Below are 141,970 nucleotides of genomic sequence, written 5' to 3' on the forward strand. Positions count from 1 at the left end.
CTCTTTTCATTTTGCAAAACTGAAACTCAGGACCTGTTAGACCGTAACTCTTTATCCCTACCCCTCCGGGCCCTGGCAACCACCAGGCTCCTGCCTGACCAGACCCACATTTTGAACTGCCCAGGGCACAGGGCCCCTTGGGGTTCCCACCCCAAACTCATCAGATTGAAGTCAGAACTTGCCCCTTCCGCTGTCCTGCCTCCTGACTCCCCAGCCCTTTTTCCAGCCCCTGCAACCTCCTGGGGTTTTCCCCGATAGCTCAGTGGTGAAGAATCTGCCTGAAATCCAGGAGACACAGGAGACGTGGGTTTGATCTCTGGGTCAGGAAGATCCCCTGGAGGAGAGCATGGCAACCCATTCCAGTATTCTTGCCTGGGAAGTCCCATAGACAGAAGAGCCTGGCGGGCTATAGTCCATGGGGTCGCAAAGAGTCGGACACGACTGAAGTGACTGAGTGTGCACACCAGCCTTCAGGTTCCCATGCCTGAGACCTGTGGCTCAGTCTGGACACTGCCGCCCCCGCCGCCCTCCATCTCTAACCCAGGCACTGCGTCCTTTCTGCCTTTTCCTCGCCTTTCAGACCCAGGCCCTCCTCCCCTTCCTTCTGCCCCTGGAAGTCTAGCCGCTGGCCATCCAGGGAGTTCAGTGCAGTGACTCCCCAGGTGGGCTCTCTGCCTCTCTCCCCTCTGACCCCAATTCCATAGCCGAGGTTGGCGTTTTCCTGTCCGAGGAGCCCGAGCCCGTTACTGTCCTGATGTAAACCTCCCTGCTCCCTGATGCTCTGGGTCCTTCCGGCGCTGCTGGCTTTGTGTCTACTCACTGACCGTGTTCTATCTCCTACCTTTCCGAGCTGTCTTCAGGTCCTTCCCTGAGAGGCCCAAGATCTTCCCATGCCCTTTGGATGTTGTCATTCCCTGCTGAGACCCCCTCCCCCTCCTCCACTCGGGACCAGAGGGGTGGGGGCATCGCTGGGGAGAGACTGCAGAAGGGATGAGCCATGCGACAGGGTGGACACCCTGGGCTGGCGGGGCTCGAGGCGGGTGGAGGGGGTGATTCCTACGGAGGAGTCTGAGAAAGGGGGCTGTGGAGCCCACCGCCCTCTCCTCCCTCTCTCCTCTGTCCCAAGAAATCTGACCCTGGTTGGCGTTGTTGCAGCCGGAGCTGGAAGCAGGACAATTCCCGTGGGCTGAACTGGAACCCATCCAGGGCCGGGGAAGGAGCTGGCAGTCTTGGGCTGGTGTGCAAACAGCTCTGGAGTGACGGGAAATGCCTCGAAGGCCGGGCGCCTCGGCACTGAGCGGCTTCCCAAAATAACCCAGGGGGCAGCTGTCTCAGATTCTGAAACTGGGTCTGGCTGCCCAAGCCACAGGGAGCCCCAGGCCCCACATCAGCCTCACTCTGGGAGCAGATGGCACTGGGAATTTTTTCTTTCTTTCTTTCTCTCACCAAAGTCAGCTGGTAAGCGAACAGCTTGTCTGCAGGAAAGCATCCCTCCCTCTCTATTTCCATGACAGATCGAGCTGCCACCTCCCCTCCCCCAGCCCCTGCCCACCCCTCCTCCCCAACTCTTCTTCCTTTTGAGAGCCCAGGCAGCATCACAGGTCTTCTCACATCGGGTCATCACAGGTCTTCTCACCTCGGAGCTGGCAGGGTCCTCGCCCACTGGCTCAGGGAGCAGCCAGGATCCCTGGGTCTCTGGGGCTCTGGACAGGGCTGGGACAACAGATTCTGGGTGGCCCGACTGATTGTAAAGCAGACCATAGGATGTCCCAGAAATGACGCTTTCAGGAAGAGTCAGCCCAGGGACCTGCGTTGGCCAATGATTGTATGCTTTTATTCATGAATCTACGAAGGTTTCAAATCCGTTGATGTGCTTATTGCCTGTAAAGGGAATGTGTCAGTGCGCAGGGCAGGGTTTTGCATCTGCAAAGGTCATTGTGCACAGGCCACACTAAGAGGCCTTCCTGAGCACCAGCCGTGTGCAGCCCCCTCTCGGAGCCAGGAATACAGGGAGAGCTCAGAGAGCGGCTCTATCCTGGAGGTGCTCACAGCCTGGGGTGGACAAGGCAGTGTTGCATAGTGGTTAGAGCACAAAGCTTGAGTCAGACTCCGAGGCATGAACATCAGGTCCGTCAGCTACTTGCTCTGTGATGCTGAGTGAATCCCTTTACCTGCCTAAGCCGCCGTTTCCTTCTCTGTCAAATCAAAGCAATCAGGAATCTACTCTCTGAAGGGTTGTTATGAACGTTAAAGAAGAGGATCCACCTAAAGAGCTTGGAACATTGCAGGACGCGTAGCACTCAATAATGTCGGGTGACGTCACGGTCACGGTCATTACCACCCCCACCACCACCATCGTCACCGCCAGGCCCCTCTCTCCATGGGATGCTCCGGGCAAGAACACTGGAATGGGTCGCCTGTAACTATTCCAGGGGATCTTCCCAACCCAGGGGTCGAACCTGCGTCTCCTGCTGGGCAGGTGGATTCTTTACCACTGAGCCATCTGGGAAGCTGTCCTTTCTACTTAATCACTGGTAATGCTTTGAGGCTTATGTTGAAAATGGGAACCTCCAGAGATAATTCACGTCTGCTTCAGCAGGATTCCAAGGGTCACTCTGAGTTGCCTCCCATTCAGTTAAAGTCTTCCTTGGGGATTTGTGGTCCCCAGGGCCAGTGTAAAGCCTGCACTGGGGCTGGCTGGTGGTTATGGCTTCAGGGAGATTCTTTTTTCCCCAGAGCCAAGCTTGATGTAGGCTAGTGTCCTTGTTTCTTCAGGCTTTTTCCTAGTAACTTATTCTGGCAGTGAAAGCATGGCCCTCAGGAGAGTCCAGCTGTCCATGAGGTTCCCTATCTAACTCATGCTGGGCGGCCCAGGCGTTCCTCCGCCCCAGAGCCAAGTGTGGTCATGGAGAAGGATGATCAGGTGTCTGACCTTGGCAAATGTCCCTGGGGCAGAGCCAGCCTCAGCAACTGCTCACCTCTGGGGACTTCCAATCTCACTCCTAGTTCTCTGGCCTGGCAGGCTGCTCCTTGTTCTTGCTTGTCTGGTGTGATGCATTGTAATATATGTATATGTGCACGCCTATAAAAGTGTGTGCATATACGTAGACCCATATATTATTTTCATTGCTTTGCTGTTGGACTATTGATCAGTGATTAGTCTTCCACACTGTGGAAAATGCAGGCCGCTCTCTGCTTGCACAGTGTAGATTTTTAATAAGCAGCGAAGTATCTTTAAAATTCCCTCTCCATCTCTGCCCTCCCCAAGTCCCCACGTGGAGGTAGGTTTCTGCTCCCCTACTCATTCTCTTCCATTTCCTCCTTCTTTCCATGACCCTTCCCCCACCCAGTCTCATCTCCCCACCTGCAACCTGATCCGCCCATAGATAAACTTCCCCATCATCTTAGCCTATGCCGCCAACCAAAGGCTTCTTAAGGGCAAAATCAGTGTGGGATGTGCAGGGGGGATGGGATCTTCTTGAATGGCCAGCGCTGGCTGTTCTGGGGGACAGGACCTGCCGGGGTGTACAAGGGGGCCAAGGCAGAAGTTCTGGGGGTAGGGCTTAGCCTGAGGTTTCAGGCTGGAGGAGGTAAGAAACATGTGCAGAGGAACCAGCAGCCTCAGGTGGAGACAAGGCCCCACATGCTCACCTGAAGTGGGGCAGAGACCCCCAGGTGTCGTGGCCAGGGCCCAGGAGGCAGGTTCGGTATCAGTATCAGGCAGAGCTTTCGAAAGGCAAGGCTGTGCGACGGCTGCTTAAGGGATGCATGAGCAGAGGGGGGGCACCCACCTGCACAGGGTTCCAGCATCCCAGGGGCGAGGTGGGAATTTATTACTGTTTAGTCACTCAGTCGTGTCGGACTCTTTGTGACCCCATGGTCTGTAGCCCACCAGGCTCCTCTGTCCATGGGATTTCCTGGGCAAGAATACTGGAGTGGATTGCCATTTCCTTCTTCAGGGGATCTTCCTGATCCAGGGATTGAACCCACATCTCCTGCTTCTAAATTGGCAGGCGAATTTTTTTACTGCTGAGCCACTAGGGAAGCTCCAAGGAGGGAAGAGGATAGGTACGCTTAGTGGGCTGAGTGCAGCACCCTGGGCAAGATGCCCAGTGCCCTGCCTTGCCTGCCCTGGATGTAACAATCTGAGAAGAGGTGGTCAAGCAGGGCGCACCAGCCGATATCCATCCACCACTCAGGGACCCTGGGCACAGGTGGTGCATCAAGGTAAGTGACTGCAATAGGAACCAGAGCCTCTGGGTTGCCTATTACACACCAGCACATGGCTCCAGATGGCATATTAAAAAGCAGGGACATTACTGTGCCAACAAAGGTCCATCTAGTCAAAGCTATGGTTTTCCAGTAGTCATGTACGGATATGAAAGTTGGACTGTAAAGAAAGCTGAGCACTGAAGAATTGATGCTTTTGAACTGTGGTGTTGGAGAAGACTCTTGAGAGTCCCTTGGACTGCAAGGAGATCCAACCAGTCCATCCTAAAGGAAATCAGTCCTGAATATTCATTGGAAGGACTGATGCTGAAGCTGAAGCTCCAATATTTTGGCCTCCTGATATGAAGAACTGACTCCTTGGAAAAGACCCTGATGCTGGGAAAGATTGAAGGCAGGAGGAGAAGGGGATGACAGAGGATCAGATGGTTGGATGGCATCACTGACTCAATGGACATGAGTTTGAGCAAGCTCCGGGAGCTGGTGATGGACAGGGAGGCCTGGAGTGTTGCAGTCCATGGGGTTGCAAAGAGTTGGACACGACTAAGCGACTGAACTGAACTGACACTGTTCTTTCTGTTTGAACCTTACGTGCACATAACTCGCTTGGGTGTCAGTGCAGACTGCACTGCTGACAAGCTCCATGTGATCCCCTTGGACTCGCCTGGCCCAGGACCCCGTGTAGACATTCTGAATCCCTGTTCCAGGTGCAGTGTAGACACTGGGAAGTCTAGAGCCTGCCCAGGTGATTATAACATGCAGCCAGGTTTCAGAACAGTGGCTCTAGCCCACAAAGAAAAGGGGCTTCCCTGGTGGCTCAGACAGTAAATAATCAGCCTACAATGTGGGAGACCTGGGATCGATCCCTGGGTTGGGAGGATGCCCTGGAGGAGGACATGGCCACCCACTCCAGTATTCTTGCCTGGAGAATCCCTTGGACAGAGGAGCCTGGTGGGCTACAGTCCATGGGGTCGCAAAGTCAGACACGACTGAGAAACTGAGCACAGCACAGGCCACAGAGAAGTGGGAACTCATTGTCCTCCTTGTCCATCCTCCGTTTCCATGCAGAGATGGGTTTCAGGAAACATCCATCTTCTCTTTAAAAAAACAAAAATGCCCACGTGGTGCCAGGCAGTGACTGGCCAGCCTGGGACGGGGGCCAGTGAGATGTAGGGTCACAGAAAGATATCCCCTGGACCGTGGATGGCCACTGCCGGGCAGGATGGGAAGAAGGAGACAGCCTCATTTCTGGCCAGATTCACTTCCTCATTGCACATTCCAGGCTCCCCCGATTCCTCCCTCTTCTTGTCCTGCCATCTCTGGGTCACAGCTGTAACTTCTTGTTGCAGCCTTGAACTCACGCTGAATGTGACCTCTGGGCTTTGACCCCCTCTGTTGCAGCCCAAGTCCCCGCTCTGTGAGCCCCGCCTACACAGATGGGTCTCCCTCCAGCACAGGTGGGGGCAGGAAGGAGTCAGTGAGCCAGCAAGTAACAGGGACCCTGCAGAACAGGTCACAGTGGGGGCACGCCGGTCACCTTGATCCTCAGTCACCACAGCTGTTCTAGTTAACTGAGGGAAACGAGAGTGTTTCTGAGTGTGGATAGGTGTGCCCACATGCTCACCCGGTCCTATGTCTCTGTACACAGGTTGCAAGAGGGAAATATTTTTGTGTTCCTTTTGTTAACTGTCCTCAGGCTTTGTCCTCAAGTTCTGGGCCCCGTGATAGCAGGACCCAGTGCTGCTAAGATGGGGCTACCCTGGACCAGCTGATCCTTGGGGCCCACCCCCACCCCCACCCCCTAGGCTTAAAACACTGGCAACTTCCCCTCAGTGGAGTCCAGTGACCCCCTCTTCTGCTCAGGCCCCTTTCCTGCCTTCCCATTGCCTGGGGGATCCCACCCAAAACTGCCCTCTAACGAAGCATAAACTGGACACGCAAACCCTGCCCTTTTTGCCCGTGACCTTGGGGGAGGGACCGGCGCTCGCTGAGTCAGTGTTTCCTCTTGTAACAGGGGATCTGATTACCAACAACTTCCTCCCTTCCAGCTTCTGAGGCTGCCTGGGTAACCTCCCCATTTCTTCCACTCCTGGCCTCTGCGGGTGAGGAATTTGGCTCAGTTCTGCTCCCAGCGTTGAGATCTCAGGAAAGGCTTGGGAGGCTCTGGAGGCTGGAATCACGCAGAGGTGTCTCGCTCACCCATCTGGTCCGGGCTTGGCTGGCGTTGCTGATGGACTGAATCCCAGGGCCGCTCCCTGCGCCTTGGGCTTTACTCCTCTGGCAGGAGAGCAGGGCTCTCAGCATCCCAGGAGGAAGCTGGTGGCCTTTGGTGACCTGGACTGCGGGTTGCACGCAGGACTCGGTGGCTGACACAGTCACTCGCTGCTTATGAACTCAGCCACGCGGAGCCTGAGATGCGTGTGAAGCAGGTGTTTATTCAAGATCAGAGCTGGGACCTCCAAGGAGGTGTTGACTCAAATACAGCACATGGGGCCGTAGGGAGGTTCTGGCTCAAGATAAACATAGTCAGTGAGCCTGGCAGGGGAAGGAGCCTCAGGCAGGACCTGTGGGCAGCTGGGCTGTGGCAGACTGCTTCCTGGCAGGTGGACAACCCAGGTCCTCTCTTGGGTGAAGATACAAAGTATTTTAAACACATCTTTCCTCCAGGGCACAGCTTCTTCTGGGCCAGCTCGGCACATGCAGGGATGCTGAGAGGGAGGTGGCCAGACGCCGGCTCGGAGGCCTCTGAGCTATTCATCCTTCAGATGCAGACAGACAGCCCCAGTTGTGGCAGGCGTGCAGGGGCAGGGTGTGGGGCTGGGTCCTGCCGGACATGGTGGCAGTGACTGGTCCCGCCAGCCCCACGCCAGGGTGTATGGTCTGACAAAGGATATTCCCCTTGATTTGTGGATGTGTTTTTAGGAAAAATCTTCAACAAGCATAAAATCCTTTAAACACACTTAACTATGCATTCTGCAGGCTGCCTCTGTTGATAAGAATGAAATTACATATAAGAAGCATCAGCTTCGGGCAGAAATACCCTCTGATCGGCACATGTCGTCTTGGTCACTTGCTGTTGAGACTGCAGATGCATTGAAAGCTTTGTACTTAGTGGCTGCTCCCTGAGCACCTACTGTGTGCCAGCTCCTAGCTGCATGACTTGCAAGTGTGGTTTTGAATCTTCACGATAGCCTGAAGTGGGAGCTGGAACACACTCATTTGGCAGCAGCCTAGAAAGGGTGATAACTTGCTCAGGGCCATACAGCCACCACATGACTGAGCCAGGAGACTCAAATGTGACACCCCTGGGTGGCCCAGGGTGGGACTCCGGGGCTGGGACCTCTCTCTCTCACTGCTCTGGAGCCTCTGCATTTGTTACTAGCTTGCATCAGCCCATATTCTCTGCGTTGCTCAGCACTAGCTGGTGCCTCCTCCCTCCCTTCCTTTTGCTGTCTATGAGGGTTCCTGTTTATCTCTCCACGGAGGGCAGGCACTCTGTGGGTCTTATTTATGCAACATGTGTCTAGAACTCAGCACGTTATAGGAATTCAAAATAGAAGTCTTTCCCTTAATCAAGGGAAAAATCTAACATTCTGTACCATCGAACGGTGAACAAACCGTTTGGTGGTAGTGAGCTCCCCGTCACTGGTGGTATTCAAGTGGTAGTTGGACGAGCACCTGTCAGGGTGTGTTAGACAAAAGCAGGAGGTAAAGCTCACACTTAAGGCAGTCATAGCTTCTGTCTTGGGGGCTCTGACCTTCCAGGGCTTCCCTCCCTGTCCTGCTACCATCTTGCTGCAAGATGCTGGTGGATATCCTTCCCGCCTCTGGCCCCAGTCTCTCCACAATACTAGCAAACCAGAGGTGGCAGTATCTATTTGGTTGAGCCATCCAGATGGAAAAGGATGCAGAAGGAAAGACCAATATTTATTCATTATCATATCCAGAAATTAGACTGGGAGCCACAAATAGACGTTTCTAACGAGCACCCGTCTGGCCCTGCCTCTTGGGCTCCTGCTGCAGATCCCTCTTCATGTCACATCTTGCCTCCCGCACTGGGGTTTGGCTCCAATATTTGCCAGCCGCTGGGTTATTTTCTGAAGCGATTAACGGGAAGCCAGGGGCATTGGACAGCCAGCAGGATGGTCTTTTAAAAGGACACATGCCATTCCCGACAAGAACCCATCTAAGTGTGGTTCAGAAGCTCTCAGAGTGGGTGGTCGGGGTGGGGAAGAGCTAGGGCAGGCACAGTGAGGGCGGGGTGCCATCCAGCTGGAAAGACCCATCAAAGCTGAGAGTCTGCGCGGGACAGCCCGCGTCTGTTTCAGTCCCGTCGTGCGCTCGGCCCTGGTCCGCCAGGGCCGCTGGGCCCAGGAACCGTGCTCAGCCAGAGCTTCTCCATCAGCTCTTAGCCTCGGCATCGCACACCCAGCTATTTCTCCCATCTTCCAAAAAGCCTTTCTCTCCCACTTCTTCAAGCCTCCTCTGCTGCCTCCTTCCTCCTCTCGATAGCAGAGCTTCTTGAAAGAGCAAAACTCCTCCCCATCTTTCTGCAAACCGCCCCCCAACCCTCTCTAAGCAGGCTTTTCCTGCCATGGATTCTCTGAAACCGCTCTAAATGATGAAGTCAGCAGTGCCCACCCCACTGCATCCCACCACCATCCTGGAAGCCGAAACCCGGCATCAGCTGTCAGACCCTGGCTTCCTGAGCCATCAGCTGCCTCTGATTGCTGGTCGGTCCCTTTCTCCCCCCGGATGCCCTCTCACTGCCTGGCTCCCAGGACCCGTATGCCCCCTTGCCAGGGCCTCCTCACTCTGCAGCCACTTCTCCCCGTCTCCTTGACCTTGAATATGTTCAGGGTTCAGTCTTTGGACCTCGTCTTCTTTCATTAACCGCTTGCTGCCTCAGGGATCCTGTCTGGGGGCTGGAAAACAATTGAGATGACAATGTCTTCCACATTACACCTCCAGACTCCTCTAATCTCTAACAGCCCTTCCAACTGCCTCTGTGACGGTTCCAGTTGGGTATCAAAGCCACCTCTTCGCAAACCCAACACGACTGCCACTGATTGCCTCCTTGTTGGCTGGAGGTGGCCCTGTCTCAGTTGCTCAGGCCAAGAGCCTCGTGTTCATCCATGGTGCCCCCCTTTCTCTCACACCCCACATCCAATCTGTCAGGAAATTATATTGGCTGTACCTCCAAACGCATCCAGAACCTGACCACTTCTCACCACCCCCATGGCTTCCATCCTGGCACAAGCCACTTGCATCCTTGGCCCCCCTGCAGTCTGTTCTCAGCACAGCAATCAGAAGAGTCCTTTAGAAACATTAAGCCAGAGCAACACTCAAAATTTGCAAAGGCTCCCATGTACACCCAGAACACTGGGCGGGCCACAAAGTTCGTTCGGGCTTTCCGTGTGATAGTATAGAAAGAACCCAAATGGGCATTTGGGGCCAACTCAATACAAACCCAAACCCAGTACAAACCAGATCCCTCACAGGGATCTACCAGGTCTGGTATAATTTGACCTCCTACACCTTTCCCTGGGCTTCACCATTGGCTCAGCAGATAAACAATCCCCCTGCAAAATGCAGGAGAGGCTGGAAATCCCTGGGTCAGGAAGATCTGCTGGAGGAGGAAGGGCCAACCCACGCCAGGATTCTTGCCTAAAAAAATCCCACAGACAGAGGAGCCTGATGGGCTACGGTCCTATGGGGTCGCGAAGAGCCAGACACAGCTGAGTGAGCGAGCGCGCACATCCATCCACCCCTTCCTTATTGTCACCTCCTCTGCTCACTGCCTCACTCCTTAGCACCCTGTCACCATGCTGTGAGGAAGCCCAAGCAGCCGTGTGGGGGGTCCATGTAGAGGAGATCGGAAGTCCATGCCTGGTATAACCAGCTGAGCTGCCACCCCAGAGCCAGCGTCACCTGCCAGCCGCACCAGCCATGCCAGCATGCCAGCCAGGCCATGTTGAACCTCCAGCCATCCTAATACGCCAAGCCAACACCACCCAAAGCAGGAGACCCACACACTCCACCCGCAGAATTGCCGTAGTAAACAATTATCGGCGTTTCAAGTTACTACCTTTTGGGGTGGTTTGTTAAACGACAAACAATCTAAACAACTGTCCATCGGAGAACTAGATTTAAAAATATATTTTCATGACGTGAGCACGTACAGGCATACCTTACCCACAAATGCGGGAATGTGTTAACATATGCGCGGCTTGCTTTACTGGCAGCCTTTGTGTTCTGTTTGCCTATTTTGCTTGGCTCCCATCTCTCCTTCCCACACTTCCCACCCGATGTCCCCAGATCCTGCTGCCTGGTTCTCCATAAACACTCGAGCAACCATTTATTAGTCTGTACAGACACCTCAGGAGAGGTTTCTCTGACGGGCGGAGGGCCTTCTGTTACCCAAACGTGATCAATATTATATTCACTTGCCTATATTTTGCTTTTCTTCTCGGAGAGTTCTTTGTAAAACCCCCTCCACGACCCTTGTGGAACTCCAGTTCATTCTTTTAAGTAGTTGCATAAAATTCTCCCATCCTGTGGCCATTGCACACCAGTCAGCCATCCCAAAGGTGTGAGCTGGAGCCAGCTCATCCCGGCTGGTGAAAGCCTGTCGTTAATGCTTCAGGAGTTTTGTGAGCCAGTTATTAAAATGTTCAGTTCAGTTCAGTCGTGTCCGCCTGTGGACTGCAGCAGGCCAGGCCTCCCTGTCCATCACCAACTCCCAGAGCTTGCTTAAACTCATGTCCATGGAGTCAGTGATGCCATCCAACCATCTCATCCTCTGTTGTTCCCTTCTCCTCCTGCCTTCAATCTTTCCCAGCATCAGGGTCTTTTCCAATGAGTCAGCTCTTCAAATCAGGTGGCCAAAGTATTGGAGTTTCAGCTTTAGCATCAGTCCTTCCAATGAATATTCAGGACTGATTTCCTTTAGGATGGACTGGTTGGATTTCCTTGCAGTCCAAGAGACTCTCAAGAGTCTTCTCCAACACCACAGTTCAAAAGCATCAATTCTTCAGTGCTCAGCTTTCTTTACAGTCCAACTCTCACATCCATACACGACCACAGGAAAAACCATAGCCTTGACTAGACAGACCTTTGTTGGCAAAGTAATGTCTCTGCTTTTCAATATGGTTGGTCACAGCTTTTCTTCCAAGGAGCAAGCGTCTTTTAATTTCATGGCTGTAGTCACCATCTGCTGTGATTTTGGAGCCCCCAAAATTAGTCTCTCATCGTTTCTATTGTTTCACCATCTATTTGCCATTAAGTGATGGGACCAGATGAGATGATCTTAGTTTTCTGAATGCTGAGAATTGACTGTATTGAAATGTAGCCAATAAAAAAATTACATTCTATAAATGTGTAATTAAATACATACATTATACTAGAAACAAAGGTAATACTCCAAACGAATCTCTTTCTAATGATTTCACTATTCCTGATGCTCCAGGTTATTTACATCTGCTATAAAATACAACCCAATGGCATGCTTCTGGGCCCCTCTTCGTAAGTCTGCCATCAGATGTGTCCTGTGGCTGGTTTAAAGCTGGCCATGGCGAGAGCACGCACACCACAGGAAATGGCACACATTACGAGTCAGGGCTTGACTGATCGTTTTCTTGGTTGTCTAGACTTAAGAAATATGTAATATTAATAATGCAGATTCGTGTCTGCAGCTATTACACTGTGACTAGCAGGAAAAATGTGAGGAACTGTTCTCCCAGGATTTGGAAACTGTTCATCTAGTCAAGAATATGGTTTTTCCTGTGGTCATGTATGGATGTGAGAGTTGGACTGTGAAGAAGGCTGAGCGCTGAAGAATTGATGCTTTTGAAGTGTGGTGTTGGAGAAGACTCTTGAGAGTCCCTTGGACTGCAAGGAGATCCAACCAGTCCATTCTGAAGGAGATCAGCCCTGGGATTTCTTTGGAAGGAATGATGCTAAAGCTGAAACTCCAGTACTTTGGCCACCTCATGCGAAGAGTTGACTCATTGGAAAAGACTCTGATGCTGGGAGGGATTGGGGGCAGGAGGAGAAGGGGACGACAGAGGATGAGATGGCTGGATGGCATCAAGGACTCGATGGACGTGGGTCTCAGTGAACTCCGGGAGTTGGTGAGGGACAGGGAGGCCTGGCGTGCTGCGATTCATGGGGTGGCAAAGAGTCGGACATGACTGAGCGACTGATTTGATCTGATCTGATTCAAGTCAATAAAGATGGTGAACGAGTGACGTTTCAACACATGTCTTCTTTGCTTCCCTGACATCTTGCTCTCTTTTATTAAAAATATTTATTTATTTGGCCATGCCCAGTCTTTGTAGCAGTTCTTCAGTTGCAGCATGTGGGATCTAGTTCCCTGACCAGGGATCGAGCCCATGCTTCCTGCATTGGGAACACCCAGTCTTAGCCTCTGGACCACCAGGAAGTCCCTGCTGCTGCTGCTGCTGCTAAGTCGCTTCAGTCGTGTCCAACTCTGTGCGACCCCATAGACCGCAGCCCACCAGGCTCCCCCATCCCTGGGATTCTCCAGGCAAGAACATTGGATCGGGTTGCCATTTCCTTCTCCAATGCATGAAAATGAAAAGTGAAAGTGAACTCGCTCAGTCGTGTCTGACTCTTAGCGACCCCATGGACTGCAGCCCACCAGGCTCCTCCGCCCATGGGATTTTCCAGGCAAGAGTGCTGAAGTGGGGTGCCATTGCCTTCTCCGAGGAAGTCCCTATCATCTTCCTATTTGAGAAAAATGCACGTTTATATTGAACTGACATTTATTCCTGGGTTCCAGCTATAGGTTGTCTCCATGTACAAGAGTTTGGCAAAGATCAACAAAAACATTCTGTGAAGATCAGCTGACCGCATCAAGTTTATAACAAAAGGTGTTGTATATTTTATTGTTATTCGTAAATGTTATGCCACACATCCTTTCCATTAATACATTTTATAATAAATACAGGTATGTACTCAGATGTCTGCATCTTTTCTCCTCGAGGCTGGGTTGTTTCTCGGGCTTCCTAGGTGGTGCTAGTAGTAAAGAACCTTCCTGTGGATTCAAGAGACACAAGCCACATGGGTTTAATCCCTGGGTTTGGAAAATCCACTGGAGAAGGGCATGGCAACCCACTGCAGTGTTCTTGCCTGGATAATCCCATGGATAGAGGAGCCTGGTGGGCTAAAGAGTTGTATGAACATTACCAAGACCAGATACCCAGTAGCTGTAGAAGCAATAATAAACAGTAACACAAAAATTATGTTTTCCATGACAAAAGATAAGTCCATGGGGTCACAAGAGGTGAACACAATTGAAGCAACTTAGCACGCACGCACGGGTTGTTTTTCATTCGGCAGCACATTACTGATTCTGTTCCCTGCCAATAAGCATCATTTGGTTTCCATTCCAGCAAGTTCCATTCCACTCATGCTAGGTTAAAGGGTGTATGTAATGTTCATGGATATTTTAAGGTTTCTTTCAACAGCTGATGTAATTGATGTCATTTCTAGCACCAGAGCACGAGTACCTTTTCCCCATTCCGCTGCTGACCACGGATTCACATTTGCCAGTCTGGTGTAAAGCGGCTCCGCTATCTCACTTTGCTCCCCTCTCTCATGCTGGTGAACATACAGGTTTTTCAGAGGTTGGTTGCCATTTGGATTCATTTTGTGAATTGCTTCTTGATGTCCCGCCTTTTTTTTTCCTATTGGGTTGTTTATTCCTTTCCACCAATTTCTGCACACTCTCCATAAATCAGATGTAAGCCTTATATGTGTTCTGTGTTTAAATCGCTTGTCCACATATTGACTTTGTATTATCTTTTGTCGTGGAAAACATAATTTTTGTGTTACTGTTTATTATTCCATCTACAGCTACTGGGTATCTGGTCTTGGTAATGTTCATACAACTCTTTAGCATTTCTGGCTGCATTTTTTTCGTCTTTAATATAAAGTTTATTTTTTACATATGGCTAAAATAGGAGTCCAATTTTATTTTTTTCTGATGGGTAGCTAGTCATGCTAGTATCATTTGGAAATATTTGTGATTTAGTGAAACAATCATAATAGATATATATTAATTAATGATTCCCCATTGTATTGAAATATTACTTTTGTTATCAAACACGGGGCTGCCCTGGTGGCTCAGTCAGTAAAGAATCTGCCTGCAATGCAGGAGATGTGGGTTCAGTCCCTGGGTGGGGAAGATCCCCTGGAGAAGGGGATGGCTACCCACTTCAGTATTCATGCCTAGGAAATCCCATGGACAGAGGAGCCTGGAGGGCTACAGTCCATGGGGTCGCAAACATACTCACATATATTTCTGTATTCTAACCCATCTATTCTCAAGCCGACAGCATATTGATTTGACCCCAGCGTCTTTATCGTCGGTTTCCACTTGGGAGATTTTAGGAAGACAACATTACAAGCTCTGGGATGAGGTCTCTAAGAGTGCCTCTTCGTCTTGCTGCGTTCCTTTCAGTGCGCTTACCACCGCGCCACTGCGTTGAACTCGTGGAGACTCAAGACGAAAGCCGCTGGGTCCCCAAGTCACTTTATGGAAGAGGCTTTCTCTGCAGTGTTGCCTGTTTGCATCATCTTTGCCTGAGGGATAAATAGCCCTTTGTTTTGAACTCAGCACAGCCTATCCTATCGGACCAATAATCAATGTTGCTGCATGTGAAAGCTAAAATACACAGCACTGGCTTAGTGGCTGGTGGTCAGTGCCAAGGAAACTGATGCTGGAGGCCGGCAATCCAGGTTATAAATGCCAACACATTTCCTTCAATCAGTTTGCACTAATTTATAGACAATTGAGAAAAGTGAAAAATGATCGTTGCTCAGTCGTGTCCGACACTTTGTGACCCTGTAGCCCACCAGGCTCCTCTGTCCATGGAATTCTCCAGGCAAGAATACTAGAGTGGTTGCCATTCCCTTCTCCAGGGGATCTTCCGACCCAGGGATCGAACTCTGGTCTCCTGCATTGCAGGCAGGTTTTTTACCGTCTGAGTCACCAGGGAAGCCAATTGAACACTAAAAAAGAGGTAAGAAAGCAGGATATTATAAGTGTGTCTTGGCTGTTGACTACCCTCAAATAGATGTTTTTTGTGAATTCAGGAAGGAAGTGATTAGTTTGCGATCAGAAATAAAGAGAACAGAGAAATTCCAGAAATTAGGGGCTTAGCAAACTTGGAAAGCCAAAAATAACTTGATACAGGATGGAGAAAGTCGGTGAACAACAAAGGCTCAAACTACCTCAGGGCAAAAAGCAGGTTGAAAAAGAGGTCCCAGGAGACTCAAGGTAGCTGCTGTTAAATGGTGAGCGGGTGAGACTTCAGGGCGAAAAGGAAGATGAGCAGAACTGAGACTGATATCGCAAACAGGATGTTTGGGTGGAGGTGTGCAGCACAGAACTAACTGGAAACAAGTTCAAAGCTTATTAGGTTTTTAAGGAAATCGTGTTGTGAAAGGAACCCAAGACTTGGATTAAAACAAGGCTTTGATTGTTCTTGACTTAAAACAAGCCTTGGGAGCAAAATTGTGCCATTTGCAGAGACGTGTATAGACCTAGAGACTGTTACACAGAGTGATGTAAGTCAGAAAGAGAAAAACGCATATTGTATATTAATGCATATATGTGGAATTTAAGAAAACAGTAAGATGACCCTATTTGCGAAGCAGAAATAGAGACGCAGACCTAGAGAATCGCCACATGGACACCAAAGCGGGAAAGGGGTGGGCGGGATGAATGGGGAGGTTGTGATTGTCACACATACACTGCTATTTATGAAGCAGATGACTAATAGGGACCTACTGTAGAGAACACAGAACTCTACTCAGTGCTCTGTGGTGACCTAGATGGGAAGGAAGTCCAGAAAAGAGGGGATATATGGCTGATTCATTTTGCTGTATCAGTCAGTTCAGTCAGTTCAGTCGCTCAGTCGTGTCCGACTCTTTGCAACCCCGTGAATCGCAGCACGCCAGGCCTCCCTGTCCATCACCGACTCCCGGAGTTCACCCAAACTCACGTCCATCGAGTCGGTGATGCCATCCAGCCATCTCATCCTCTGGCGTCCCCTTCTCCTCCTGCCCCCAATCCCTCCCAGCATCAGAGTCTTTTCCAATGAGTCAACTCTTCGCATGAGGTGGCCAAAGTACTAGCAGATACTAAAACATCATCGTAAAGCAACTATATGCCAATAGAAATTTAAAAAAACTCCCAAAAATCCCCCCCCCAAAATGCCTTGGGTTCCCAGTCGTCCGTGGGCAGACAGCATCACAGCCCCCAAGGATGGCCTGGCCTCCTATGTCCACTGCAGATGTGTCCAGGGAGGTGCTGGGGAACACAGAAAAGGGCTAAGGAGAATAACCAACAAGGGGCTTCTTCCCAGAGGAGCCTGATCAAGGAATCCTGGCAACGTCCACCCAGCAGGGTTTCTGAATTGTTACAGAGCCGTGACCCTCCCTCCATCCTCCCGTTTCCACTGCACATTGTCCTGACTCCCCATCAGTGGACCCTGGGTCTGTACAGGAGGCAGGTAATGCCTCTTTCAGTTTGTAGGTTGTCAACTGCAAAAAAAAGCACAACCTAATAGTTGAGAATTATGTTCTGTTCAGCAGACATTGGAAGGACTTTGAGCCTGGGGCACCGCATCTCAGATGACGCTGAAACAGTGTTCCGAAGAGGCACGTGGGCAGCCAGGATATGCAGGGATTTTTGCAACAAAAGACCAGGTAGTTGGAATATCAAAGGGTTACTGTTAATAAAAGAAAGCTAGATATCTCAAGTTAAGGAATTTAGTGCTTTTCTATGTATGGGAAGATGCCAGAGTCTGGGCTCACTGAAATCATTCCTTTTTTTGAAAAACATTTTGAATGTAATTTTTATCTTACACTGAAGTATAGTTGATCTACAATGATATGCTACTTTCAGGTACACAGTGTAGTGATCCAGTTGCACATGTAGCCGTTCTTTTTCAGATTCTTCTCCCATATAGGTTAGTACAGGATACTGAGTTCCTTGTGTAATACAGTAAGTCCTTGTCGATCATCTACTTTATATACAGTAATGTGTTTATGCGAATCCCAAACTCCTAGTTTATCCCCCCCACCCCCGCCTTGCCCTGTTCCCCCTTTGGTAACTGTAAACTTGTTTTTGAAGTCTGTGAGTCTGTTTCTGTTTGTAAATAAGTTCATTTGTATCATTTTTTTTTTAGACTTTGTGTATAAGCAATATCATATTTGTCTTTGTCTGACTTACTTCACTTAGTTTGATCATCCCTAGGTCCATTTATGTTTTTGCAAATGGCATCATTTCCTTCTTTTTTATGGCCGGGTAATATTCCTTTGTATATTCGTACCACATCTTCTTTGAAATCATTCCTTTGATATGCACGTCGGCTACCGGAGCCGGCATCCTGTGCTTTCTCACGCTGAGTCCCCCGGGGCTCACTATCAGGGCAGCGGTAATGTGACGGCATCCTGTGCTTTCTCACGCTGAGTCCCCCCGGGGCTCACTATCAGGGCAGCTGTAATGTGACGGCATCCTGTGCTTTCTCACGCTGAGTCCCCCGGGGCTCACTATCAGGGCAGCGGTAATGTGACGGCATCCTGTGCTTTCTCACGCTGAGTCCCCCCGGGGCTCACTATCAGGGCAGCGGTAATGTGATCGTTGATGGTAGCAGCATCCTTGGTTTACTGATGTGGAAGGTGGCATTGTAGTTCACAAGATTTCCACATCCAGAGCGAATGGTACAGAGACCCTGGGGAGCACTGTGCAGACCACTCTCTCAAAGATCCAAGATTTCAACCCAGATTCAGGGACCCTGGCAGGTGGAGAAGGTGTGGTGTGACCTGACTATTTCGGGACCACGGAGGATCTTACTCGTCAGTTCCCAGGTAGTTAGGTGGGGCCACGTGACTGGTTCCAACCAATGGAATGTGAGTGGAAATGACACCTGTTTCTTCAGAACCGAAGCACAGAAGGACTGATGAACTTCACTTACTTTCCATCTGTCCTTGCCATGGCAACCCTGGAGACCATGAGATGAGATGCTGGTAGACAAGAAGGTGCCTAGATCCCTGAGTGGTGTCTGGCAAAGTAGGTCTAATCAACCCGTATTAGATTTTGCTTGAATGAGATATGCATCTTTTATGTTTGTGCGTGTGTGCTGAGTCATGTCTGATGTTTGTGACCTTGTGACCAGGCTCCTCTGTCTGTGGGATTTTCCAGGCAAGAATACTGCAGTCGGTTGCCATTCCCTTCTCCAGGGATCTTTCTGACCCAGGGATTGAACCTGCTTCTCTTGCATTGGCAGGCAGGTTCTTTACCACTGAGCCACCTGGGAAGTTTTTATCTTTAGCCCCTGGATATAATTTAAATTAGGTTATTCTGATTGTACCTGTGCAATCATATCATCTTGCAAGCCAACACTTTAATCTCCTCCTTTCCCATCTTTCCACTTTTTATTCCTTTGCCTTACAATGCTACCAGGGTTTCATAGTCAACAGTGGATTGAGATGATGATAGCAGGTATTGTGGGCTGGTTCCTGATCTGAAAGGAAAGCTTTCAATACTTAAAGCATTAAGACCTGTAAGATGTTTTCTGTAAGTTTTCCATGAGTGTCTGTTGTCTGTTTAAGGAAAGCTCCCTCGTACTCCCAGCTTGTTTAGCATTTTCAAGCAGGTGTTGAATGTTATACTTTTTCTGTGTCTATTGAGTGATAATATATTTTCTCTTCTGATATCCTAATGCATAATAAATATAATGTGGATTATTTTTATTGCTTTTGAAGGTTAAGCCCACCTGAGACTCCTGGGTTACCCCTGATTAAGTACTGCTACATTTCCTTTGCCATCTTTTGATTCAGATTTTGCATCTCTGTTGATGACTGAGGTTCACTTGGTCAGGTTTTGGTATCAGGGTAAATCCAGCTTCATAAAATGAGTTGAGGCCATTTTATACTCTTTTATATTCATTTTATATATATTTTTCTATTCTCTAGAGAAGATCTTGTAAGCTTCTATTCTCTAGAGAAGACCTAGCATTATTTCTTCTTTAAATGCTTGGTTGAATTTGCAGGGCCTGGGTGTTTCTTAGTGGGAAAGATTTAATTTATTTAATAATTATAGGGCTCCACAAGGTTCTATTTCTCTAGTAACCGTTTTGGGAAATTATAATTTTCAAAATAAAAGCATTCATTTCTTTTCAATCTTCAGATGTTTGGATGCAACTTTTTGTAACAGTCTCTTATCTTTTTTATGTTCTCCTGATGTATTGTGGTATCTTGCTTTTAGTAATAATTCCTGACGTTGGGAATCTCTGTCTTCTTTTTTGTTGATGAGGTTTGCTAAGAAGTTATCAGTTTTATTAATTTTTTCAAGGAACTAGCACTTGACCTTGCCGATTCTCTGTCCTGTTTATTTCCTTTTTCATTAGTTCCATATTTATCTTCATTGTTCTTTCCCTCTTCCTTTGGCTTATTTGGCTATACTATTTTTGATTTGTGAGAAGTGTGGCTAAATCATTAGTTTTCAGGAAGTTAGTTAAACTTCTATATTAAAAAGCAAAGACATCACTTTGCCAACAAAGGTCTGTATTGTCAAAACTATGGTCTTTCCAGTCGTCATGTATGGATGTGAGAGTTGGACCATAAAGAAAGCTGAGTGCTGAAGAATTGATGCTTTTCAACTGTGGTGTTAGAGAAGACTCTTGAGAGTCCCTTGGACTATTCATTGGAAGGACTGATGGTGAAGCTGAAGCTCCAATACTTTGGTCACCTGATGTGAAGAGCCAACTCATTGGAAAAGACTCCAATGCTGGGAAAGATTGAGAGCAAGAGGAGAAGGGGGTGACAGAGGAGAGATGGTTAGATAGCATCACCAACTCAATGGACATGAATCTGAGCAAACTCCAGGAGATAGTGAAGGACAGGGGAGCCTGGCCTGCTTCAGTCCATGGGGTGGCAGAAAGTCAGACATGACTCAGTGACTGAACAGCAAAACTTGTAAATAAATTTGGGGAGAATGTCATCCAATCCATGAACACATTGTATCTCTTCATTTATTTAGAACTCCTTTGAATTTTTTTATTTTTTACCAATATATGCTCTTTAGCGTAAATTTTCCTTTAAGGAATAATTTAACTGTACCCTACAAGTTTTAAAGGGCTTCCCTGGTAGCTCAGCTGGTAAAGAATCTGCCTGCAGTGCAGGAGACCCCAGTTCGTTTCCTGGGTTGGGAAGATCCACTGGAGAAGGGATAGGCTACCCACTCCAGTATTCTTGGGCTTCCTGGTGGCTCAGCTGGTAAGAATCCGCCTGCAAGGCAGGAGACCTGGGTTCAATCCCTGGGTTGGGAAGATCCCTGGAGAAGGGAAAGGCCAGCCACTCCAGTATTCTGGCCTGGAGAATCCCATGGACTGGATAGGCCAGGGGGTCACAAAGAGTCGGGCACAACTAAGTGGCTTTCCCTCACAAGTTTTAATATGTATCATTTCTTTCATGCTCAAATATTTCTAATTTCAATTATGATCTCTTCTTTGACCTTAGGCTATTTGTTTTCCAAACAAGTAGGAATTCTCTAGTTATTACTTTTCTTCTTAGAGTTTTATCTTAATGGCACTGTGGTCAAAAAATGTCCTTTGAGGTCAGTTGACACTTGCTCAATTATGTGATATATGGTAACTCTTTACTTTATACACCAGTTTTGGGAGAACTGGCATCTCTACCACCTTGGGTCTTCCAATGCTTCAACAAGGTACATTTTCTCGTTTATTTAGATCTTTGATCAGCAGCATTTTGTAGTCTTAGTATAAAAGTCCTGTACATGTTTTCTTAGATTTACACTTTAATTCTTGAAGATTTTTTATAGTCGTGGATTTTTATTTGTTTAATTGGCCGCGTCAGGCCCCCGTCGCCATTGTGGTGCGCGGGTTCTCTAGCTGTGGTGTGCGGGCTGCGGTGGTTGCGACACAAAGTCTCTCTGGTTGTGGCCTGTGGACTCCGGAGCGTGCTGGCTCAGTAGTCGCAGAACTACGGCTTAGCTGCCCTGATGTCACGTTGGATTTTAGTTCTCCAACCAGGGATCGAACCCATGTCCCTGCATTGCAAGGTGGATTCTTAACCACTGGACCAGCAGGAAAGCCCCTAAAGCCTTTGTTGAATTTGTTACAATATTGCTTCTGTTTTGTTTTGGTTTCTTGATCAGGAGGCCTGTGGGATCCTAGCTCCCTGACCAGGGATTGAACCCACACCCTCTGCCCTGAAAGGCGAAATCTTAACCAATGGTCAGCCAGCAAAGTCCCCATGCTTCAATTTTTTAAAGAAATTGTAATTTTTTATAACCAGCCTAGATAGCATATTCAAAAGCAGAGACATTACTTTGCCAACAAAGGTTCGTCTAGTCAAGGCTGTGGTTTTTCCTGTGGTCATGTATGGATGTGAGAGTTGGACTGTGAAGAAAGCTGAGCACTGAAGAATTGATGCTTTTGAACTGTGGTGTTGGAGAAGACTCTTGAGAGTCCCTTGGACTGCAGGGAGATCCAACCAGTCCATTCTGAAGGAGATCAGCCCTGGGATTTCTTTGGAAGGAATGATGCTAAAGCTGAAACTCCAGTACTTTGGCCACCTCATGCGAAGAGTTGATTCATTGGAAAAGACTCTGATGCTGGGAGGGATTGGGGGCAGGAGGAGAAGGGGACGACAGAGGATGAGACAGCTGGATGGCATCACCGACTTGATGGACGTGAGTTTGAATGAACTCTGGTAGTTGGTGATGGACAGGGAGGCCTGGTGTGCTGCGATTCTTGGGGTCACAAAGAGCTGGACATGACTGAGCAACTGAACTGAACTGAAGTGACTCATATGGTCATTGCTAGTACCTAGACATACAGTTGGTTTTTGTGTGTTCATCTGTGATCTTATAAACTCACTTATTGGTTCTAGAAGTCCCTTTTGTAGCTTCCTTGGCTTTTTTTTTTTTTTTTTGATAGACAATCACATCTCTATGAATAGAGACAGTTTTAACCCTTCCTTTTTCATCTGCATGCCTTTTATTTCTATTTCTTGCCTTTGTTGCACTGATTGGAACTTTGGGCTCTATCCTGACAAGCAGTGGTGAGAGCAGACATTCTTGCCTTGTTTGTCTTTAAACCCATTTTGTCATTGTCCAGTCGCTCAGTCGTGTCCAACTCTTTGTGACCCCATGGACTGTAGCACGCCAGGCTTCCCTGTCCTTCACCATCTCCCAGAGCTTGCTCAAACTCATATTCATCGAGTCAGTGATGCCATCCAACCATCTCGTCCTCTGTCGCCTCCTTCTCCTCCTGCCTTCAATCTTTCCCAGCATCAGGGTCTTTTCCAATGAGTTGGCTCTTCTTATCAGGTGGCCAAAGTATTGGAGCTTCAGTAAATTAAACCCATTTACTGAGATCTTAATTTTGGTAATTATACTTTTACTTCTACAATTTCTAATTGGCTCTTTTAAAAACTTCCTATATAATATTGTTATAATATAGTTATATGATATAAAATATTTACATATTTTATGCATTTGGTTTTCAATTTTTAGACATAATTTTATGGGGTTTGAGTATTTTTTGTTGTTGTTTAGCCGCTGAGTCATATCCAACTCTTCGCAACCTCATGGACTGTAGCCCACCAGGCTCCTCTGTGCATGGGGTTCTCCAGGCCAGGATACTGCAGAGAGCTGTCATCTTGAGCTTATTAAGGGCAGTTGTTTTGGAGCCTCTGCGGGCCTCTCCTGTGATCTGTTTCTGCTGTTTCTTATGCATATTGCTGCATCCTGTGCCTGGCTACCTCTGAGGGTGTAGAGACTTGATAAATGGTTTGCAGAAATATGTTGAAGCCTGGGATGAGGAGATCCCTCTGGGGGAAGATCAGTGTTTGCTGCTATCAGTTACGTGGGCGTGTTAGCAATCTGGGATCCCCTTAAAGCAATTTCAGGATTTGGGTGTCTCTGGGCCCCCAAGGGAAGCAGAACTGAGCTGCAGGGGCTCACCCTTATTCTCCTGGTACAGGCTTTGGGGTCCCCTCCAGAGGTCCTGGACTCCCACACTTTCCCCCAGCCTGGCTCATCCTCCCAGCCCTTCTTTCAGAATCAGTAAGTCCCCAGGGGAAAATCAGCCCAAGCCACCTCCTCTTTCTGCGTTTGTTTTCTTCCAGGCCTTGAAGTCAAAATTCTCTGTCACCTTGTCAGCTCTCTAGTGCTCTCAGGTAGTTTTAAAAAATGCATATGGCCTAAGGTTTCCAGCTGCTCTCACGGGCCGGGCAGGGGCTCAGGGCGCAGTCTGATCATTGGAGGTGCGTGGTGGGGTGTGCCTTTCGGACGGCTGAAACAAAGGCCTATTCGAATGCTGTGGTACTGACCCACCAGAGGGGGAAACCCACGATACGAGATTGAAGGGGGTGTTGTCATAGATAACGGGGGATGGAATCTTGAGATAGGACTCAGCATGGCCGAAGCCTGGCTGCTTCGTTTTGTGGTGGCTCGGAGCCGGGGTGGCGTGAGGACAGTCATCCTGGGAGGACCCCTTGGCCCGCTCCCAGTGTGAAGGCAGGTGGCCCTACTTCCTGCAGACATTTCTCTTGGGGAGGAAGTAGTGTCTGTCCAGTATGGACCACAGGCTGTGCTTCCTCGCTAAGGAAGCACCGGTCGGCTGTGCCCAATGGCTCAGGGACCAAGCAGGAGAAGAAGGGGGTACAAAGAAGTGGGGCGGGAGCCAGCACAGCTCAGCTTCTCCACTGTCGTCTCTGATGGCCTCCAGCCTACGAAGTCCTGCCAGAGAGTATCCTTTCCAGGCCCAGACCCTGCTGTCCCCGAGGACAGATTGATCTTGTCTCTCCTGTGCCCCCGGCCTGACCACGGCTCCGCGCTGCCCATCGGATCAAGTCTGAGACATTCGACTGGGCACCTGAGATCCTGAAGCCTCTGGAGCCACCACTGTCCGTTCTCATGTTGGCACCCCTGTCGGCAGTTGGAGCCGGAGCTAACCGTGATGGGGGGAAGAGACCACTGGGAGACAGAAGGCAGCTTTCCAGCGGAATCTTTATTCAAAAGGTTATTCTGTCCCCCTCCCAGCACCAAGGCAGGGAGGGGTGTGTGTGTGTGTGTGTGTGTGTGTGTGTGTGTGTGTGTGAGTGTGCATGTGTGTGGGCATGAGGCTGCATCCTGGCCTGGCCCTCCTTGCCTGGAAACAGGGGCATGAAAGACCCTCCCCACAGCCTCTCCAAAGATCCTAAACGTACCCCAAGGACGTGCCTGCAGCAGCAAAACAGTGACGTCAGCCCTGTCCATCCCCCCAAGCTTTGCCTGGTCCTTTTCTCTGCTCCAGCCAGGAAGCTTGGTGCGGGTGCTGGGGGGAGGTTTGGGGAGGAGGAGGGTGTGTGCTCAGAGTCTGGACCTTGGGGTGGAGCTCAAGTCGGGTGGGCTGAGGGGGAGGGTTTGACTAGCACCTGAGCGCAAAACCCCCAAGCTGAGCTGGACCCACCAGAGGGCGGCCGCTGCTCTGGGCCAGGTGGGAACGATGGGGTTGAAGACTGGGGGAAAGAGGCTCCAGCGTGGCCCCCTTGGGTTGGAGGCACAGAACCCTATTTGCCCAGTAAGCGTGTCTGTCCCTGGTGGAGCGCGGAGGCTGGTCCTCCACCGCGGACCCGCCAGCCTGAGGGCGGGCCCGCTGTTGGGGGGCTGTCTTCCGAGCGGGGCCCGGAAACCCGCTGACCAGCAGAGCCGCCCTCTGCCTGCATCGTCCACGGGCACGGGCGGGGACGGCGCTGAGTCCCCAGCAACTGTCACTGACCTGCCCGCCACCCACCAGTGCCCCCCTGGGCGGCCCTGTCTGCTTTCCCACCCGGTTCTTGCCCTCTGGAAGGTGGTCATCATCTGCCCTCTCGATCTGCCCTTGGCTGTGGACTCTCTGAAGCTTTCTGGGGGGACCCTGTGTGACCAGCTGCCCCTAACGCCACCCCAGGCAGCTCCTCGGCTGAGACCCTCCAGGCCCTGGGGGTCCACCCTCCTTGATGGATCATCAACAGATGTGAGCGCAGCTGCCCCCTGGGGACATGGTGGAACATGAAAACAAATTTCAGGACAGGGAAGAGTTGATGTGACACTCCTTTATTAAAACCTAAGGACATCTTTATAAAAACTACTGTATATAAAGACAAAAGCAGTGCAACAGCGGTCCGTGAAAAACACATTATTGTTATTACATTATATTATTATTATTAGGAATATTGTTGGTTTTTGGTTTTCCCGGTTATCAGCTCTCAGAGAGACCCCATGCCTGCGCATGTGAAACGGGGGCTTACAGGAGAGAGACACGTCTGTCTGTGCCCTTGTCCAGCTGGGGGCAAGGGGGTCCCGCCTGGTCAGGGGCACTGGGCCCCTCACCCTCGCAGTCCTCTCTTAGTTACTGCCCATCACCTAGACTCTGACTGGCTAGCTGACCGTGACATAGCCCACTAGCTTTAACCCAGAAGATGGGGAAGAGGCAGGAAGGAACCAAGGTGAGAACCCGAGGTGAGGCTCCAAGAAGAGACTCTCTCAGGGTCACCAGTTTGGGTCCAGTTGCAGCCACGCCGGATGCCCGAAGAGGCCACGGCATCTGCAACTTTTGGTCACGCGCGTGGTGACCCTCTTGGGGGTTCACTGGCTTCGATGGGATCCTGCACATTTCAGAGAGCACTTCACAGGGCAATTCACAGGGCAGCTCACTGCACCAACCCAGGGGCAGCTGTTCACAGCGCCGTCTATAGAAATGGTGTCCCCTGGAGGCAGGCACTGCAGCAGCCCTGACTTTCAGTCCGTCAAGGGCACATGGTCAGGGCTTTGATGGGAAGATAGGAGTTTTAGGTGCAGTGTAACTGACAGTCAAAGCCGCTGACTCACCAAGCATCTATCTAGCACCAACTATCTGGCAGCGTCTTGGACTGGAGGCTTGGGGGCAGGGGGAACAATGTCACCTCCAAGGTCACTTATTCTCCCTGTGGATTTGAGCATTCCTAACCATCAGGCACAGCAAGTCATTTCACAGGAGGTCCCGGCCTCTCCCTCGGACACAGCGGGTTCCCCCGCCTTCTCCATCTGCAGCAGGAACTGTTCCCAGAGGGGCGCTGGGTAAATTTTTGTTGAACAGATGAATGAACGCACGTACGAGCAAAATGGATTTTCTAGACTCTTCTGTCTCACCTGACTGCTCAACTCAACTTTTGAGTGTTCAGGCCACGGGCCCCAGAGCTGCATACGATCACTTAAATACCATCTGCCCCTGCATTTATGCCCTCAGGAGTTGCTGGGGAGCTTGGAGTCGGTCACACGGTCACACGGTGTGAAGTGTGGGTTTTCCAGAGGGGACAGGATATCACCCCAGCCTGGTGGTGAGTTCTGGGGCTGCAGATGGCAGTGACCAGAGTGTCATCCAGTCACTGGGTGGGCGGCTGCCCCGCTGACCTTTCAGAAGGCCATTGAGAACAGGCAGAGGCTATCTGAGGCTCACTGATGAGTGGTAAGATAAGAATCCCCCAAAGTTGCTGCAGAGAGGGGGGCCAACCCAGACGTCTGTGTAATGACATGGCTGCCCCTCAACACTGACAAGCAACACCGCCAGCATCTCTGCTTGAGGCTGTCAGGTCAACTGGGGTCACTGCCGAATCTGCAAATTCACCTCTCAGGACCACCTAGGCCAAGACTCCTCCTACTGGTGGGGGCCAATCAGCCAAACTGAAGAAATGAAAATAAACCAATAAACAATTTTTAAAAGCCTGAGACTCTGGGAAGCTTGTCTTCTTTCATGGCATGACCTCTAGTAGACACACTAAATGGGGTGTCAGAGGAGCCAGGAGACAGGGCTTGAGCAGGGATTGTGGTCTGCAGAGATAGCCAAGTGGTGGGACCCCAGCCTGGTGTGGGCAGGGGACTGGGCATCTGCTGGGTACATGGGAGATGGTGCCAGGTCCAGCCACACCCATAATCTCGGTGGAATGGCCTCAAGGGAGCCAGAAAGCTTCTCTTAAGAAGACTGCCAATCCCACGCCTGGTCATGTTTTCCCTGATTCCCCCAAGTCCTTTCCAGCCTGGGGGCTGAACTCGCCTGAAGGTGTTGGATGAAGAAAGGAAATGCCACCACTCCAGGAACACTAGCCGCCTACCTGCTATTTCGCTATAAAGCGTCAGAGAGATGGGCTCTACCTGCAGATTCATGTGTGTTCACGTGTGTGCGTGCACACGCGTGTGTGTATGTGTTTTCAGTTAAGGACTGTTTCCTATGGGTCCCGGTCAGCATCAGATGTCGGGCGGGCATCTGGCGGTCCCGGGCCCTCCTGTATAGCAGGCTGCTCCTTGAGCTGCAGGGGGATCTCCGAGGTTCAGGCGAGGGCAGAGAGACCCATGGCTGCTACCAAGTACTGGTTCTGTGTAGAGATTCCAAAACGCACAATCACACTAAACACAGACGAGAAGGAAAGCATAAAACTGCTTGTGATAACACACGGTTCCCAGTGGGAAAAAGTCCTTACGAATACAAGGGGTTAAGGACAGATTCCTCAGCGGATATATTGCCATCTTCTTTCTCTTCTTTTTTGTTTTTCTTTCCATAGTATTATTATTGTTGTTGTTGTTATTTTTGCAAAGTACGTGGTAATAGCCAGAAGCTCACAGTAAAAAGTAAAAGTAGGCAGCTTGAAAAAACAGGTTTGGGAGTCACTAAAAAACACTAAGTCTGTAAATCTCTACTTGAACCTGTTGCTACCCTGAGCATCTTCTTCTCAGGGGCGCTCTACTCACTGGCACGTCTATCTGCCATGGTAGGATGGGACAGGTTTTTGCCAGGGTGGCCCATCCCCCGGGGGCTTTGAAGACCTGTGGACACCAGGAGGGACTGAACGGCATGCCTGCCTTTCAAATGGGCATTCACACCACCCACACGGCCCCCACCCCTCAATCACTCCAGCCACGGCCCCCACCCCACACACTGGACAGGCGAACCTCAGAGAGGTGAGGCGACTTGCCCAAGACCGCCAAGTGGGGACGGGGCAGGGCTCTGGGTCCCCACGCTCTGCCCCTGCATCCCAGGCTGCCCCGCTGCTTTGCTGTCTGTGATGGCTGCCGAGCTACATGGTGAGGGGCCCCCTGCTTACAGCAGAGCGTTCTGATCCCTTACCGGCTGCGACCGTGAGCACCCAAGGGGTCATCAGTCCCTCCTGGAGAGACCTCTGTGGGGCCGGGAGCAGCATCCTGCAAGTTCTCAAGCTGAGTAGCACAAACCAGGGGGCTGCAGCCCTTGCTGGCCTCTGTGACAGTGACCCTGGGCCTGGTGTTTGTGGCAGGGAGGCAGGGCCACCAGCTCCCTCTTGGCAGAGGAAGTGTCTCCATGTGAACAGCTGCATGAGCTCCACCTGGAACCTCAGGAAGCTGGAGATGCAAGCCCCTTAAACACCTGGTCCAACCCCTTCCTTTTAGAGATGGGGCAACAGACAGTAGAGGAGGCACAGGACTTCCTGAGGCCACCCTGATCTCCCTACAGAGCTGATGTCAGTCTGGGCCCCTGCCCAACCCCCTCCCCCCGGCTGCGATTTCTCTGACTCCCAGGGTTCTGTGCATGGGATGCAGGTGTGGACTGATCCAGCTGTGCCGAATGGCTGCTGAGCAACCCTCCATGGCAACAGCTGCTCCACTTGGACAAGTCCCCGGGGCAGGTCCGGGGATGACTCAGCATCCAGGGTGAAGGAAGCAGCGCTGATCCCTAAGCAAGAGCCAGGCAGAGGTTCTCCAGCTTGGCCTCCGCCAACTGTGGCCCTGGGTTCTGGCAGCACTGTCTGGAGGAGATGAGACTCAAGCCATAGGTCGGGGTCTTCCTCAGCTTGCCCTTGTGACCTTGGGCAAGTCACTTGATCCATCTGAGTCTCAGTATCCTAGTCCATGAAATGGGAAGAGTCCCTTCTCTATGGGGTTGATGAGCCAGGCTGGATGCAGAATGCTGATGCCCTTGAAATGTCCTTCTGCTTTATCAGAGGGTGGGTGTTACATCTGTCCCGCTTCAGGTGTCTCAATGAACCACAGTGTCTGGGCTCTCACTTGCCTCTCTTCCCATCTTTCTTCTGCATCCGTGCCAGCCTGACTTTCTCTTGGTTCCTTGAGATCATCAAGCCGGTTGCTGCCTCGGGGTCTTTGCACTAGCTATTCCCTCTGCCTGGAAATCTCTTCCCTCTTCAATGTCCATGGCTGGCTCTTGCTGACCATTCAAGTCTGGGCTTAACTTGCTCAGAAAGGCCTTCCCCGACTAGCCAAACTTAACCCTCACGAACCCCGTTTTGACTGAATTCTTGGCTTAGGGCTCACTGCTGTTACTACCTTCCTATTCACTGCTTATTTCTCCCCTGTCCTCTCCCCCAGCTGACCAGTACCACGGGTCTGCCTGCTCTCTGCCACGTGTGATGGATGGAGGGTCTGTTGGAGACATTGGGTCTAGCTGAGTAAAGGTACTTGAGCAGAGGAGCAGGGACCCACCCACCTGGGTGCTGGGGGAGATTCTGGCATCACTAACACCAGCGGAATGAGGGTGTCTACACTGCCAGTTTGGCCTTCAGGGATTTATGTGATCATTTCCCAGATCATGCCCTTCCACGTGTGCGCCCTGGGGCAGTGGGGTGGATGGCGGTGGTGGTGAGCTCAGTGGACAGATATTATGAACACCCAGGTTTGCATGGAAGTCTCGCCTTAAGTGGGAAGGGCTTCTAGAACCTTCCCTTCTGGGTTTCCATAGTGCTCATCACTCTGTCCAGCAAAGATTTGTGTGTCTCTTTCTTCCCTCTGGGGGTAAGGAGGAGGCCTGTCTGACTCAGCTCCTTTCCAGATCACTGCCCAGCAAGCCTGATATACAGTAGGTGCTTAAACAGAATATGCTGTAAGAGGGTCCCGGGGCAGCAGTGGTGGAAAGCTTGGGACAATGGCCCATCCACTGAGGAGCCACTGGGGAGATGCTCCAGGGACTGTACTGTGGGTACCCTGGGCTGGGGAGCTTTGCCTTTGGGTTCTTAGACCTCTGAGGTCAAGCCGAGAACTGGTCTCCTCCCTGGGCTGGGGAGCTTTGCCTTTGGGTTCTTAGACCTCTGAGGTCAAGCTGAGAACTGGTCTCCTCCTGGCTGTGAGACCCAGGCCATTTCTGCAGGGAGTTCATCCTACTCACTTCCCAAGTGATGAGAGTGGGTGTGTGTGAAGACAGTCTACTGCCTGCCCCGTAGATGGCCTGAGATGTGTCTCTCATTATCACTGTCATTACGGGAAAAAAATTCCATAAGAATGCATCCCCACTGGCATTTCCACATCCCAAGCACCCCTGGAGGCACAGTGGGGCTGTACCCCATGCTTGCCAACTCCATCTGGCTCACAGCTGCCAGCAAGAGCTGGCCGGGACCCCCACCACAAGCGGACCCAGGCCCATCAGAGAACTTGGGGGACCCCAATAAAACCAATCAAACAAAAAGACACCCCTAATCATACACACGCACACACACTCACGCACACTCACATTCAAAATTCTGACATGGATAGGCCCACGGGCCACGACTGGAGGGAGCAGGGGCAAGGGAGCCATGGACAGGATGCACAGGCCTGAATCCTTCTGCTTCACTTGGCCTGAGCAGCCGTGTCGGTCATCCTGAGTCCACAGTGGTGCCACCTCTCAGAAGCCACCAGCCCAAAGTGGGACTATTGCTCGCAGACGGATGGCTCAGAAGCCCCTTCCTGCACCCTGGCCCGCCACCACTGTTTGCTTCTAGTCTTAGAAGTCCAAGGAAGGGGGTTTGGGCACAGGTAGCATTTTCTCCTCCAGCACCGCCACAGCCGTCTTGGCTCTCCCTGGCGTCTTGAAGTTGTTCTTCTCAGAGGCTGAGCCGGGTGCTTTGGGTCTCACCTCCCCCATCCTGAGGCACGGCAAAAGGGTTTTCTAGGAAAGCAGAAGGGAACAAAGTATCACATGGTGTCTCCTCCATGGGGACATTTCTGTCTGGCCTCAGTGACAGGAAACCTCAGTACAGGTTTTCCTCTGTACACATGCCATCTTTGTCTCCTAGACACAGAATTGTTTGACTTTAAGGCTGGAAGCAAGAATAGCAGGTCTGCCATCACTATGGTTCCATACAGCACTACTGCCTCTGACTGAGTGAAGTCACTCAGTTGTGTCCAACTCTTTGTGACCCCATGGACGGTAGCCTGCCAGGCTCCTCCATCCATGGGATTTTCCTGGCAAGGATGCTGGAGTAGGTTGCAATTTCCTTCTCCAGGGCATCTTCCCCATCCAGTAATTGAACCCGGGTCTCCTGCACTGCAGGCAGACTCTTTACCATCTGAGTCACCAGGAAAGCCTCTGGCCCAAGCAATAAGATAAGAAAAAAGCATAAAGAGTCAGGAATGAAACAGAAAAACCCTAATTACCATTATTGGCAGATCATGTACATAGAAAACCCAAGAGAATCAACAAGCTAATTATTAGAACACAGGGTGCAGATATAAAGATACAACTTTCAATCTGTAAGACATCAGATCAACTTACAAAAACCAACAGCGTTTTTCTGCCTCAGTGACTACCAGGGTTATTATAATGTCTTGGCTTAAGACAGTCTCAGTTAATACTTATAATTTTCAATACTGTTCCCCTTTTATCCTCAAAAGTACTCTACTTTGGATATTAAACCATATGGTCACCCTTGTTATAACAAATAGAAGATATTAAGAACAGATGTTGATGACATCCATAATAAAAATAAAAGAAAATATTATGAATCTTGGAGTCACACCACTGAATATGACCATTATCATAAAAACCATGGAGAGGAAACCAGAACAATGCTGGCACCTGGATGGGTCAACAGATCATTGGGAGAAGATCAGGAGAGTAAACATCAGCCCATGATTGGCAGAGTTGAGTTGCCATTCTCCTTTCTCTCCTGGAGGTCACCTCCAAATAAGGATAACGAGGAAAAGAAACACAAACTCCATCTGCAGCAGACACAGTAAACCCCCGGTCCTATATCCATTTATAGGAGCAATGACCCAGTCACAAATATTCAGCTTCCCATATTCCCTTGCAGACAAGGGTGGCCACGTGACCCACTCTGGCCAATGCCGTGTAAGCTGAAGTCTCCTGGGAAGGGAACGTGGATCCAGAGAAAGAGCACGAGAATGGCAGACCTTCACTGCTGCGGGAGGAGCGGGAAGGGAGCAGGAGGAAACCTGGCTCTGGTGACAGCCCCAGAACGTCTGCCTTCACACCACGGTAGCCGGGCTTCTGCTACATGTATCTGATTGGACTGCAAGGAGGTCAAAACCGTCATTCCTAAAGGAAATCAACCCTGAATATCCATTGGAAGGACTGACACTGAAGCTGAAGCTCAATTACTTTGGCCACTTAATGTGAAGAGCTGTCTCACTGGAAAAGACCCCAATGCTGGGGAAGGCTGAGAGCAGGTGGAGAAGAGGGCGACAGAGGATGAGATGGTTAGACAGCATCATCAACTCAATAGACATGAGTTTGAGCAAAATCCGGGAGATACTGAAGGACAGGGAAGCCCGGCAAGCTGCAGTTCATGGGGTCACAAAGTGTCGGATATGACTTAGCAACTGAACAACAGATAAATCATTTTCAATCAAGCTCTAGTGTGTGTTTCAGGGTCAAGGGTGTGGAGTTGATGGAAGGGCTCTGACTGAGCCAGTAAAGCCCATGTTTCCAGAGTGAGTGATGCTCTGAAGGGCAGAGCCAACACCCCAGTATGCATTACTGGGCTCTGGGCAAGAAGGTCTGTGGAGTTGTCTTTTCTATGTCACAAAACTGAGCCAGGTCCCCCAATCACCTGCTTTATCTTTCTCCCTAGACTTATCTCAATCCAGCACACCAAATATTTTACTTACTGGCCTAGCTTATCATTTGTCTCTCCCAACTAGATAATAAACTACATGAAGGTCATGGCATTGGTGTATTGTGTTCATTTTTGTTTTGCCAGGGTCCGGAACAGTAACTGGCACACTTTGTTGAATGAATGAGTGAATAAAGAATTTAAGGCCCAGATGAATCAGATTTTAAATATAAAGTCAGCAGAAAAACATTTAAAACACATTTTTTAAATTGTAGCTCTCATGAGCCCTTCTTGCATAAATTAATAGAGGATACTCATAGGATTTCACATGCTAGCAAGATAATGCTCAAAATCCTTCAAGCTAGGCTTTGATAATATGTGAACCAAGATGTACAAGTTGTGTTTAGAAAAGGCAGAGGAACCAAAGATCAAATTACCAACATCCATTGGGTCATAGAAAAAGCAAGGGAATTCCAGAAAACCATCTACTTCTACTTCATTGTCTACGCCAAAGCCTTTGACTATGTGGATCACAACAATCTGTGGAAAATTCTTAAAAATATGGGAATACCAGACCACCTTACTTGCCTCCTGAGAAACCTGTATGCAGGTCAAGAAGCAACAGTTAGAACTGAACATGGAACAACAGACTGGTTCAAAATTGGAAAGGGAGTACGTTAAGGCTGTGTATTGTTACTCTGCTTATGTAACTTCGATGCAGAGTACATCATGCGAAATGCCATGCTGGATGGAGCTCAAACTGGAATCAAGATTGCTAGGAGAAATATCATTAACCTCAAATATGCAGATGACACCACCCTAATGACAGAAAATAAAGAGAAACTAAAGAGGCTCTTGATAAAGGTGAAAGAAGGGAGTGAAAAAGCTGGCTTAAAACTCAACATTCAAAAAATTAAGATCATGGCATCCTGTCCCATCACTTCATGGCAAATAGATGGGGAAACAATGGAAACAGTGACAGACTTTATTTTCTTGGGCTTCAAAAGCATTGTGGATGGTGACAGCAGCCACAGAATTAAAAGACGCTTGCTTCTTGCAGGAAAAGCTATGACCAACCTAGACAGCATGTTAAAAAGCAGAGACATCACTTTGCTGACAAAGGTCCATATAGTCAAAGCTTTGGTTTTTCCAGGGGTCACGTAAGGACGTGAGAAACAAAGTGAAGTTGCTCAGTCGTGTCCGACTCTTTTTGACCCCATGGACTGTAACCTACCAGGCTCCTCTGTCCATGGGATTTTCCAGGTAAGAATACTGGAGTGGGTTGCCATTTCCTTCTCCAAGGGATCTTCCCGACCCAGGGATCAAACCCGGGTCTCCCACATTGCAGGTAGATTCTTTACCGTCTGAGCCATCAGAGAAGCCTGATGTGAGAGTGGACCATAAAGAAGGCTGAGCACTGAAGAATCAATGCTTTTGAACTGTGGTGTTGGAGAAGACTCTTGAGAGTCCCTTGGACTGCAAGGAGATCAAATCAGTCAATCCTAAAGGGAATCAGCACCGAATATTCATTGGAAGGACTGATGCTGAAACTGAAGCTCCAATACTTTGGCCACCAGATGTGAAGAGCCCCTGATGCTGGGAAAGACTGAGGGTAGGAGGAGAAGGGAGCGACAGAGCATGAGATGGTTGGATGGTATCACCAACTTGATTGACATGAGTTTGAGCAAGCTCCAAGAGATAACGAAGGACAGGGAAGTCTTGCGTGATGCTGTGCATGGGGTTGAAAAGAGCTGGACATGACTGAGCGACTGAAGAGTAACTCTGGCAAGTGGAGTAACTCTGGCAACAGTACTGGCAAGGACAGTCTGTTTAACTGTAGGACCATGTCTGAAACTAATGTACTGTGACTGTAATAAAAAAAGAACAAAAGAGATAACAGAAAACTGATATAAACTATAGGAGGGAGGTGGAGGTCAGAGGAGGGAGGTAATATATGTAAACTGTCTTCTGTGTTTATAGCTAGAAGTCCAGAAAATCGTTTCGAGATGGAAATAATATTAGAGGTACAAAGGCAAATGGAAAAACTAATATAGTCAGCTAAAATCACTTGATGGAAGAGGGAGAAGGAGAGGGGAAAGTAGAAATATTCTGATTTGGGCATCACTCATAGTAGGGAGAAAATAAACATTGTCTAAAGAAACAGAGGATTAAAGGTGTCATATGACAGTATAATTATGAAGATAACTATGGGATGAAAAACACAGCCTTCCAAATTGTCAGAAGACATATACACAAAAAATAAAACAAAGAAAACAGAGAGCATATGGTGAAAACTGACAACCCCCACAAAAGCTATAAAAGCAGAAAGCATACCATAAACTATGATGCCAGAACTAAGGCTAAATGTAGCTGCCATATTAGTAAATGTTAATGAGCCATACACACTTGCTAAGAAAAAAAGACTGAGACTGGATTACAAACAAAAGTCACTAGGGGTAGAATGATTCGGAAAGGTTTCCTGTAGTAGGATGGGTAGATGACGGAAAAGTTTTAGAGACGGATGGTTGTGAAGGTTGTACAATGAATGCACTCAATGCCTGTGAAAAGCACAGTGGTTAAAACGGTAAATTTTGTTATGTGCTTTGCCGTAATTACACAAGAAAACATGGGCAGAAACAAAACAAATGCAAACCAACAACGAGTCCCCGAGCATCGTAGGTCCCTCTCGCTCTCTCACGTCCACCACCAGCCCACCAGTAAAGCCTGCAGGTGTGGCCATCAACCCCGCCCTTCCTGCCTCCTGCATCGATCCTGCTGTGGCCTCCTCACTAGCCCAGCCCTTCTGTCTTTTCTCCATACAGCAGCCAGAGGGGTCCAGTGAAAATCCACGGTATGTCGGGCCATGTCACTCCTCCGCTCAAAACTCTCACTGGCTCCCATCTCACTCAGAGTAGAAGCCAAAGACTGTCCATGCTGTCCTCTCTGGTCGCACCCCTCATCTTCCCTCTTCTGTTCACTCTGCTGCAGTCTCGATGGCTCATTCTACGTGTCAGCCTGACTGTGCCGTGGGGGTCGTTGCTGTTGTTCAGTTGCTCAGTTGGGTCTGACTCCTTGGGACCCCATGGACGGCAACAAGTCAGGCTTCCCTATCCTTCCCCATCTCCCAGAGCTTGCTCAAATTCATGTCCATCGAGTTGGTGATGCCATCCAACCGTCTCATCCTCTGTCGTCCCCTTCTCCTCCTGCCCTCAATCTTTACCAGCATCAGGGTCTTTTCCAATGAGTTGGCTCTTTTCATCAGGTGGCCAAAGTATTGGAGCTTCAGTTTCAGAATCAGTCCTTCCAGTGAATTTTCAGGGTTCATTTTCTTTAGGATTGACTGGCTTGAACTCCTTGCTGTCCACCGGACTCTGAAGAGTCTTCTCCAGCCACAGTTCGAAAGTATCAGTTCTTCAGTGCTCAGCCTTCTTTATGGTCCAACTCTCACATCCATATATGACTACTGGAAAAACCATAGCTTTGACTAGGCCATCCCATCACTTCATGGCAAATAGATGGGGAAACAGTGGGAACAGTGGCTGACTTTATTTTTGGGGGGGCTCCAAAATCACTGCAGATGGTGATTGCAGCCATGAAATTAAAAGATGCTTACTCCTTGGAAGGAAAGTTATGACCAACCTAGACAGCATATTAAAAAGCAGAGACATTACTTTGTCAACAAAGTTCCATCTTGTCAAGGCTATGGTTTTTCCAGTGGTCACATATGGATGTGAGAGTTGGACTATATAGAAAGCTGAGCGCCAAAGAACTGATGCTTTTGAACTGTGCTGTTGGAGAAGACTCTTGAGAGTCCCTTGGACTGCAAGGAGATCCAACCAGTCCATCCTAAAGGAGATCAGTCTTGGGTGTTCATTGGAAGGACTGATGTTGAAGCTGAAACTCCAATACTTTGGCCACCTGATGTGAAGAGCTGACTCATTGGAAAAGACCCTGGATGCTGGGAAAGATTGAGGGCAGGAGAAGAAGGGGACGGCAGAGGATGAGATGGTTGGATGGCATCACCAACTCAATGGACATGAGTTTGGGTAAACTCCGGGAGTTGGTGATGGACAGGGATGCCTGGCGTGCTGTGGTTCATGGGGTCGCCAAGAGTCAGACACAACTGAGTGACTGAATTGAACTGAACTGACTGGGCCATGGGGGTGGTGCCCAGATATTTGATCAAACACGGTTCTGTGTGTGTCTGTGAAGGTGTTTCTGGATGAACTTCCCCTTTGAATCCGTAGACTGAGTCAAGTGGATCACCCTCCCCAAGGCAGATAAGCCTCTTCCAATCCACTGAAGGTCAAGGAACAGCCAGGGGAAGGGAGGGTTCCCTTTCTGCCTGCCCATTTTTGAGCTGGTCATCAGTCTTTTCCTGCCATCAGACTTGGGACTGGCATTTGCACCACTGGCTTTTGTGGTTCTCAGGCCTTGCAGACTCGGACCACACCAGGCCATCAGCTCTGCTGGGTCTCCAGCTTGCCACCTACAGATCTTAGAACTTCTGCATCTCCAAATCTGCAGAAGCCAATGCCTTAGAGTAAATCTCTTTATATATATCTCTGTGTAGATCTTATACATTCTATCTATATTATAGAGATATCTATTTATATAGAGATATCTATCTATATCTAGATTTATATATAGAAACCTACATCTGCATCTTCACTCTATCTATATCTATCCTGTTCATTGCGTTTCTCCAAGAACTTGGACCAATTTAGCACCTGCACCAGCACACTGCCATCTCTTCTCCCAGATAAACACATGGCTGTTGATGCTTTCAAACTGTGGTGTGGAAAAGACTCTTGAGAGTCCCTTGAACTGCAAGGAGATCAAATCAGTCAATCGTAAGGGAAATCAATCCTGAATATTCATTGGAAGGACTGTCGCTGAAGCTGAAGCTCCAGTACTCTGGCTACCTGATGCTAAGAACTGACTCACTGGAAAAGACCCTGATGCTGGGAAAGATGGCGAGCAAAAGGAGAAGGGGGCAGCAGAGGAGGAGAGGGCTGGACGGCATCACTGACTCCGTGGACATGAGTCTGAGTAAACTCTGGGACTTGATGATGGACGGGGAGGCCTGGTGTGCTGCAGTCCATGGGGTCACAAAGAGTCGGACGCAACTTAGTGACTGAACAACAATATTCCCTCATGTCCTTCAAGTCGCCCATTACTGAGAGCCTTCTGACCACCCCTTCAAAAGCTGGAGTCCACAATCAACTCTCTCCCTGCTCATGGGGTTTTTCTTCCTAGCACTTATCACCATCTGACACTCCGTGCATTTTACAGATGCATTTTACATCATCTTTAGGCTCCATATAAGTAGGACTTTTCAGTGCTTCTGACCCACTACCCTGCCCCCAGGACCGACAACAACACTTGGTACAGAGCAGGTACTCCATAAAGATGGAGGGGACGGACAAATAACAGAAGAAAGAGGGGCCTACCCGCTCAACTCTGTCCAACAAAGTCAGGAAACTCTGATGAGATGGGTGAATTTCCAAGAAAATAGAAATTACCCAAAGAATCTCAGAAGAGAGAATCTAAACAAACCAATTGCCAAGAAGAAAGAAACTGTCCAATCACAAAACCAAAGTTTATAATGAGAGGCATGCCAATGAAAGCCATAATGGGAAAGCGTTCCAGAGCACAGACCAGAGGAAACGTCCACATTCCTCCACTCAAGCAAGTCCCGCAAAGGTCGGAAAGGTTGAGAGAGCACCATGTGTGTGCTGGTTTGCGGGGGCGGGAGCCTCTGCCTTCTGCGCTGGTGGGAAGGACATCAGTTCACCTCTGGAAGGCAGCTTGGCACATAGTAAAGTCACAGATGCACACGCCCTCTGACCCAGTAATCCCACTTAACCATCATCCAACAGACACACCCACAAGGGCAAAATTCTTCTAAGCTCATTTACTGCAGCACTGTGGGTACGAGTCGAAGATTAGGATCAAAGACTTGTCCATCATTCGGGAACTGGTTCAGAAACAAGGGCTTCCATGCAAGGGAGACCAAAGCAGGACAGTGGCATCTGGCAGCCCCTGCTGGTGGCATCTTCTGCCAGGCCTGGGCTGCGTGCTGGGGTACAGACCTGCCGGGCATGGGCCCAGCCCTCCAGGACTCAGAACCAGCGGGGAGCTGCACTGGGACCCCAGAACAAAAGCAACAGATCCAATCAAGTCAGCCCTGAGAGCCTGGGGGCGTGGCCTGGATGAGGGCGGGGACTCGGGAAAACTCATTGCGGGAAGTGGGCGAGGGCACTCCAGGAAAGGGAGCTGCCTTAGCAGAAGCCAAGCAGAGGGTCGCAGCGGGTGACATGGGATCTTCCAGGCGGCGTGAGTCTAGGATCAGCTCATGCGTGACCCCAAGTGCAGACAAGATCCTTCTTAATTCCAGGCAAGGCCAGTGTCAGGGCTGCTGTGATGGGGGATTTCTCCTGGACCGGGCACTGTCCCAGCACTTTCCAGCCTCATCTCACTTTGCTTTCCAAAAACCCTAGAAAATGGGACTTTTACTTCCTCCATTTACAGATGAGGAAACCGAGGCAAAGGGAGGTATTGTGATTTGCCCAGAGTCGCAAAGTTACTGGGGAGACAAGAGGAGCACCTGGCAATTTGAATAACAATGAACACTTCCAAAAGGCTGAGATCAGATCAGATCAGATCAGTCCCTCAGTCGGGTCTGACTCTTTGCGACCCCATGAATTGCAGCACGCCAGGCTTCCCTGTCCATCACCAACTCCCAGAGCTCACTCAAACTCACGTCCATTGAGTCAGTGATGCCATCCAGCCATCTCATTCTCTGTCGTCCCCTTCTTCTCTTGCCCCCAATCCCTCCCAGCATGAGTCTTTTCCAATGAGTCAACTCTTCACATGATGTAGCCAAAGTACTGGAGTTTCAGCTTTAGCATCATTCCCTCCAAAGAAATCCCAGGGCTAATCTCCTTCAGAATGGACTGGTTGGATCTCCTTGCAGTCCAAGGGACTCTTAAGAGTCTTCTCCAACACCACAGTTCAAAAGCATCAATTCTTCGGCGCTCAGCCTTCTTCACAGTCCAACTCTCACATCCATATATGACCACAGGAAAAACCATAGCCTTAACTAGACGGACCTTTGTTGGCAAAGTAATGTCTCTGCTTTTCAATATGCTATCTAGGTTGGTCATAACTTTCCTTCCAAGGAGTAAGCGTCAGAATGACTCTTCTCCTTCTTCTCCAGTGGACCACATTCTGTCAATGACCACATTGACAGAATGTGGTCCACTGGAGAAGGGAATGGCAAGCCACTTCAGTATTCTTGCCTTGAGAACCCCATGAACAGTATGAAAAGGCAAAATGATAGGATACTTAAAGAGAAACTCCCCAGGTCAGTAGGTGCCCAATATGCTACTGGAGATCAGTGGAGAAATAACTCCAGAAAGAATGAAGGGATGTAGCCAAAGCAAAAACAATACCCAGCTGTGGATGTGACTGGTGATAGAAGCAAGGTCTGATGCTGTAAAGAGCAATATTGCATAGGAACCTGGAATGTCAGGTCCATGAATCAAGGCAAATTGGAAGTGGTCAAACAAGAGATGGCAAGAGTGAATGTCAACATTCTAGGAATCAGCGAACTGAAATGGACTGGAATGGGGGAATTTAACTCAGATGACCATTATATCTACTACTGCGGGCAGGAATCGCTCAGAAGAAATGGAGTGGCCATCATGGTCAACAAAAGAGTCCGAAATGCAGTACTTGGATGCAATTTCAAAAAGGACAGAATGATCTCTGTTCGTTTCCAAGGCAAACCATTCAATATCACAGTAATCCAAGTCTATGCCCCAACCAGTAATGCTGAAGAAGCTGAAGTTGAATGGTTCTATGAAGACCTACAAGACCTTTTAGAACTAACACCCAAAAAAGATGTCCTTTTCCTTATAGGGGACTGGAATGCAAAAGTAGGAAGTCAAGAAACACCTGGAGTAACAGGCAAATTTGGCCTTGGAATACGGAATGAAGCAGGGCAAAGACTAATAGAGTTTTGCCAAGAAAATGCATTGGTCATAACAAACACCCTCTTCCAACAACACAAGAGAAGACTCCACATGGACATCACCAGATGGTCAACACCAAAATCAGATTGATTATATCCTTTGCAGCCAAAGATGGAGAAGCTCTATACAGTCAGCAAAAACAAGACCAGGAGCTGACTGTGGCTCAGACCGTGAACTCCTTATTGCCAAATTCAGACTTAAATTGAAGAAAGTAGGGAAAACCACTAGACCATTCAGGTATGACCTAAATCAAATCCCGTATGATTATACAGAAGGTTAAGACTCGGTAATAATAATGGCTTCGGGTAAAAGCAGAGGAGTTAGACCAGCAACAGGACTAATTGCCAGGTGAGCTGCAGATAAAGCCCCTCAGCACTGATAAGAGCTCCCCCGGAGACCAGGAGCAAGGCACCGGGGACTGGAGTTTTCAGCTCAATTTCTAGAGCATTCTCACAGGAACTTTAGAGGTTACCATACTCACACTGTTACCACATCTCAAAGAAAAGAACAGTACAGGACCACTGCAGGGCTAAGAGGGCAGTCCCCCAACCCCACCCCAGCGCAGCGCTCTCAACAGCAAAGATGTGGTCATGGGGGGCTGCATGGAGGAGGTGTGCTCGTGGAATGATGATAGAAAACTACAGGGGGCCACCCTCCACGCCCCTGAAATAAAGGGCTAAGATGACAAAGACGTGAGGAGCTGGGGGAGAAGGAACTCTCACCCACGACCCGGGGAGGGCAAAGAGGTTCAGCCGCTTAGGGAAACTGACCGACCACACGTGCTGAGGCTGAACATACCCCTTGTCCCATGACGCTGCATGTCCCCCTGGGTAGGCACAGCTCAGGCCCCAAAAGAGGTCCCTGTCCTAATCCCCAGAAGCTGGGGATGTGGCTGTGTGATGGGAGACTGGTTACCCAAGAGGCCCAGGGTCATCCCGAGGGTCCTTGAAGAAGGGGGGTGCAGGAGGGTCAGAGTCAGAGGAGATGTGCGGATGGAAGCAGAGGTCACAGTGATGCCACCGGAGGAAGGGTCTATGAGCTGTGGACAGAGGCTGCCCCTGGGAACAGATTCTGCCTGGAGCCTCCAAGGGACAAGCTCTACGAACACCTGGACATCAGGAATTCATAAGGCTCCTTGGGAACCTCTGCCCGTCAGAACTACAGGAGGGTACATTTGTGCTGTTCTAAGCCACCGAGTGTATGGTCACTGTTTACAGCAGCCATCAGACACTCCTAAGCACCCAAGAGAACTGTGTCTACCTGTTCACCGGAGCGTGTGGCCATGGGTGTTCAGAGTGGCCTTATGGATAATCACCCCAAGGTGGAAACAACCCAAATGCCCTCAACAGGTGAAGGGATAAGCAGTGTGATATGCCCAGATAGTGGAGTACTATACAGCAGTGAAGAAGAACAGATTCTTGATATGAGCAACGTCATGGCGGAATTCATTTCATCGAAAAAAGTGTTGTGTGAGAGGTGCTGACCCTAGGGTCCACACCATCCAGTTCCAGCCCAGGGAGAGCCTACAATGGGGCAAAATGACTTAGGGGCTGAGTGTCAGAGAAGTGGTACTCAGGGATCGGGAGGAAGCCTTCTGCATGTTAGAACGTTCACCATCTCAGACTGAAGTTCACCAAACTGTACTGTTAAGATGGGCACTTCATGTACTTTAATTGGGAAAGAGTGAACAGCCTCCGGAAATGAATTTCTGGTCTCAGCTTGCACACCCCAATGATGGGGAGCTCACTACCTAGTAAGCAGAGCAGCTCTGCTGTGAAGGAAGGCTGCCTGGAAAGAGGTTCCTCCTCTGCTGACCCCACAACCCGCTTCTGGCCTGCTCCCCTGCTGCCAGCTTGGCCTCCCTCCAGTCCTGCAGACACAGCCAGGCTCCACGACCCCCAGAGCGATCAGGCTTCTCTGGGTCAGGGCTTCCTTTCATCCTTCCCTGCTTCCAGCGAGAGCTGTCAGGAGCAAGGCAGGCTGCAGGCCCCGGGGGTCCCTGCAGACCCTTGGCGAGTGTCCGTGTTCACTCCTACCACCAGCCAGCAGTCACCCGCCTCCGGGAGCTTCCATTTACTTTTCTGCCAAGTGAGGACTTTGCCAAGGTCACAGGAGGCAGAGTGTTAAAGCGCCTCGCACAGAGTGAGCGCTCAGTGCATGGCTGTCTTAAGTGGGGAGAAAAAGTATTTCAAAAGGGGGTTTAGAGACCCTCTAGGGCATTTTTATTTTGCCTTTAGCAAGACATCTTGTTGGTCCTCTAGACAGTGAAGATGGGCAGCTCTGGGTTACCGAGTCTCCCAGAAAAACGAGAGACCATCAAACTTGGGTCTTGTTTGTGGACAAATTAGAATGATTTGGGGTTTTCTAAGGCAATGCTTCATTTTTAAGCATCTAACGTGAAACCTCACTTCCTTCCCCAAAGGGAGAAGCCTGCTGTCATCCTGGGATCATAAGAGGCCTGGCGGATGGGGGTGGTCATGGCGTGTTCGGAGGAGCCCGCTGACTGTATCTCTGCATCAGGCACGGGGCATCTTAGGAGCAGTGGGCAGAGGGCGGGGTCTTAGGTCCTGGCATTTGAGGCTGGGTCCCCGCAGCCCTTCGGCCCGACCCTGCTCCTGCAGGATCGCGCCCCTGCAGGCCTCCTGCGTCCCTTCTGCCCCGGGACTGCTCCCCCCACATTTCCTTGCTGGCGTCCCTGGTCCCTCGCCCCCACTCCATCCTCGCCCCAGGTCACCTCCCGCCCCTCCACAGCGCGATTCCGTGACAGGCCCCTTGGCCAAATCCAAGCTGGGATTCAGCCCACATTCCCCACCCTGCCCCCCACCCCAAGCTCCTCCCTGACTTGTCTGCAGCATCACCCCATCCATGCTCACAGGCACCTCAGACTCCAGATGGCTTATCCCCGAACTCAGGCCTGCCCCTGGGTCCCCATCTCAGGAAATCCCACCAGCATCGCGCCAGTGGCTCAGGCCAGAGTCTGGGACACGGTCTTTGGAGCCCCTCATTTCCCCACCACCGCCTCCCCAATCCACAGCCGGTCCTGTGGGCTGTCTGCCCCCACCTCCTCTGCTCTGGCCACAGCCCAGCCTGTGAGCCAGTGCTGGTCTCTGCTGGACTCACTGCCAGGGGGAGCTTCTGAAAAGGCCCCTGACCCTCTCCTGGAGGGCTCCCTCCACCCCTGCATCAGGAGCCTCCTCCTGACCATGACCCTGCCCCTCAGACCCCCGTGTGTCTCCCACCCCTCCCCTCCTGTGCTCCCCTTCTCTCTGCACACTCCAGCACCCTGATTTTGCTTCTGATGCATGAATACACTGCATCTGTCTGCCTCAGTGCCTTTGCACAGGCCACTCCCAGTGCCTGGAACATCCCCTGATCCCACCTCAATCTCCTCCAGCCTCAGCAGCTCACTCCTTTCATCCTACGGGACTCAGCTGCCCAGAGAAGCAGAAGCCGGATCACGGAGGGCCATGGAGGCTGAGCCGAGGGCCTGTTCTTATCCCGCAGGTCACCGGTGCCTCAGAAAGGCTTATGGCCGAGGAGGGCTGCCCGCATGCCTCTGCAGACACAGGGCTGGAGGCCGCTTTGGCAGGGGGAGTAGAGGAGGGGTCCGTGGGGAGCAGTGCCTGGTTCCGGGGACATCATTGCTCACACCCCACACACACCCTCTTGCCCATCATTTCGCCCTCCTGCCTTGTAGCATTTTGCAGGAAGCTCGGGGTCTTTAAACCTCTGCATCCTAAAGGTGAATTTTTAATGCTGCTTTAGTAAATATTTGATGCCGTTGCTTTCCCGGGCGCTCTGCATTCCACATTAAATGCCACAAAGAGCTCCGGAAGCGGTCCTTTTCATCCGCAGCTCTGTCCGCAGCTCCCCTCTCCTCCCACCCCACAAAAGGAAAGCCTCTCTCCCTGGGCTTCCTGCTATGAATTTTTCAAAGCGCTTTCCACATCTGTTCTTGTCCCTGTCCATGTCTCTGTTAGCCAGGTAGAAGGTCGGGGAGGTTTTAAATTGAAAGGCACCATGGAAGCATTCTGTCCCTTCCCTCGACTGACACAGTGAGGACAGTAAGGCTCGGGGAGGGAAGGGGCTGCCCAAGGTTAAACAGCAGTCAGCAGTGTGCTGGGGGAACAAGCCACTCAGGGCTCGTCAGCCACCCTGACTCCCAGCCCAGGGCTCTGCTCCGGGCCCTGGGATCCCCAGCAGGACTCAGACTGTCCTTGCTCTTGCCCAGTCTAGTGGGCACAGAGGGGACAACAGACCACGTGGTCCTGCCTGTGATGGGAGCAGGGACAGAGGTCCTCCAGGGGCTGGAGGAGAGCGACCTGAGTAAGGTTTTGAGGGTTAAGTAGGAGCCCGTGGGGAGTTGGGAAGGGAAGCCACAGAGGCCAGGCTTGGGTGAGGGTCTCATGGGGTCTGAGACAGGGGTCTGATTCATTCCGTGTCCGTAGTGTGGCCCGGGGCTCAGGGTTTGGTCCACTCTTTTGTAAATCCCTGGGAGGTGAAGGTGCCTCCTGGGAGCGTTTGCACCTTATCCTAGGCTGTCCGTGGCTCCTGGCCCCGGGCCCTGGCGCCATTCACACCGCTGTGCTCCCGCAGGCTGGGTGCCGACCTGCCTTGTTTCTTTCTTCCTTCACCCCTAGCTGCCCTGGCCCCTCCTCCATGCCCCTTGCCCATGGCTCTTGGGTCAGGACCGAGGCGGCAGGAGGGGGCAGAGGGGGCAGAGATGAGTGTGCACACTACACACACATCTACACACACATGCACACCACGCCCAAACCACACCCCTGCGCTCTGCATGCACACATACCCCCACACACTATACGCTATGCATGTACACGGCACCCACACCCGCCTGGCAGCGGGGCCCTGGGCATGGGGGCACCACAGGGCTAAGCACCGGCTCTGTGTCAGGCTCCTAAAAGGCACCCCCTCTGTCCTCTTGGTGCCACTGTTTTCACCGACAAGCAAGCAGGCTTGGAGGAGTGAGTGATTTACCCAAGGTCACAGGCCCCACGGATCTTGTTGGCCGGACCCAAAGCCCTCACTCACGCACCTCGCTGAGCTGCATCCTGGGCCCAGAAAGAGTGGGTCTAGTTCACTCTGGAAGTGCACTTTCAGGGATTTTTTTCCCCAAACCCTGCCCGAGGTATATTCACCAAGGCTGAATACCTTGATCTTCCAGGCAAAGCAAGCGGAGGGGCAGGATCGATTTCCGGCCCAACACCGGCCAGTGTTCCCTGCAGGCAGGACTAAACCCGTTTCATCTTTCTACCCCCAGCACTCAGCACCGGCCACGACCTAGTGCCGACCTTGGATAAAGCGCTGGTTGAATAAATCTGGGAGTTCACGGTGCCTGCTGCAGGCTCTTTCAGAGAAGGAAGGGCAGATGGAACCAGAGGGTTTGCAAAGGGATGCCGAGAGGTCTTCTCGGGGGCTGAGAGCCAGATGTGTGGCCAGAGGCCCGACCAGGCTCTGTCTCCTGGCCCCACCCACCCCTTATTCCCTGCACCTGAAGGACCAGGATCTGGGAGGGTGGATGAACCTCCCCCAGAGTCACCTTGTTTCTCATCCTGGCTACTGCTGCTGGGATGTCCCCGGGAGCGCCAGGACCCTGCCTTCACCTAAGAAAACGTCTGCTTCTCCACAGTAAGCAGACCACTGGGGCAGGCAGACCCTGGGAGGTGCCAGCATGAGCCGTACCGCACAGCGGTGAGCTGGTAAACATTTAGCGACCAGTCCTGCAGGGGAAAAGCAGCCTGGTTTGTAGCATTTACTGCCCATTTCTATGGCGCAAACATAAACACTGCCAACATGATGTTGCTGAGTGCGGAGCCCCGAAGGGGTGGGTGGCGGTCACCATCCTGCCCGTTTCCACCACACAGATAAGAAGACCTCAAGAGCACAGCGAGGAGCAGACACAGCAAAACAATCAGGAAGTGAAGAGTTTTGAATATCTGCCACCTTTGCGTTTAATAGGATCTACTGAATTGGAAATGTCTATCGTTGAATTTTTATAGTGGCTGTGTTTTACAACAGGCTCCGAAAATGTCTCAAGATTTAACTGCCAGTTCTACTGAGCTTCCCTGGTGGCTCAGCTGGTAAAGAATCCACCTGCAATGTGGGAGACCTGGGTTCAATCGCTGGGTTGGGAAGATCCCCTGGAGAAGGGAAAGGCTCCCCACTCCAGTATTCTGGCCTGGAGAATTCCATGGACTGTATAGTCCATGGGGTTGCAAAGAGTTGGACACGACTGAGCGACTTTCACTTTCACTTTCTGTTGAGGTGGCCCCCCCCCAACTCTTGGGTATGTTTATGGGTTTGTTTTATATGTACTAGGAAAAATGTAACTTTTTAAAAAAATTGAAGTATAGTTGATTTACTGTTAGTAATGTTGCATTGATTTACTGTTAGTTAAGTTGTGTTAGCTTCTGGCGTACAGCAAAGTGTTCAGTTATATGTATATAAACATATATAATGTCTTTCATATTCTTTTCCATTATGGTTTATTACAGGATATTGAATATAGTTCCCTGCGCTCTGCGGTAGGACCTTATTGTTTGTTTTATATGTACTAGTGCGTATCTGCTAATCTCAACTTCTAATTTACCCCTCGCCGAACCCTTGCCTTTTGGTAACTGTAAGTTTGTTTTCTGAGTCTGTGAGTCTGCTTCTGTTTTGTAAATAAGTTCATTGTATCACATTTTAGATTCCATATATAAGTGATGAAAGTGAAAGTCACTCAGTCACGTGCGACTCTTCTCAACCCCAAGGACTTCAGAGTCCATGGAATTCTCCAGGCCAGAATACTGGAGTGGGTAGCCTTTCCCTTCTCCAGGGGATCTTCCCAACCCAGGGATTGAACCCAGATCTCCCGCATTGCAGGCGGATTCTTTACCAGCTGAGCCATAAAGGAAGCCCAAGAATACTGGAGTGGGTAGCCTATCCCTTCTCCAGAGGATCTTTCCGACCCAGGAATCAAGCTGGGGTCTCCTGCATTGCAGGCGGATTCTTTACCAACTGAGCTCCCAGGGAAGGGATATCGTGTGACATTTGTCTTTGATACTTCACTTAGTATCATAAGACCCATCTCTAGGTCCATCCAAGTTGCTGCAGATGGCACTATTTCATCCTCTTTTACGGCTAGGTACCACCCCATGTACAGATGCGCCACATTTTCTTTGTCCATCATTTGGTGGCAGCACAGGTTGTCTCCATGTCTGACTATTGCAAATACTGCTGCTATGAACACTGGGGTGCGTGTATCCTCCTAGATTAGAGTTTTAGTCTTTTCCGGCTACATGCCCAGGAGCAGAATTGCTGGATTGTGTGATAGTTCTATTTTTACTTTTTTAAGGAACCTATACACTGTATTCCAGAGTGGCTGCTCCAATTTACACTCCCACCCATCGCATAGGAGAGTTTCCTGGGGAAAAATAACCCTGAAATCAAAGATATGAGTGCTTAGAGCAAGTCTGGGTTTTCTTTTTTAAAAAATGGCTTGATTTAAGATCAATAAAAAATGTAGTAAGTAAATAGTACAAGGGAGAGAGGCACACAGGCAAGAGGAACACCCAGGAGCTGAAGTTTAGGAAACACGTGCTGATGGAAATGGCTTCAATTAGTTCCTATCTGGGGGTCATGGTGAAATATGTGGGCACCCCCACAGGAGAGGAGGCTTCCCAGGTGACGCTAGTGGTAAAGAACCCGCCTGCAATGCAGGAGATGTAAGAGACATGTAAGAAGTTCCCCTGGAGAAGGGCATGGCAACCCACTCCAGTATTCTGGCCTGGAAAATCCTATGGACAGCAGAGGCTGGCAGGCTACAGTCCACAGGGTCTCAGAGTTGGACACGACTGAAGTGACTTAGCACATACAGACGCCACAGGAGAGGAAATACAATTACTTAACAGATGAAAGGCAAGGTGTTTGACCCCATTAATAAAATAATTTAAAAAAAAGCAAACCTCAGGCTGGAGAAGGGGCTACATCCTCAGAAGCTGCGGGTGGGGACAGTCCGTTTAGGAATGAGGCTGATGCTAACACAAAGAGCCATAAACCTGTCACACGCCTGCACTCAACAATCCACTGGCCTGGAATCCATGCAGAGGACATACTTCAAAAAAGGGAAAACCATAAACATGTAAAAGTGTTTGTTGCCATTCCTAACTTGGTTCCTCCCCTTTGCAATGTTTTCATCATAGTAAAAAAAAAATATATACACACACACACACGTGTATATATATATATATATATATATATATATATATATATATATATATAGTTAAGTTGTGTAAATGCCTTGCTGGGGTGAAATGGCTGATTTAGTGCCAGCATATGGAATCTGGACCACTGAGAAGCTGCTACGATGATATTTAGAAAAATTAAGTCAAAACCACAGGGTAACGGCTAATTTAATGTTAGGTGAATAAAATCAGAATGCAGAACTGTGAGTACAGTCGTCCCCCCATAACCATGGAGGAGATACATCCCAAGACCTCCGTGGGTACTTAAAACCACAGAGAGAACCAAACCCTACGTAGACCATGTTTTCTTGTATCCATATGTGCCTATGATAAAGTTTAATTTATAAACTAGGCACAATTTAAGGTTAACAACAACAACTAATATTAAAATAGAACAATTATAACAATACACTGTAATAAAAGTTATGTGAGTGTGGTCTCTCTCTAAGTACCTCATCATACAGATTTAACGCCTTTTCCGTCTACAGTAAGCACTGAGGAGGCCCTGCGGCTGTTACTTTTGCAGTGCACAGGTTCCTTTTTCCTTTTTCACAATTTCCCGGGTAGAAGATTCATTCTTATCATAGAGCTTAGCAAGATCTTAACTGTGTTTTCTTTCCTTATTGAGAACTTCCATCCTTTCACTAACAGGAACCACTTACGGCTTCCCTTTGGCACAGCCAACCCACCAGCATCACTGTTCTTGCCCCGAGAGCCCATTATCCAGCACGTGAGGGTCGCTTGAACGCGAGCCCTGCAATGACCGAGAGGCCCGAGAGACGGATGGTGGAGCACCCCACATGAAGGGACGTTTCACATCCTGGGCGGGACGGCGTGAGATTTGATCATGTCTCTCAGAATGGTGAGCAATTTAAAACTTGTGAATTGTTCATTTCTGGAATTTTCCAGTTAATATTTTCAAACAAGGTTGACTGCAGGCAACTGAAACTGGGTAAAGGGAACTTTGAATAAGGGGGCCTCCTGTACATCACTCTTGGAAGCGTGTAAAAGCACACGCACGAGAAAGCAGAAAATGCAAAACACCTGTGTATGTGTGTGTGTGGCAGGGTCGGGGGGCAGTGATTCTGTGGCTTTTCTTCTCCACTTTCATTCTTGTACTGATAACACACCAATAATTACAATGAGCATTTATGGAGGCTCCCATCACAGGCCAGGCCCTGTTCTATTCCTCACAGTCAGCCAGCAGGGTCAGTCTACTGGGCCCATCCTACAGATGGGAGAGCTGAGGCTCAGAGAAGTGAGCTAATTTGCCTGAGTTCCCCCACTAGCAAGTGGAGGCACAGACTGAACCCAGCTCTGACTCCAAGACCATGCAGCTGGGCTCTCTGCAAGCTTGCTGGCTGAGGCCGTGAGATTCTCGAGGCAACGTTTTCTATAACCAGCCTGCACGGCTTTGCTGCTGTGTAGCCGGGACCTCCTTGGATGGGGCAGGGTGCCTAGAAGAAGGAGGCAGGTGGCGAGCAGCCAGGTGGAGGCGTGGGGCTCCTGGCTGCTCTAGCCCCTCTTTGGGTCTCCAGAAAGATTCTGAGGGCTGAAAGAGACCCTCACAAATGGTGCAAGGGCAAGGAGGAAGACCCCAAAACCAAACCAAGCCAAATCAACCATGTAACCCAACCATGTACGCATGGCAGCCTTGACGGAGCTGGTGCAGAACCTGTATGGTTTCCAATCGATACTGCGTCCAGGCCAGAGAGGGTTTGGTGGGCCAGTGCCTGGAGCCCCAGATCTCATACCCTTTGGGGGAATGCTCGAGGTCCTGCCCCAGGGATGGGTAAGGCCTGACTTGCACGGGGAACGCATCATCGGGTTCAGTACGGGGCTGGGCACTTCATGAGTGCCATCTCGGGGCGTCACTCCCACAGTGGGAGAGGTACTGGTGAGACCCCGCTTCCCAGTCCAGGGAAGCCCACTGCTCATGCACGAGCAGTGGACTTTGAGTCAGCTAGACCTGGGCATGAATGCCGGCTCAGGCACTGCGCAGCTCTGGGGAAACTGCTAACTCTCTCTGAGCCTCAGTTTCCTCGTCTGTGCATGGAGCCTGGGGTGGCCAAGCTAGGGACATGAACTGGCATGGTCCGCTGAAGTTGCTTAGCTCACTGGTTCCTCAATAGACAGGAACTTCTGTTGTCAACAATGATGACGCCATTCACTCGTTGGTCTGACATTTACCAAGTGCCTACTGTATGCCCAGCTCCAGGCAGATAAAAATGCAGTCACTTGGTTATTGAGCACCTACTTCCGGGTGCTGGGGGCACGGCCGGGCACAGGACAGACCAATCCCATCTCCCTCAGGATTCCTGACAGCAAAGGAGACAGCAGACAAGAAATCAAACTCAACAGAGGTGGTGAGCTCCACATAGAAACCAAAAGAGTAAAAGGGGGAGGAGAGGAGGGTGGGGGGTGGAGGAGGGGGCACTGTTGCTATTTATAAACCTTGGTCCAGGAAGGCCTTTTGGAGCAGGTGACATCCGAGCAGGTGTCTGGTGGAAGGAAGGGAGCGAGCCCCACAGGTGTCTGGGAGGAGAGCGTTTCAGGCAGAGGGAGCGGCAGGTGAAAAGGCTCTGGGGTGGGGGTGGGCTTGGCCAGCTCAGGAACCAGGAAGGCCAGTGTGGCTGGGGCAACTGGGAGAGAGGAGGGCAGAGGGACTGGGGAGGGGGTCTCAGGTCAAGCTGTGTGCCCAGTGAGAGGCTGCTGGATTCAGCCCCTTGTGAGAGAGGTGTCGGTGGCTGTTGAGTCATGTTTGAAGATCTCCCTGCTGCTGCTGGGCTTCGGGGCGGGTGGGAGGCAGAGGAGAGAAGCAGAGAGGTTTAGGAGGGGAGAAGACGGACTGGGACGGCTGGTCTGGGGAGAAGGGTGTGGAGGGAGGGTTCTGGGCTCATGTGGGCATATGGTTGACGACAGGGCATGTGAAGTGGGAGAGGAGGGTGCACTCCAGCTGGCTCCGAGATTCTGTCCCAAGCAGACAGCGGGAGGGGGCAGGGGTCCCTGGATGCGCTTGTCCGCCGTGTCTACTGAACATCCGAGTGAGTCTGGAGTCAGGGGAGACAGGAGATGGGGGTGGAGATGGAGCCAGGCAGGGGTCCGGGGCAGCTCAACAAGACCGGAAACATGGACCGGGTGGGGTTCCCGGGGTGGTGAAGGTGGGGAGAAGAGGGTCAAAGAGCCCTCCAGCGTCCAAGGCTGGGGAGACGAGGATGGAGCAGTGCACTCAGGCGCAGCCAAGGAGGGCCTGGGAGCCACAAGAGGTGGTGCCCAGGACCTGGGGCTCCCTGGGGCTCCCCGCTTTTCCTCAGCCTTCTCCCTCATCTGACGCACTGCCAAGCTGCTCTCTCTGCCCTTTCTCTACTTCCAGAAAACTCCTACTCATTCACTGAAACTCCTTCTCGTGTTGATTGCTCTCTGGTACTCGGCCAAGAAGGCTGTGAACCTTGGGGACAGCTGACTGCCATCTTCAATATCCTGGAAAGCCCGCCACACCCCGATGAGATGCGGGGAGAGCTGGAAAACATGTGTACAGCCATTTCTATACATCAGGCTCTTCGTATGTCTCGTTTAGCCAGCACCCTAGTGAGGCTGATTTCAGCACCTGCTTTCTAGGTGAGGGCACTTTGGCTAAGTCACCTGTTGGAGGTCTTCCAGCCATCAGGAAATGGGGGAGCAAGATTTGAATCCAGATCTGTTAAGCCTCCAGGTCTGCCCCTCATCACGCTGCTTCCTGCCTATAAAGAACCAGCAGGCAGCTGGCTTCGGAGGGGTGAGCACTCTATCACCAGGGGACCTGTGTCTGGGCAGGGATGAGGAGGGGTTTTCCTGGAGGCCGAGGGATCCAGGGCACAAGCAGAGTGATGCTCTGAGAGAGGAAGAGAAGCATCACTGGGTGGGAGGTTAGAAGCCCCCAGGTGGCCCAAGACGAAGGCGGGTCACGGAGAGATGGACCATCGCCTCTCAAGGCACGACGAACACAGCTATTAAAGCAACGCTTATGAAAACTTCTCAGTAATGCAGGCAGCCCTCCGTGACATAAAGCTGAACTAAAAACCCGAGACACACAGTCTTATGTGCGAAGGCAGCAACCATAAACATGAAGCAGGCGCTGGTGACCAGCGAGGGCCCGAGGGGAGACGGGGCCGCGTTAGGTGGGGAGCCCCTTTGGCCTACTCCTCGCCTGCTCTCCATTGAGCAGGGGCGATTTTACGATGGGAAATTTGGCATGAAAAGAAAGGAAACTGTCATGGCTACTTGGTGGAGGGCTGAGGCAGAGGAAATGGCTTAAACAGGGAAGTGATAGCCAAGACCAGAAAGAAGGGCCCTGGGCTCTGGCTCCCCGCAGCCCCGCCTCCCCAGGCCTCTCATCACCCTCTCCCAAGGACCCTGAGGCTTGAGGCGGGGGGCAGGTAGGGAGGGGGCGAGAACCGTCCTGGTCACGGGATTCAGGAGGGCAGCCGTGGGATTTGAACTCTGGGCTGCCCGTGGCTTTCCCTCCAAACCACTTCATCCACCTGCTTCCCTTTTGCCCCAATATCACAGTTTACTCGTTGGTACGAGTGGAAAAACCCCCAGCAGAGCCCCAGGTCTCTTTGGAGGTGACCTGCTCCTCGCTTCTGGACCCCGGGGGCTCGGGGGTCTTCAAGCACCCAGCTATTTCTTTCAAGGGCTGGGTTGGGGGTCTCCGTCAGGATTTGTGGCTCTCTGCACAGGGAAAGAGCAGAAGGAGAAGGCTCTGAACCCCAGAAGACTCCCTCGGGGGCATTTCTGGCCTCTTGTGGAATATTGTCAGTGAAGGGGGTTGCACCAGAAAAAGAACCTGATGCTCTGATTATTCTAACAGAGAGAAGAACTCTGAGATGCACTGTGTGCCCGGACAGCTGCTTCCTTTGCAGGCTCTGTGGGCGTCACCCCTCACTGCGGCCTGTGGACATTCTGTTTTTCCTACTAGAATACCCTCCCTGCTGTATTTTTTAATGTTTGCCCAACTCCTACTCGTCCTTAGAGACCATTCTAGCCATCACCTCCTCCAGGAAGCTCTCCCTGATGCCCGGGATGGGCAGGTGTCTCCTCTGGGCTCCCTCCAGTCAGATCTGATCCCTCATCGCCACGGTCTGCACTTGAGTCAGTTTCACTGTGTGTTCAGGTGCCTGACCCAGGACAGGAGTACAGGAGGTCAGCTCCCATCCCTGCCCCTCGCTGGACCAGAATCGGATGCCACACACCCCCTCTTTCTCCCAGTCCCTTCCCCTGCCCTTGGTCCTGCCCTGGCTGGACTCTGCCTCAAGGAGCCAGTTCCTGCCCAAGGCTTCAGGGGGATGTGGAGGCCCTCAAGCTCTGTCTCCTGACTCCAGCTGCTCCTCCCATCCAGCTCCCTCGACAAAGGGACCAGGCTGGAGACCCAGCCCTGACAGCCTGGGCTGGAGCAGATGGCCTGGGTTCAAACGCTGAGGCTGTGGGTGACCAGCGAGGTGACCTTGGACCTATTACCTAACCTCTCTGTGCCTTGGTTTTCTTGCCCTTAAGATGCTGCTGCTGCTGCTAAGTTGCTTCAGTCGTATCCGACTCTGTGTGACCCCATAGATGGCAGCCCACTAGGCTCCCCCGTCCCTGGGATTCTCCACGCAAGAACACTGGAGTGGGTTGCCATTTCCTTCTCCAATGCATGAAAGTAAAAAGTGAAAGTGAAGTCGCTCAATCATGTCGGACTCTTAGCGACCCCATGGACTGCAGCCCACCAGGCTCCTCCATCCATGGGATTTTCCAGGCAAGAGTACTGGAGTGGGGTGCCATTGCCTTCTCCGGCCCTTAAGACGAGGATTCATCAAATAAGTATTTGAGAGCTAAGAGTGAGGCACGGAGTCAGGCAGACAAAACCCTCACTCACTCTTCTGTCCTAGCGGGGCTGGGGCCGGACACGGGGTGCTGGAGCAGTGCCATCTGCCCCTGCGCTCCCCACCTCATGTTCAGTCCCCAGCACCGAACCCAAGTGTTCCCTCTTGGCCCCCACGTTGATTTTCCTCAAGGAGAAGTCAGGCTCTCTGCCCTCCCCGGGGTAAGGAGGGACAGGCCAGCTGCTGAGGGGAGACGGGGTGCTCCCTAGGAAGAGCGTCCGTGCTCCCTGCAGTCCTACTGTGCGCTGAGCCCTGGGCTGGGCCCTTCCGTGTACCTGCCTTCACCTCTCATCACCGTTGTCCAGAGCAGGTACGGAGACTCAGAGAGGGCCAGCAATGCATCTGAGGATACACAGCAAGTGAGGCCTCCGGGCTGGGCTTTCCATCACCACCACCCCCATCCCTCATGTATCCCCCCAAGTCGTCGAGTCACGCTGATGAGCAAACACTCTCCCAGGCTTCCACCAAAGCCATGCGAACAAGATGCAAACTGGGAGAGCTGGCAGAGGGTGACTTCCCGTGTCAACCAGCCCGGGTGGGGGAAGGCAGGGCCCAGCCAGGAAGGACGGGATGCGAGGGGACAGGGCCGCGGTGTCCTGGCCCAGCCGGAAGCCCCGAGCACTGAAACCCCAGGCCGACTCTGAATCCACTGCCTTTGGAATCCCAGTCACGGAGGCCTCCTCGGTGTCTGATGTGGCGCCAAGGAAAGAGGATATCTCGTCCTCTCCCTTTGTTTCCTAATTTTCTGGAATTTCTCGCCGTTGGCTGGTTTCCCTGCCGAAACCACACACCACAGACTGTGGTCGCAGAGCCGGGAAGAAAGCGATGGCTGTGCTCTGCCTGGTGTTGGGGGAGGCTCCGGAGTCGGGTGAACTCCAGGGACCCCACAGGGGAGGCACGGATGAGTTCTGCAATGAGCTGGGTGGGTTCTAGGTGAGGGAGCGGGAGACAGAAGAGGCTCTGAGAGCGACAGGGGCTGCGGCGGTGGGCTCGGGATTGGACTTTGTTCCGGGAGACTTTGGACTAGAGAGACCCTGGCTGAGGTCCGTGGACTTACTAGCACGGCTGCAGGCAGGTCACTTAGCCTCTCTGGGCCTGTGTTTGCTCATCTGTGAAAGGGGATGAAAAAGCTGCACAGCTCAGTTCTCAGGGGGGCTGTTAGCAGGGAAATAACGATAGGGGTGGGTCTAAACGGCAAATGTCACCAGGGTTTCCAGTGCTCGACTTGCTCACTTGTGTCTTAGAGGGAAGAGGGCAGAGCCTGAGGCTTCAGAGAGACTGAGGTAGGCTGGGAAGAGTCTTGGGGACCAGAATAGGAGCTGAAGCCCCTTACCTGGGGGTGATGGGGAGGTGGGATGAACCAGAGGGCACCAGGCAGGGACCAAGGGGCGGGGGGCGGGAATCCTAGAAGGCAACCAGAACGTCAACAAGTCCCAAGACCTCACTGTGAAGTTAGGCTGTGATTGTCCCCATTTTACAGATGAGGAAAACGAGGCTCAGACAGGTCCAGAGGAGTCAAGCTGGGATTCAAAGCCAGGAGCGTCTGACCGTGATCCCCAGGGACAACGACTCACGTGAATACGACGATACAGCAGCAGGGGGCATAACACCATGTCTTGGGTCCCCTCTCCCCACAGCTGCAGCAAGAAGCCAGGGCGGTTCCCGCAACACCCCAGGTCCCCTCCTCTTTCTCCTTTAGGGCCCCCACACCCTTGGGGAGGCCAGCACTGGCAAAGAGCCACACAGCCTGAGGGCTGGATGACACGGCAGGGGTGGGTAGCTCCAGCTCTGCAGCTGCCATGTCAACCAAACAGCACTTGCTGAGCACCTACTGTGCGCCCTGAACACCAGACATGCCTGCAGTGGGTGCAGGCTCTAACCCCGGGAACCATGGCAGAGTGACAGAGACGAGACTCACCGGGAGCTCGACCCTGAGCTGGGGCAAAAAGCTGACCGGGTGGGGGGAGACGCAGAGCCCAGAACTGTCCTCCCGCGGCCGGTGAGCCAGCCGGCGTGTGAGGGGCATCAAGGTGAAACGTCCCTACACGCGGAAGAAAACCAGCATGCCAAGTGCACAAGGGAGAAGCGTGAGCCACCCAGTCGTGCCTGACTCTTTGCGACCCCGTGGACTGCAGCCCACCAGGCCCCTCTGTCCGTGGGATTCTCCAGGCAAGGACAATGGAGTGGTTTGCCATTTCCTTCTCCAGGGGGACGTGATGAGCAAATATCGGGGGGGCGCCGTGTCACCACTTTTCAGAAGGAAATGAGCCAGGACAGACTGAGCCTGCAGTGGATCTCAGTAGGAAATGCTGCAGTCTGAGGCTGTTATCATGTAAACGAAGGGAAAGCTGGCTTCCTCCTGAAATGAACCGAAGGCAGCTGCCCTTGATCACCTGATTGTCCCCAATCCCGATCCAGACCAAAAGCTCCCTAACTCAGGGGCTGTAGGGTCCCTGCTCTGGACAACAGTGATGAGGGGTGGCCCTGGTCGCCCCAAGGCCATTCTGAGAGGTGAAACAGGTGGTGAGGATACGGCATTTCCAGTGAAGGAGATGGAGGCAGCGTGCGTCCGCCGGGACTCAGGCACGTGATGCTCGGAGATGCGGGCTCGGCCTCTGAAACTGCTTTTTAAGGAGCAGCCTGGGGCCACTTCAGCCCACACGCTGCTGGAGGACTTTCTGATGAAGAGGCTCCTGCCCCCTCCCATGGAAGAGGCCACCCCTCTCGAGGCTCTGCGAGCCCCCAGCAGAGAGGCCACTGGCTCTGGGCTGGGGCCCTGCTCAGTCTCCCCTTTCCTGGCTGGCCTGGGCAGGTCAACGAACTCCTTCTAGCCCCCACCTCCCAGCTTCCGTATCCGAAACTGGGGCTCAGCACCCCTACAGGACAAGTGGCGTGTGGCTGGCCCGTTCGGGGTGGAGACTGCTTCTGCCTCCCCGTCAATCCTGGCAAGGCAGGACCTAAACTGTGTTTATTTACCCAAATGTGAAATGACCTCAAGAACCGCCGACACCTGGGGGTCAGGCACCAGGCCGAGTCCTGTATCAGGATCAGCCCATTTACTTCTCAGGGTGGTTACGACCCCTGCCTGGTATTTACACGGGGACACCGAGGCACTGGCCAGTGGCGGGGCCTGCCTGAGGCCGCAGAGCCCACATGTGGTGCCATCCGACTCCTGCCCCGAGAGATGAGCTGCTTCCAGCAACGCCAACAGCGATGATGACACTAACATAATCCACTGACGAAGGATGATGGCTTTACGATCGACAGGTGCCAACCCCACTGATGGAGCCCGTGATGGGTGTCTGGGACGCGGTCAGCACTCAGCAGTGGCCACTTCCTTCTCTCTCCTGTCTCTGACCTTGTTTCCATCTGTGTCTCTGTGCCCTGACCACCTGACACGGAGTCGATCCCTGCTGACTGTCTGGAGGGGGCAGCGCCCATGGCCTCCTCCATGGGTTTCTGAGCGTTCACTGAGCCCTGCCCCACACAGGACTCCGCTGGAGTGCTAAGCGTCAACTCAGTCCACTGCTGGGTGTCCAGGCCCAGCCCTCCTCCCAGCCGCTGGACCGGGAAGCAGCAGCCCCCTGGGGCCTCCCCTCTGGGGTGCCTATGACAAGCCTCCTGCCTCAATCTCCCTTGGAGTTGTCCAGACCTGGAACTTGACTCCAGAGTCCTCTGTCCCCAAATAAGGGCCAGAACGGGTGTGTGAGGCCCCCAGAAGAGGGAGGCATCTCGCGATGGAGACTCCGGGAACCAAGCAAGACCCCCTTCCTCCCCGGCCCCTGTTCTAAGAGGAAAACCCCTGGTCCTCCTCCCCGTGTGGGGAGAAGCTGGGCTGTGGGCCAGGAATGGAGGCGCCTCCAGGAGCTGGAGCAGCTGGGGTCATCCATGTAGCACAGGACTGGGATGGGGGAAGGGGGGAGAGAGAGAGGCCACGAAGAGTTCTTGAGGTGAAAGTCGAAAGAGAGAGAACGAGACAGGCTTAGGGAGCAGCTGATGGGCTCCGTGCTCGAGGAGACGCGTCTCGGCGATGCCCCGGAGAAGCACTCACAACGGCTGGAACGTGGGTGTTTGGAAGATGCAGGTGACAATTCGGAGTAAAGCGGCACAGACTCGAGCTCTTGTTCCAGGAGAAACACTGATGGCAGCAACCCAGCCCGACTCTCCAGCCACCCCCGACCCCTGGTTTGACAGCACCCGTGAGCACGCCACAGCCCTCCCCCTGCCTGCCCCCCGCCACCGCTGCCCACAGAGAGAGGCTTGTTTGACCTCGGCCAGCTCAGCCCCACAGCCTGCCTGTGCCCTCCTGTATGGGATGGCAACCTCCATCCCGGGATGGTTGCTCTCAACTTTGACTTCGTTTGCCCTGCTTGCGTCTGCGTCCCCAGCTCCTGCACAGAGTCAGGGAGGGGCAGGGACTGTTTGGGGAACTTTAGCCAAACCGAAAGGCAGACAGGTCCACACCAGGAGGGGGCAGGGATTCCTGGCAGCCCAGAGGGTGGGGAGCCGCCGTCCAGTGGCAGGAGGGCAGGGGCTGGAGCCAGACTGCTCACCTGCCCGCCACCCCCATCACGTGCTGACCCTGCTGACTGGGAACCTTGGGGCTGGTGCCCGTGCCATGGGCATTTAGCCCAAGGGATCCTGGAAAGGACGAAAGGATACAGACAGTGCCCAGAACACAGCAAGCACTCAGTAGACATTGCTGGAGCCAAGGGTGCTCACTCCTTGAATCAAGGAGGCCCAGCAACACGAAGGTCTGCTCCATCCCTTCTCCCCTCAGCTGGCAAACCAGAAGCCCAAGCCGGAGGCCCTGGCCCAAGGTCACGCAGGGAGTGGAGAGCAGAACGGGAGGCAGGCAGCACTCCGGGGACCCCCACCCCCATTAGGTCCTTGCATGTTCCTGAAGCTTGCTCTTGAAGGAAGGCTCACGTAGTGATGGAAACTCCGTTCTGAGTCTGCCTATGTGACCCAGGAGGGCACGCAGCGGCCCTGAGTTCCAAAATGAAACATCTCCCCCTGTAGACAGCAGACCCTGTGGGCCGTGACCTCAGCCTTTCATACAGTTGCCATGAACTTGAACGTCACGGACCACCCCCCAAAGCTTGCATGCTCTTTCCCGTCCACAGCCGGTTGCCTCGAACCTTATCTGGATAGCACAGCACAGCGCCTGGCACACAGGAGGCACGTGGTGTGGAAAGGGGGAGACCTTGGAGACAGGCAAGGGTTAACAGCAAGGGAGAGACTGAGAACTGTTAGGACCAGACGCAGCAACTCAGAAGTGGACCAACGTGGTCCCTTACGGTGCAGGGAAGCCATCCGGGTTCTGAGGAGCGTGCGTGCGTGCTAAGGGGCTTCAGTTGTGCCCAACTCTGCGACCCTGTGGACTGTAGCCCGCCAGGGTCCTCTGTCCCCGGGACTCTCCAGGTAAGAATACTGGAGCGGGCTGCCTGCAGGCAGAACGGCACCTCCCCAGAAAGATGGGCTCACATCGTGGTCTTGTCAAGTACACGGGGAGGGATGGAGGGATGAGGCAGAACTACCTTCATCTACACAGTAGATTCTCAGCTCTCAGAACACTCGGCTGCTGGGAACGACATTTTGCAGTGGTTCTCAAACTGTCATGCCTACAGGCATCACCTCCAGAGATTTCTGATCAGGAGGCTCTGGCTGAGACCCAGGAATTTATTTTGACAAACACCCCAGGTGTGTCTTCAGTGAGAGACCCACATTTCAGGAAACCCCACCTTTGGGGCTGAGCCAACAGCGGTTTCATGGTCTGTAGCTTTGGGTGGGCTTGTGCGTCCCCTCCCCGCTCCTCAAAGTGAAGAGCAGCCCCTTCTCACCCATCACCTCCACATTACCGGGAGCCCGGCTCGAGTGCCCTGCCCAGAGGACCCACCCAGTCCACATTTGTCCAACTGAGCTGAGCACGCCTGCCTCTTTGTCTGCTGTATGACAGATGGGGCAATTACTCGATCAATAAGCACAAGCTGATTTAAGTGTATCTTATTAATTATTTAAGTCATCCATTATTGAAAAGGTCACAATCTGTTAGCTACTTAAACGATCATGAACTAGCTGGGCTGCGTCTCCAACAAAGAAGCAGCAACGGTTCACTGAGCACCTACTATGCACCAGCCATTTTGTTTGATCCTCGGGACACCCCTCGGAGAAGGCAATGGCACCCCACTCCAGTACTCTTGCCTGGAAAATCCCATGGACGGAGGAGCCTGGTGGGCTCCAGTCCATGGGGTCGCTAAGAGTCGGACACGACTGAGCGACTTCACTTTCACTTTTCACTTTCATGCATTGGAGAAGGAAATGGCAACCCACTCCAGGGTTCTTGCCTGGAGACTCCCAGGGATGGGGGAGCCTGGTGGGCTGCCGTCTATGGGGTCGCACAGGGTCAGACACGCCTGAAGCTACTTAGCAGCAGCAGCAGCACACCCCTGGGGTGGCGGGAGGTGGGGATGGGCAGTGCAGGTCCTTACACTCCGCTCCTTCACAAGGACGGGCAGGTGAGGAGGGTGATGGGGCTTGCCCAAAGTTACGGAGCTGGTAACTGGCAGAACTGGGGCCGGGCTGCCTGTCAAGCGCATGGACTCGGCAGGGGTCACCGTGTTGGAGGTTTCTGCACCGGATCTTGCAGGCTGACTTGGTGCTGTTACGTCCTGGGATGACGTACCCCATGTCCTGTGTGTCCATGGCTGCAGCCCCGCCCCTGCAGAGCACCTGAACCCCACACCTGACTCCGAACTTGAGCACCTCTGCTCAGCTTGGCCCCTCCAGGGGCTGGTGCCTGTGCTTGGTGCTGGTCGTCCGCACAATGGGGTCCTGCTCCAAAACACACAGACCCCCTCCCCTTTCCCTCCAGCCCTGTACTGCCCAGGGACCCCCAGGTTAGGGTATCCCCCATCCCCCACCAGACTGGAGACAAGTAGATATGAGAATTGCAGTGACCATGAATGTGCTCCTGGGGCAGGATAATGGGGGCTCTGCTGGGGTAGCCACCCTATCAGGCTAACCAATATCCCACATCCCCCTTGCCGACTTTCTTCCCTTCCCCTGAGCCATCACTGAGCAGCCTGACTGCATCACCCTCAGATGCCTTTCTGTGACTCAACATACATGCACGATGGAACCCAGTAATATGCTTATTTTCAAACTTGATGCTGGAAAAAAAGCTTCTCCCTCAGCCCCTGGCAGATCAATTTGCATCCTCTGACCAGACTGAAAACTTGGAAAGCCATCCAATTTCCCTTTTTGCCTTGGCAGCCAGGAAACTCACAACTCCATTTCATGCTCAGTGCCAGCAGCTCTCACACTAGAATCTGAGTAAAACCAACTTGCAAGCTTTGTTCCTAAGCACCATTTCAACCTTTCCATACAGGCATATGTTATTATTAGGAGCCACTTTAAACTTTTCTTGGCAAATAAGGAAATAGTCCAGTAATCGATGAGCCAGACCCAGCAGCAATAACGATTCAGCATTTTCCAAGCTCATCAAAGACAAGCGACGGCGGCCACTCACCAGGCGGACGAGCTCTGGAAAGTCATCAGCGGCGGGGTGTGGCTGTCTCTCTGCAGCGTGTGCACGGCCTGGGGGGCTTGCGGCAGGGGGCCCGGGGGAGGCTGGGGCTGCGGGGCCGGCTGCCCTGGCCGGGGGGCCCGGGCAGGGTTCCCCCATCGCCGGGGGTCCTGTTTCATCCACCGTCCGTGGATGCCCCACCGCGCCAGGTAAACCTTGCAGATGTCGTAGTTCATTGCCGAGTAATACAAAAGATCCAGGACCAGCAGCATCAACACGAAGAAGCCGTAGATCCACACTCCCAACAAGGCGGTGTAGTTGCTGCGGGCAAACAGAGAGAGGCTGAGAGACGCCGGGACCCCCGTCCCGCGGGGGCTGCAGTTAAGCAGCGGGGTCCATTAGAAGACGTGGTACGGAAGCTGCTTTGGGGTCTCAGAGAGGGTGTCGGGCCCCTCTGGGGCGACAGGGAATCTTGGCTCCCTCTTCTCATGCCCACCCCCCACGACTGCCTCTCCCCCACCTGCCCTGCTGGCCACCTCCCAGATCCCACTGCCCTGCACCCTGTCCCACCCAAGCACCCCCTCCAAGATTCCACATCCTTGGGTAGGAACTCCGGTGGGGAAGGAATTCTCAGCTGGACATCTGGGGCTCACATGGTGTGGGAGCCCTTACTTTCACCCTCCTTCCCTCCCCCCATGTGGGGGCTACGCTCAGACCGGCCAGCTGTCTCCCGCAGGTGGCCCGCGCTTGCCCACCCTCCTAGCCCTTGCTGAAGCTGTTCCCACCACCTAGGAGGCTCTCAGCACCCCCTCTCTCACCAATCCCTCCCTCCCCCCTCCAGCTCTTCCCCATCCTTCTGAGCCCAGGGCAAATGCAGGAAGTTCATTGTCTTAGGACGCACAGACCCAAGTTCCTGCCTCGCAGAGTCCACCTGGGGCTACCGGCTACCCCGAATTTCTGCGTGGAATGCAGCCGGCCTCCCCACTGGGGCCAGCTCCGCCCCAGCCTGCTCCATCACACCCCCTGCTCCCGCCCCTCAGAAGCCCAGGACTCAGGGCGTGGGCTCAGCTGCCCTCCCCCGACCCCATGCAGCAGACACCGGTCCATCTGCTCCACCAGCCACACGCCTTTCCAGCCTGCCCCACGGCCGTTCCCCAACACAGTCCTCCCCACCAGGCACCACAGACTGCACAGCCAGGGGTCTCAGGGCCCCTGACCTCGGTTCTCTTATTCTTCACCCAGCACTTCCACACCGAGGTCTAGTCTGTCCTCCAGAAGCAGAGACGATGGGGGTTCTGAGCCATAGATGCTTCTTTGTGAAGGGGCGCAGGCTTCCTGCCAAGGCGTCTCCACCTTTGAGGAACTTGCAGGCAAGCCTTCCCAGGGGCTGTACCTTCAGCCTGGCCAACCCTTCCAGTGCCCCGAGTCCCTTACTTCCTCTCCTGCCTGACTCCTACCACCGCCTCTTGGAGACTGCCTCCCCCAGGAAGCCTCCCGGATACACTGCCCCGCCTACCCTGGCTGGGAAAGGCTTCTCTCTGGCCTGAGGGCCCTTCAAACCCTCCCCCGCCACCCGGGGCCATGCTAGCCGGGTCGTGTGTATCCTCCCGCCCAGGCCAGGGTCTGAGTCTCCCCTGAGTGCCCAGATGGTCGGGGAGGCTGCTTCCTGGCCTCGCCATGGCAGCTGGGGTAGCTGAGCTCCAAACAGTGCTCACCCGGGACAGCGACTGTTTAAAGGGACCTACTTATTAATCACTCAATGCTTCCTCCATCTGCTGCCTGCTGCGGGCATCTGTGCAGGTGAGCATGCACAGGCAGTGGCGGAGAGGAGGCGCTCCCAGGAGGCAGAGCCGGCACCCAGCCCCGCTGCCCCACATTCCACGGGGAGAGACCCGCCCCAGCTCCCAGCAGACAGGCTCCCTGGATGTCCTGGGTCGCCACAGCAGGGCCCCCTAGATGCTGTCTGAAGCCTGGAGCCTGGAGGCCCGGCTCCAGCCTCTTCTCGGCCTGGCTTTGCTGTGCAGCCTGGGAGGACATGGGTGTGTCTCTGTTTCTGGAGGAGATGGAGTGGAGCTCCTCCTGGTCTTGGCTTCCAGACTCTGGATCTTTCCCGCTTGGTTCACCTGTGCTCAGCCTCGGCCTTTGCAGTGAGATGGGGGCTGCTCCCCTCCAAGTCCTCCAGCCCCCTCCCCGGGCTGGGCCCCAGGTGGAGGGTGCTGACTTTCACTCACACACACACACACACACACACACACGGATGCAAGCCCTCTGACTGGAAGGCCTTCCCTCCCCACATGTGGGGCGGGGGGCTCCTCGAGGGGAGGCTCTGGGTGTCCTGAGCACCTCACGTCCAGCAGGCACTGACAAGTGCCTGGGGCTTCCGGGCTGCTTGAGGAATGAGTAACCCCACAATTCTGCATCACAGCCCCTTGGATCCCTCCTGCAGCCCCACCTCCAGCCACCACCTCCCTGAGGCCTGCAGCTGTCCCAGGGGCTTGTTCTTGCTAAGGTGTGAATGACTGACCAGCAGTCTTCCCCACCACATCCCCCTGCTGCCTGATTTCAAGGGGAAGCCAGCTCCGCCTGGAGACATGCGGATGTGAATTCCTGCCAGGGAGCAGAGGCCAGCAGTGCGGTCCGGCATCCTGAGACAGGAGTCTGCATGGACACGGGAGGAGGACTTGACTCCAGCCCCCGGCACCCCTGTTTTCCCCAGCACCCCTCTCCACCTTCCCCTGGAGCCCCCACAGCGTTGCTCGAAGTGCCAGGCTTTTCCTGGGTGGTTCCCATGGCAGCAGCCGCAGGGGCTGGGGGAGGGGAGAAGGGAGGGAGAGGCAGGGCCAGCTGCGGGCAGATGCTACCCTGCAGAGAGGGAGTCCACAATGCCTGCAGGGGCTGGGAGCGGGACCACAGCTAGGCCTAAACCACCAGGGCTAAGAAACAACAACAGCAACCAAAGCAGCGGCTGGCGGGCATCGCTCTAATCACTTGACACATCCTAGCCTGTCCGACCCTCACGGCGTACTAGGGAGGAACCCTTGCTGCCGTCATCCTCAGCCCAGAGATGCAAACTGAGGCTCAGAGGAATTAAAAGAGTGTCTGAGATCTCACAGCTGTGAAGCGGCAAAGCCAGGATTTAAGCCCAGCAGTCCAGCTCCAGAACACACATCCCTAACCACAGTACCACACTGCCTAAGTAAGGCAGGTGCCACCCACGTTCTCTGGGCAGACAGCCCCCTTCAGGCTTGTATCCACGCTGCTTCTCTGCCTGGAACTTGCCCCCTACCTCCTGTGCATGCAGCTGGCCCCACCTCCCTGTCTTCCTGCAGCTTCCTTCAGGAAGCCTTCCTTGATGTCCTGTGTTAAGTCCAATCCCTCTCCTTGGGCCCCCAAAACCACTGGGTTTCCCAGAACACACTCTGCTGTCTTTGCTGTCTTGTAGGACTATTTGCATCTCGAGATCAGATCTTCTTGAGGCTGAGTCAGGGTCTAACTTATCTTTCTGTGCCCAGCCCTCAGCCTGGGGCTGCTTCAGACATTCCTTAAGCTAACACATACTGAGCACTCATAGCAAGCTGATGACAATGGCAGACTTTATATTCATAACCTCTTCACTAGATTTTACTTTCTCTATACACATTCTCTGGAGAAGGCGATGGCAACCCACTCCAGTGTCCTTGCCTGGAGAATCCCAGGGACGGGGGAGCCTGGTGGGCTGCCGTCTATGGGATTGCACAGAGTCGGACATGACTGAAGCGACTTAGCAGCAGCAGGCATATTCTCTAGTGCGTGCATGTATGCTAAGTCGCTTTACTCATGTCCATCTCTTTAAAACTCTATTGACTGTAGCCTGCTAGGCTCCCCTCTCCATGGGATTCTCCAGGTTGCCATGCTCTCCTCCAGGGGATCTTCCCAATCCAGGTCTCGAATCCTTGTCTCCGGCATCTCCTACACTGGGTAAGGCGGGTTCTTTACTACTAGCGCCACCCAGGAAACCCATATTCTCTAGTTAGTTAAGTCGCTCAGTCGTGTCCAATTCTTTGCGACCCCATGGACTGTAGCCCACCAGGTTTCTCCGTCCATGGGATTCTCCAGGCAAGAATACTGGAGTGGGTTGCCATTCCCATATTCTCTAGTAGTTAATAGTAATACTAGCAATCACCACGTCCTGTGTTTCTGAATCTTTGCAACAATACTGTGAGTTAGGAGTTGGTCTCCCTAATTTACAGATGAGGAAATGAGGCCCAGAGAGGCAAAGTCATTGCCAAAGGCTGCACAGCTGGGGAGGGGCCGCGCTGGGATTTAGACACAGGGCCATGTGACCTCAGAGTGTGCGCAACTGGGGGGAAATCCCAAGGTCGAGTCTGAGACAGATGTCCAGGCAGGAATTCCCCGCATCTGCTTGGCCCATGTGTCCTGGCTCACCCTCTACCGGGAACTGAGGACCGGGTCCAACCTCCCCAGCAAGAGCTTCCTGAATCTCAGGGTGTCATCGCCATGGCAAGCGCAGGCGCTGCTGGGCTACAGGCCTCCGCAGCCAGCTCAGTCTAACTGGCCTGGGCGGTTGGGGTGACAGTGTGATCTCACGGCCCCCCTCCAGTTCAGAGGAAGTAGAGGGGCACTGGAAGGAGGTGCCACCTTTGCTGACCCCCTCTTACCTGCAAGGGAGGCCACCCTGGAGCTGGTAGCCAGCACAGAAGCCTGGGCCACGGACCCCATCCCAGGCAGCTCCCCGCCTCTCCATGGTTGGCTGGCTGTGAGCATTCTGGTTTTTATAAAATTTAATTTAGAAATGCGATCTGGAAATTAATTTCATCCAGATGCAGGGGCCTTTGCTGAGTGTGTGTGTGGGGGTGTGTGTGTGTGGGTGTTGTAAAGGTCAAAAGATAAAACAGAGGCTGTTTTATGAAGCAAGATAAGAAGCCAGCCAAAACCATAGATATCAATTTTTCAGTATCTTTTGGGATATTTACTGATTCACATTCTTTTGGTGCTTCTCAAGCAATAAACCAAGCCTTCTCTGATGGAGAAATCTCGCTGAATACCTTCCCGGACAGGAGCAGGTATGTCAACCGGCTGAGGCCAGGTGGTGGTCCCATCACCACCCATGGGCAGTCCCGGGCAAGGATGGAGGAGGTATGCTCCTGAGACCATTGTGTCTGCGTGGCCGGAGCACCTCTGGGTTTGGGGAAAGGAAAGCTTTTGGAGGAAAGAGGTTTCACTGCAGCCAAGGGAAAACTGACAACCCATCACTTCCCATGGTGAGGCCTTGAGGACTCTGCTGTCTTCTGAGAATTCCTGTCCCAGGCTCCCACCTCTAGCAGCCCATTTGCCTCGTGAAGGAACACCCATGTGCCGCACAAGGACTCCGGTCCGTGACCCACTGCCAGAGGGGCGACCTCTGCCCTCAGAGAGCACTGATCGCCGACCGCACAGGCCCCGTCCCAGCCCACGCCCTGAACAGGTGACTGATCACCGACCACACAGGCCCCGTCCCAGCCCACGCCCTGAACAGGTTCCTGCTGTTGCTTGTTCAGGGCCCTGGGTGGTCACTGCTGCTAGCGTCCTGCCCAGAACCTGGCATGGGAGGGTGCGCACACACTCCTGAACACCAGGGCTGCTGCCCGAGTGGCTAGAAGTGGCATCTCCCTGAGGTGGTGGGCTTGGCGAGGTTGCTTCTCTCGCTCTGCCTGCCTTTCTGCCAAGCAGCCAGAACCAAAACAGACCGTTCTGTTCCTCCAGAAAAACACAAGTAAATAAGTCATCAGAAGCACTCTCCTTTTGCCTGCCACCAGCCCCGCCTCCCGGCTGATTCACTGGGAGGGGCGGGCGAGTGTCAGGCGGCCCTTGCATCTTCATAAAGCCCTAGTGGGGGTCACAGTTGCGCTGGTCCATCTAGATGGGTATTAACCTTCATCTGGCCTCTGGGCTGAGGTCTGGCATGTTCCCCAGCATCAGACAAGCCCTGGCTTTCTAGAGGCACCCAGGGGTGGCAGAGCCCGCTGGTGGAACAAGGGCCCTGGCATCCCTCGGCCTCAACTGTGGCTGCAGTAGGTGACCTGACCAGCCTGGGCCCAGCCCCTTTTTCCTTGCTCTCAGAGTAGCTGTGAGGACTAACGAGACAACACAGGTGTCCTGCCCAGAGGGATCAGAGCCCCAGAGGGCAGGATGGTCCTAAAGGCGGACTTTACCTGGCTCCCCTCACACACCTGGAGCACTCAGGACCTCTCAGCCAGCCAGGCCTGTCCCACCCCGTTCACCACTGACCTATCCTCCCACTCCCACCAGCCCATCTTCCAGTTGTCCCCTCTCTGACACAAGCTCTGGCTGGACACAAGGCCCTGGTCCAGCTCCCTGGGCTCAGGCCTTCTCCCCAAGGTCCCTCAACTCCGACAGCTAAGCAGGAGGCCCTCCAGGGCCTCTTATCTGAGCTCTGATTGGCTCTGTCCTGGGTGTCCCCGGCCCATCCCCTCTGCAGGGCCCCCATCTTGTCCAGGTCAGCATCATAGTTTCTGCAATGTCCCAGGTCCTTGTCCCCGCACCATCCATGAGTACAAGCCTGACTTGAAGCCCTCAGGGCCCCGTGCCACCCTCAAGAGGAAGCCCAAGCACCACCCCCTCTGCCCCCAGCCCAGGGGCCCCCAGCCCAGCATGCCAGCCCCTGCTGCCTCTCCACACTCTTCCTCTGGCATTTCATACTCAGGCTACCCAGAAACGCTCCTTCCTCTGTACTGCGTGACTCCCACTTTCTTCTACACTTTTGGATGCGGGAGACCAAGCACCACGCCTCCCTCGTGAGGCCCAAGAGAGCTGAACAGCCCAGCTGAGGAGCGCAGCCCAGCTCTTCTGGGCTTCTCTCCACGTCTGTGGGAAGGGAGGTGACAGGAAGCTCAGTGGAGAGTGACGAGGAGGCATTCCTTCAGAGCAGTGCCCTCAACCAGGAAAAGTCCCGCATCCCGTGCTTGGCAGTCAGGAGACTCGGTTGGGGGTCACAGCCCATCAGTGGGGAGGGGGTGCTCCCTGCCTCTAGTGAGTGGTGGCCAGTGTCTCACAATGCACAGAGCGACCCCCAAAAGGAGGATGAGGCCCATGTGTCCATGGGGTCATGGCGGGGGTCCCTGCTCTGGGGCTTGCCATCGACAGAAGTCTCGGATTTATTAAAGCAACTCTAGATCCAGTTCGGCTCTAGGCTCCACCCGCACTGGCTGCCTCAGTCAGGCAAGTTATCCAGCCTCTCCACACCTCGCCTTCTTGTACATCAAGGAGACTAAGGGTGGGCTCCCAGGTGACTTCAGAAGGTTGACACAGAGCCAGCCCCATGCTGCCTGCTCCAAAAATGCTTGCTGAGGTTCCAGAATAAAAACCAAGCTAAACTTCCTCAGTGTGGCCATGCCTCCCCAGGGAAGAGCTTTGTTTTGTGGTTTGACACTTTATTATCCGCAGCCGGGACCCATTGTGCTGAGACGGTGGAGAATTCCACGTGAATCCTGTGTGAACGTGCAGACCACAGAAACCTGTGTGTTCAAAACGAGGATCCCAGACGCCAGTCGCCAGGGCCTTGGAGAAGTCTGGCCACCTTGCCAAGCCTCTGTCTTCTGTCTGGCTTTCAGCCAGCAACTACAACACTTTGGGGTCCTAACCTCAGTCCTGGCACCGCCCTCCTGGCTTAAGAAATTAGTCTTTGGTCTTATAAAAAGGCTTGGGTCAAGTTCCAGGCTTGATTCCAGCCCTCGTGACAGAAGAGGCTTGCTGAACTACTTCACACAGAATTATTCTAAGGTCTGAGCAGATGGCAAGATATTCAAGGGAAGCACCCATGCATCTGAGGAAGGCAGGCTGGGGAGCTGGCCTTGGTGGGAGGAGAAGAGATTTAGATGATAGTCAAGCAATTTGCATCTCCTGCCTGATCAGAGGGAAGAGGCAGCTCCCCCCAAGAGAGCATGGTGTGGTGGCAAAGCATCCAAGCCCAACATCACACAGAGACTGAGGCTCAGACCTTTCCCACCACCATCGCTCCCAGCGGTGACACTGATCCCTCCACTAGTCACTCAACAAACCCACTCCTTCCAAGTAGATTTTTTTCCTTACCACGAAAAAAATATATCTACCTCAGGAGTCATCCTCAGGCTTACTGGGAAAATATCTGAAGCATCCCCATTAAAGTCAGGAGGGAGATCAGAGTGCCTGACAATTTCAAAGATGGTCTTAGAGGTACTAGCCAACATGATTGGACAAGAAAAAGAAGTGAGGCACAAAAGTTAGAGAGAAGGAGATGAAATCATCATTATTTGCAAACAGCATAATTGGACGTGTAAGAGAGTCCACCGAAAAAGTACTACAAATATAAGGAATTACAGTAAGGTGGCTGAGTAAAAAAGTTTATATTTAGAAACCATTAGGTTTTAGTATTTAAACAACAGTTGGTTAGAAGATTTAGTGGAAGAAAGTGAAAGTTGCTCAGTTGTGTCTGACTCTTTGCAACCCCATGGACTATATACAGTCCCTGGAATTCTCCAGGTCAGAATACTGGAGTGGGTAGCCTTTCCCTTCTCCAGAGGGATTGAACTCAGTTCACCTGCATTGCAGGCAGATGCTTTACCAGCTGAGCAACCAGTAGAAAAAAACACCTCATTATAAAACAGCAGCATGAAAAGAAATAAATACGAATAAATGAAAAGATATGTACAATCTCTCTGTGAAGAAAACTCTCAAACACTATGAAAGAAAAGCTGAACAAACAGAAAGGCACCCTGTATTCTTGGAAGGGAATATTCAACGTCAGGAAAAGTCCATTGTCCTTGAATTAATCTACAAACCCAACACAATCTCCATAAAAAATACTACCTAGATTTTTGTTTGGCAGAGAGACTAGACAAGCTAATTATAAAGTTTATATGACAAACAATCTAAGGGAATAGACTAAGAAGATATTAAAACATATCAAAAGCAACAGTAGTGAACACAATGAGGTGCCAGCAAACATAAACAGGCCGAGGAAAGCCGCCCCAACCTACCCAGACACTCACGGTTAGTATATTATCGTATACAGGAAGCTGGCATTTCGCATCAGTGAGGAGAAGACGGACAATTCAGTCATTCCTATTGGGATAACTGTCTACCCATTTAGGAAAAAAGTAAAGCTAGATTCCTAATAAACATCCACACGAACTACTTGCAGGCAAATTAAAGAAAGAAATCTTACATCCAAATAAATTCCTGACACATCAAATATCTAAAGGTAAGAAAATAAACATACAAGAAATAAAACATGAGGGAATCTTTTTATGATCTCAGAGTAGGAAAAGCCTATCTCAGGACGATATAAACCCCACCGGGCATAAACGACAAAAATATGGGTACAATTTGACTGTATAGTAATTTAAAACTAAGCATGAAGAAAAAAGCAGCACAAACTCAAAGACACTCTGAGAAAATATATGAAACGCATCCCATTTCCTTCATATATAAAGAGTTCCTATGATTCAATAGGAAAAAGGCCAAAAATTAAATAGGTGAAGGCAGAGGACACAATGGCTTTTAAAAATGTGCAATCTGCTCATTCATCATAAGATGAATAAGTGGATACTGTTTTGATACATGTGCCCTTACTTAGCATATTCTTACTGCTTTTCTACCAGCACACTCCTCCTCTCTCTCTACATTCAGATCCCGCCTATCAGGGCCCTGGTCTCATGTGTTCCAGTCACCTTAGGGAAAGGGGCTGCGTGGGAACAATTTCTGAGTCAGGAATGTCAACCAATATTTGTTGAACAAACAATGAATGAAAAAGGAACTTGGGTCCCGTGGGCTCCAGGTCCGAGCACCGAAAGTCTTCCACGTCCTTGACTTCACTCCGCTTTCCCATCAGTCCTGAGAGGCAGGTATTGTGTTGTCGTGTGCCCATTTCTCAGATGAGAAGGCATCCCAGAAAAGGACAGAGCAGCCCAGAAAACCTGTCACCTTCCAGGCCCACCCATCCTCACACTGATTACCCCACAGCTGGCTGGGAGGTTGGGGTGTCCTGGCAGCATCCTGGCTTGACCGGGGCCCCAGCGTGGTACTCACTTGTGCATGTAGCCCTCGGAGCCGGCCGTGAGGTTCGCCTGCATCACCGCCTGGAACTCTGTCTCGTTGCAGCAGTATTTGAAAACTGTGTTGTTATGGTGACAGCAGAGGATGAAGGTTTTGTTGTCCGAGAGCCGGGGGCAGTGGAAGCCGAAGTGGTAGCGGCCTTTGTGGTCTGTGTACGGCTCACAGACCCGGAAATGCGCGGACAAGACTGGAAAACAGAGTCACCAGGCTTGGTGGGGGTCCCTCACCAGGCCCAGCTGGCCCAAGACACCCGTCAGTCCGTGAGGATCGTGGGCAGAGCCTGGTTGGTCTATTTTAGGGTCTTGCTGCCTCTTCCCTCACCAGGAGGCTTCTGTGGCCCAGGGTGAGCCTCCCCTCTTCCAGGAAGCCTGCTCCTGACCCCTCCTAGGCCCCCCTAGGCTACCATCCTGCTTATACTGAGCCCCCGGGAGCTCCTTGCAGGCCCAGCTGATCTTAGCCTCAAGGACATCCTTTCCCAGGGTTTTGCATACAGCAGGCACCCAATCAGGAAACAACACAAACTGAGCACCTACTCTGTGCTTCACCGGTTCTATCGGATTTAATCCACTTGGCCATCTTAAGAGGCAGGTCTGGGATCCCACTTTACAGAGGGAGAAACCAAGGCTCAGAGGCCTACAGTGACCTGTCTGAGCCAGTCAGAGGTGGTGGAGGGGGAATCCAATCCAGGCCTGCCTGGATCCAAGGTCCAGGACCCTCTCCACTCCTCCGTCACTGGGCGGACTTGGTGGTGGGCTCGCCAACAAGTCCAGGCTAGCCCAGGTGGTGAGCGACAGGGATGCGAGAACCAGGTCCTGCTTGTGGAGAAAGCAGTGTCCGCTTGCATCTTAGTTTCAACTAAACTGACCCCCTAGAACCAGAAGCCCTCACGGGGCTGCCTCAGTGGCCCCAGCTCTTATCATAAATAACTCAGCCCCCTAGACCATTGAATTTAAACACAATTTCTCCCTCTGCATCTTCTGACACACAAAAGACCATCAAAAACTCAGTCGGTGACAAAGCTTCCCTGGCCTCGGACCCTCATTCCCCTGACTCAAGGCCAGAGATCGGTGTTCAGCCACTGGTGACGCCGTCTAAGCCCAGAACAGTATTTACTAGTCATGCCGATGGTGATAAACAGGAGTGAAAGCCTGAACAAATATAACAATGGAAAAAAACCTGGAGCCCGCTGACTCCAGCTTAATTAGTATCTTCATAAAAGGGACTGCTGTATCTAATTTGTATCGCTCAAAAGGGGCTTCGTAGGCTGAATACATTTCTCCAACCACAAAGGCTCTGGTTCTGCAGAAGCGCCTCAGTTAGTTGAAAGCTCTGTCTCTGCTGAGAGGTTATTAGACTCCAGCCCACACAGCTCCCAGCGCCCGGGGCTGGTGAGGGGATCCCAGCTGGGTGGTGCTGGCCGGTGGGTGGGTGGGTCTCATGTACTGGGGTACCGAGGCTGGCTTGGGTGGCCTCGTGAAATCCCGGGCCCCTTCCTCAAAGTACAGCACCCTCCTCTGTGGGGATGGGCAGGACCACTGCAAGAGAAGGGTCCCAGCCTTTCAGGAGTCAGGGGAGCTCTCCAGAACCCCTTCTCAGCCTTGGAAAAAAAAGAAGACCGTCTTAAGGACACAGAGCTCACTAAGGAAGCCTTGAGTGAATTCACCATCTCACTTGATCTCGTGCATTCCCGAGTACAGAGGAGAAAACCGAGGCTGAGCGCATCGGTCTCAAGGTGCGGTCCCTGACCTGCCACATCCTCAACCCCCAGGGACTCGTCACAGACACAGTGCTTCGAGCCCCGCATTCTGAGACAGAAACTCGAGTGGGAGCGGGGTCGGGGGGAGCACAGTCTGAGTCTTAGCAAGACCTGCAGGGGTTGCAAAGACTTGGTTTGGGACCCACTGGCCTGGAGGAACAACGTACCAGAGGCTGGAGGTGAGGGGCAGAGGTAGGAAGTGAATTCTAGCCACTGTTCTGGGCCATGTTCCGGTCAATGAAAAAGCTCCATCTTCGGTTGGGGGTGGGGGTCGGCTCACACTCAGCGCACAGGGGCTGAGTGTGTCAGCAACTCCCGGTGGGGAGTCAGGACGACCAGCTGGGGCCCTGAGGCTGGGCTGAGAGGCTGTGGCTGCAGGACCCTGGGAGGGAAGGGGCAGAGCTGGGAAGGGGCCTTTGAGCCCGGCTTTGGAGGAGCCGGAAGTGCCGCCATGGAGATGGGGAGGGGAGGCGGACAAGTCCCCGGAGGCTCACCCTGGCCACCCTGGAGGGCCGGCGCCACCTGCTTTGACCATCCGACAGAGACCAGAAGGCCACTGCTGCCTCCTGAGGAAGAATGTGAGGGAGCCCGAGGCGCCCTGGGCCCCGAGCTGGGACACTGGTCTGACCCCTGGAACGTACAGGACCACCTGAGCCATCAGGGCCTCTTTGCGCCTCCTTGCCCCTGGTGATGGGAGACCAGCAGTCTCCCGGGGGCTGGGGGCCCCAAGGAGCACCTGTGAACAGCACACAGGTCCCGCTTAGGGCAGGGAGGGGGTAAGCAACAGAGGGGATGACAAAGGGCCATGCTTCTGGCCTCAGGCACGGGCGCAGCAGGGCCCTGGGGCCTGACGGCAGAGGGATGGTGGTTAGGAGGCCAGCGCATCTTGAGTCACCAGGAAAAAGGGCCCAAGCAGAGACGGAACACCAAGGAACAGCCACTCTCTCAGGAACTGGGGTCCCCGAGAGGGGACCATGATTCCCCCTATTTGCCAAGTTCAGGGTCTGCAGGGCCATCACTTAACAGCCAGGTGACTACGTTCTCTGACTGCGTGGCCTGGGACTGGTCTCTTTCCTGGCCTGAGCCTCAGCTTCTTCATCTGTAAATGGGTGAGGAGTCCCTCTTCTCCAGGGTTAAGAAGAGCTAACTCTCAGGAAAGCCACCGCAAGGAAGGAGTTCTGTGCATGGTGGCCACTCCCAGACCCCTGGCCTTGGCCTGTCTTGGGCTCTGCCACCCCGGGGGCCCTTCATGGCCTCCTTCTGAGCCACAACGGCCAGCAAAGGGGCAAGGGACCTGAAGCTGCAGGCTGGCACCCACAACCCTGTCAGAGCAAGAGGCGAGGAGGGGTTATGTGCATGCCTGCCTGAGAAAGACAGAGACAAGGGCAAGAGGGGGAGAGGGACAGGGCAGAGGGAGACACCAAGAAACACAGAGGCACGCAGACAGAGGGAGAGACACAGAGCCAGCAGGCGCCTTGCTGAGAGCAGGGCCAGCCCCGATGGCAGAGGCGGGTGCCCCTTCTCCAGGCGGCCAGCTTCACCCGGAGGCAAATGAAGGACGCGGTTTATGTTCATCTTGGTGAAGGGGTGCATGAGAGCCCTCCGGCTGGGATCGGGGAGGGGCGGACCTTAGAGACTGGCGGGTGCTGGGGGCCGGGGACCTGGCATGATGCTGCCTGGGTTGGAATCCAGCCCCTACACCAGCTGTGCCATCTCAGGCTGCCCAGTTCCCTCTCCAAGCCTCAGTTTCCTCCTCTGCACAATGAGGTGACTACAACATTGCCTGACTTCGACTTCCCAGGCCCAGGAGAGAAGTCACTGCACCTAAGGGCTTCTCCTGGGGCTTGATGGCAGCCTGCGATACCCCCACAGCATCCTCGAGAATCTTCCAGCGGAGCTCCCCGAGACAGACACACATGGGGCCTCGCCGAATGTTAGCTCCTCACGAGGGTGACTCCCGTTAGCACCCATAACTCTGGCTGGGCTAGCAGTGACCCCGGGAAGGAACTGCCTGTCCCTGCCCACCCCCCGCCCCCACTGCCCACCTCCCACCGAGCATCCTGGGGGGTCCTACCTGCAGAAATCAGCAACGAGAGGATGGCGAGCACGTTCAAGGGCTGCTGGCCACAACTGGTCATCGTTTGGCTTGCATCGATCCGTCGAGCGCTGCCTGTAGAATGAGAGCCGAGAGAGGCCAGCTGCGGGCCGTCCTGCCTGTCGAGCGGACCACCGGCTCTGCTGCCCGCGGCGGGGCCAGCAGGCACGGGCGGGGACGCGAGTGTGCCGGAGCAGGGGCCAGGATGCGGATGGGGGCAATGCCGCATCCAATTTCCTTTCTGGGATGAATGAGTTCCCCAACCAGTCAACTGTCACCTCCCTTTCTTTTCACGGCAAAACCAGACTTCATCAAAGGGGTGCGGATGGATCAGGTGGTGGAAATAACCAGCAGGCTGAGGGTGGTGGGCACGGGAATGAGAATGGGGGTGAGCAAGGGGACTAGAAGTGAGCTCGTGCAGCTGCTAGGGGCCGGCAGGACCCAGGTCTCCCTGCTGTGTTCTAACGGGGACTTCCCTCCACCGCCCCTGCCCTGACCCCCTCCCTGCTCCACCCCCCAACCCCCACCGCAAGCATGCATCCAGCCAGCACCTTCCAGGCATTAGGGACCCAGCAACGAGCCAAACGCACTCAGCAGAGCTGACAGGGCACAGACAAATGGATGAGGAGTCCACAGGCTACGAGCCCCCTGGGGTCACACCCCAAACACCGAAAGCAGAGACTCGGATACGTGTCCACCCACGTCCACAGCAGCACAGTTCACAGCAGTGAAGGGAAGGGACAGCCTGAGCCCACACCGACGGGTGATGGGTAAACACCACACGGCAGGTGCTAACTGTGGAGCACCACTCAGCCTTCAAAAGGGAGGAAACGCTGCCACAGGCGGCAACACGGATGAGCCCCGAGGCGGCTATGCTCAGTGAAACAAACCAGACGCACAAAAAGACACATACTGGGTGGTCCCGGTCATCCGAGGTCCCTAAAGGAGTCAAGTTCACAGAGACAGGAAGTAGGATGGCGGGGTGGGGGGCTGGGGGAGGTGGAGAGAGTGCTCCTTGGGGACAGAGCTCCCGTTTGGGATGAGGACAGAGTTCTGGAGGTGGGTGGTGGGGGTGGAGGAAGTGTTGCAGACCGAGGGGGCAGCAGGTGCAAAGGCCCTGAGGTGAGAGCAGCAGGGAGCCAGGGGAGGTTGGGGGAGGGGCGGGCACCCGCAAGCCCCCTAGGGCAGCAGCAGGTGCAAAGGCCCTGAGGTGAGAGCAGCAGGGAGCCAGGGGAGGTTGGGGGAGGGGCGGGCACCCGCAAGCCCCCTAGGGCAGGGCCTTGGCTACTTTACATCAGGTTGTTGAGGCTTCAGGAAAAACCTGAGAGACGGGTTCCCTGACTATCATCACCCCCACTCCCCGGGGGTTTGAGAGCTCAGGCTGGAGAGGAGGCCCAAGCGTGCCCTGCGTACTTGGCGTGGACTGCTAGAGCCCCACCGGGGTTGTAGCTGCATGTGGCTGGGGATGGATTTGCTGAGCACCTACTATGTGCCACGTTCTGGGTCAAGCGAGGTCCTGTGCGCCACCCTCTGCCCTCCCAGCTCTCCCGACCAGGGAGAGCTCGGGGACCCCAGCATGGGTCTGGGGCAGCTCTGAATCCTGAGTGGAGGCAGGAAGCTACCGGGGGGTGGGGTGGGGGGCAACTCAGAGGCTGGAAGTGTCGGACCAGGAGAGGGGGTCAGATTCACCACCAAACACGGGGGACCCTCAGATCCCTGCCCCTGCTCTGCGGCCCCTCCCCGGGCAGCTCACTTGGAGCAGGGGCGGCAGGGAGGCACCACCGTGTCAGGGCGGCTCTGAAGTGTGGTGAGCCAGAATAGGAAAAGAGGGTGGCAGGGCCGGGAGACGCAGCCCGAATGCCTGAACACAGTGCTCACTCACGGTGACGTCGGTGCCAGCCCCTGGGGAGGGCCCCCGCCCACCCCTCCACCCAGGCCTCTCTGCTCCCCCCCACCACGAGCAGCCCTGCCCCCACAGGCTTCCAGCTTCTTAATTGCTCTGAGTCTGGGCCTCCTCCCCGCCTCCCTCAGGGCACTCCTGGGAGGATGAAGGAGATTAAAGCATTTGAAAGTGCTTAGGAAAGGATTTCATACTGGGGAGACCTAAGGATCACCCCGGGAAAAGACCCTGTGAGGGGTGGGGAGTGACAGGTCCTGAGCCCCCATCTGCAGGTGGGTAAGCTGAGGGTTCCCTGAGGGCCAAGACGGCCTCCAGACTCTGGGCTCCTCTGGCCCCTGTAGGGTGGGGCCACCCATTTTTTGAGCCGGGGCTGCAATCTGAGAGCTGGTGGGTTCACTGAACAAATGCTAGGGTGGGGGTCCTCCTCCGCCACGGGCCCAGCCCTCCCTCATGCTGCCCCTACTCCCTACAAAGCCCTGCACGTATGGAGGGGGGCTGTCACTCACACCTGGGGTGCCCGCCTCTCTTTCCTTTGGTCTCTTGTGAGACCAAATCCTGTACTGCCTTAGAAGCTGGTCTAATGCCACCTCCTCCAGGAAGCCTGCCTTGATTCCATCAGCTGGAAGCAGCTTGTCCCTCCATTGAGGCTTATCATATTCCAACTCATCTCTCATTAATATGTTAATTCAATGATTCATTTATGTATTCTCTCAGCATCCACTCATTGACCGCCCCCCCACCCCCAGCCCGCCCCGCTCTGGGCCAAGGCCTTGGCTGGGTTCTAGGGACTCAGGGTGTGCTGGGTGAGGGTGCCCACCAGCTCTATCTTATAGGACTGGTCCTCACGCTCTGTTCTATCAGACCATGAAAGTCCGGGTCAGGGCTTGGCATAGCCTGGGTGAGAGCCCCAGCCTGGCTGACTCTGATTCTTGGCTTCTTGGGGGCACTGAAGCAACAGTGGCCTCAGGGCCTGCTTTGGGTGTGAAGGTCCCGCCCAGCACAGGTGTACCCACCACGGGGATGTGCTGTGCCTGCCGCGTCCATACCCCTGTCCAGCAGAGCCCTCCTGTGATCTGCTCAGCCCCCTCCCCCATTCATGCCTCCAATCTCCACCATGTCCCCCTGTGTGGCCGCCTAGGATGAGTCAATGGGTGACAGATGCCACAGCCCTGCTGGTGGGACAAGGGTTGGGGTGGGGGCTGCCCACCTCCCCAGGCCCCCCCGGGCAGCTGAGGTGTCAGCACTGAAGACTGAATTTGTGGTGGAAAGAAAACCCTGCAGAGAGTTACTGGGAACTTACATAAAAATTCCATTTGTCACGACCCAAGACAGCAAAGCTCGAAGCCAGCCAGCGACTCTGTTCCCGGCCGGGCCAGAACAAAGCGGCTTTGGATACCAGCCCTGCGGGGTTCCCATGAGAAGGCCAGCCCAGGGGTCACGCCGTCTGTAGCACCCACATTCGCTGGAGCCTGCAGAGGGGGACCTGGGTGTGTCACACTGGTGACATTTGGGGGCAGGCCCCCCAGCAGAGGCAGGAGTTGGGGCTGGCAGAGTGAGCAGCCCCCCCAGCCCCGCCCCGCAGGGCTGGCCCTGCCTCTGGGGCTGTGCCCCGGGGCTAGCTCAGACCAGCCGGCTTCTCCATGGGTGCTGTGTGCTGGCTTTTCACCATGTTTTCTCAGATGATCCCCGACAGCCCGATCAAGCAGCCATCAAACACCCATCTGGTAAAGGACACTGAGGCTCAGAGAGGTGAAGTGACTTGCCTGCGGTCACACAGCTGCCCACCGGCTCCACCAGGAAGCAAGCCCAGTCTCCAAGCAGGCGGTCCCTCCAGGCACTTAGGAGTTTCCAGGGCCTCCGGAGCCCCCCAACCCCCAGAAGGCACATCTACTACAGACAAATTCAATTTATCATGGTGGTTTAGTCGCTCAGTCGTGTCCGACTCTTGAGACACCATGGACTGTAGCCCGCCAGGCTCCTCTGTCATAGGATTTCCCAGGCAAGAATACTGCTGTGGGTTGCCATTTCCTTCTCCAGGGGATCTTCCGGACTCAGGGATCGAACCTAGGTCTCCTGTACTATAGGCGGATTCTTTACCGACTGGGCTATGAGAGAACCTCTAATTGATCATCCCTGGTTCTATTCCTCTGAGAACCAGTAAACTGCCCACTGTGGGAACTGGTGGCCGATGGTAAAAAAGCTCGCATAGCAGGGAGAACGTTCTGGGTGAGCGGGACTCCCAGAGCGGATGGCCTCCAGAAGCACGCGTCAAGCACGCATCTCCGCGTCCACCCCTCGGGTCAGCCGGGGACTGCTGTTCCCAGATCCGAAGAGTATTTTTAAACACCGAATTTGGCAAGGCCTGAGTGTAAGGGAAGGAGGGCATGTGAAGAGAAACAGAGCCGGCGAAGATGAATTAAACCCCACCAGCAACAACAGATCGGTTCTCGAGTCAGCCAGGCCAGGCAGGGCTGGGGACAGGGGCAGCGGTGGGGAGGGGCGCTAGGCCTTGGGCGCTGGGCAGGGGGCCGCTGTCCCAGACCCCCGCCCCCCAGGACCCTGCACGCCTGGTGACCACTGGCACAACACCTAGACTCTCCTCTTCTCCCAGCTTCTCCCAGACCCCTGCTCACCCTACCACGAGCTCCCCTAGGTGTGGCCAAGAGCATCAGTTCTTGCCTGGACCAGGTCAAGGCCAGTGGGGCTCGAAGGGCAGGCCTTGAACTTGGGCCACACTGCCTGGCTCCACCTTTTGTAACCACTCCCTGTGTGTCCTGGGGCAAGTCTCCTTGGCCCTAAGAGGAGGATAAAAATAGTAGCTAATTCACAGAGTCCTTGGGATGATTGAACGAAGTGACGCATCTGAGGGCTTGGAAACGGGGCTTGGAACTCAAAAGTGTCCGTGGGGAGTGCCGCTCCTTGCCGGCCCCCAGCTGGCTCTGCCCCAGCCTCGCCCACCAGGCCGGGTCCTGCGGGCCTAGGACCAGCTTCCCAAAGTGCCCATCCGACCACCCACCCAACTCCTCAGGTTCAACTCCACGCCCTGTAAGCCTGGAACCAGCTTTCAAGGTTCAGCGGGGGTGCCCATCTCTCAGTGAAGCTTCCCTCCCTCTAATTCTCTCACTCCCCCGGGTGGGCTCCAAAGGCTGGCATGGTTGAGAGCATGCTGCCTGCTCGGTTTGTGTCCCGACTTGAGAGCAAATGGGTTGGAGAAAAACAAGTGGCAGGCAGGGGGGTGTGGAGAACCCAGACCCCTTGCCGAGGGGGCGCCTGGCCTCTTCAGACCCCGCCACCTGAGCCCTGTGTTATTTCACAGCATCGAGGACGAAGAATCGCCCGTGACCAGTTATGCACCTGTCACCCAAACACGTCCCACCTTGACCCATCCCTGCAGGGCTGCAGCTCTGCGGGGCGAGGACAGGTCCCATGCCAGCTTCTGGGCGCCAGGCACAGGTGGCAGAGCATAGGAGTCAGGGCCTCTGCTCAGGCTGGCCCTTCCCTGGGCATCCCTTCCCCCGACTCCAATGTCCACATCGGACCTACCACAAGGCCTGGCTCAAGTGCCACCTGGCCCAGGAAGCTGGTGAGGCGGCTCACCCTCTCGACCCCTACTGTCCAGGGAACGGGTCCTCTTTTGCATGCCCATCAGTGAACAGGCCTCTGCTAGGGGCCAAACCCAGGGCTGGGTGGCATTGGGGTTCAGCCACAGACAAGAAGGACCAGGTCTGGCTGCCACGGGATGGCACGGGGACTGTGGGGGAGAGTCAGGAAGCAAGTGATCCCATGATGAGCTAGTAACTACGCCTGGGTGTTCTTCTTATTAACAGCAATATGAGCTCTGTGAATTAATAATGAAACAAGGGCAGAGCCCTCTGGGGCCTCATGAACAGTCCTGCGGGCAGAACAGGTGCCCACCAGACGGGTATCGGAACTAACCCTGGAGACAGCGGCCGGGCGCCCGCCCTGGGCTGGGAGGCGAGGACTCTGACAAGCTCACCTACTTCTTGACACCCTGAGGGCTATTCCCCTGCCGTCCCTGGGGTGCAGGTGGAGAGGCAGGCAGGGAAGAACCAGGATTCAAAGCCCGCGCTCTGCTCCTGCGCCCGGTCCTCATGGGCAGGCGGGTGTGTCACACTCCAGGCAGCCCACGTGTCCACACACGTCTGCAACTGCACACACAGGCACAGGCGTGCACCCCTCCCCGCCACGACCCACACACACTGGGGACCGGCACACGCAGCCCCGGCGGCGAGTTTACCCCCCAGCAAGTCCTCAAGCGTCCAGGCCCTTCCATAATCCTGGGTTTGTGAACCTTTGTGTTAAGGACAACGCCCACTTCGAGGTTATGAAATCTCAGTCCAAACGTGAAGTCCAGGAATAGACGCCAGTGTGAAGCAAGATCAGAGCGTGTCCTCCTGACCCTGAGGGCCTGTGGAGGGCAGGCGGGAAGCCAGGAAGTGGGCCGGACTCAGGCCAGCAGTCATGGCCACGGCCTGTGTTGGGTGCCCTTCCCCATCTTCTCAATCACGCTGCACCCGCCCTGATGGCGTGCACTCTCTCCGTGAATCAGTCAAGCACACGGGGCCTCCCGGCATCCCTGTGCCTGAAACCCACCCTCCCCTCAAAGTCAGAGAGCTGCCTTTCAAAATGCAAATCCCATTGTACCATCCCTGATTAAAACCTTCCAAGGGGGTGCTTTCTTGGTGGTCCAGTGGTTAAGACTTTGCCTTCCCTGGTGGCTCAGCTGGTAAAGAATCCACCTGCAATGCGGGAGACCTTGGTTCAATCCCTGGGTTGGGAAGATCCCTTGGAGAAGGGAAAGGCTACCCACTCCAGTATTCTGGCCCAGAGAATTCCATGATCTATATAGTCCATGGGGTCGCAAAGAGTCGGACACGACTGAGCAACTTTCATTCACTCCCGATGCAGGGACCGGGGTTCGATCCCTGGTCAGGGAACTAGATCCCATATGCTGCAACTAGGACCCAGTGCAGCTGAATAAAACTCCCCACACAAAACACAAAAAACCTTCCAAGCACCTCCCACAGCACTGGGGTGAAGGCCAGATTCCTGCCAGGGTCCTGACCCCTCCCTGGCCAGGAGGCCCACCTTCCAGCCACACTGACCTCCCTGCAGCCCCTTTACCACGGCCCCCACCCAATCCTGTGCCCACCCCTCTCCTGGCAGATTCAGATGAATCCCCCAGAGCCAGTGTTCACCAAGAGGTGTCCCCCCGACCCAGGTATAAGGTCAGGAACCCTGCTGTGTGCGCTCACAGCCTGTCTACCTCTCCGCATACAGATGGTGGTTCATAGTTGCATGCTGGGTACAGTGGCTCTGTCTGAGCTATGTCTGTCTGCTCCCCTAGACTGCAGACTGTAAACTGGAGAATGGCTGAGACCCAGAACCGGTGGCATAGTTTGCAGGGCCCAGGGCAAAATGAAAAATACAGAGAAATATCTTCGTTCAAGAATCACCAAGCATTTGTAGACAGCCAAGGCAGAGCATTAAACCAAGTGTGGACCCTCTGAGCACTGACTGCACACTGTGAAGCCGGTCTGGCTGACACTGCTTGGTTTTGCCACGATGTAACATAGAGCCCCTGAGAAGGCAGTGGCACCCCACTCTAGTACTCTTGCCTGGAAAATCCCATGGACGGAGGAGCCTGGTGGGCTGCAGTCCATGGGGTTGCTAGGAGTCGGATACGACTGAGCGACTTCACTTTCACTTTTCACTTTCATGCATTGGAGAAGGAAATGGCACCCCACTCCAGTGTTCTTGCCTGGAGAATCCCAGGGACGGAGGAGCCAGGTGGGCTGCCATCTATGGGGTCACACAGAGTCAGACACTACTGAAGCGACTTAGAAGCAGCAGCAGCAGCATAAAGCCCGGCACATGGCAGTGTCAGTCGCTCAGTCGTGTCTGACTCTTTGTGACCCTGTGGGCCATAGCCCCTCAGGCTCCTCTGTCCATGAGACTCTCCAGGAAAGAATACTGGAGTGGGTTCAGTTCAGTTCAGTTGCTTAGTCGTGTCCGACTCTTTGCGACCCCAAATGGAATGGGTTGCCATTCCCTTTTCCAGAGAATCTTCCCGACCCAGGGTTCAAACCCAGGTCTCCTGCACTGCAGGCAGATGGAAAGGACCAGAATTGGTAGCAGGGCACCCAGCACATCTAGTCAATTAGCAAATGCTCCATTAATGGCACACAAGTAAGCCCTTTTAAACACTTGTTGGAGTGGTTGAATGAATGCAGATATTATCATTTCTATTTTTCAAATAAATTGAGCTCAGAGAGCCTAAGTGGCTTGCTTAGAATTGGAGGGTGGCAGGCCTGGGTTTCGAACTCAGGTTTGTCTGACCCCAAGCAGGGGCTCACAGTGGGTTCCGGGGAAGATGGCACAGGTTTTGGAGCTGGTCTCCCCTGGCCTAGAATCTGGGTCCTGCTGCTAAGTAGCTGAGTCTTCTGGGCTTCCTCATCTGTAAGATGGGAACCATGACCCTGCCGCTTGCTGGGGTGAGAAAGACGGGAAGCACCAGAGCTGCTCGCAGGGCAGCCAGCACATCTCGCAAGTTAGCAAATGCTCCGGAGACGGCTCTCACCTGCTGGCACCTACTGTTGTTTCTAAAGCTGATGGGTTCGGTCCCTGAGAGGTTGCTGTGTGCCCTTGAGCAAAGCAAAGTATGTTTAAATTCTTCCTTTCAAGAGTAGCGCCCTTAGCTAGCACTGACTTCCTTCCAGCTTCCCAGGTGGTGGAGTGGTAAAGAATCCATCTGCCAACGCAGGAGACACGGGTCCAATCCCTGAGTCGGGAAGATCCCCTGGAGGAGGAAATGGCAACCCACTCCAAGGTACTTCTTGCCTGGAAAATCCCACAGACAGAGAAGCCTGGCGGGCTAACGGTCCATGCGGTCGCAAAGAGCCGGACTTGACTGAGTGACTGATCACGCGTGTGTGACTTCCTTCCGCTTTGTCTGATTGTTAATTGCTTCCCTGTGCGGCACCAGCTCCTTGGGGTGGGGTGGGGGCGTTCTGTGCCTCTCTACCCCCCACAGAGGATGCTCTGCACACAGTAGGTGCTGAATACATGTTTGCTGCCCCAAGAGCAGGAACTCTGCCGACACTCATGGACCTGAATGCCAGGTTGGCTTTACTGCAAAGAGCGCATTCCCGTGGGCACAGGTGAGATGCAGTCTGGGGCCTGAGCGTGACTCTCGCTGAGACGGGAGGGCAACTTTCACTGCCGACACCAGCAGTGACCTCAGGGGTCAGCCCTGGGTGGATGCCGCACACCCAAGCCAAGAAACCAACTCCAGAGTCTCGGAGAGCCCAGGTGGGACAGCGCAGAGTCCTGGATCTACATCCCCTGACCCCACCCACCGTCCCTGTATCAGGCAGGCTTGACAGTGCTTGCTGTACATGGCCAGTGTAGGGTCAACTCAGGAGGGGGTCGGTGAGCTCTGCAAGGTGCCCTGTGAGGTGTCAGCGCGGGTGTGACCATGGAACTGCGTGCAGGGCACCAGCAACTTGGAAACCACCTGCTCGCCCAGTCCCTCCCTCAAGAGAACATTCTAGCTGATCCCTGGAAGGGCCTCCTCCCCACCCCCACCAACCCGGTTCTGGTTCGAGTTCTAAGCCTGGCTAGTTTCCGCCCACCCTTCCTGCTCTCACCAGGCCCTCCAGGCAGGCCCCTTCCTTGAATGTTTGAGGCAGGCACTGCTGCTCCCCCATTTCACAGGTGGGGAAACTGAGGCCCAGGGAGGGGAGCCATCCACCCGAGGGCATGCAGCTGAGGCTGGGCTGGAGGCCTGGATGCTCTGCTCCCTGCTTGGGGCCACGGCCAAAGGCACGTTGGTCCCCCGCTCCCAGTTAAGGAGAGGGCTTAGCTGAGAGCTCAGGAAGCCCTCTGCCTCTATGTTCTCTCGAGTTATTTGGCTACACCATGGAGATAAAACAACCAACCCCTGGAAATCCCAGCGGTATTTTTTTCCCCAGTGGAGAAACACAAAAATATCACATGAAGAATGAATCACTTAAAAGTGTCAGGCCAGGGAGAAGAAAGACAGACCCGCAGACTGTCAGAGGGCGCCCTGATTTCTCTCCCCACTCTGGGGGCCCCTTTCCAGCTCCTTCTGTGGGAGGGGGCTCTGGCTCCAGGGACCCTTCTTCACTGAGGAGAACAGAAGTAAGCACAGCCTCAGTTTCTCGTCTGTAAATGGGGATAACATGCCCCCCTTGAAGGACTGTTGGGAGCGGCCACGGAGGTGGGGGAGGCCTCCATCCAGCAGCATTGGGCTAGGGACTGTAGACACAGTGGTGGGCTGAACAGACCCATCCCATCCCCCATGGAGCCAGCCAGATTCCATGTGCCGTGACTCGGGGCCCCTGCGCACAGAGGCAGGCCCTGACCTGGTCTGGATCGAGGGTGTCCCCAAGGAACACGAGATTGGTGAGATCAGCGGGCTCCTCCAGACCGGGTGAGGTGGGCCTGGCAAGGAAGCATGCCAGCAGGGAGCCGGGCGAGTGCAAAGACCAAGGGGTGGGACCGGGCTCAGGGAGGGGGCGGCTGCAGTGGGAGCAAGAGGCAGGGCCCTGTGAGCACCCCTGGCACACAGTAGGTGTGACGGGACTCTGCGGGGCCTGCCCCCAAGGGTCATAAACCAGGGGTTTGGCCCTTTCAGATGAGGAAGGGGCGGGAAGCAGAGATGAAGACTGAACCCGATGGGTGAGGGAAGGCAGGCAGGGCCGGCCCACACTCACATGGAAGGGGCAGCGGCCAACCATGGCCTTGGGGTCTGCCTACCCCGTCCTCTGCCTGGACATGCCAGGCTGGCCAGCCGGGCACGAGCACAGGAAGAGACCATCAGGGGAGCTGGGTGTAAAGGACAGGTGAGAAAGGGTACCGGGTCACCAGGGCAGGGCCCCAAAGGCATCCAGCTTTGGGGAGGAGCTTAAAGAGGGGATGGGAGCTAGGGGAGGGGGCTGGAGCTGCCCTAGGTCAGAGTCTCATGCTTCTTCCCCCACTCTAAATTCCCTCCCATCCCAGCTTCCTCGCTGGTCCACAAAGCTCAAGCCTGTCTGGGCATTTGACCCTCTATTCACCCGCCAGCTGAGCTAGGCTCTTGACAGGAGACACCAAAGCACAGAGATGGTCTGCAACTTGCCTGAGGTCACACAGCCTGCAGGCAGAGGACCCGAGCTGGTGGTCCGGGACCAGCTTCTGTGTACCCCATATGGGGTTGCTAGCTCTGCCCAGAGCCTGCTCCCCACCCCACAACCTGCCCAACACAGCCTTCACTGGGGCCCCTCATGTCCTTCTGGGACTGAAAGTCACTCCATAGCCTGGCCCGGCTCTTCCCCCAGGCAAGGCGCTTGTCCAGGGCAGGGACCCTGGCTCCTGGCAAGGCTCAGGGGGGTTTGCTCCAAAGGAAGTCGTACCTACACAGTGCGGATCTGGGAACACCCAGGACATCACAGCCCCGGCCTTCCGGACTCCCAACCACGATCAAGCCTACACCCCAATAAATGAGAGCGACTCGGTCAGGCCTTGTACAGGCCAAGGAGCATGGCTGCCGGCCAGTGTGGATGGGAGCTCAGCGGGTCCTTCTGGGGCTAGAGGAGGCCGGGCAGCGGGAGAGAGCCTCGGCCCTGCCTCAGTGGCGGGGGCCCAGCTCAGGCCCGGGGCCGGGAGTGCTGCCTGGAGACTGTTCCCAGGGCCAGGCTCAGATCTCCCCACCTTTCTGTCTTCACAACACCCCACAAAGAGTCCCATTTTACAGGTGAACAAACCGAGGCTGGTCCTCATGATGTCTCACGGCTCAGAAGCAGCTGAGCTGGGGCTGCAGAGGCACATCTGGGCTAACATATCACATGATGAGACTCCCAAGGTCTTAGCCAGATGCTGGCCAGTGATGTCACTTCTGGAGGCTGTCCTCCGTGCCGGGCACTGCCCCGGCGAAACACACTGGTGAATACGTTCAGCCTGCTGCGCTCTGGGAAAGGAACCCCAGACACGCAGAGCCCGAGGAGGAGGGTATGTCCACCTGACTCCACGGCTGGGCTGGCTTCCTGGCTGCCCGCTTCCATACAAACCCCACCCCCCAGCACTTCCCCCGCTGGCAGCAGGAGCCCTCTCTTACAGGGAGAGCTGCCTGCATCGGCTGCTGTTGGAAACACATCACGTGACCCTCTGGACATAGTCAAAGGGCCCGTGGGCCTCTACAGCCGGGTCTCCCTGCTCCAGGCACCATCTCCACACCCAGGGCCTTTTGTGTCTTGTCCCACTGCCCCGTCTGTAGCTGGCGTTTCTGTTGTGACTGGTGCCACAGTGGCCTTTAAAGCCAGGCCAGAATGGAGGCCGGTTCCCTCTCCCTCCCTCCCATCACAGGACCCTGCCTGCCCTGAGCGGGGCCAGAGATAAACCTTTCTTGTCCCCTGAAGTCACAAGTGCTCTGCTTACAGCAGACAGAGTGCTGGGTCCAGACGGGCCCGGGTGCCCCTCATCTGGTCACCATCCAGGTGGACAGGGGCAGTCCAGGGTGACCAGCACTGTGAGGATGAAGCCAGGGGGCCGTGGGAGCCCAGGAGAAGTGCCCGAGCCAGCCTGGCTGCATGGAGGGTGGGTGTTAATTTAATCCTCACGATCAAGAGGTGTTGAGTTTACCCTCAGTTTATAGATGAGGAAACCGAGGCACAGAGAGTTTAAGTAACTCACCCTGGGTCACCCCGCTAGCTGGAGTGAAGCTGAGACTCAACTCACACCAGAGCATTCGGCAGTGGGGACGGGTAAGAGAGGAGGCAGAGAGATTAAGACACGCAGGAGAGAGGGTCCCTTCAGTGCAATAAACACAGGACTGGGTTGGGGGCGGCAGTCACCCCGGGAACACGGCTTCCCCTGCCTCTGGTCTGAGGTGCAGCACAGCTGCGGAGAACCAGAAGGAAGGGATCCGACCTTGGGCTCTGCCGCTGCTCGGCTGTGTGACCCTGGGCCAGTGCCTTGACCTCTCTGAGCTGGGCTGCCTCAGCCAGATCCTGGACACATACGTCATCATATGAAAGTACGGCGGCATCATGGCATTTACCGCGGGTGACGACCCTACACGGCAGGAACTCCTTCGCTCCTCTTTAAAAGAGGCTGTAATCACAGCACATCTGCCTGGAGGGCTGGCAGGGGTCCCTGGAGGGAGCAGGACCCCACAGCAAGCTCGGGGCAGCCTCCTGCGCACAGAGGCTGTGATGAGCAGTACTAATGCCCCTACCCCAGGCTCAGCAAAGGCCCTGCTGGCCGCAGGTGCGAGGTGCGAGAACCTTCTCAGCCACCCTGTGTATGGGATGGAAACCCTGGAGACAGTCCAGCTGGAAGGACCGGAGAAGGATTGCAGGATGTCCAAACACCAAACACCCTGCAGCCGCTCAAACGAACGTCACGGGGTGTTCTAGCAACCCTGGGCCGAGGGAGGAACTTCTGTCCCCAGGTCACATCCTGCACGGTCCGAAAGGACTACGAGAAATGTGCTTTTGAAGAAAGCCTGCAGCTGTGACAGGGGCACAGAGGGGAGTGGGGGTGACGGGGTGGCCCCAGGGGACGTGGGGCTCCTGTTCCGGCCATCATGCTGGCTGGCGGGGTCAAGGATGTTTATCCCCTGCTGCCGGGATGTTCCAATTCCCGTAAGGATCTGTCTCTGTGTGATTCCCACCTCCTCCCGGGCTAGTCCCAGACACTCTGCCCCTTCAGGAATTTCCTGGTCATGAATCCGGGTAACTTGGCCTCCTCATCCATAAACTGGGGACACTGGTCATGACCAATCCTCCTATGCTCAGCAATATGCCCCCAAACCAGGTGGGACCATCTGATGTAGCCCAACCTCCTCAGACAGATCGCCCAGCCTCTGTAAGTGGGTGTCCTGCGCCTCCCCAACCCCCCAGGTCACGGGAAGGTGACGGGTGAAGAGGGTGCTGGGTTGAGGCGCCCTCGATCATCCACAGAGCGACAGCAGGCGATTCGGGGGGTGGCAGCAGGGTCTCTGTCCCAGCGGGGAGATGACGCCAATCGGACGCTGGGAACCTGGTGGAACCTGGTACAGGCGTCAGGGGAAGGGGAGGCAGCTGAGTCCCCACGAGGTGCCCTTGACACCCTGATTTCCTGCGAGCACGCTCCCCCAACCCAAGGAAGACTGACATTCTCACTTGCCGAGGAGTTAGTGTTACTAACGGCAGACCCCAGTGTAGAGCTCAGATAAGGAACCGACCAAGCCCGGTGAGCCAGCTGGGGGCCTGGGGTACCCTGGGGCCTGGGGTACCCTGGGATATGCTGTATCTGGGGAGAGGTGTCTGGGTCAACGGCATAGCAGGTGGTGGGGAAGAGCCAGAATTTGTCAGCTCAGGACTGTGCAGAAGCCGGGGACCCCTCAGACCCTTGGTTTCCTCTTCTGTCTAATGAGGATGGTGTTCAGAATGGGGTGAGGTGATGGAAACTGCCGTGAGGGACCCTGGAGGTGGCTGGACCAGTGTGGCCTGGAGTGTGGGCTTGTACTTCATTTGGGAGCTGGTTAGAAATGCTGGCTGCAGGCCCCCTGGGACCTGTTGGACTAGAACCGGGGTGGAGACAAGGAATTTGTACTTTGCCAGTTTTCCGAGGGATTCTGACGCCCGCTCAGGTGTGAGAACCTCTGGGCTAGGTCAGAGGAGGGGAAATTTTTCTGTGAAGGGCCAGATAGTACATATGAAGGGCTCTGTGGGTCACAATGACTCAACGCTGCATTCAGAGCAAGAAAGCACCCCTAGACAATATGAGCTGCATGGCAGAGGCTGTGTGCCAATAAAACTTTATTAACAAAACCGGGCAGCCCAGCTTTCGCACCCCCACATTGTAGCCTCAGTGCCCAAAGCACAGTCCACAGCCCAGTGTGGTAGCATCTCCCGGGAGCTGGCAGGGCCCCACGGCTGCATCCCGGGCTGTCCACACACAGGGAGAAGGAGGCACGTTCCCCAGGCAGCTACAGGCCCCGCGGGTTCCTTCTGGGCCTGATAAGGGGGGCTGGGAGGTGGGGGGCTGGGAGAGGGGCTGCTGGGAGAGTCTAACAAACCACGGCACCAACACAGCTAATTGGAAGCAGCTGCCGTTGCAACCAGAGACTTGTCAGCTGTGATTAAGCGAAGTTGCCTTCAGGCCAATCAACTTCAAAATTATGCAAATAGGGCCGCAGCAGCGACCACAGGGGTGGTGCAGAGCTGGTTCCCCCACCCAGCCTGGCCTGAAAGGGCCCCCCATCCACGCATCTCCCCTGAAGCACCTCCACTTCTTGGGGTTAATGAGCCTCCCGCCCACACTCTCTGTAAATTGGCACCGAAGCTGCTAAGCAGAGCCGGAGGTGAACATGCAGCCAGCCGCCCAGAGCCAGGCCAGGCCCAGACCCCTCTCTCAAAAGCTCGGCTGCCCTCACTGGCCTGGGAGGTCACCAGGTCACCAGCCTGGCCGGCCACACTGGCCCTCAGTGAGCCAGGCAGGGTATCTCCTGGGAGGCTGCACGCCAGGAGGGTTCCCTGGTGGCAATGGCTGGGCAGAGATAAAAGAGGACGCTTCCAAAGGTGGCAGGAGGTGGCTTGAGGCCACCCTCCCTATGGCTTGCTAACACTTGCTCACCCCTACCAGCTCTCCTGGGCCCGGACCTGGACTGGGTGGCCTCCTGCTCATCTCCATTCCTGGGACCTCCGGCACCCCACATGTGCTGTACCCCAAACTTAACTCCTCAGTCATCCCATCCCCAGAAGAACAAGCGATCAGTCACCAGACTGGGGTAGGGGGCCAGGAGGGAGGGAAGACCCCGCTCAGGCACGCCCCTTCAGGTGAATTCCCTGAGTCTCGGAGGGTGGCAGCGTCACGTGTCTTAGGAGATGGGAGGGGAGGCCAGCTCAGGCCCAAGGTCATCGTGTCCGGGTGCCGGCAGGTGTCTGGGTAGCAGCTGGCTTCTGGAATCAGACCAGACCCTCTGAGCCACTCCACTGGCATTTATCTCTTCCTGTCTGCTCTCACACCTTCCCAGCCTGGGGGCGCCTCCCCAGCAAAGCCAGGGTCAGCCAGCACGTCCTCTGTTTAAACCTGTCCTCCCCCAACTGGTGACCCATTCTGAGTTTGCACACTGGAAACAAAAGAATCCATAAAGAAGTGTCTGCAGGCGTTCAGAGTGGCCGGAGCCCCCTGACATCCCGCAGGTGGGCTCTGACCCCGGGGCTTTGACACCGAAGATGCTTAAGAAGGACCCGGACAGCAAGGGGCAGAGCACAGACCCCAGCTGGATGGAAGACCCCACCCTCAGGCTGAGAGCGACCTGCCCCCCCAGGGGAGGTCCCTGCTTCACTGGGCAGAGCCTGGGGCCAGGATGAGCCTTCCTCCAGGGGTCCTCCAGGGGCTGAACACGACTCCGGGACCATCGTGGCAGGCTTCCTCCTTTTTGAAACTGAGCATTGCTTATGGTGCAGAAAAAAAAAAAGTTGCAAAATTTTATAGCATACGTTGACATCCCGGTAAACAGTGTTATGGAGGTCTAATTAGTGCACTGCGGTGGGGAAAACGCTGCTCCGAAATTTCTGGGGAATCGAGAGGTAACATCAAAAAGCATTGATGAGAGAGCCGTCGACAGGAAACCGGATCAGAACTGGGGCGTGAGGACGGGTCTTCCTGGGGAGGCGGGTGCTGGGCCCACGCCCGGCGGAGAGGTGGGGTTGGAGGGGGACACGGTTGCCCTGTGACCCTGGACACGTCCCTTTGCCTCTCTGGGCCTCTCCCCATAAAGTGGGGTGCTAACCCCCAGCCTCCCATGGGCAGGTGGGATTACACGAGACAGAATATGTGAAACCCAACCGAGCTGGGACCTCAGGACGTGGGTGCAGATAGAACCCAAACAAGAGTTAAACTGAGTCTCATGACTTGCCTTCCACATGTGGAAACGAGAGGAAGAGACGATTCTCGAGGACTTACTATGTGTTGTCTGGCCCGCATGACGGACATTTGACAAAAATCGTCTCCTTTTAATGTTTTTTTTTTTTTTAAAGGGTACTACTGCTCACAGTCAGCAGATGAGAAAACTAACACTCAGAAGTGTGAACCTACACAAGATCACACAGCAGCTGAGCTCCTGGGACTTGGGTCCAAGCTGGTCTTGTTTCCAAGTCAAGGTTCTTCCTTGACGGGCCTTTGGCTCTTGGCCTTGGTATCTGGGGAGGAAATAGTGGGTGGAGGAGGGAGTTGCCACATTCTCAAACAGAACTGGAGAAGGCAATGGCACCCCACTCCAGTACTCTTAAGTGGAAAAGCCCATGGATGGAGGAGCCTGGTAGGCTGCAGTCCATGGGGTCACGAAGAGTCGGACATGACTGAGCAACTTCACTTTCACTTTTCACTTTCATGCATTGGAGAAGGAAATGGCACCCCACTCCAGTGTTCTTGCCTGGAGAATCCCAGGGATGGCGGAGCTTGGTGGGCTGCTGTCTATGGGGTTGCACAGAGCTGGACATGACTGAAGCGACTTAGCAGCAGCAGCAGCAAACAGAACCACTGAGAATTTCCCCCTCTCCCAATGCCTGGGGGAAAAGAGAAGAGCCCATTCTCTGGGGACTGGAATCAGCTGATTCCATTTCCTACTGGGCTGGAGCCCTTCCCAACCCTCCACACTCAGGACTTGCCAGTGATCCAGCCCCTGGTTGAAATCCCCCAGAACTCAGTGCGCCACCACCTCTGGGGATAGATTGGGAAGTGGGGAGGTGGGACCTGCCTCCCTGCCTCTCTGCACAGCACCCTCTGCCCGCTCCGGTCTGGCCCCACACCGACCCGTGGGCACTTGGCCCCAGTGGTGAAAGACCCCGTTCAGGAGTTGTGTCTGCAGGAAAGGAAAGCACCCGTGCTGGGGGAAACCTGTGATGTCTCAGACCTGCCCCTGGCCCCAGGGATGGCAGGGGAACATCCGGGTCTTGGGGTCACAGCTCTGGTTCCAACCCCACCTCCACCACTTACAAACACAAGACCATGAGCGGGTCACTTCATTCAAAGCCTCTGTTCCTTCCTGTCTCCCTCCCTCCCTTCCATCCATCACTCAGGCTGGAAACCTGCCAGATGCCAATCCCAGATCTAGGCCCTGAGGATACAGGAGTGAGGAGACAGACGCAGCCCGCCCTTGGCATGGAGACGCCTTGTCTGCCTGTCCCGCGCATCCATGTGAGTCCCCTGCAGACCGCTGCCTCCCCGAGGCTGCCGCCAGGGAGGACGGCCCCTCTGAGACCCCTGGCTTCCCAGCCCAGCACTGGGCACGGAGGAGGAGGCGGCGGCGGCGGCGGGGTGTGGGGGTAGGAGTGGGCCAGGGCAGTGGCGGAACAGGCAGCGAGGGGGTGAGAGGCCCTGGCCACGGCCTCGGACAGTCCACAAATAAACTCCAGCTCGTCGCCTCTTCCCCACTGAGAGAGAAAATAGCTTTCACACTATATTTTCTGATTTTTTTTTTCACTTCACTGCTTCTAAATCGATCCAGAACAGATTGTCCAATTGTCTGAATTTCAGGAGAAAAGCCTCCTAATCTTCCCCAGACTTCTGCCAGGCCCCGACCCCCTCCCCCGGAGACCCCACTCCTTGGCCAGACCCCAGCCAGACATCCAGGGACTGCCTGGGCTTATATGCTAGCCTGACCTGCAGGCGACGGACAGGGGCCCCCTCAGGATAGGTGGGCGTGCACTCCCAGAAGGGTGCTTGTGCCCGGACCCACTGGACAGAAAGACTATTGTCACAGGAAGGATGGAACTTACCCTACACTGTGGGACAGTGGAGCCTGGGGGCCTGGGGTGGAACCAGAGGCTACCACCTGCCTCCTCTAATCAGGAAAGGACTCTGGGTGCTGGATGAGCCACACACCATAGGCAGCTGTGAAGGACCGTCATGATTCCCGTTGACAATGGCGGTAGGGCAAACAGGTGTCATCGAGTGTGCCTACAGGATCAACTGGTCAGGACTGTGGGGGTGAGGGGACTGGGCCGGAGCACATCCTGACTCCATGCTGTGATGGATTGATTAGCCATGTCTGCCCTGGGTGCGGCAGTGGCCGGTGGCGGTACTCAAGCCACACATCTGCCATCCCGCGCCTACAGAGTAAAGTCCAAACTCCTTAACTAGCCCGAGTCCTTGGAGATCAAGCCACTGCCAACTTCCATGGGCTCACCTCAACAACTTTCCAAAAATACCACAGGACAGCCATGCCATCCAGACGTTTCCCAGACTTTGTCCTCTGGGCTCTGTATGCACTGTTTCCTCTTCCTCAAGATCCCCCGACCCTTAGCTCAGCCGCCTGGCCAGCTCATCCTCCATTTCCTTTGGCGCCACCTCCTCCGGTGAGGCCTCCTTGATGTTTGGCCCTTTTCCCCCAGGCAGAGTCTCTACCCTGCCCTCTGGTCTCACCCCCATCAGGGCCGTCCCTTATGCGGGACTTGGACCCAGGCAGAACAGTCTTTCTGGGGACCCGGAGTCCCAGCAGGACAAGCCCTGAGTACAGTCTTGGGAGTGAATAGTCAGTCACACAGCACACACACAGGTAAACACTTGCCCGCTCCTGGCAGACACCTGGCCCCTTTGGAGAAGGTCCCAGGCGCAGCAGAAACCAGACTCCAGACGTTAAGGACACACTGGCCTCGAGCTCCAGGCCCAGATGATGCTGAGGCAGCCCCAGGGCAGACCCTCGCCGGCTCCTGCCAGGTCCCACCCATCCCCAAGGACTCACTCCCCCATGCGTCTCTGCCAAAGAGAAGGAATGCAAATAACAGTGACAAATGGGTGGGGCCTGTGGAGGCCTCCCTCCTGGAGTGCTTTGCCTCCGTGGCCCTCTTTCAGACACACTGCAGGAGGGTCTGCTGTGGACCCTGCTCTGCAGAGGAGGAAACTGAGGCAGAGAGGATGGAGGTGGCTGGGCAAGGCTACCCAGACGTAAGGGGGCGCACAGGAGCATGGTGACCCACACCTCCAGGCCAGCACCTCTCCTGACCACAGAGGGTGCCCTGCCTTCTCTTCATCCCGCATGGGAAGATCTGAATCCTGGCTTCGCTCCTTAGCAGCTTTCCCTGGGGAAGCTTAGCTGTCCCTGGGGAAGCCACAAGTGATCCATCCTTGTTCAGGTGTATTACAAGTATTAAATCAGGTAGTATTTGCAAAGCACCCAGAACAGGGCTAGGCAAAGTTGGGGGACCTCCCGGCAGGTCAGGGCTCCAGGGCCCAGCGCCCATTCTGTGGCCTCAGCAGGTTGGCAGTGCCCTCGCCCCTCACTCTTTTTCAGAACCCATGTCTACTGCCCTCTTTGGAAGGAACCAGGTGGCCCACAGGCTGGCGGTCCGCACTGCCTGCACCGTGCCTCCCCCAGCCTCAGAACCTTCCCGCAACCTGCCGTCCACTGCACGGAGTCCAAACGCTTCCTCCGACTTGCCACGCACCTTCACAAACCACACACCACGCTCAACGTGTGAGCTTCGTGCATCACCACGCCCCCAAAGGAAACAGCATTCCCCCATACTGTGGAGGAGGAGACAGAGGTTCCAGGAAGCACCAGGACTCCTCTGCCCTAAAGAGGGGGAAGCCACAGTCTGAATACAGCTCTGTCCAGCTCCCAAGCCAAACTGTCAGGGACATCAAGCAACCTGGGTCTTCATCCTCGGCCCCTCATCGCCAGTTCCTGGAAGGTGGATAAACGTTCACGCAGAGAAGAGAGATCATATCCGGCTATAAAACTCATTCTATCTCATCACTCAGCACTCAAAGAGAAGACTCTGCCCCAGTCCTTGGGCCCCTTCCCGAGCTTCCCTGATCTTAGGCTTTCCATGTTTCCTGACAGCCATCGCTCACTCATTCATTCGTTTACCCATTCATCCATCCACCATGCATCAACCTGTGCATCCATCTACCCACCCATCCATCCACCCATATATTATCCATCCCTCATCCATCTATCCACCCACACATTCATCCATCCACCCACCCACCCAACCATCCATCCATCCATACATATGTACATACATCCACTCATTCATCCATCCACCTATCAACCTGTCCATCCATCTACCCATACATTATCCATCCCTCCATCCATCTATCCACCCACACATTCATCCATCCACCCACCCACCCAGCCATCTATCCATCCATCCACCCATTCATTCATCCATCTGTTCATTTACCCATCCATTCATCTTTCCTGGTGGCTCAGATGGGAAAGAATCTGCCTGCAATGCTGGAGACTAGGAGTTGATCTCTGGGTTGGGAAGATCCCCTGGAGAAGGAAATGCCAACCCACTCCAGTATTCTTGCCTGGAGAATCCCATCAACAGAGGCTACCGTCCATAGGGTTGCAAAGAGTTTAACACTCCTGAGCAATGAACACATCCATCCAGCAGTTCATCCCTTCGTTCACAGACCCACCCAAAGCATGCCTGAGCTAGAAGCTGCTACACAGCTAAATCAGGAATGAGTGGTCTCTACCCTTCATGGACAGAGAGAAAGTCCACTGCTTCTGTGCTCTCCGGGTGTTCCTGTTATTAAATGTAGTTGATGGCAATGTCAACAGTATTATTTACTGAGTTCTTATGCGCTTGGCTCTGTACCGGATATGCTCCTTGAGTCAACTCTTTTCATTCTTGCCAGAACTCTTGCTAGGTGAGTGCTTCTCCGTTTTTAGAGGAAGAAACTGAAGCTTGGAGAGGTTTTATAACTTGCCTAAGGTCACATAGCTATTAGGGGTTGAAACTGGGATTCAAATCTTGACGGCCCCTTCCAGAGTTTGGGGATAATAAATAATAGTTATCACTGTAATTGATCCAGGAGCCTGGAATGTCACAGTCCTCACCTTGAATCCTCAAAACCACCCTTGTAAGGCATTATTATGACTATCATAAACATTATCAAGCTTATTTTAAAAATGAGGACACTGAGGTTCAAAGAGGGAAATAAGCAGTCCAGCATTGGCCGCAGGTAGGGGATGTGAACCCAGGCAGGTGAGCCCAAGAGCTGGCTATCTCGCCGCCCTGCTCTGTGGTTGCCATGGCACCGGGCAGGCACCAGGGCAGTCTAAGGGGCCACTATATTCACTTCTTCACTTAATCAACAACCACAGTCTTGGAATCCCCTGTTCTGGGGGTTCCTGGATGATCAGGTTTGGGTCCCTCCCAGCTGCTTCATCAAAAGACTGGAGAAGTGTTCACAGAGTAACAGGTAATAAAGTGAGATTACAGAGAGCTGATGTGTCTTTGAATACACACGATGCGCTAAGCTGCAAATCCATCTTATCTGATTCACGCAACAACCCATTTCACAGATGAGGAAACTGAGGCTCACAAGTTATATAACCTGCCCAGGGGCATAGAGTTAGGAACAAGCAGAGAGGAGACTGGTTCATGGTGGAGCCCCAAGTGCAGCCTCGGTGGTCCAGGCTGCTCCCCTGGGATCAGAGCCAGGAGCTTCCCTGCAGCTCTGCTTGTTGCCCTGACGATGGGCCTCAGCTCAGAGGCCCTGCTTATCCTCCAAAGGCCTCAAGGTCTCAGGGATCAGATTCTGAGCAGTGACAGCCAGATGATGCTGTGTTCCCCATCTGCTCCCAGAAAAATCTAAACAACAGGGCTCTTTAGAGGCAAGCCCATGGGAGGGTGGGTTGGGTTCCTCCTGAGCTGAAGGGTGAACTCCACTGACCAGGCCTCTTTGGCCAGGCCTCTGGGGCTCAGTGATGATCCCAGGCTTTCCACAAATGGGCAGGGAGAGGCTCCATCTTCCCATTTTCTGGATGTAGAGACTGAGGCTCAGAGCCCATAGGTCTGGCATGGACATCCTGGGACTCCTGTCCTAAAGCCGAGCCTGGGCTGTAGCCAAGAAGGAAGAGCAGAAAGAGGATCTTGTAGACTTTGGTATTAGTAATTCTGTTATTCTTTGACTTAATGTTTAGAATTTCCATTTAGCGGGTTACAGTATGTTCTGCTGGCCCCATGCTGCTGCTGCTGCTAAGTCGCCTCAGTCGTGTCCGACTCTGCGACCCCAGAGACAGTAGCCCACCAGGCTCCACCATCCCTGGGATTCTCCAGGCAAGAACACTGGAGTGGGTTGCCATTTTCTTCTCCAATGCATGAAAGTGAAAAGTGAAAGTGAAGTCACTCATTCGTGTCTGACTCTTGGTGACCCCATGGACCGTAGCCCACCAGGCTCCTCCGTCCATGGGATTTTCCAGGCAAGAGTACTGGAGTGGGGTGCCACTGCCTTCTCCATAGAGCCCATCTAACCCAGAGCCTTAGGTTTCAGAGCTTGGACTGGGTTCCTGGCCATTTGCCTCTCCTCTCTGGCCTCTGTTCTCCTTAGGGAAAAGGAACCTAGGAAGGTAGCCCTGGGGTTGTCTGAGGGTGCTGGAATATAATGGGCAAAAAAGGGCTTTGTAATAAAGGAATCTGCAAACATTGAAATCCCAAGATCCAAAGATGTCTGAGACCCATTTTAAGACTTTCTTCAGGCGCTCCTCTGCCTCCTGAATGCCCTCTGCCCCCTTGTGCTGGCACACTTCTATCCACCTTTTAAGACCCAAACCAAAAGTTACCTCCACCAGGAAGCCTTCCCTGACCCCTCAGGTATAGTGGGACCTCATAGGTGTCTGTTTTTTTGTTTTTTTTTTTCCCCTGCTCTTCTGCCTCCAACAGACACACCACAAAACCCAGCAGGGCAGGGTCCTGTTTTAACCATCTCTTGTTCCCCGGCTCTGGCACTGTGTCTGGTACAGGATAGGTGTCCCGGAAAGGTGGAATGAGCCAGAGCTTAAATGCGTATTCTGTTGGTCTATAAACCCAGCTGTGCGTGGACGATTCTCCTGACAAAGAAGAGGAGCCTGAAGTGAAAGCAAATCACCATCATTTCAGTAACCCGCTCAGGGAGCCGTGGAGGAAATTCTTGAGCTGGATTATGGAAGGAATTTGCCTTTATTTTTAATTTGTGCCGATATCTAAGAAAGCAGCACTTTCTTTTCAACCCATCATGCGCCGGGGAGCTTCCAATCTGGCGCAGGAGGCAAACTTTCCCAATTTCCCGATGCAAATCTCGCAGCCTCGGTAAAGCGGCCGTCTCCGCCCTCCGCCGGGCATTTCTCAGATGCTTGCCAGCAAGGAATAATCAGATTATGTAGCTGGGTTTTAAAAGATCACGGTTTGTCTCATTTTCCAGGGAAGTGTGAACCAAAAAAAAAAAAAAAATTCTTTTTTTCCTCCCAGAGCTCTGTTAAAAGCTTCCAGAACTTACTTAATTCAGTGTTAAATGGGTGTAATTTGGGAAACTCATGCATTATTTCTTAATTTCTTGAAGGCGAGTTTGCGCTCATCTGCTGGGGTAGGTGTGCGTGTGGACAGATGGGCGGGGATGGGAGTGTGTGCCCCAGACCGGGGAGGAAAGGGGGCAGCAGGTCCACAGCATGCCAAGGAAACGCTCCATTCATGGCTGGTGGCTGGAAACTTGTGACAGGAGGCGTCTGCATTTCATCTCACGGCTTCTGCCTCTCCACTTGCATGGCCAGGGAGGGCGAGATTCTGAAGACTTTCCCTGACGGTTTCACGTCTGCACCCCTCTCCCCCACGCCAGGCAGCGGCCTCAGATGCCCCTGAATGATGCCGACAGGGCCGGCATCATATCGTGAACATCCTTGACTTTCCAGGATGCCCAATTCACTGTGACCTTGAGCACGCCACCAGCCTGCCCTGGGCCCCAGGGTCCCCACTTACACGGTAAGTGGACAAGCTTCGAGCTCCCTATCAGGCCCTAAAGCATCCCAACATCACGGTACAAGACACGGGCCTCTGAGATGCTGGGGTCCCTGACTTTATCTGCCCCTCCCCCAGCTGTAGGATGTGGAGGGTAGGGGCTCCCACGTCCCAGACTCTGCCCATGACTTTCCCCACCGCAACCCTCATGAAACCCGTTAGGCAGGCACTAAGTTGCTGCACTGTTGAACGAGAAAACCCAGGCTCAGACAGCAAGAGCTTCGGCAGTGAGTGGTCACATCAGGACGTCCAGGGAAGACCCTCTGGAAAATTTTCAACCTGCTCGCAGCTAAGGCGGAAAGGAAAGGCAACTCATCACATGTGGGCCAAACTGGGGTACAGGGGGGTGCACCAGCAGGTGCAGAGGTGCTGGGACAGCCACGGTCTCAGCTCAGAGAGGTATTTGTTCATATAGTCAGTCGTCAAACAGATCCTGCGCCCTGAGTCACGTCTCGGGGCAGGTGTGAGGGGGCTTGGCTGCTTCTTTACCTTCTTAGGGGTCAGACCCTGGAGAAGGGGGCCAAGGAATGTGTGTGCTGGAGGGAGGAGGGAAGGGAGGGATAAAAGAAAGGGAGAAGGAGGAGGGAGGGGGTGGGGCCTCTCCCCTGCCAGCAAGCCCTGTGCGGGGTGAGGCTGACACCAACAGAGTGGGTAGCACCTGGCATCCCCCGGAAGACTGTGGCCAGGGTGGGCAGGGCCTCTGGTCACCCTCCCCACTTTCACTGGCTCCAGACAGTCAAGACCCCACCTGCCAGAAGAGCGTTTAGGAACCAAGGGCCCACAGTGCTCAGGAGTTGACTTCAGCAACTTCTAGAAAGAGTGGCTGGGCTGGGGAAAAACCACCCTGGGAGAGCTAGAGATAGGCTCTGAGTTCATCCTAAGATTGATACGAATCTGTTGTGTGACTCAGCCGGAGAGAAGCTGAAACAAGAGGTTGCATTAATAGAGGTAGAGCATCCCCAAGGAGGGAGGTGATAGTTTTCCTCTGAGCCTAAGACGGGCCACACTCTGCATCAGTCCAGAAGAGAGGGAGCAGGGCAATGACTAGGAGGATGTGAGACTCAGCAAAGTGTCTGAAGAGCCACCAGGGTCACCATCGGGCACAGGCTGAACTCCGGCTGGTGGAGCATAGTGGTTAGGGGCACGGGAGTAGCCGGGTTACTTTTAACCTCCCTGAGCCCGTTTTCTCAGCAGTGCAACTGCATCAACAGCGGCTTGACTCAGGGTTGGTGCACAGAATTAAATGGGCTCAGCGCCTGCCCAACACAGGACCTAGTGCACAGTGGGCCTCTGGGCTTTCATGGTCAAAGGCAATCCCATTGCTGTTCAGGCAAATCCTTATACTTGTGATAGTGAAGTCTGTCATAGACTCACTCAGGCAGTTGGAGCTGCCAGATCTGGTGGCCACTTGCTACCTTCCCCTCCCAGCAGCAGCCAAGGGCCAGGCCAGGAAGCGGTCCTCTCCCACCATGTGGCCGGGAAGCAGACCCCTCTTGTTCTTCCAAACCTCCCTCTGCCCACCCCAATCACAGGCTCCACCCACAGACCATGGACCAGTCCAAGGGCTGAACCTGACCATCCCTCCCTCCTCCCACTACCTAACCCACACCCAGAATGGGCGGCGGTGGCAGTGACCTGCCCTCCTGACCTAGCCCTGCTCCAACTGCACCATCTCCCCCTGCTCCCTAGTCCTGCAGCCCCCTCCCCGCGCCCCCCACGCCCCACCTCTGAGCCCCGCCCACCTGTCCACAGGATGCCTCCCTCCCAGCTGTGTGTCCACATCTGTGCCCCTGGAGGGGCTCTGCCAGGAAAACACCACTGCTCCTCTCTTCTGGCTGATTCATGCCTGCCTGCCTTTCAGACCGGGTGCCCCTAGCCCTGAAGCCACTGCAGGGTCTCTGGGCAGATTCTCCCCACTTGCATCCCCCCTACTCAGCCTCCCCCGGCTCTGGGGAAGCCGGCCCTCTCTCCCCACTGGCTTCTCCGGGCGGGTTTCCCTTGGAGCCGCCAAGGGCAGAGCTGCTGCCCTCCAGCAGCAGACGTGGGGGCTCGCTGAGTTTGGCTGAAGAAGAGGAGTGAGGGGAGGAGGAATGATGCGTGGCATCCTCAGCTTCCTTGGGACCTTGCTCTCTCTCTCACTCACAAAGGTCTGAGCAGCGCTGGCCCTGCCCCCACTCAGCCTGTCCAGCCCAGCTGCCCCCGATAAGCTCCAGGCTGGTGGCCGGGGAGCGGCAGGGTGGGACACACACATGCACACACACACACACACCCCCCACATGGCTCAGAGCCAATCTCCCCGCTCCCAGCTTCCCCTGCCAGTCCCATACCTCCCAGAGCCTGAGACGGAGCGGAGAATTCAGTGTGATGTGACAGCAGGGAAGCCCCTCCCTAGGGCTTTCAGCTTGAGCCTCGAGGGGTGGGGGCTGCCTGGCCGCAGTGAACTTTCCGGCCCACCTCCTGCCCCACACTCGGCCCCCGGCCTGGACAGGCACAGACCACAGCCTCTCTGGGGGAGGCGATTCGTGCTCAGGGACGTGTTCCGCCCTGAGCGGACACCGGTCTAGGGGGTGGTGGGGGATGGATCCCAATCCCGGGCAACACTGACCAGCATGGTTACGCTCCTGGCTGGCCCCAAGGACTAGGGCTGGATGGCCAGCTTCCCTGCCACCTTCAGCCCACCTGGCGGGTGAGGGAACAGGGGGTGAAGGAGGAGCTCCCTTTAGCCTGATCTGAAGGCAACTTACTGGCTCACCCGTATTTCCATAGCAGCCCAGAGTGAAATTCGTGGGATGCCAGTGACTAAAGACACGCTGGGGTCCAGGCCCTCATTCCACACTAAGAAATAGGCCCAGAGCAGGACAGGCACCTGCCCAGGGTCACACAGTCAGAACTCACAGGGCTTTCTCGGTGTGACCTCACAGCAACCTTCAGAGGTGGGCATGGTGCCCGTGCTACTTTACACGAAGGGGAAACAGGGGCTCAGAGGGGTCAAGCGCCTTGTTCAAGGTCACACAGCGGCGGGGAGAGAGGGGTGGAGGCCTCCGGCTGTGATTCCTGGGGAAAGGCACCTTTCCCTCTTCCCATCCCGGCCTGGGCTTGCCTGGGCAGGAGCAGCAGGCGCTAAGACAAGGGATCAGAGAGGTCAGGAGAGGCACAGTAGACACAAGGCACGCTGGCAGATTATATAAGTCGCCTTCCCAGCCCCACTGCCCCAGGGGTGCTGGCTGGGGAAGCCGCACAGGGCACCAGACCCGCGAGGTCGGGCCTGGCCCTCCAGCCAGCATCGGCTCTCTCTGAAGAGATGACAGTTGGAGGCGCCAGGACACACTGGCTTCTCTTCCTCCTTTCTGGTTTCCTCTGGCGGAGTAACAAATACTAACACTGATAATGATAATAATAATTAGAATAAATATAACCTGAAGACGCTCGGGGCCTCGTTGCCATGGCAACCGTTGGCGCTAAGGCGCTTCGGAGGCCGCCGCCAGGCCACCCGGCCCCCGGGCGCGGAATCAATATTGATTCGGCCCCAGGAGGCGGCGGCGGCTCCTCCACTGGGACCACGCGGCGGGTGCCGAGCGAGGGACACGCACTTGGAGAGGCCTTCGTGATTGCCCGCGCCGCCCAGCCGGGACCCTCGGAACCGGTCGGGTCCCCAGCCTGCCTCCGGAACCCTGCCCGGCGCGCACGGGGCTCCGGGTTCGCCCAGTTCCCGCACTGGTCCTCGGACGCCGGTCCCCGCCTCGGACGCGAATGCCGGTCCCGGCGGCCACGTCCCTGCACGGTGCGCCCTGGACTGCTCCTCGGACCCGGCCCAGGTCCTCTCCAAGGTTCAGCGACCCCGACCTTGGTGAGCCCTGGCGCGGACCCCAATGCCAAGGCGCCGGCTGTCCGACGCGTCTCCCACCCCCAGACTCTTCCCCGGGCGTCCCCGGCCCCCTTTCCACAGCACCCCGGATCCCTCGATGCTCCGAACTTGCCTCTCCCAGGGCGCCCACCTCTCCCCGCCCGCCTCGGGCGCCCGACCCCCTTCTCGGGGAGCCGGGGAGCCAGGGAGCCGAAGATCCGCGCCCACCCCCCGCACAACTCGCCGGGACCCTCCTCCTCCACAAGCTCCGCTCCGACCCCTCTCGGCAGCTGCGCTCGGACCCCCGGCCCAGCGCGCCCCTCCCCCGCGCGGCCCCAGCCCGGCCCGCCCCCGGGGCGCCGCTCACCTCCTGCCCGCCGCCCGCTCGCTCTTCGCTGCGCCGCGGGGAGTCGGCGCCCGCGGGGCTGAGCCGCCTGCCCGGGCGCCGGGCCGCCCACGCCCCCGCGGTGCCCCCGCCGCCGCCGCAACAGTTGTCCCGGCTCCGGGGGGCTCCGGGGCCAGCGCCGGGAAGGCGGCCGCTCTTAGGCGCGCGGGGCGCGGGCGCGGGCTCGGGCTGGGGCTCCGGCTCGCGGACCGGCCGCCGGCCGCATGCCCCGCCGCGCGCCCGCCCGCCGGCTACTGGGCGGCCCGAGCCGCCCGCCCGCCCGCCGGCCCGGAGCCCCGCGCCGCGCCCGCCGCAGCCGCCGCCGCCGCGCTCATGCTCGCCGGCCCTGCGCTCGCCGCCGCCGCCGCCGCTGTGCCCACTTCACTCTTTGCCGCTCGCCGCTCGCCCTCTGCTGCCCCCTCTCCCGGCTCGCGGCGCCCCGCGCTCCCGCCCAGCGCCCGCGGCTCCCTTCTCTCTCTCTCTCCCCCCGTTTTTCCTTTCGCAATCTCGCTTCCTCCCCGCGCTCGCCCTCGCCCCGGCCGTGTGTCTCTGCGTCTCTTCCCTTTCGCGACCTCCTCTTTCTTCTCTGCTCCCCCCTTTCTCACTGTTTGCTCCCCTCCTCCCCCCTTCCTGTCTGCTGTCCCCTTACCGCTCTCCTCCCGCTTTCTTTCCCTTCTGTTCCTTTCCTTTCTTCCTTCCTCCTCCGGCACCCCATCGCCGTCTCCCCAGCCCCGCCACACTCACCTGCCTCCTTCCTGGCCGCTCCCCAGCCCTCGGGCCGGCGCAGCTGTTGTAGAGGGGCGGGCGAGGGGCACGCCAGCCCCGCTCCGGCCACCTGGCTGCTGGCCGGGCGGCCCCTCCAGCTTCCCCTCCTCCGGCGGCCGGCCGCTGGAGGGCCCCACCTGCCGCGCGCCTCCCGCTGCGGGTGCTGAGCCAGACATCCCTTCCAGGCCGCCCCTCCTCCAGAGGTGGTCAGGGCCGGGGTCAGGCTGAGGTGGCCCCTGGCAGGGTCAGACTCGGGCCGGAGACTCCTTCGCAGCAGACCAGATCTGGCCAGTTTCCAATGAGGAAAACCCCGACTTCCTCGGGCCTCCGTGCGGCGTGGGCTCCCCGCCCCTGTTCCAAACCCCCCTTCTCTCCACTTCTCCTCCCCAGCAGCCACCCCCTCCCCCGTTTCACCCCTCACCTGCAGACCGGGGCCAGACTGAGCCAACCTCACTAAGCCCTAGTTTCCCCCCCCTGGCCCTGGCCCAGTGACCTCTGAGGGGTAAAGCTGGTCGTGTAGGGGCCACTGCAGCCTCTTCCAGGGCCGGGCAGCGGGCTGGGAGTGAGGATGGCTCACTGACTGGTGGATCAGGGAGGGACAGTGGCTTTGAGTGCCCGGGGGGCAGGTGGACCTCACCCCTGCAAACCCCACGTCCGCCGTGTCCCTGGCTCTGGCTCCATTTTTACAGACACTGAGTGCACCTCTCCAAAAACCAGGCTGAGCCCGTCACTCACCTTGTTTGACTTATTCCTCACCACAGTGCTGGGTCTTGGCTTCCCCATTTTACAAGTGAGGCAGTTGAGGCTCAGAGAGGTTAGGGCAACTGCCCTGAGCCACACAGCTGTAAAAGGACAGGACCAGGGCTCCAGCCTAGATTCCCCACCACCACCACCCACCCCTGACTGCCAAGCCCAGATTCCACACCTTTGACAGCTTTCTTCTCTAAACAGGTCACAGCATCATCTCCTCGAAACATTTTAAAGATTAGATGAGGCAGGATATTTCACGCACTTTGCCCAGCTCCTGTAAACCCTCCCAAGGAGGAGGACCATGATTATCCCATGGGATGATGGAAACGAAGGAGCAAAGAGGTTACAAAACTGGCTGAGGGCCCGGTGCTGGACAGGTGGCAGGGGGACTCAGGTTGAGAGGTAGCTGTTCCCTGTGCTGGGCTGGGCTGCCTTCGGTGTGCATCCAGGGCCCTGCACCTTCCTTTCCCTACAGGTCAGGCTCCCTAACAAAGCCACTTCACCTCCCTGAGCCTCAGTTTCCTCACCTACAAAATGGAAATCATTCTACCCCTGCAAAGAGTCATCATGGGATTAAATGAGAGGCTGCATCAATAGTCCCGTTGATTATCCCAAACAAGTGAGTGCCGTCATCTATATCAGCAGCCCTTCTGACCTTCCAGAAAATGGCAGAGTGGCCAGAAAGATGTGTGGGTTTTGGAACCGGTCAGACTTGGAGTTGACTCTCAGCTTCACCACTTACCAACTGTGTGCCCACAGGCAAGGTCACTTCTCCCCAGTCCTGGGCACTGATTTCCCGAGGCTGTGATAACTAACATCCATGAACCTGGTGGCTTAAAACAGCGTATCTTTATATTCTCACAGTTCTGGAGGCCGGAAATCTCCAAATCAGTGTCACTGGCTGAAAGTGTGGGCTGTCCCCTGGGAGGTTCCCCGGAGCTCTCTTCCACTCCCTAGTGGCTGCAGGCACCCTTGGCTCGTGGCCCCGTCAAGCCAAGCATCTTCCCACCTGGCTGCCCCGTCTCCATGTGGCTGCTCCTCTGTGTGTGTCTGAGCCCCCCACCCCTGCTCCTCTGTGATTGCATTTAGGGCCCACAGATAATCCAGGATAAACTCCCATCTCAAGATCCTGACCTTAATCGCATCTCTGAAGCCCCTTTCTTCCTGTCCTATCTACAGTAAGGTCCTCAGGTTCTGGGGATTCTTCGAAGGCTATCTTTGGGGGCAGGGGCAGCATTTTCACCCTCTCACACGCTGTGCATAGAAGCAGGACAGAGCAGACTCTTGGGACCTCTGGGGGGATCAGGTGAGACCCATAAGAATACTGGCCTATGTGGACCCATTCAACAATTATTTTTGTATTTCTACTCTGGGCGGGGCTGGGGGAGAAATGAAGGGGGCTGGGCTTTGCCGGCAATGACCCCAACCCCGCTACCCACATTTCTGAGCACCTACTGTGAGTCGAGTTGGGCGGGTGCTCCACTCCTCGCCTTGCCTTTAATCCCGGCCCTATTTACTATTTCTCTGTCTTCGGGAGGCCTGCTCCCCCGCAAACGCTGCTCACCCAGGCGGGCGGCCTGGCGGATGACTCACGCGCTCCTCGCTCTCCACCGAGAGAGCAGCCTTTTCAAAGGGCTGGCTGGGGAGGGAGCTAAATTTAAAGCCAGGCTTCCCGAGAAGATCACCTGCCACGTCAAAATTGCTGCTGTTTAATTAGAAGTGGGGCGTCGTGGGGGGGGGCGCGGCCGAGGTCCGGCCCGGTGAGCCCCTCTGGGAAGGGGGGAGGGAGGCGCGCGGAGGCTGAGCCCCTGGGGTGGGTGGGGGGAGGAGCCGCGATCAGCCGGCATGCTGGCTCTGCCGTCATCCCACACCTCCCTAGGAAGCAGCCCCGGGCCGGCCCAAGGACCCTAGAGTCCTTCCGCCTCCCTTCTCCTCAGGCTCTGATTCAAGATCTTAGGCTTCTAAGCCCCCACTTCCTAAATTCCAGATGTAAGGAACTGGGGCTCTCCCTGACCAAGTCATCCGGCCAAGCTGGGGTCCGAACTGCAGGCCTGGCTTGGGGGCCACTTGGTCCCTCCAGGAAGTGGGTGGAGGTGGTGGGCAAGGTGTTCAACTCTTTGAGCCTGTTTCCTTCTCAATCCAAGGAGGCTGAAGCCCCCAGGCCGGGGCCTGCCTACCACGGGAAGGCACTAACTACAACCCGTTTCCCTGGGAGGAGATGAGGCCCCCGGAAGAGCCTGCCCTCGGGCACTCTCCTGCCGCCTGGTCCTGCCCCTTGGAGGCACCAGGGCTGTGTCCCTGCCATCTTTATGCCCTTGCTGCTCCCACTCTCCCAGCTGGCTCTGGGAGTCACGGGTGGTGGCAAAGTCCCAGGCTCCTTGTGGCTGCAGGGCGGGGTCACGGGGACAGCTGGGCATCCCAGTGATGAGGAACACCAGGTCTGGAGCCGGGTGCTGAGCTGGGAGCCCCCGAGGGCCTGGGTCATGCTCACAGCATCAGTTTGCTCTTCTGTAAGATGTTGTGAGTTTTGATTTTTCCAGGCCAGGCACATAGTAGGTGCTCGGTGTGTGGAAGCCACTGCCGTTGTTCAGTCGCTAAGTCGTGTCTGACTCCTTGTGACCCCGTGGACTGCAGCACGTCGGGCTTCCCTGTCCTTCACCATCTCCAAGAGCTTGCTCAAACTCATATCCATGGAGCTGGGGATGCCGTCCAACCATCTCATCCTCTGTCGCCCAGTTCTCCTCCGGCCCTCAATCCTTCCCAGCATCAGGGTCTTTTCCAAGACCCCACCATAACTGCCACGGCTGAGTGTTCCTCTCGAGACTTGTGAGAACAGTCAGTCATCTGGTTCAGAGGCCTTCCTAAGGCCAGACATGCTGTAATGATGCCAAGTTGTGCCAGGCGAGGGGGTATAAACTCGCCGGGGCCTCCCCGCTGCCTCCCTCCTAGGCCACAGGGTGTGACACAGCTTCTCCCCTGGCGCTGGCAGGAGGGCTGGCAGAACCGTTCACTGCCCTCCCAGCCAAGAGGAAACAGGGCTTCTGTTTTCTTTGAAAAAGCACTTGGCAGACCCAGTTTCAAGAGGGCCTCATCGCCTTCCCCCGGGTGTTACTCCGATATGGCCAAAGGGGATTTGCAGATATAATTAATGTTATTAATCGGCTGATTAAGAAGATCAGGAGATAAGGAGATTGTCTGGTGTGCCTAAGCCAGTCACAGGAGCTCTTTAAAAGTAGAACTCTTAAAGAGTGAGTTTTCTCTGCTGTCAGCAGAAGAGGATGTAAAAAAGGGGGAGACTGACATGCTGAGATGGAGCGGTCTCGGCAGGGAGGTGAGAGCAGCCCCCAGCCAACACCCAGGATGAAACGGGGGCCTCAGTCCTGCAGTTGCCAGGAGCTGCACTCTGCCAGCACCATGAAGGAGCCTGGAATCTCCTCAGACTCTCCCCGAAGAGCCCAGCTCCTGAGACCCTAAGCAGAGAACTCCCTGAGTCCGCCCTGACTCTGCCCCCATGGAACTGTGAGATAACACAGGGGCGCAGTTTTAAGCTGCTAATTTTTTTTTACACAACCACAGAGAAGCCAACTGACCCAGCAGCCACTTGTATCAAAATTCTTTAATTTCTAGGGGATAAAGATCTTTACCTTCTTGATTACCAGGTAAAGAGGTAAAGACTCCCACCCAAACCCTCGGGGCCCTCACCCCCACCCCACCCGTACTCTTGGAGGCATTAGCTTGTGTGAACGAGACAGAATCCATCCGTGCATCTGTCCTGGGTTCAGTTCTGCTGCAGCTGGTGGCTCCCGTGGCCTCACTGTGTCTCACCAGCCTCTCAGACCCAGTGTGCAAATGATGAGAATTAATGTGATGCAAATCGGTAGGTTGAGCCAAGCACCGAACTGGAGGCCCAATTTCCACACAGCCCAGCCCTCCCCATGGGCAGCCCCTGAACAATAATAACAACAACAATGATAATCAAGATAACTGGCGTATGCAGAGTCTCCCAGTCCCGTTTCCTCCACACTCACTTATACCTCAAAAAACCGCAGGAGTGGGACAGGGAGCACCCTCATCTTGGAGAGGTAGGGAGGGGGCCCAGGTAGGTCGTGTAATAGACCTGAGGTCACACAGCTTGTGAGAGGCCATCCTGGGACAGAAATCTGAGGTCTCCAGCTCTTTCTACTGCCCTGGCAGCCCCTTCTCAGGAGCCTCTGTCTAGGGGGTGGGGTGGGGGCTTTGTTCTAAAGATTCACTTCAGTTCAGTTCAGTTGCTCAGTTGTGTCCGAGTCTTTGCAACCCCATGGACTGCAGCACGCCAGGCCTCCCTGTCCATCACCAACTCCCAGAGTTTACTCTAACTCACATCCATTGAGTTGGTGATGCCATCCAACCATTTCATCCTCTGTTGTCCCCTTCTCCTCCTGCCTTGAATCTTTCCCAGCATCAGGGTCTTTTCCAATGTGTCAGTTCTTTGCATCAGGTGGCCAAAGTATTGGAGTTTCAGCTTCAGCATCAGTCCTTCCAATGAATATTCAGGACTGATCTCCTTTAAGATGGACTGGTTGGATCTCCTTGCAGTCCAAGGGACTCTCAAGAGTCTTCTCCAACACCACAGTTCAAAAGCATCAATACTTCGGCGCTCAGCTTTCTTTATAGTCCAACTCTCACATCCATACATGACTACTGGAAAAACCATAGCTTTGACTAGACAGACCTTTGTTGGCAAAGCAATGTCTCTGCTTTTTAATAGGCTGTCTAGGTTGGTCATAGCTTTCCTTCCAAGGAGCAAAGATTAGTCATTTTAAATCCCACAGGGCGGGACAAGGCAGCTTAGACCATGATAGATTTTGTAGCAGTAAAGCCGTGGGCGAGTCACCTAACCTCTCTGGAACGAGGATCTACCTTTTCTTCCACTTTCTGGGTGCTCTGTGGCCCCCGCTGTCACTTGGGTGGTCTCCTTGAACCCTCATGACCACCCCAGGACTTGCTTCTAGTCATCCCTTTTGACAGATAGGCCCAGGGAGATTAAGAGGGTCACACAACTAGGAAACGGCATAGCTGGGATTTGAGCCTGGGTCTTTCCCTGCCCTGTCCCTGCCATGACCTCGATGCAAGGAGGAGTGGAGTAGAGGGCCCTGGACTGGGAGCACGTCCTGGCTCTGCTTCCCAGGCCTCAGTTTCCCCACCTGCTCTGTTCTTGATGCCGGCCAGGCCTCTCGGGCTCAGGGAGGGTGAGGCCCTGGCTGGTCAGCCCAGGGCTGGCTTCTTGTACTTGAGCCCAGCTGTTGGGAGGCAGGTTGTCCGGGGTTTGACAGCTCAGGCCCGGCAGCCAGGCTCGGAATTTCAAACTTCTTTGATTCTTCTGAGCGGCCTCTCCCAATGTTATAAATGATCTGGCCCCACCTCACAGAGGGACCTTTGTTATTGCAAAATCTCATGTTTCCACAGAGCCCAGGGAAAAAAAGGAGCCTTTGGTGGTGGGTTCCAGCATCTGTCTGCACTCTGTTCTGGTGAGGATCCCGGCCGTGGGGATGCTGGCCCCAGCTTGGCCGCAGAGCAGACCCCATGGCCCTGGCCAGGTAGCCCCCGCCTGTCTGGCCACCTGCCAGCCATGGCCTGTTCACCAGTCAACATCTGTGATGAATCAGAACCTCTGAACAGCTACTCAGGGGCTTGGTGGGGAGTATGAAGGTTGGGGGGCGGTGCCTTCAGCCACAGACTAGGGCAGCCCACAGCCCCTGTCTAAGGGCTCCCCTGGCTGACCCTGGCTCTATTGGAAGAGGGGAAAGGACAGGAGACTCCAGCTTTCAGAGTCTGGATTCATGTACCGTATGCTAGGCCTGGGGCTTTGCAAACATTTTCTCTTGCATCGCACCAGCACCCCCCCAAAGCAAGGCACTATTATTTTTGCCTCATTTCAACTGAGGGTAGGGAGGATTAGAGAGGTTAAGTACCTTGCCCAGGGTCACACAGCAGGTGAGTGGCAGCTGCTGCCTGCCCTGTGTTAGATTACCAAGTTCAGAATGCTTTATACTATTTGCATCACTTTCTTGAGCAGAGAAAATGTGGCCCCGTTTTGGTGTCCAGGAGATAGATGCCTTTGTCTCAGTCCTCCTAGATCCAGAGCACGTGAGGGGCCAGGCCCTCTGCAGTCAGCCTTGCTCACATATTGCTCTAAGACCTTCTCAGAGCACCATGCCTGGTGTTGGAGCCCAGCCAAAGAGGATATGGGCTGCTTTCCACCCCCAGAGCATCATGGGAATATCCTGGGGTGCTGCCTGCAGAGATGGAACCTCAGAACAATGGCTTGCTGGAGCAAGCTTCCAAGGTCAGCAGCATGAGCCCAAATTGCAGATGAGGAAACTGAGACCCAGAAAGACCCAGTGACTTGCCCAAGGTCCCTTAGCATATGAAGCCTTCTTGCTGCCTTAGCATCCTATCTTAATGTGTGAAAATTACAAAATAAGCCCCCAGCTTTGGAGTCAGACTCTTGGGTCTGCCTTGCATCAGAAGAAGTCACCTTCCCTCTCTGAGCCTCAGTATCCTCATCTTTGAAATGGGGACAACAATTCCTGCCTTCTTTCAGGGACTCTAATAAGTGGTGTCTGGCACACAGCAGGGCCTCTACTTGGTTCTCCTCACCTCTACCCCACTAGTAGCTAATACCTGTAGGCTGGTATTTACTGATTATTACAATAGACACGAGGCTTTAAGCACCTGGCGTGTGTTACTCATGACACTGGGGGCTCTGGGTCTTCAGCTGTAAAAATAAGCACAACCAGCGGCTTCGAGCCTTGTGCTGGTCATGTTCTGTGCATCTGACGAGCCTCATGTGGCCTAATGTGATGCAGACTAAAATCATGCCCATCTCACAGACCCATAAACTGAAGTCGGAAATAACTTACCCAAGACTCCTGAAACCCAGGTCTGCCTGATCCCAGAGCCCAGCTCTCAAACCCAGGCCAGAATCTCTGGTCAGAGAAGCTGAGGTCACCTCCTCCACCCATAAAGGATGAGGGGATCCCTGAGCAGGCTAGGGGAGGAAAGAGGACTCGGGGTCCTCATCAGATGCAGCAGGGAGCGGGGCTGGATGTGGGTGGACAACAGCTGCAGCTTGCAGCCTCCTGATACCTCCTCAGAGGTGGAGTCCACAGGGCTGATGCTCCACACACACACTTGGCCAAGGCCCCACCCTGAGACCCGGAACCTGGCAGTCAGAGCAGGATGCGGTCAGTGCCGTGGACACAGGGACCCATCTGTGTGGGCACTCTGCCCTTGACCACGCCTTTGCCAGTCACCAGGCATTTTGGCTTCATCGGGCAGGGCCCCAAGAACCCTCCGCTTCCAGCCCCTGAGGCGGTCCTGTTGGTATTCACCGGCGCTGCCAGCCCCAGCCTCTCTGTCTCCTGCCTGGACAGTACTGCAGTGGCCAGCAGTTGCCCTGACTCAATTCCCCCACCTAGTGGACCACTCTCCAGTGGGAGCCAAAGAGATCCACGCGGAACTCAGGCCCGACAGCAGCACCCTCCTGCTTAATGCCCTTTGCTGGCTCCCCCTTCCTTCCGGATGAAGTCTGCCTTCCACTGGCCAGCGAGCTCCATCTCCTGCCTCAAGGCCACCCTAGGCTTGCTTGGCCCTCCTCTTTTCCTGAATCGATGGTGCTCTCAGGCCTCCAGATCCCAGCTCTCTCTGTTTCCTCTTCCTGGCCTGTCCCTCTTGGCTTCTTTTTATCTTGAAGACCCAGGTCATCTGTCTCCTCTTCCCGGAAGCCTCCTCTGAGCCAGGTGGACCCTCCGTCCGTCACAGCTCTGGTCACGCTGAGCTTCTGTCTGTGCTCCTGTCACCGCCGGGAGCTCCCCGAGGGCTGGCCTGGGTCTGACTTGCTCCAGGACGCCCACACTGCCCACCACCGGGCCCGGCCTGGAGCAGGCCTCGGTATGAGAACTTGCATAAGCGGTTCTCATAGGCCCAGCCCAGGAGCCGGGAGCGGTTGACGCCCCTCCCAGTGCCCGCCGGGACACCCGGTGCTCAAGCTGGCCTCGTCGGCAACTTGGCACCGATATTTTATTAATAAGCACATTTGGCACTTGCCTTGCACCTTTCATCCTCAGCTCTCCGAGCGCCTCCCCAACTTTAATTAATTCTCCCCACACCCCAAATAAGCTGCTCTTCCCACGGCAGATAATGATGTGTGAAGCTCCTTTCTGTAAAGGTGCCGTGAGTCATTCCAGGGTGTAATTAGAACCCTCTCTTCCCTGTCTCCTGGGCGCTTCCCAGTTCTGCTCCTCCCTCCCTGGGGCTGGCAGGTGGACTCAAAACCTTCAGGATGGAATGCTTATTTATTACTGTTATGATAAAGCCATGCAAGAGCTTGCTGTCTCAACAGCTTAGATGTGTCATAAGAAAAAAATGACAAGATAATTTTTGCAGAGGTGAGAGGCAACCAGAGGGGCGGTGGGTGGAGTGGAGCACATTGGAGCCTGATTTGTGCAAGCTGGCTGGTGAGCTGGTATTGGGGAGGGCCCTGAGAAATCAGTTCTAGGCAACTCTCCTTCCTCCAGGAAGACTCCCCTGATAAGTCCACACAGATTGGCCTTTTCTGCGTCACTCTGGCCTTTAGACCAAAGACTCATGTTTTGGTAGGTGATTGCTCTGTGTGGGCTTGCCCTTCCCAATGACACTGAGAGTCCTTGTGGAGGATTCATGGTTCCATGTCTTCGCCTCCTGAGAAATGAACAGAGGACTGGGCATTCAGTGACGAGTACTTGTGACTGTGTAGGGGAATGTGGGAATGGGGCAAAAGCTGGATGGATGAATGGAGAGATCGATAGATGGGTATCTAACGGGTAGGTGGGTGGATGGGTGGAGGGATGATTGATGGATAGATGAGTGGGTAGGTGGGTGGATAGATGGATGATGGATGGATGGGTGGGTAGGTGGGTGGATGCCGGGTGAACAGGCCCATGGAAAGATGAATATGCAGGAAGAGGTTTGGCTAGATGGAGAGCTTCATGGAGAAATGAATGAAGGGGGGGGTTGATGGATAGATGGATGAGAGAATGATTGATGGATGAGGGATAGATGTATGGCTAGATGGGTTAACAGGTGATGATGGCTGGGCATGTTTTTGGATGGACAATAACAACAGTAATAATATTCTACCCAGAGCTAATTTTTGTTGGGGGTCCAGGCACTCTTCCAAGCATCTGTTCCAAGTATATTCATTAAGTAATTTAATGTTGGTAACCATCATTAGAGGAGACTGCACGCTGGATTGGGAGATGATGGATGCCTGAGTGTGTGTTTTGGTGGGCACACAGATGGGCAGGTGCCTGGCTGGTGTGTGTTTGTGATGGAGAGCTGGACAGGTGCTTGGTCAAGCGGATGGGGTGCTGGCTGGGCAGGAAGATGAGGCGGAGGGAGTAGTGGACGAGAGATCAAGGTTAAAGGGAAGAGCTTGGATACTTCATCTGTTTCCACCCCATTCCCTCCATACCCGCCTCCGGAACCTGGCATCATCCTTGGCCGCCGTCTCACCCCTCACCCCACCAACTCTCGGAGCTCCAGCTGTTTACACTCCTGACAGCCCTGGCTGGATTTGGTCCTGAGTCCCCTTAGCTGTCCTGGGCCCTCCTGTGTCCCCTCCACGTGGCAGCCAAGAGGATCTCACCAAAACACAGCCCCAAGTCCTCCTCTGGCCCCCAGTGCCCGTGGACACCCAGCCTTTCACTGTCAGCACCTGCAGACTCACTAAAGGGCCCGGTTTCCTCCCACAGGTGCCTTCAGGCTCCTGGGCCCATTGCTCACACGATGCCCCTTCTGGAAGGCCAGACCCCACTGTCCACCTCGGGGCCCAGGGAAATCTCTTTTCTCCAGGGTCTCCCATCTCTGCCCGCCCCTCTTCAAGTCAGCACAGAGGTCCCTGTGGGAGGTGACCCCCAGCTTCATCAGGGCTGGCCTCCTCGTGCGTAAGACCAGGATTCTCGCCAGTGGGGTTGTCACCAGGATTGATGAGATGTGGCCGTGCTCATTATGCCAAGCTGACCGCGCTGTGCTCACAAACAATCAGCTACAGTTATTATTAATAACGTGTCTGCCTTCCCCCACCAGACAGTACATATTTCTCAAAAATAAGATTGGGGCTGGTGCACGGACTAGTCAGCTCATGCAACAAATATTGCTGGAGCTTCTCCCGTGTGCCAGGCACTGTCTGGGTGCTGAGATGATACCACCGTAGTCGGTGGCTACGGGCATCCCAGGCCTTGGGGCCTTGGCACCTTCTGGGGAGTGATGACCAGTGACAGAATCGTGTGCCCACTAAACGAGACAGAACCTGGGTTCCCACCTAGCCGCTCGCCCTGGCCTGTTTTCGGGACCAGAAGTGGCCCTCGCCTTCCAGAGCAGGGCAGGCCCTCTGTCTGTGTGTCTGAATCTGAGTCACTTCTCTCTCGGGGACAACGGGGTGACCTTGCTTGTGGGCCCCGAGCAGCTAAGAATAGCCTGGAAACCCGAGCAGCCTGCTGCCCTCCCACTCCGTGTGTGTGCGGTGTGGGGGGGCGCGGGCACGTCCTGTCTCCCCCCATGGTGAAGCCAGCTGCCGCTGGCATCCTTGGGGCACAGCTGAGCCCGGCCAGCTGTTTGGGAGGAGAGGAACGAGAGGGAGGGGACAGTTTCCATCTTCGAAAGTGCCAAGCCAGCACACGGCTGCAGTCCTGGGGGTCCACCTGGAGCCTGGGAAGGTGTTTGAATCCTGGCTTGGCCACTTACTCATGGGTGACCTTCAGCACCTGTCCTCTGGTCTCTGTTTCCAAGGTGAGGATACTGTCGTGCCTCGCTTTAGGGTGTGGAGCTGCCTCGAGTCCCCACCCCGATCCTACACCTGTGGGTGGACTTGGAGGCCCTTGTCCCAGGCCCCACCTCCACCATCCAGCTTTGCTGAGAGCACACTCCTGCCTTGGCTTCCCCTGAGTCCATGTGAATAGCCAGGAGCCTCCGCAGCTCAGAGCCTTACTCTGGAGCCCAATAGCCTGCGGCAAACCCCAGCCACTCACAGGCTGTGTGACCTCAGACCGCTCACCTGACCTCTCCCAGCCCATTTTCCCCACCATGAGATGGAGGTAATGGGCCATCTCACCTGCCCATCTGTCTACCCACCAGAACACACATTCAGACATCCTCATCTCCCAATCCAGCTTGTAATCTCCTTTAATGATACAAGCATTAAGTTGGTGCGTGCATGTGTGTGTGTGTGCTAAGTCATTTCAGTCGTTTCCGACTCTTTGTGATCCTATGGACTGTAGCCTGCCAGACTCCTCTGTCCATGGGACTCTCCAGGCAAGAGTACTGGAGTGTGTGCCATGCCTCTACATTAGTTAACAAATATACTTGGAATGAATGCTTGGAAGAGTGCCTGGAACCTCAATAAAAATTAGCTCTGGGTAGAATATTATGACTCTTGCTATTGTCCAGCCGAAGACCCACCCACCCATCATCACATGCCACAGCGCTGTGGAGGGAGATATGCATGCAAAATGACACATAGTAGGTACTTCTGGAGCACATAGTAGGTGCCGGTGCTGGTGTCGTGCTTCTTTGTGGGCAGAGCTGGGCGTGGTGACTGGCACAGGAAGTGACCTCTGGAGACCAAGCTGGGAAGGAGACGAAAGGGACGCACTGTGTGTGTTTCTGGCAGCGAGGGCAGGGGAGGGGGTGGTGCCTGGGACTGGCAGGGAGACCATTTGAGCAGGTTTGGATAGAGGAACAGCCTCAACTCTCAGAGATGAAAGAGAGAGAATAGGCTGTCCCCTCAAGAAGAGAGTTCCCCATTCTGAGAGGCAGTCAAGTATAGTCTGGTTCCCAGAGATGTTGCAACAGCAACTCACACGTACATGGACAGTATCTACGCTGGGGTTCCATGACACGGGGATGGATCTGGATCTGGGGCCGGTAGAAACAGACTGTGTAGCCTGGGAGGGAAGGTGGTGCTGTCCCGCAGCTTCCAGTGGTAGCTCTCCGGGCTTCCCACCTCCCAACCCTAGTGCTGCACCGTCCCAAGCAGCCGCAGAAGAGCAGACGGCTTCCTCCTCCCGTGGACGTGCTGGAGGTGAGGGCACAGGTGTCTTCCCGCCCCCACCGTGTCCTTGCCCTGCAGCTCAGGGCGTCTTCCCAAAGCCGCTGACCTGTGTGCTCCTCGGCCTCCTCCAGACGGTATCAACGCCCAGCGGCCTCGGGTATTTTACACAATCAGTATAATGAGAGCCAGTTTCTGCATTAGGGTCTCAGCTTAAAACCCTCCCACCATTCATTCATTCCACAAGGCTACTGTGCTGACTGCTGCAAAGCAGGGACTGCTCCACCTGGAGAGAAGATGTCAGGGAGGGGGCAATCCTTGGTTATATTCATAACCGGGCCACTTCCTCCCTCTCTCGTCCCTCTGTGGGCCGTCAAGTCCCAGGTCTGGGCCTAAATCTCTCCTGAACCCCAAACCCTCATCAGCAGGTGCTCAGGCCCCGGGTCTGCAGGCAGGCCCAAGGAGGGACTCTGTCCCGCTGCCCCAAACCCACCCGCTTCTGTGGCCCTGGGCTCCCTCCTGCCCTCCAGTCGGATGCTCCTCCCAGGCTCTGTGGATCCCACCTCCGAACCATTGGCGGAGTCTGTCCACTTCTGGCCACAACAACCCCACTAAAACTCCACTGTCCCTCTCGCCTAGACAATTGACAAGTGCAGCAGCGGCCTGGGGTCGGCCTCTCCCATCACCCCTCCATCAGCTAGTGTCACAGACCGGTGTCCATCCGGCACTTGCGATGGACAAGTAAAGCTGAAGTTCTCAGCAGCGTGTCAACGGGGTTATCAGTGAGGTGGTTCCCCAGGCATAGAAAATGAGCAGGGACCCTTCTCGGGCGCCCCAGTCAGACCAGAGCAGAGGAGACTGGAAGGACAAGTAGCTCCTGTCCTACTTCAAGTCCCCAAGGGGGAGGGGCTGCTGCCCCCACCTCCAGCCTGGGGGACCAGTTGGAGGGTCTGTCCTGTGCTATTGGAGCCTCGGTGCCCGGGGGGTTCCCTCCAGGAGAGACCAGGAGAGAGGGTGGGTCTGGACATGGTGGTGCCCCCATGGCTGTCCTGGCGAAGGTGCCTGTCTTGAGTCCCGTGGACCAGGCCCGGGGCCCAGAGCCTGCCTAGGAGAACAAGGGACCCCAGAGGAGAGGCTTCTAGGCGTGGACAAGCAGAGAAGCAGGAGCTGGCGTGGGGAGCAGCTGCAGCCCAGAGCCGGTGATTGCATTTGGGAAGCCTCCGTGGCGGAGGTGCCTTGCTGGTGTGCAGAGGACCAAAGAGGGGAGACAGGTGGCAGCTGGGGTGGCGTTGCGTTAGGGTCCCAAAGAGCCAGCGGTTCAGCTGACTCGCTTCCTCGCTCCAGGAAAAATACCCAGAGCTCTGACTGTCTGGGGCTCCCCTCCCCTCTCATCCACAGATGGAGCAACCCTGGTTTCTGGCCCAGACCGTGAAGCCATGTAGCCAGGCTGGTGGGGCTCGCTGCCCTGCCCATCGAGGTGGGATGTGTGGGGCCCTGGACTTTCTCCTGCCTGGGCCTGAGTCTCAGAGGACCCGGAGGTGCCTGTGTTGACCTGCAGACATGTGAACTGACTGTGGAGGTTTCTAGATGGTGGGCTGGGCTGGGGCAGCATCCCTTTCCAGCCCGGAGTCTGGCCTCCGGTGTCTCAGGCACGGGCTTGAGTGAGGCAGAGCGGAAGGAGGATTTGAGCCTCTGAAATCATCCCTTGCTTATAGCGAAATCCCTGTTCGTGGCGACCAGGTGGTCCCCCACCCCTACGCCCTCTGCCTCCCAACAGGTGTGCAGCAGGTACGTACGTGTCCACCTGTCCCTTTGAGAACTCAGCAGAGCCAATCAGCAATAACCACAATTAGACGCACACCCTCCACAGCCCCATGGCGCCCAGAGCAAAGCTGGCTCACAGAAACTTCCCCGCTGGGCACTGGTCCTGGGACCACACAGCAACGCTGCTCACCTCCTTCAAATCCTTCCTGAAACGTCAGCTCTCCAGTGAGCCCTCAGGGGTCTCACTACCTGTTCCCCTCTGAAGATTCCCTTTCTCGGTCTGGTTTCTGTTTTCTCTGCCCTTTACCATGGCCGAAGCGCCTCCTGACTGTGTGTGTGCTGTGTCCCTTTGCTCTGTCGTTACACATGCCCCTTTGATCCAGCGGTTCCACCACCCGGGAGCCGGGCTCACTATCTGCTCGCCTTCCACTACTCCCCCCAGGGCCCAGCACACAGTAGGCCCTCAGCAAAAATCTGCCGAACGAATGAACCAACCAGGATTCTGTGGAGACATGCAGCAGAACACGGGTGGGTATCTGGGCCGGCTGCTCTCCACCACGCAAGTGTTTTTAAAATATTTTTGTTTCATTTATCAGAAAATCAAGGCGGTGTCAAGCACGGTAATACATCTAAATTGGTTGATTAAAGCGCAAGGAAGAAAATGGTATTTTGTGGCAATTAAACAGAAGCCACGGGAAGATTTAGAAATATTGTGATCCCTGGTGAGGTTTTTGCAAATGGGGTTTCTATTCATAGCGAGGCCGTCATCATCTTATTTCATTATTTCTGGGGGCTTTCTTCACTGCTCTTCCCCTGGGTCTCTTGATATTGTTATATAAAGTGATTTCAATCATGGAAATCACACACTGTTTGTTCTTGCCGGCTTGGGAGCCAGGCCTGTTGCGCAGACAGAGGTGGCCTGGGGGTCTTGATGAGGATGTTGCAGCTCCTCTTGCAACAGGTGGAGGTCAGAGGCCGAGTCCCGGGCCAGGGGCACACAAGGTAACCAACTCGCCTCTGAGGCTCCCGTCCCCGACCCTTCCCCGACTCCAGCAAGTGCACTCCTTCCTCAGGGCCTTTGCACTGGCCTGTCCTGCTTCCTGGACATTTCTGCTGTCCCCAGGTATCCCTGAGGCTGGCTTCCTCCTTCCTGCCTGCCTTGGTGGAAATGTCAGTTTTGAGAGGAGGCCTCTCTAGAGCACCCCTCACCTCCTGAAGCTTCCACTTGCCTTCTCAGCTTCTTTTTCCCTGGGACATTTATTGCCGTCTACTATATGATACATGCACTCGCTGAACTGTAAGCAGTAAACAGACTCAAGTGTTCTTTAGGTGGGTGGGGGCTCCGATCTGGGGGCTGAGGGAGAGGGACGGGCAGAGACCGCCCCAGGTTTCTGGGCTGAGGAGCGGGATGGGGGATGGATGGGGAACCAGGGCCACACTTCCCTGAGCAGCGGCTGGTGTCCCGGGCACACTGGTGCCTGCAGAGCCCCCATGTGGCCCCGCCTCTGGCTGGCCTGTCCCCAGGGCCTACCTGGCACTCAGCCTGGCCTCCCTAACCCTGTGACTGGCCCCTGATTACCTGTAGCAACCGCTAGCTGCCCTTGGATTGCTGTTAACACACTGAACTGTTGTTGATAGTTTCCAGACGCTAAGTTGTGTCTGACTCTGCGACCCCATGAACTGCAGCACGCCAAGCTTCCCTGTCTTTCACCATCTCCCCGAGTTTGCTCAGACTCATGCCTACTGAGTCAATGATGCCATCCAACCATCTCATCCTCTGTCGCCCCTTTCTCCTCCTGCCCTCAGTCTCTCCCAGCACCAGAGTCTTTCCAGTACATTGAACTGAAATGAAAGTGAAAGTCACTCAGGCGTGTCTGACTCTTTGAGACCCTACGGACTATACAGTCCATAGAATTTTCCAGGCCAGAACACAGGAGTGGATAGCCTTTCCCTTCTCCAGGGGATCTTCCCAACCCATGGATCGAACCCAGGTCTCCTGCACTGCAGGCGGATTCCTTCCCAGCTGAGCCACCAGGGAAGCCCACCGTGAACTGTGTCCCTCCGAGATTTACGTGTTGACATCCCCACCCTCAGTGCCTAGACTGTGGTACTTTTTTTGGAAATAGGATTGTTGCAGATATGGGTAAGTTCAGATGAGGTCACAGTGGAGCCAGGTGAGCCCTGGTCCAGCGTGATCGATGCCGTTATAGAAAGGGGACATTTGGAGACAGACACACGGGGAGAAGGCCACGTGAAGATGGAGGCAGACATGGAGGCAGCGGCTCCAAGCCAGCGAACACCAAAGACAGCCAGGAACCCACAGAAGCTGGGAGAGGGGCTCAGGACAGATCACTCCTCAGAGCCTCAAAGGCAACCGGCCCTGCCCACACCTCGAGCTCTGATTCTGGCCTCCGGACTGTGAGCGCACGAATGTCCACTGCTTTGAGTTCCCAATCGGTGGTGCTTCACTACAGCTGCCCCAGAACGCCGGTGGCACTGCAAGCTCGAACTGCCCAGCCCCCGACCCTCACTCGGCACCCTTGCAGCCCCACCCCGTCTGGAACTGTCTGTCTGGGAGCGACACCCTCGCTCATCAAGCAAAGAGGCAGCTGTCCGGCCCTCGTTCTGCCTTTAAAAATTAGGATAATAATACCCACCTCCCACGGCTGTCACGAGCCTTCAGGAAAACGCAGCGGCAACGCACCTGGTTCGTAGTAAGGTTCAGTCCTTGGTGGCAGCCGTGCTGCGGTTATTTTTATTATTGTTGTTATTAATAGTATGATTGTCATTGTCTGCCAGCTGCAGGATCTGAGCTAGTGTGAGGGGGGATCAGAGAGCTGGGCAGTGGGGCCTCTGCCCACCACCCTGGGGGGAGAGTAGTCCGCCTGCAGCACACGGCCAATGTGTGTTCACACATTCAGCCGTTGTTGCAAGCTCTGTGTCCAGACACGTCTACACCCCCCAGGAGGGAGGTGCATCAGTGTTGGGTGAAATGCAGCAGGGCCTGGGCTCTGATGATAGCATCCAGATAGGCTGCGGGGGCCCAGGGGGCACCTGATCCAGCCTGGACAGGGTGGTAGATGCAGGGAAGGCTTCACAGTGTAAGTGACTTTGAAAAGGGCATCAGAGGAAGGGAATCTGCATATCCAGGCTCCCAGCTCCCACACCCGTGTGCTGTGTGGCCTTGGGCTGGCCCCTCACCTTCTCTGGGCTTCCATCTCTCTGCATGAAAAGCAAGCACCCATCCCCTAGAAGAGCTTGGAGTGGTCACGTCTGCCGAGTCTCATGGCTGTTGGTGGTGTTTAGTTGCTCAGTCATGCCCAATTCTTTTTTGATCCCATGGACTGTAGCCCACCCGGCTCCTGTGTCCATGGGATTCTCCAGGCAAGAACACTGGAGTGGGTTCCATTTCCTTCTCCAAGGGATCTTCCCAACCCAGGGATCGAACCCACGTCTCCTGCTTGGCAGGAGGCTTCTTTACCACTGAGCCAGTTAGGGAAGCCCTGAGTCTCGTGGAACCCAGCCCCTGTTCTCCAAAGCCAACCCAGCTAAGGACCCATACATATCTCCCTGGAGGCGCTTGAGCCCAGCAGGCTCAAGGCTGACATTTTGGCCAGTTCTGAGAGCCGCGTGCCTGCGGATAAGAAAAGAAACCTCTGGACAAACATCTAAAGCCTTTCGCGACCCCCTGCCCCGCTGTTCCAGTTGAGGAGAAAACAAATAGCCGAATCTATCCTGCTGAAGACCCACACCCTGCCGGGCTGAGCCTGAACCATCCAATAAGTTCCCGGTTCCTTTATTCAATTTCAGCTCTGCAGCTGGCCACCTGCCTGTCCTTTTGAGTACTGAAATAGAGCGATAAATGGGAACGCCAGAGCTGGGCAGATGTCACTGTTTCTGAGAGTCGCCCCTCGCCTGCCACCTGGGATTTTGTTTTCCCTGTTGGAAGACGGTACCCTTAGTGACACGGACTCTTTCTCTGCAGGCAGATTTAAGGCATCTTGTAAACGGGAGCCAGACATGGAAAAGGGAACTCCAGTTTGCTGAGCACCTGTTCCACTCAGAGAGCTGCCTTCTGCCCTCTGCGTGTGGTTTCTCTTCTCCCCATCCCTATTTTACAGATGTGAACTTCGGGGCTGGGTGCTGAGAGATGAGAGAGCCTGCCTGCAAGGGGAGCCAGTAGGGAAAGTCAGGGGCTCTAACTGTCAAGCTTGCTGGGGAACAAGACCCAGAGTAAGATTTTGAGGCTGAGCAACTTCAGGAGGACGGCCAGGCTGGGGGTGAGGGTGGAGGTGGCGGGGAGGAGGGGTCTCGGGGCGTGTGATCAAGAGAAAAATTGCACTGGGCGCTGGCTAAAAATGGCAAGGAAGCCTTTATCCAAGGTTGCTGGGATAGGAGAGTGAGAGTGAGCTCAATTTGTGGATCCAGCAAGGATCCACAGAGCTGGGGAGGATTTAGAGCCAAGGAGCGAAGTGAGGGGGTCAGCGGTCGGAAAATTACCAAGAGGAACTTATTAGATCTCAAGGGTAGGGGAATTCTTGCTAAATTGTTCCAAAAGGGTGGCGCCTAAAGGTTAAGGACTCAGATACCAAGGGGCGGAGAACAAGGCTGTGAGGGGTGAGTATCCTTCCTGAAGTGGCTTAGCAGGCTTCTCAGCCAAAACTGGGCTTGGCAGCTCAAGGTCAAGGAGAAGAGGGCTCAGGAAGCCTGACGGAAGTTTGGTTCAGGAAGGAGTCTGCCATGTGGAAGTGGGGAGACCCTTAGGAGAAGGAGGTTGAGTGTGACTGTCCAGGCCTCCCTGGGGACTTGGCAGGGCTTGGAGACGCGCCAGGATGCGGTGAAGGGATGGCCAATGTCCGGGGCCAGGAGGAAGGCGGCTGGGGCTGTGCTTTGACCCTCTGACTCAGTCCTCCGTCTACCAGGTGGGGCTCCTGGTGTGTCCTGAGAACACCCAGGGGCAGCAGCTGCACGTAAAAGGGGCCTGACAACCGTGAACTCGCCTCTGGATCCGGCGCCCCAGAGCCTGGGGTTTGCACCCTGAGTTGCCACCCAGAGGCCCAATGCCTCCAGTGCGATTTGGGGCGAAGATTCCACCTGGGACAAAGACACATGTTCTTTGCTACTGCAGCTCCTGGGCCCGTGGGGCCGCCTTGTTGGGCTGTTTACAGCTGGCTGCTGGCTGGGACCATAAGCGGTGAGGAATTCGGGGCTGGGGCCAGTGGGGCTTGTCATTCTGCAAGGATGTGCGCTCTCTGGGTATTTCTGGGGGCTGCAGTGACGGGCTAAACTCCTGGCACTGATGGGGGCGCAGGCGAAAGCACGTGGGGGCCAGATCACCCCCGAGGAGCCCTGCCAACCGCCCTCGTGACTCAGCTCCGGGACAGCTGATGGCTTCGGGATTAACTTGAGCTCTGCCAGCAGACGCACTGAGGTCAGCTTCATAGCTCGGAGTGATAGTGGGCCCCAAACGGGAGGGGAGATGCAGCCGGCTCTTGGCTGCGTGTCCCCACGTGTGGCGACGTGTGCTGGCTCGCTGCCCGCTCCCAGAGAGAATGCGTTCCTCCCGGGCAGTGACCACGCCTGAGTCACCCTCGGATCGGTCCGACAACCCCTGAGCAGCTGCGGAGCCAGGCAGGGGTGGGGCACCGCCGTGCCAAGATAAATAGGTCCCGAGTTCTGTGTCCTCGAGCTCCTTCCAGGAGCGGGCCCCTGGCTGGCACGGGCGACCTGATATAAAGCAGTTGGCCATGTCACCGTCCCTGAAGGCAGCTTGTGGAGAGTCCAGAACCTTCCCTGACCATTTTAAAGGCTGTTGTAGCACATGGAAAGCTGATGGGCTCTGGAGGGAGCCAGGCCCGAACCCACGTCCTGCTCAGCCTCGGGCTGGCTGTGTGACCATGGTCAAGTCACAGTCTCTCCCGCCTCGGTCTCCCCATTGGAGGCAGAAGTCTTGTTGTTGCTGAGGGGTAGGCGTTGCTGTTTTTACAGGAGTCACTGGGGTCATGGTCCATAAATTCTAGAATGATGATGAATCACCCATGCTATGGACTGAATGGTGTCCCCTCCCAAATGCGTGTGTTTAAGTCCTAACCCCCAGTACTTCAGGGAGTGACTGTATTTGGAGTCAGGGCATTTGAAGAGGGGATTAAGCTAACACGAGGTCATTAGGGTGGCCCTCTTCCCACAGGACTGGGGTCCTTATAAAGAGATGAGTAGACGCATGCAGAGCAACGACCATGTGAAGACACGGGGAGAGAGAGAAGGTCGAAAGGAACCTACTCTGAAACCTCGAACTTCAGGCCTCCAGGACTGAGGGGAAATAAAAGTCTGTTGCTTAGGCCAGCAGGCCTGTGGTGGCCTCAGCAAATGACTACAGCCAGCACTGATGTCAGAGGAGTGAAATGAAGATCAGAGCCTCTCGGGCTTGAATCCACCCGCGTCCTGCTGCTACCTGTGTGGGACGTCGGTGGAGCCCCGGGTCTCTCAGGGCTGACCTGAGCTGGTCCTTACAGCTCGCACTCAGAGCGCCCCAGATGCTTTTCTCAAAGGCAATGCCTTCCATCGTTCCCGATGGGGGCAAAGCCAGGGCCTGGTCACAACCAGGCCCCGGCTTCCGCCTCCGGGGACCATCCGTGGGGAAGCCCTGGGTATAGAGAGGCTCGCTGGGGTTATCACCGTGGCAGATCGCTCAGAGAAGCAAAGTGAGCCATGCAGATCTGCTCAGTAGAGTCTAAAATCACTTGAACTCAGCCTATCTGAAAATTACAGAGGGAAACGAGGGGAGGGAGCTGATGGATTTCGAATGGCTGTCTGATTATCTACTTTATTTTTCTTATCATCCTAAGTAAGATAGATGGTTTTTAATCCCATTTTGTGAGGCTAGAAAGCATGCCCGGGGCCACATGGCCACCGGGAGTGGAGGGCGGGTTTTAAAAGGAGCAGAGGAAGTGGGGCCAGCCCGCGATGGTGGCGAGAGGGGGCGCACCCTGGGGGCGCAGGGCTGGGGACAGGGGTCAGAGAGGAGGCCTTCTCTCCCACACTCGACTTCTACACGCCTGTTCTATTCGCCACAGAAAGGAAGCAAAAGTCTGATCGTCGGGTCCTGGCCCACAGCCCCTCCCGGGGGAGGTCCCCCCAGCCCCTGGCACCTGCTGGTGTCTGGCAGGCAGGCACTGTGCCTCTCTGTCCCTCCCGGTATCTGGCACAGGCTCTGCCTGGCAGGTGACCGTGACAGCAGATGCGCTCTGTGCCCCCACCTCATGTCCAGTACCTGCGGCAGTGCTGTGATCCAGCCCGTTTCACAGATGGAGAGACTGAGGCCCAGGGAAGCTGAGTGACTTGCCTGAGATTAAACACCTGGAGGTGGACACCAGGACTCACCCGCGGCACTTTGGCCCCCGTGGTAGGGTGTGTGATCGCTGGGCCACCTTGCCCCTCAGCACACGTGTTGAGTGACCCAGTAGAAGAGGGGCCCAGGGGTCTGGGGCCCATCCCTTTGCCTGGCCCGGCTCCCTTCCTCGGTTGTAAAACAGGCCCGCTCCCCACCATGAGGCTCCTGGCCGGCTGCAGGAGAGGCAGGGGAGGGCCAGCCTGAACTGGTCAGTCCTGGGCCCTGTTTCTAGGTGTGTGGACCTCTGGGAGCTCAGGGAGGGCTCCACCCTGAAGCCTGGCTCAGAGCGGACATCCCGATCCCAGATCGGCCTCTCTCCCTGGGCCTCCTTGCCCTCCTTGGCCCTGGGCAGTTGCCTTGAGGAGCCTCCGGTCCACATGTTAGCAAGCCCAGGGCTCAGAGAAGGAGCGGGCACAGGCCGGCATCCAGGATCTGAGACCCCTCTGCCCAGCACAGCCCTCTGGAAGGGCCGGCCCGCAGGATCGGGATGCAGCCCAGCAGTAACGAGGGCTCCCTGCACAGCGGGTTGGCAGCGGCGTCTGGATGCCACCTAGCATCCTCCCAGAGGGTCCTGGAATCCCGCTCGGCTCTGCATCTGACTCTGGTTGAGTAAGTGCTCATGCCCGCCGCCAGCTCTGGGCTGGCCCATAGATAGAGGATCAGAGAAGAAACGGTGGAGTGTGTTGGGGGTACCTGGCCCAGAACCCTCCTTGGTTAGAGGGGCCTGATTCACTGCTCCCTTTCACAGATGTGGAGACTGAGGCCCGGAGAAGGATGGCTGTGCTCCTGCAGGCCCTGCCCCCACCCTGGCCGCCCCTCCAGCAGCTGCTCCCCTTGCTCGAGATCACAGAGGTGGGGCCACTCGCACCGCACCTCCTGCGTGGGGACAGGCCTAGTGTAAGGAAAGAGGAATTGGGTGGGACCCCTGGGTCTTGGGTGTGGGGTCAGAGGGTCATATGACTCCTCCCTAGGCAGCAGAGCAGAGCAGGGGGAGCTTCCGTGGGGAACCAATCCCCTGAGGTGCAGCGGCTGCCCCCCTGACCCCCCGAGGTTCTGGCTTCCTGGTGCCCAGGATGGAGGGGCCCCATTTCATGGAGAGCTGGCTCCCCACCAGCCCACTCACTCAGCTGACACTTGGGGAGCCCTTTCCTGTCCAGGAAGCAGTGTCTGCCTTCAAGACCTTGTGTGAGAGTGGTGGTCAATGCTGAGATGGGGGAGCGTGGGGTGTCAGGAGAGCCTGAAGTGGAGGCATTGGAGATGGTGCACACCAAACTGGTCCAGCCCTGGGTACAGGTCCCAAAAGCAGCCACCACTTTGTGAACAGGGTTGAACTCCAGGCATGCCGCGGGGTCGGCCTGGAGGAATGGGTCTGGCTGTAATTTGCACGAAGCACTGGGGTGTGCCAGTAGTTGCTGGAGGAACGTGGGTGGAGGAAGCAAACAAACCACCCCCCAGGGTCTGCCCAGTGTCCCCTGGAGTCCTCTGGGGATATAGGTTTGTAGACAAGAGGCAGCTGGAGGTGAGCCAGGAGCGGGGCTGTGCTAGAAGCTGAGGGACGAAGGGGCTCATTCTTGGGGCCAAGTTAGTCCTTGAAGAAAGGGGCATCCTGGAAGCTGAGGCAGAGGACAGGCATTGCCCAAGGAACCACAAGCTCTGGGGCCCTTGGGGAGGGTCCCTGAAGATGGCTGTGCCCATCTGGAGACTCTCCCTGCCCTGCTTCTGGCCCTGTTGTGAGCCCGGTCACTGAGGGGTAAGAACCACACCCAGCAATGGGGGACGAGGGGGACAGAGGAGAAAGTGACCACGTCCCAGCCCCTAAAACCATGTTGAGCTGGGCTGGGCCAGGCGGAAGCTTTAAATTCCATGAGACTCTGAACTTTTAATGTTGGACTTGCCTGGACTTTGTATTATCCCAAAGTGCCTGGAAAAACCACAGGAAATACCCTTAGTGTTCATGCCAGGATGGAAAGAGTCTGCCAGGTAGGAGTGAGGAGCTGGAGGAAGAATGAAGCTTGTCCCACCCCCAGGTCCCCAACCCATGCTGAGTCCATCATGGGCGTATCTATTGCCGAGGGGTGAAGAGCCATCAGCCAGTTGAGTGGGGCTTGGGAGGCAGACCCTCGGGAAGGGGACGGGTTTCCCCTGGAAGCGGGGTCAAGCGGGAATGGAGTCCTGTGCAGGGGGCACGTGGGCTTGTGGGCAGAGCCTGGAGAAAGGCTGCAGTCACCAAAGACCCAGCCCCCCGAGAGGAGCCCCCCACCCACTTGTTACCAAATTGATGAGTCTGTGGTCCTAGCTGGTCCGTGTCAGGGCTGGGACTCCAACCAGCCATCACCTCAGACTGCATACCAAGTGAGTCTTTCCCAGAATCACTCGCACCAGAATTAATCCCATTCCCCTCCCCACACCGACAGAGACAGACCCAGCTCCACTGGACCCACGGGCCACAGCCAGCCCCCAGGGCTCCTCCTCTGCAGCTGAGAATGATCCGCAGCTGTGGTGGGAGGGCAGAGCCCCTCTGGCCAGGGCAGTTGTCAATAAGAGCCCAGCCTCCCACTGTTCCTTGGGCTGGTAGTTGGATGCAGGCTGGGGTACCTCCAGGATGGATGGCACAGTGTGGGGGCGGCTGGGGCTGCATCCACCCAGAGCAGGAAGATGGGGTGGCTTGTGCAATGGGTCTGGGCCTTTTCAGCCCATGGGTACGTTTGTCAGCTGCTTCCAGCTTGATTAATTCCTCTTTGCCTTGGAGGGACCTGGAGGCCCAGAGAGCAGCTGGGGCCCTTCTCAATCTGTCTGGGTGGAGTATGCAAGGTGGGCAGGCATCAGGAAAGGGGACATGTGTGTGTGCACAGGGGCACAGGGAATGTGGGGCGTGGGGACAATCTCCTTCCTCCTCTTCAGGAGGAGCTTTGGGAACTGATCGGCTGAGATGAAAGTCTACCTCGGGCTGCCTTGCACAGCTGTGCTTGCAAGTTACTCCCCAGGCAAAGCTCCGATGTCCACTGCGCTGGGGGCAGTGGCCAGCAGGGCATTCAGGCCTCCTGAGGGCTCAGCTAGCCCCGGAGTGCAGTTCATTGTGGAGGGCGCCCAGCAGCCTCTGCTGGCCTCATCCTCAGTGCCTTGTCCAAGATCACATAAAATGTTAAGGGGCACAGGGAGGCTGAAGCCCAGATTCAAGTCTGCCAAGGCCAGAGATCCCTCACATAGTCATTCAACAAACATTCATGGAGCACCAAACACATGTCGGGTACAGGGATAGTCAGAGGGATACAGCAGTGAACCAGCTCTTTGGGGGAGCTTGCAGTCCCTCGAGGGAACGCAATAGTGTGTGACTGCAAACTGAGGAGTGTGGAGTCCCACCTGAGTACAGGACATTCAAGCTGAGACCCCCAAGGGCGTGGAGGAATCAACTGGCCACATGGAGGGTGGGGAAGAGCCTTCTCAGCCTGGGGAACAGCTTGTGCAAAGGCCCTGAGGCAGAACCTCGGGATGTAGCTGAGGCAATGAAGGGCTCTCCGGGTGGCCCAAGCCTACAGGAAGGATGCTGGTGGTCAAGGGTTGGGCCAGAACCTGCGGGACCTTAGCCCTGCTAAGACAGTTGCTCTCTACCTGAGGACAAGCAGAGAGCGTGAAGGTTTTATGTGCACGCTCATAAAACATTCGGCCTGAGGGCTCTCCAGCTGGACACTGGGGACTCTCTGGCCACCAGCCCTGCTCTCCTGGTAGCCCAGGCTCCGCCGGCATGACAGCGCTCCGGGCGTTTCTCCTGCAGTATCCAAACCAGATGCTTCAGGCACAGCTTGTGTTTCTGACCCGCTGATGCCTCGGATGTTGGGGACCAACTTGCCATTGTTCGATGGCCAGAAACTGACCGCAAAGGCCCTAGAGAGGGCAGCAGCACGCCCGTGGCCTCACGGGATGGCCCTGGGGAGGCGGCCGGCTGCTCCATGGGTGGATCTGCCTGTGTTCTTGGCTGCCAGGCAGCCATTGGTTCCTGGCCCCTCTCCTGGGTGGGCTCCGGTCTCTGATTCTGAGAAGCCCCAGATATGCTTCCTAGAAAACATCTCCCCTGCCTGCAAATAAGCCCTCGATGGTCACCCCTTCCTGTGATCTCTGCCCTCTCACGGTGGGGACAGAGGCCCTGACGTGACCTGTTGGGAAAGTGACCCATCAGTTAAGGGAAGTGGCTGAGCCTCAGAGAAGCAAGGAACTGGGAGCTGGGGGCACAGCATGGGATGGGTGAGGCAGACTGTCCTCATGGTGCCCACATCTGGGCAGTGGCCGGGGATACTGATGCAGGGACCGCCCACCAGCATGAAGTCAGATCAGGGAGGCATCCTAGAGAAAGAATGACTCCTTTTCTGGGAGGGGTGAGGAGGCTCAGGAAGGCTCCCCGGAGGAGGCAGCCTTGCAGTTTTGAGGAGTGAATAGGAGTCCATCGGGTGGCCAGGGTCTGGAGGAGGCAGTGGGCGGTGGTTAGGAGTTTACCCTGGAGCCAGAAACTGCTGGAGCTTTTGGAAAGAATGAGAATACAGCCCCTGAGACCCCAGCCCACTTCCCTCAGGCTGCATGACCTGGTGTACTGCCTCCTCTGAATTCACCTCCCAACTCTGCCCCCACACCTGTCCGCAGCGTCTCAGAAAGTCTCCATCTGAGACCAAAAGGAGTTTCCTGTAGCTGTGCCTGCCAGGCCAGCTCTTCCGTGAGCATCCTCTGTCCTGTGGCCCCTGCCCTGCGGGGACTTCAGCTCCACTGCCCAGCGGAGGCCCAGATGGTCAGAGGTGAGTGGTAATTTGCTGCACCAGCTCTTCCCTGTGTGATCAGGAGAGAGAAGGAGTGGGCCATCGGGGAGGGCCTGGCAAGGTGGGAGCATGGGGGTGGGGTGCATGCACCAGGTATCAGGTTGTTGGTCTAAATCCGGCCTGGAAGGAGAGGCCAAGGGAAGCCAAGTCATAACAGGTGGTGGTGTTTTTATCTCTTTCCTTCCTCCAGGCTGCTGCAAGCATGCACTCTCCAGGTCCTCCCATCACCAGGGAGAGGCCTGCCTCTGGTACACACCCCCTCTGACTGGATAAAGGGGTGGGGGTGCTGAGAATGTGGCCTGGACAGGAGTGGGTAAAGGCTGGGCACAGCTGGCAGCCCGGGGATTGCCTTGAGAATTGCCTTAAGACTCGTCCAGTGACCCAGTTAGAGCGGAGTCCAGGCATGCCAGCTGCCGGGGGAGCAGATGGGTTGGGGCCTGGGGGACCTCGGAAGGTTCAGCCTCGCCACGCTGCACTCCCACCGGGGCCAGAGCAGTCGGCTCCAGGTGCGTTTGGACCCAGGAGACACTCGTCTCACCACAGGTCTTTGTTAGACAAATTCACATTTCTTTAATGAACGCATTCCCTCAGGGGCCTGCAATCATCCCAGTTCTGGACAACGCTGGGGACACAGAGCTCCCAGCTGGTGAAGGACGTGGCTGTTGTTTAGTCGCTTCAGTCGTGTCCAATTGTTTGTGACCCCATGGACTGTAGCCCACCAGGCTCCTCTGTCCATGGGATTTTCCAGGCAAGAATACTGGAGTGGGGTGCCATTTCCTTCTCCAGGGGATCTTCCCGACCCAGGGATCGAACCTGTGTCTCTCGCATTGCAGGCAATTTCTTTACCACTGAGCCATCAGGGAAACCTGAGGGAGGTGGATAAGGACATAAATGATGCCCATGGCGGGGTCAGGACTCTAACAGAGGGTGCACAGGGAAGAGATTTAGGCATCCAGAGAGGAGCCTGCGGGAGCCTCGTGTTGGTGAATGTGTGCCTGGCATCTCAGACGTACAAAGAATCTGTGTTCATTATGCGCGCCTCCTCCCCCGCCCCCACCCCTGATGAATCGCCACGACCTCCTCTGTCTCAATCCATCTTCTGCCATCTCCACTGCCTCCAGCTGAGTTGAGGCCAACATTGCCTCTTGCCTACCCTCCTTCCTGATTGCCCAGCAAAGAGCAAAGTGAGATAAAATGCCCAGAGCATCTGTTTAAAGGCATGAGAGAGCTACAGAGGCAACTGGGACCAAAGAGGCCAAATCCAGAGAGGAGGGAAACTCATTAACGCAAAGCTAAGGGTTCACTCTGATTTTCCCCAGAGACATCTTCCAATTTGTAGGCAGCTGTTCTGAGGGGCCAAGGAGCCAAGCTTTAAAAAAAAAAAAGACAAAAAGTGGCAGCTCATCAGAGCTCTTAGAGATCTCTTGGGGCTGGGAGATGAAACTTGGAGTTGAGGGCTGTCAGGGCACCCAGAACCTGACGATCTAAATTCCAGGAGAGGAGAAGCACAGAGAAGTGAGTCCAGAACTCTCTGCATCTACTCTTCCAAAAAGGTACTGTATCCTAAGCAGAATGAGCCTGGCAGAAAGCGGCTGCTAAGAAACTAAAAATCTAAGCTGAACTTTCAGCAGATTTCTGATCACGAGAAGAAAAGAAACACGAGTTCAGCGCCCACCAAGGAGGAGTGTCAGTGCAGTCGGACTGTTGAAGGCGGCTGCGTCTCAGGAATAAGGGTGTGTGTACATGCTCAGCTTAGTTGCTTCAGTCATGGCTGACTCTTTACAACCCTACCAATTATAGCCCACCAGGCTCCTCTGTCCCTGGAACTCTCCAGGTCAGCATACTGGAATGGGTTGCCATGCCCTCCCCCAGGGGATCTTCCTGACCCAGGAATCAAACACATGTCTCCTGCACTGCAGGTGAAGTCTTTACTGCTGAACCACCCAGGGAAGCCCAAGAAAAAGGGTAAGTCAGAGATAAATATGGCCTGAGAAAGTTTAAGACCCAGCAGACAATCAGCCTGCTTGGCTTAATGTTTTCTCCTTATAATCTAAATGCCTCCAGAAGCTAAAGTCAACCCTCTCAAGAGGATTATAACATTATACAGAGGCTCTACAAACTTGTACACAGTGTTCAACATTCATTTAAAAGTTTGCAGGTATACCAGTAGCAGAAACAAGAGAGAGGAGAAAAAAAAAAGCAGACAAAATACTGACCCACTGGTGATGCAAATTCTGGAGTTATCAGGTACAGATATGAATATTATTGTAATTAGTAAGTTCAGAAAATTGGTGACAAGATGGAGAATTTCAGCCAAAAACCAGGATGTACAAAAAAAAAAAAAAAAAGCAAAGGGAAACTCTAGATCAGAAAAACATAATAACTGAAAACAAGAACTCAGCCAATGGAGTTGAGAGCACAGTGGACTAGGCAGAATAGAGAATTAATTAACTGGAAAATGAATGAGTGAGAAAAATCTGTATTATATACAGTGCAGAGTGACAAAAGAAGGACCGATACAAAAAAGACGATAAAAGACACAGGAATCAGTTAAAAGATCTGAAAAAGAAACGTGTTAGTTCCTTGGTTATGTCCAGCTCCTTGTGACCTTATGGACTGTAGCCTGCCAGGCTTCTCTGCCCATGGAATTCTCCAGGCAAGAATACTGGGGTGGGTTGCCATTTCTTCTTCCAGGGACTCTTCCTGATCCAGGGAATGAACCCAGGTCTCCTGCATTGCAGGCAGATTCTTTATCATCTGAACCACCAGGGAAGCCCATAAAAGATTTGACATACATATAATTGGAATCCCAGAAGAGGGAAGAAGAAGTGGGTTAGAAACAATACTTGACAAGATAATTTCCAAGAATTTTCTAAATCTGATGAATAGCCTCAAGCCAAGATTCAAGATGCTTAAAGGGTCCCTGCTACTGCTGCTAAGTCGCTTCAGTCGTGTCTGACTCTATGCGACCCCATAGATGGCAGCCCACCAGGCTCCCCCGTCCCTGGGATTCTCCAGGCAGGAACACTGGAGTGGGTTGCCATTTCCTTCTCCAATGAATGAAAGTGAAAAGTCAAAGTGAAGTCGCTCAGTTATGTCCGACTCTTCGTGACCCCATGCACTGCAGCCTACCAGGCTCCACCGCCCATGAGATTTTCCAGGCAAGAGTACTGGAGTGGGGTGCCATTGCCTTCTCTGAAAGGGCCCCTAAATCACCCCTAATACACTATCACAGAACCAAAGACAAGGAGAAACTCTCACAAGCAGTCCAAGAGAAAAGACACATGACCTTCAGTAGAACTACGATAAGACCGACAGATGACTACTCAACCAAATGATGCAAACCAGGAGATGATGGAACAGAATACTGAAAGGATCAGATCAGATCAGATCAGATCAGTCGCTCAGTCGTGTCCGACACTGCGACCCCATGAATCACAGCACACCAGGCCTCCGTGTCCATCACCAACTCCCGGAGTTCACCCAGACTCACGTCCATCGAGTCAGTGATGCCATCCAGCCATCTCATCCTCTGTCGTCCCCTTCTCCTCCTGCTCCCAATCCCTCCCAGCATCAGGGTCTTTTCCAATGAATCAACTCTTCGCATGAGGTAGCCAAAGTACTGGAGTTTCAGCTTTAGCATCATTCCTTCCAAAGAAATCCCAGGGCTGATCTCCTTCAGAATGGACTGGTTGGATTTCCTTGCAGTCCAAGGGACTCTCAAGAGTCTTCTCCAACACCACACTTCAAAAGCATCAATTCTTCGACGCTCAGCCTTCTTCACAGTCCAACTCTCACATCCATACATGACCACAGGAAAAACCATAGCCTTGACTAGACGAACCTTTGTTGGCAAAGTAATGTCTCTGCTTTGCAATATGCTATCTAGGTTGGTCATAACTTTCCTTCCAAAGAGTAAGCGTCTTAATTTCATGGCTGCAGTCACCGTCTGTAGTGATTTTGGAGCCCAGAAAAATAAAGTCTGACACTGTTTCCACTGTTTCCCCATCTATTTCCCAAGAAGTGGTGGGATCAGATGCCATGATCTTCGTTTTCTGAATGTTGAGCTTTAAGCCAACTTTTTCACTCTCCACTTTCACTTTCATCAAGAGGCTTTTTAGTTCCTCTTCACTTTCTGCCATTAGGGTGGTGTCATCTGCATATCTGAGGTTATTGATATTTCTCCTGGAAATCTTGATTCCAGCTTGTGTTTCTTCCAGTCCAGCATTTCTCATGATGTACTCTGCATATAAGTTAAATAAGCAGGGTGACAATATACAGCCTTGACGAACTCCTTTTCCTATTTGGAACCAGTCTGTTGTTCCATGTCCAGTTCTAACTGTTGCTTCCTGACCTGCATACAAATTTCTCAAGAGGCAGGTCAGGTGGTCTGGTATTCCCATCTCTTTCAGAATTTTCCACAGTTTATTGTGATCCACGCAGTCAAAGGCTTTGGCATAGTCAATAAAGCAGAAATAGATGTTTTTTTGGAACTCTCTTGCTTTTTCTATGATCCAGCAGATGTTGGCAATTTGATCTCTTGCCGGGGACCAGCCCCGGCTGAACCAGGGTATTCGAAGGAGAGACGGCGTAGGCGAAGATCAGGAAACAACTGCTTAATTAAACGTTAATTAAGGATATAAAGAGTAATAGAATGAGGATAGCTCAGTAGGAAAATTTAGTGGAGAAAAGAGGCTGAAATAAGGATAGCTCAGTGAGGAAATTCAGTGGAGAAAAGAGGCTGAAATAAGGATAGCTCAGTGAGGAAATTTAGTGCAGAAAAGAGGCTGAATAATTCAGCCAGAAGGTAAGAGAAAGAACTACATGGTGAGACCAAGTTTCGGTGAACAAGGCCCGCACTTTATTTTTCAAAGTAGTTTTTATACCTTAAGTTATGCACAGAGGATAATGGGGGAAGGGGTAGAGTCTTGCAGCAAACCAGGCTTTCTTCCTGCAAACTTATCATATGCAAAAGCTTAGGTGATTTGCATCATCTTCTGGCCCGGAGGCCTGTTAACATTTTAAGACCTTTTCTTCAGAAAACTTATTTTTCTCTAAAGGTGATTGGTCAGGAGCCACCCTCCAAAAGCATTAGATAAAGTTGCATTCCTACAGAGCAAAGGTGTGGTGGGCTACAACAAGAAAAAGAATTAACTCAAGGGTCCCAGGTTACAAACATTAAAGCTACTACTTACACCAATTATATTAATCAATACACTGCCAGGGACACAGCAGGTAAGGGATATGGAAACTTAGCAGCAAACATTGGCCCAACAAGTGAAAATCCCTTCACCAATACAATTTCTAATCAATCTTTTAACCACTCAAAAGAATCTGTGTTTAGACAGTTTAGAACATCTCCTGCCTCTCACAGTTGGGAGGCTCTGAACAATCACATGTGGCCGGAAAAACCTATTCAGGCAGGCTAGAGGATTTCCAAAGGAGTTTGTAGGTTAAACACTGTCACACCCAGGAATTATTAACTGGAGCTGTAAGCTAACTTTTTTCAGAGAGATAGTGGGGGACAGCCCCCCGTAAAGTCAGAGGTGTAGGTGAAAGCACAAAGCAGAAAGTAGGCAGACTCTGGTTTTGGGGGTAGATTGCTCGAGAATTTCCAGGGAGACTCCTGAGGCTTGATCCCGCCTTTGCGTATGCCGAGCCTCCTTCCTCATGACCTTTGTCATGGGCGGAGTTCCTCACGCTGGCTACCGGCAGTGATAGAATTCCAGTTGAGCTATTCCAGATCCTGAAAAGTGCTGCACTCAATATGCAATATGCACTCAATATGCAATATGCCGGCTCCCGGCAATCTCTGGTTCCTCTGCCTTTTCTAAAACCAGCTTGAACATCAGGAAGTTCACGGTTCACATATTGCTGAAGCCTGGCTTGGAGAATTTTGAGCATTACTTTACTAGCGTGTGAGATGAGTGCAATTGTGCGGTAGTTTGAGCATTCTTTGGCATTGCCTTTCTTTGGGATTGGAATGAAAACTGACCTTTTCCAGTCCTGTGGCCACTGCTGAGTTTTCAAGGAAATGCCAAACGAGAAGTTTACACTTTATGAAAATACCTTTCAAAAATAAAAGTGAAATGGGGACTTCCCTGGTGGTCCAGTGGTTTAAAATCCACCTTATGATGCAGAGGACCCTGATTTGAATTCTGGTCAGGGATCTAAGATCCCACACCAAACTACTGAGCCCACATGCCTCAGTTAGAGAGCCTGCATGCCGCAACTGAAGAGAAGCCCGAGCGCCACAGCTAAGGCCTGGCACAGCCAAAAACGAATCAATGATCGGATGAATGAATGAATGTTTTTTTAAATGTATACAGTGGAAACAGATAATATTCCTTAAAAAATAAAAGTGAAATAAAGATCCTTTCAGACCTTTATTTCAGATCAGCTCAGAATTTATTCCCAGTAGACTTTTGAGAAAAGAAATACTATAAAAGAAGTTTTTCAGGAAGAGGAAAATTGCCCTCAGGCAGACATAGAACGATATAGGCAGAAATGAGCTAATGAAGTGTAAATGTGTGTACAACAGAACAATAAGAAAAATATACAGAAAGAGCAAATAAAGTTAAAATGCTCCAAGGTCCTTGCCTTTTTGCATTTTCTAGGAAGCGGTAAATATAGTCACTAAAATTAGTTTATAACAAGTCAAAGATGCATGGTATAATCTCTAGAGTAATCAACAAAAGAACAAAGAAAGGGTAACTAACAAGCTAATGGAAAGGATAAAATTAAATAATAAAAAAACTTTTGATGTTTCTAAGATAAAGTCAGTGAAGGGACATAGAACAGGTGGAATAAATAGAAAATTAAAAACTTTTCATATGAGATAAAGATCATCTCACTTAAATTGGCTTAATTTTAATCCAACCATATGCTGCTTGGAAAAGATATCTTAAATTAAAGGACTTGTATGATAGGCTGAAAGCAAAGAAATAGAAAGAGATCATGCAAACTCTAGCCAGAAGTGAGTGGGTTTTGCTATAGTATATGCATGCATGCTAAGTCACTTCCAGCTCTTTGCAACTCTGTGGACTGTAGCCCGTCAGGCTCCTCTGTCCATGGGATTCTCCAGGCAAGAATACTGGAGTGGGTTGCTGTGCCCTACTCCAGAGGATCTTCATGACCCAGGAATCGAACCCACGCCTCTTAGGTCATCTGCACTGGCAGGCAGGTTCTTTATCATTAGTATCACCTGCCATAGAAGGAAAGGGCAACCCACTCCAGTGTTCTTGCCTGGAGAATCCCATGGACGGAGAAGCCTAGTAGGCTGCAGTCCATGGGGTCGCACAGAGTCGCACATGACTGAAGCAACTTAGCCGCAGCAGCAGCAGCCATAGTAACATCAGATGAAGTAGACTTTAAGACAAAAATCATAAAAGGTAAAGATGAACAATCAACCAAGAAGACAAACACTATTCTAAATGTGTATGCACTTCATAATATAATCTTAAAAAAAAAATAAAGCAAAAAATGGACGGAACTAAAAGAGGAGAAGCAGCAGTCACGTGGGAGAGCAATTCGTTTTTCTCAGTAACTGACAGAATGAGCAGACAAAAACTTACTCACAATATAGAAGATTTAGAGAACACAATCAGTACTCCTGATTGAGCCGACATAGAGAGAATTGTGTAAGCATTTACGTTTGCAGCACAATTCGCACTTTCGTCAAGTGCACCAGGTAGATTTACCACAACAGCTCACACGTCAGACCATAAAGCAGGTTTCAGTAAATCTCAATTAATTAAAATCATATGTCCCTTGACTACAGTGGCATTTTACTGAAATCAAACACAAAAAGACAACTAGAATATCCCCACCATTTACCATTAGTTAAATATACTTCTAAATTCAGTGAGTTGGACAAGAAATCACAATGAAAGTGAGAAAATAGTTTGAAATGGACAATAACTACAATTAATCATCAAAATAAGGGATGTCTCTATAGCAGTGCTTAGAGGAAAACTGATAGTCCCAAAACAAGTATTTCAGGGAGGAAAAGGCTGGAAAGAAGTTGTTTAAATAAATATTTCAAGAAGCAGGAAAAACAACAGCAACAAAGTGAATTCATAAAAATGAGAGGGAAAGAAATGAAAGAGAGAGAGAGATCTTAAATAATAAAATGGAAAATAAGTAATAGTAAAAATCCACAAAGTATTAAATTTGTTTTTCTAAATGCATAATAAAATTGCTAAATCCCTAATATGACTGATCAAAAACACAGAAAGAAGTATCAAGAATAAAAAGCTGATATCTCTACAGGGCTTACCAGCTCTAAAAAAAAATGTATTGTGAACATCTCTTTTGAGCAGTAAATTTAAAATTTCAGTTGAGATGGATAAAGTCCTGGAAAAAATAAAACCAACCGGGAAAAATAAAAATTTTGAATAATCCTATATCTGTTAAAGAATTTGATCTATGCTCTAAAGCTTTCCCACAAGGAAATCTCCAGGACCACATGGCTTCAGTGATGAAAGCTTCCAAACAAGTAAGGAAGAAATAACATCAATCACGTACACACTAGACACAGAATTTAGAAAGTGGGAATGTTTCCCTACTTATTTTAGAGACAAAGCAGGGCTTTCATACTTGAAACTGAGAAGAACTTTACAAGAAAGGGGGAAGAATGTGTTTTTTAAAGGCAGACATACCGAGATGTTTGCCCTGTCTTACGACGAGACTGACCCTCTTCTCACTCCTTCTGTACCTGGAAGGAGTCTGGTGACCTCCTTGAGCAAAG

The 141,970-nt window shown here is 54.1% G+C and overlaps 1 protein-coding gene across 3 annotated transcripts; it reads right to left on the minus strand.

Annotated features, from left to right (window-relative positions):
* Positions 1–25,350: 25,350 nt before the first annotated feature.
* Positions 25,351–106,734, minus strand: SHISAL1 (shisa like 1). Of its 3 annotated transcripts, none has more exons than XM_019961944.2 (5): positions 106,425–106,734; positions 76,732–76,827; positions 72,875–73,088; positions 62,813–63,130; positions 25,351–31,193 (listed from the first exon to the last, which is right to left on the minus strand). In XM_019961944.2, coding segments are annotated over exons 2-5 (597 nt in total). In that variant the 5' UTR covers positions 76,796–76,827; positions 106,425–106,734; the 3' UTR covers positions 25,351–31,192. The 3 variants fall into 3 exon arrangements, with proteins under 3 accessions (XP_019817503.2, XP_070646658.1, XP_070646657.1); XM_070790557.1 differs by lacking the exon at positions 106,425–106,734 and adding an exon at positions 106,330–106,354; XM_070790556.1 differs by lacking the exon at positions 106,425–106,734 and adding an exon at positions 105,663–105,885.
* Positions 106,735–141,970: the final 35,236 nt, after the last annotated feature.

The sequence above is a fragment of the Bos indicus genome, chromosome 5 (assembly GCF_029378745.1).
Source record: "Bos indicus isolate NIAB-ARS_2022 breed Sahiwal x Tharparkar chromosome 5, NIAB-ARS_B.indTharparkar_mat_pri_1.0, whole genome shotgun sequence".
Taxonomy (NCBI): Eukaryota; Metazoa; Chordata; class Mammalia; order Artiodactyla; family Bovidae; genus Bos; species Bos indicus.

Bases quoted from the DNA above. Each gene is read 5' to 3' on its own strand.
- SHISAL1 (XM_019961944.2), bottom strand. From the start codon at position 76,795: ATGACCAGTTGTGGCCAGCAGCCCTTGAACGTGCTCGCCATCCTCTCG. The intron at 73,089-76,731 runs GTAGGACCCCCC...TCTGTTTTCCAG, and splicing joins CTCGTTGCTGATTTCTGCAG to TCTTGTCCGCGCATTTCCGG. The intron at 63,131-72,874 runs GTGAGTACCACG...GTTTGCCCGCAG, and splicing joins TCCGAGGGCTACATGCACAA to CAACTACACCGCCTTGTTGG.